At 39.5% G+C, this 121,896-nt stretch overlaps 1 protein-coding gene across 9 annotated transcripts; it reads left to right on the top strand.

Moving 5' to 3' along the window:
- The first annotated feature begins 5,369 nt into the window (after positions 1–5,369).
- qkia (QKI, KH domain containing, RNA binding a) lies at positions 5,370–111,466 on the top strand. Of its 9 annotated transcripts, none has more exons than XM_060847589.1 (9): positions 5,371–5,845; positions 29,979–30,121; positions 58,205–58,321; positions 79,544–79,705; positions 97,432–97,519; positions 100,653–100,931; positions 105,213–105,287; positions 107,029–107,141; positions 107,942–111,466. In XM_060847589.1, exons 1-9 carry the CDS (start codon positions 5,704–5,706, stop codon positions 107,963–107,965), a joined length of 1,143 nt encoding a protein of 380 aa, XP_060703572.1. In that variant the 5' UTR covers positions 5,371–5,703; the 3' UTR covers positions 107,966–111,466. The 9 variants fall into 9 exon arrangements, 8 of the variants coding, with proteins under 8 accessions (XP_060703574.1, XP_060703575.1, XP_060703576.1 ...); XM_060847587.1 differs by having other exon boundaries at positions 100,629–100,931; XM_060847590.1 differs by having other exon boundaries at positions 5,372–5,845; positions 79,562–79,705.
- Positions 111,467–121,896: the final 10,430 nt, after the last annotated feature.

Below are 121,896 nucleotides of genomic sequence, written 5' to 3'. Positions count from 1 at the left end.
TCTTGAGTGATTTTGGAGTTGCTGCAATCCAGACCAATGGGGTATATTCCATCACACCCCTGACTTACGCTTTATAGATGGTGGGCAAACCTTAATGAGTCAAAAAGTGAGTTACTGCAGTATTCCTAGCCTCTGACCTCCTTTTGTGGCCACAGTATTTATACACAGTATTTATATGGCTGGTCCAGTTTAGTTTCAGGTCAATGGTAACCTCCAGGAATTGATGTTTGGGCATATAGTGATGATAACGCCATTGAATGTCAAGAAACGATGGTTAGATTCTCTCGGGTTCGAGATGGTCATTGCCTGGCACTTATATGGTCGAATGTTATTCCATTGTTGTCTCCCTTTTCCAGCTTCCATTTTCAATGGCAGAGAATCACCATCTTGGTCTGACATGTAGGAACACTCTTCCAAAATCCTCTAATCTTAGAATATATTATGTTCAAATGCACTTACATGCCTCCTGATTTTCCTTCCATTAATTTAAGTGGACTGAAAATGAAGATGTGCAGTCCCACAATTTCCTCACTATGGCTTCTTCCAAAGGTCTTCGATAGGTCATGACAGCTTCAATGCTAAAAATGCATTACAGTTTCTGAATTTATTAGAATCCTAAAATGTCTACAGCGCAGAAAGAGGCCTTTTGGTCCATGATTTCATGCTTGTTCTCTGCAAGGACAATTTAGCTAATTGCACTGCCTACAAAACAGAATCAGAAACTAAAGTCATCCCAGGTAGAACTTGAACCATGAAATCTTGTGTTCCTTAACCAGTGCATTATCCAGGAGGTCACTGGCGCTGTATAATGTCATCAACTATACAATCTACAAGCTTTTCAAACTCAGAGGTTGATACTAACTAAACTGTACTTGCTGATTTTCTGTTAGTTTCCAGAGATTGCTGCAGGATAAGATAAGTAACTTGGCAATGCAGTCTGTAAGGTGTGATGGTGAATTTTTACTCAAGAAAGACTGAGGGTATAAATAAGCTGTCCCTTTGAAAGGGTTAATTTGTATCTTTGAAGTTTAAGAATACATGTGGAAACCAGTCTTCTCTTCTGCCTGTAATCTTTAGATTTTAAATCAGAAAATTTGCCCTGGTCTTTACTTTGCAGTTCACCTCTTATGCTTTTCAAGCTTAATGATGTGTTACACCATGACCTTTGACTTTTCACACTGTAGCAAAGCAAAAAGCTTTATTTCCAGGGACAAAAAAAATCTCAGCATCCATCTTTTTGTTTTTGTCAACAAATACTGCTATCAAGCCTTTAACTGAAGGAAATAACTAAGGAACAGATGGTATGGGAGCACTGCATACGGGGCGCAGGAAGGAAAAATCACGTAATGAATCACACGTCCAAAAGATTTCTTCTGTTATACTGGTTTCAGTGAATATCAATGATATGTGAAGGAGAACTTTATTCAAAGAGTGTGCAGTACATTATCTCTGCTGTATAATCTCAATTCCAGTTACCTAAGCTCTTACAGTTGAATGGCACATTCAAATGGTGATTAAATTTGTCATATAAAGAAATTTGAATTTGATGAAACTAGTCTCAGCATCATTTGCATGATCACCATTCAACCAGGCAAATGAGGTTCAAGTGGTCAGTCTACTACTTATGCGCCTGTATCATGTATTAATATTATGACGTTTATGCTCATATCAGCATATTGTACATGATTAACACATGGAATGTTCCAAAATTTGAATACTGAGACTTATGTCACCATTTTACTAAATGTATCATTGTGAGAAAGTGCTAATAGCCTTTTGTCTTAAGATACCTTTATATAAAGCATCAGCTTTCACTACATCCACAGTTCTATGAATTCAGTAAAAATGTATTGAGCTGGCCCATGTCACAAATCTGCCTGTGTTGGCAGAACTGAGGGCAGAATGAGTCAAGTTTTATGACAGAAGACCTTGCTTTCAACAAGCAACTGTCAGATTGAAAAGTTGCCCAGAAAACTTTGCCTTTAGCACATTTAACTGGCAAGAATAAAATCAGGAAATGCAGCAATCTCCTAAGGACTGTGGTTGACCAGGAATTAGGAAGGGATGGTAGTGATCATACAAAAAACTGGATTGATTAATTGCAATCACAATTAAAAGAATGTGGGCGCAATGATACAGAAAGAAGAGTTGAATGTCTGGCTGGTGGCTGTAGGTGACACTTTAAAAGGGGTTAGTCGTACATGGGACTGAAGGCCCACTCAGCCATTCCTGATAAGTTTGAGTGAGTTTGATCTTACTAATTACATAGGCACAGTGCCAAGTTCTATCAGTGGTGCTAAAACCTCATAAAATTGGTCCCTGTTATTTCACACTACACTTTGATTTCCCCTTGCTGCATAGCAGTGGATTTATTTACAAATTGCTGATACCATATCTGCCACTACTCAAAAACTAACCCTTGTTGCTGAATTTAAATGGAAAACATTTTAATGTGAGCAGCAGGGAGTGTATGAATGGTAAATTTTCTTATTGGTTAAAATGGTTTCATAGAAATTTGTCCTGCACTCAGCAGAAAATCATAACTATAGTTACTGAGGAAGTCAACTTTAGCAGAAAAGGCAAAAAGAAAATTCTGGCTCATTATCATCATCATCATCAACTCTTATTTAATGTATGCTGTGATAAAAGCAGGTACTATATGTGAAATTAGGTGACAGATTAGCCATGGTCTCATAGAATGATGAAAAAGGCTCGAGTAGGAATTGCCTCCTCCTGTTTCTACATCAATATATGAGTAGTTGCACCCATTCCCATTGCTTGGTAACAGCTTCCTCCCTACTAGTACAGACGGACAATAAAACCATCAATTATGGTACACTTTGCTACTTGCAGCTGCACTACAAGGTATGCAGACTGTAAAGGCCTCTTAAAGATTTTGTATACAGTAATGCAGGAAAGACCAGACATGAAGGAAGCTGGCTAATGATAATTGAGAAAAATCTCAATATATGGAGTTATGACATTTTGTTTTAAAACAAAACCATTTACAACACATGAATAGAGATAAACGAAGAAAGGATGAACCCCATGGCAGTTACATATTAGAGAAATGAAAAAGGCTTTGAATCTGAGATGGATAAGTCGTCTTGTTTGCTTAATGGTGAGGGAGGAAGAATTGTGGAATATCAGAATGAATTGGTTGTCCATTTGCACAGGGTAAAAACAATGACTGCAGATGCTGGAAACCAGATTCTGGATTAGAGTGGTGCTGGAAAAGCACAGCAGTTCAGGCAGCATCCGAGGAGCAGGAAAATCGACGTTTCGGGCAAAAGCCCTTCATCAGGAATGTCCGTTTGCACACACTTCAACAATAATACACAAGTACAAGAAGTGATCAAAAGATTTAATAAACTCAGGGGTACAGTACCATAATGGTTGTATTACTAGACTTGTAATCTGGAGGCCTGGAAACATGAGTTCAAATCCACAATGGAAGCTTAAGAATTTAAATTCAATTCATAAAGTAGGAGTTAAAAAGCTAATATTAGTGCTATCTGGTTCTCAAACGTTCTTTATAAGGAGATGCTGTCAGCATTACCTGGTGTGAACTTTATTTAAGATCAGTTTCACAATGTTGTTAAGTCTTAAATAGCTTCTGAGGAGTACCAGAAAATCACTTGAGTTGGATTCAAGGAGGCAGCTTACCGGCACCACCTCATCGAGCAAAACTAAGGATGGATAATATAAATGCTGGCCCCACTGGCAATGCCAACTTATCTGACTGAATAAAATGTTGGAGACAAAAAAAAACTTGCTGATGCTGGATTCCAAGGTAGACAGGCAGGAGGCTGGAAGAACACAGCAAACCAGGCCGCATCAGGAGATGCAGAAGTCAACATTTCAGGTGTAATTCTTCTTCAGGACTGGGGGTGGGTGTGAGGGGAACTGCAGATAAAGGGGGCAGGGTGATGAAGTGGGGATAGGTGAAGCCAGGTAGAGGGTACAACCTGGTTGTCATTGGAAAGAATTAGTCTGGTTCGTGGCAAGGAGCAGTGTAAGGAGCTGGGAAGAGAGTCAAGGGACAGGGAGGGAGGTTATTTGAAATTGGAGATCTCGATGTTGAGTCCTCCAGGCTGGAGGGTGCCCAGATGGAAGATTAGGTGTTGTTCCTCCTGTGGTTTGTTTTGGTAATGTTGGCTAATAAAATGTTGGCTTTTGTCGGTCGTGGGGGAATTAAAAACATGAAAAAGTAATATGTTTTTAAACAGAAACATTGTCAAATTCCAACTGGAGTAATACATTCCGTTTTAGATACTGAACCTCAGGAAAAGTACACTGACCTTGAAGCTGATATGATACAGATTCACTTCATGATGTTACAGCTGTAAAAGCAAGTTGCTTTTCTCATTGCATCTCCTGGACTCAGGCGTGCCAGTCACATTGACATTTTGCAATTTCTACATTCAAAGGCTTATCATTTGAATACCTTCGAAATATTGAATGCCCTAAATATAACTTGTTCCAGTGATGAAAGCTACAATTATCAAGTTTCAACTATATGACTGCTACAAAATGAAACAATTCAAAATGAATCAAGTAAATCTAGAACAATAAACAAACACACAATCGGTGACTTAAATTTACTGCAACAGGTCCAGTCTGTATTAAAATAATGTGGTGTGAAACTCTGAATAAAATGCACTTTTGAATTAGATTGAAAAGTAAAAAGGCCACCTCAAGGAAATACCAATGAAAATTAGGCACAGGTTTAGGAGTGTATTATCCAGACAAGCATTTATAATATATGGCATGCACTGAGGGGAAGAAACAAAAATGACCTGTTATGGCATGCACTGCAGAAAGCACCAATCAATTTTGTCAAAAATCCAAGACAGTCACTTAATTTCTGACTGGTTGCAATGATAAATGCTATCGTGCACAACAGCTGTAAACATTTAGGCAAAATTGCACGTCTCTCAAAAACGCTACTGCAGGAGAAAGATAGAAATGTTTGCTAACTATGCACGCATGTGAGCTTCTTCAGATTGTGAAAAACGGGAGAGAGAGGGAAGGAATAAAGAAAAAGAGAGTGAGTGTGTGAGAGAGAGAGCGCAGTGGAATGAAAACAAAACAATCTACAGGCAATAATTTGTCTTCTGTGCTTTTGTCAGGCAGCAGCAGGGCGCATGCGCAGCGTCGGAGAGAGCGTGGGGCAGAGGAAAGGGGGAGGGGGCGTGGCCTCAGCCGCACCACCGCAACCGAACTTGCTGAGAGGTGGCAGGTCCCGCCCCCTCCCCCAGCGGCAGACGGCCTCCGATTGGAGGGGCGGTGGGCTCCGCGGCCGGAGGAGGGAGGGCGCACTGCGGCGGGCGATTGGAGGAAGCGGCCCGTCAATCAGGGGAGACGTCAGGCGGCTCGGCAGCAGGCTCGGTGGATCTGGGTAGTTAAGGGCGGGCTGGCGGCCGAGAGAGTGTCGCCGTCGCGGCTGAGGGGGGAAAAAAAATTAAATAAAATTTTTTATTTTTTAAAAAAAAGACACGGCGGCCGGGAGCTGAAAGTGTGAGGAAGGTCGGCTTCAAAGTAGCGAAGAACAGAAACCAAACCCTCGAAGTGTTTTTGATAGATCTCTACATGTGTATAAGTAGATATTCCGACATCTAAATCTACCGAGTGAAGCACGAGAGAGAGGAGAGGGGGAAAGAGGAGGATAAAACAAAAACAAAAAAAAACCCGATAAGAACTATGGTGGGGGAAATGGAAACGAAGGAGAAGCCGAGACCGACTCCCGATTATTTAATGCAGCTGATGAACGACAAGAAATTAATGTCGAGTCTGCCCAACTTTTGTGGGATATTCACGCATTTGGAGCGGCTGCTGGATGAAGGTAAGAGTATCCCTCAGGAGTCAGTCAGGGGCCCAGCGACTGGACGGACACTGGTTCAAACCACCTCCTCCGTGGAAAATACAATCACCCGCCCCCCCCCCAACCCCCTCAGAGGTGGGGGGGGGGGAGACAAGGAAGGAGGGGGAAAAAGTTTGCTAGGATTTAAAGTTTTAGTTTTAATCTCTCCCCACCCCCTTCCCTTCCCTTCCCTTTTTTTTGAAAACAATTATTGCCCGACCGCTCCTTCCTGGCGCCGCCCGCACTCTCTCTCCCCAGCCCCAAAGCTTGGACCCTCACCCCACCCCAACCCCCACCCACACACCAGGAGGGCAAACTAAAGCCTCCTCCCCTGCCTTTCTCTCCTTTTATTTTCAGGCACACGATCCCACTTTAGACGTTTGTTCAGAAATAATCTTCTGTTTCAATTCTTGTCTGAAGTTTTTACTAATGTTGTAATTATTCTCTCCTTTCCTCATTTTTTAAATATATATTATGGATATACTTTAGAAGATTTTTGAAACTTTGTTTTCTTTCGCCTATTTTTACCCAGTTTAAGGTTCTTGGTCTTTCTCTTTCCTCCCTTTCTCTCCAACTTCTTCCCCCTCCCTCCAACCTCTTCTCCCCCCCCTCCTCCCTCCAACCTCTTCTCCCCCCCCTCCTCCCTCCAACCTCTTCTCCCCCCCCTCCCTCCAACCTCTTCTCCCCCCCTCCTCCCTCCAACCTCTTCTCCCCCCCCTCCTCCCTCCAACCTCTTCTCCCCCCCCTCCTCCCTCCAACCTCTTCTCCCCCCCCTCCTCCCTCCAACCTCTTCTCCCCCCCCTCCTCCCTCCAACCTCTTCTCCCCCCCCTCCTCCCTCCAACCTCTTCTCCTCCCTCCAACCTCTTCTCCTCCCTCCAACCTCTTCTCCTCCCTCCAACCTCTTCTCCCCCCCTCCTCCCTCCAACCTCTTCTCCCCCCCCCCTCCTCCCTCCAACCTCTTCTCCCCCCCTCCCCCCTCCAACCTCTTCTCCCCCCCTCCTCCCTCCAACCTCTTCTCCCCCCCCCCTCCTCCCTCCAACCTCTTCTCCCCCCCCTCCTCCCTCCAACCTCTTCTCCCCCCCCTCCTCCCTCCAACCTCTTCTCCCCCCCCTCCTCCCTCCAACCTCTTCTCCCCCCCCTCCTCCCTCCAACCTCTTCTCCCCCCCCTCCTCCCTCCAACCTCTTCTCCCCCCCCTCCTCCCTCCAACCTCTTCTCCCCCCCCTCCTCCCTCCAACCTCTTCTCCCCCCCCCCTCCTCCCTCCAACCTCTTCTCCCCCCCCCTCCTCCCTCCCTCCAACCTCTTTCTGTCCCCATCTTTTTTCTCTCACTGCCCCCCTCCCATCTTTCCCCCTCCCATCTTTCTCTCCAAGTTATCTTCGAGCCCCCTGTTTGGAAGGGTGGCGGGACAGTTTGTATGAACTGCTCTACAGAGTTTGCTTGGAACTTTGGGGGATTCTTTTTAACATGCGTAGTCGTCTGGAATTCTTCCAGAGCAAGCCGGCTCTATGGTTTTCCTTACTTTGGGGTGAACAAAACTATTTTTTTTGTAGTTGTCGCTAAACGTTTGTGTCCTCTTTCTTTCTTCTCTCAATGTTGGGAAATAGCGAGTTTTGGTTTAACACGCGGCATTATTTCTCGTAAAAGACAAAAGGTCACGCAGTCGTTTGTTCCCATCCCCTAAAGCCCACACGACACATCGGAAAGTGTGATCTCTGGGAATGTAATTTCAGTTCCAACACTAGGCTGCGCCAAACCATGTAAAACAAGTTTGATTCTTTTGATGGATGCACAGAAATCGATGAATGGATTTCCTAAATCACCGTTCTTACATTGTAAATGAATTAAATTTATCAACTAAGGCTGTTTGGTTAAAATACTGTGCCATTCTATCTGCTAACATTCCGGATAGCTTGAGTCAGAGCAGTCTTCCAAAATTGTAATTGCAATTGGGTGTTAAATGGTAATCTATCTCTTGCTATAACTACTGAATTGTTGCTTTTGTATGAATTTAACACGTGCTTTGAATTACTGTTTAGTAATTTGAGAGCATAACAGTAGCCAAATTCCAATCTCTTAATCCAGTAAAACTTCCTGCTGGTCAAGTTTGGTTTTGCTGATCTATGTCGAAGTACTGCGGTTCCTATTTTTCAACAAAAAGAGACACCCCCCCCCCCCCCCCCCCCCCCCCGGTTCCTGATTGCAAATTGGCTACTTGGGATTCACACTCTCATTTCAGTCGTGTGAAGAGGGACACACTTACACTGTTACCATTTTCAAAGGTTTTTTATTTGGTTACTTGTCCATGAGAATTCACTACTTGCAAATGGCATTTTGCCCTCAAACCTTCTGATTTAATCTTTATATCAATTTCTGGTTTGACCCAAATATTTTGGCTCCAAGACCTTTTCTTACAAACGTTACTCCCAAGTTCTTCTGGGATGTAAATGTTGCTATTCTACTGTTTTTAAATGTTCACTGTGCTCCAAATGTAGTTTGGCCAGTTCACTGTAAAACTTTAAATTATGGAGATGGCATATGTTCTAGTTTCACATCCTGATTTTTTTCTTGTCTCCAAGTATAATTTTAGTCTTTAAGTTAATCCAATTAGTCTTTGCAATGCTGTGATTGTGGGGTACAGTTTTAAAAGCCTAGTCACTTATTTCTGCACTCAAATTATGCAATTGCTCTAAAATCTGCATTTTTTTTGTACTCCTTTTGTTTATGTGGATCTGAGACTGTTCTTTGCATGCTAAATGGAAGATGCTTTATTAAGCAGCACCTTCAGTATGTTCCCTAACATTACAGGTTTTGTTTTCAGCTAACCTGGCTCCTATATTCTAGCTCCTATATTCTAACTCCATTTAATTAGTCTTGAGAGGTTTTTGGAACTTAAAACAAATTGTTAACAATGCCAAGGTTTGCTTTGAACTGCTTCAGACAAAGCCATGTCACTGTCATTGTGACTAAAAGTTTATAACTTTCAGCCTAACCCTGAAATTTTGAAGAAATTAATGCCTTTAGAGCCACTAGCACATCTGTGTAGTTACCTGGGTAGAATTTCTTTAAATAAGTGCTGCATAGCAAATGAAAATTTCAGAATGTACACCTCAAACATTTGGATGGCTTTCTGATTCCATTGCAATTTCGCTCTAATTTTCCAAACTTCTAAATTTTACTCTCAAATGTTAATTAATTTTTGGCAAACTTGCTGGTCATCCTGTTTCAACAGAAGGTAGAATTGATTATGCATGGTTCTCCATTTCATGTCCACCCCAGTCATTCTTCTTACAATACCTTATTTGTTTAAATTTTTCATGTTAAATGGGTTTGTTATATATCTTGCCGATTGACTAAGCATTCTTTAAAAAACTGAGCAGCAGTGTGAAAAAACTATTAGGCAGTAAAATACCTTTTAGAGAAAAAAATAATTTAGAAGAACTTTACAAACGAGCCCAAAAATTGTCATGCCAGCAACTGAAAATATTGACAATATGAACCTTTAGCGGAATTGTGAATGCCAAAAAATGTAAGGGATCTACCTTCCTTGCAATGCTCCCAACTTCCTACCATCATAGACAGCAGCTTTGGTACTGTGCAAACTGCATGATCACTGAGCAAATCCACTTTAAGGGTAGAAGTAAAGTGATCCTGATTTATCAAATCATTACTGTGTGCATTTCTAATTACTTATTGTAAATGTGCCTTCACAACCGAGTTGAATTTGACCAAGTTAAATAGTTGTTGTTCAGGAAGATTTTGTGTAACGTAGGGGGTCCAAACAAAAACTTTGCATGCAGAATCTGCAAGGTAGATGCTGCCTTTATTTCTTCCTGCTGTTGAATGCAGATGGACTTGGTGTTTGTGTCAAGCTTCCAGAGCAAATCAGAATGCTAGAAAATGTCAAGCTGAAAGATGGGTTTATTCATGACATATGTACAACTTGAAACACAGTTGTTTTGACTAATGCTTGATCAGCTCTCTGCTTGCTCGCCTTTCTAGTTGTCAGGAGTGAGTTACAGTGACAGTGTTAGTTGCTCTGAAGCTTGTAATCTTTTTGGTTGAAGGACAAGCCCTTGACCTGATGGTTCTTACAGCTGTGCTTTGTTTTAAAAGTTGGATAATGCATCACATGCTTGACATCTTGCTTTACTAAAATGGCAGTATAAATGAACAAGGTCATCTAACCTATTTTAACTTGTCCATCTACATTTGCTTTACTGTCCTCCAAATCTAGTGCACAGCTGTTTTTGAATTCCAGGTTTCTTCTTCAATCTATCTAGAAGTCACTATTATTCTACTGGTAGAATAGGATCAGGTATTTGGACTGTGATCAGCTCACTTCAACTGCAGTTTTCTAGTATTCCTTATCTATACATGTGCTTGACTAGAATTGTGCTGCTATTTGAATTTTCATGGTGTTGGACAACCTACATGGAAGTGCTTTTGAGCTTTGATTAGGTAACTAAGTGTTTCAGCTATTGCACTCTGCAAAACCATTTTGCAAACAACTTTTTGGGAGACTTGTTTTTTGAACAGAAAAGCACCCCTTTTATCCCATAAACATGAATAATAGGTCTAGAATCTGGCTTCTGACACCAAAGTTCACTTCACTTGGTTTTAGAGTTTTTAGGAAGCACATGGTGCTTCCTAAATTAAACTTAAGAATTTTCAATTTTCTTTTTGTCATGGGATGTTAGCATTGCTAGCAAGATCAGCATTTGTTGCCCACAACTAATTGCCCTTGAAATAATGAATGTCAGAATCCTGCATGGGCTGACCAGCTGCCTGTAAATTTTAGCCAATTAGGCTGTTCTTACAAATGACAGTAATAGGGCAAAGATCAGTGAAATAGCCTGGCATTGAACATAAAATAGTAGGAATTGTCCATTACAGTGAAATTTCAGCATACTTTCTAGACGGTCCATTTGTTAATTGTTCATCTGGTTTGATGAACTTGCAAGTATATAATTTTTAAATTTTGTTTTTTGACAATTTATTGTATGTGACCTGTCAGATGTTCATCTGCTAAAGTCTAGATCGCCACTTGCTTAATGAGTTGGTTTCACATTAAGTAGAGTATCAAAGTGTTGTAACTTCAAACTCTAAGCTCTCTTGGATTAGTGTGTTTTGAATGTGGACGAAGTTTAAGTAAAATGCTGCCAGTAGTCAGTCCATTTTAAGTCCGTGTATTTGTTTCTGGAAAAATGTAACATGCTATTACATAGTCTTAATACAAGTAGTGTTCGAGTTTTCACGTGAAATATACAACTTAATTTTTGTAAGTTTCCCTTGTAATAGCTGGTATATACACTTATAGGAGCATTTTACTGCATACTATCAGGAAGTTATTTCATCAACTTCATTCTTGAAGTTAACTCTTAAGTTGCTAGATTTTATTGATTTTTGCAATTTGCCAGTAATGGAGTTGACCTTGGATTGTTAATTAAATTTTATTGCTGCTAGAATGGTATTGTTTTACCCACTGAAATTTGATATGATTAGCCATTGCCAAGAGAAGCTAGAATGTCATGTTGTGGCCCATTTTGTCTGTCTTCTAAACAGGAAGAAAAATTATTATTGATCTTGTAACTTACCAGTCTTATGTTGTTTGGAATTGTTGTTAACAGTATTTAGCTTCTGTTTCCAAAGAAGGTAACTAACGGCAACTTTGGAAGATTGGCTGCAAACTGGACACTGCAAAGTCTGTTGAACCCTGACAGCATTTGATGACAACATTGAATACTTGACTGCCAGAACTAGTTGCACCTTCAAATCAAGATGTTGTAGCTGTACTGAACATTGGCATCTATCCAACAATGTTTAAAATGTCCAGCTATGTTCTGTCTATAAAGATCAGGGAAAGTACAACCTGGCCAACTACCTATTCATCAGTCTAATTCTTAATAAAATGGTGGGAGATATTGCCTATGGTGCTGTTACTTGCACACCAGTAATCTTTGGTTGTTTTGCTTCTGTCAGGACTATTCAGCTCCAATCCCTCATACAGTCTTGGTCCAAACATGGTCAAAACAGCTGAAATTGAGTTGTGTGTGAATGCTGTGAACATCAAGAATCATTTGACAAGTACCCTCAAAGAACTCTGGCAAAATGGGAATCCTGATGAAAACTCCCCATTAGTTATGGTTGGTGGAGACAGCCCCAGACTTTGCCAGAGTTACTAGGACAAATTCAGATCCAAATATCTTAAGATGCTTCAATGGCCATCCTTTCATCAAGCCCAAAAGGGGGATGCATTGAACATCCCAATCTTCACCATATGAGCTCCTTGTTGAAACGATGCCTATCCATATGCAATAAGACCTAGGTAGTCGGGTTTCTACTGATGTACCAAGTAGCATTCGTCTCATATGTTAAGCAACAGACATCTCCAACAAGAAAATTACTTAATGAATCATTGACTCCCCACTATCAATTTTCTGGAAAGTAGTTTAGTGTTGGTCAGAGTATGAACTGGACCAACCATACTATGACTCCCAAGAATACCTGAAGTTGGGAACTCCACAGGGAGTAACTTGCTTACTGAATTCTTTTTCTCAGAACCTGTCCGCCATCTGCAATGCACAGTTCAGGAGTGGGGAAAAATACTCTCCACATCTGTGTAAATCACCAATACTCAATCCTCCATGCCAGCCAGGGCAAAGCAACCTGCTTGATCTCCTCCACTACCTTCAGCAATCACTCCCCTTCATTGACACACAGTGATCATATTACTATCTACAAAGTGAACTTCAGCGCAATTGCCCCATTTTGCAGCATCTTCCAAATGTGAGATTTCTCTCTTCTGGAGTCAAAGGATAGCAGTTGTATGGGTACGCCTTCATCTCCAGTTCCCCTCTAAGCCCCTCACCATCCTGATTATGGCATAGGTGGCAGTTTCTTCAATGTTGCTGGGTCAAAAGCCTGAAACTTTGTTCTGAAGAGCATTGTGGGAGTATCCATATTAGATTAGTACGCAGCAGTACATAAAGGCAACGTGCATCCACCATCTTGAAGGGGGTTAACCATGGGCAATTGTCCCTGGCCTGCCTGATTTCAATGACTCTGTTGAAATATTAATTAAAATAATTCTAGCTCTCGTTATGCTGAATAAATTTAAAATCATGCATTTTCTTCTGATGCTGACGAGCTTTGTTCCAATTTTTATAGGTTCCATCAGTGGATTGTTATTTCTTACCCCACCAACATTTAAAGCAACCTGTACATTTCTGTCCATATCCTGTTTTAAAATTAGCGTGATGCACAATGATAACTTTAAGAACAATATTTGTCACCCTGTATTCAGCAGGAGCAGCTAGGAAATGAAAATAAGTGACTGCACCTTTAAGGCACGGGCGGGAAGAACAAATGACACTAAGTGATTCTGGATTTTATCCTGCTTCGACATTTGAAGCAATCAAATAAAATGGACTATTAGAATTAATGTTGCCGTAAAGGTTGCTTCTTGTATCTCTTACTAACAACTAGTAAATTACATAGCCCAGATGGAAGCTCTGAATATCTGCTGATCTTGACACCATTCTTTTGCAGCTAGAGTTTTGAGTGTGATTCTTTGCAGTAGGTAGATTCTTTATTTCGGTTAAGTTTTCAATATCATTGAATTACACTGATTAATATCAGTTAATCAATAATCTTCATTATTCAACTAGTTTTTGTCCAAACATGTATAAATGTGTTTTCTTGCACTTTAAATAATAGAATTGTTGACCAATTTTGTTGTCCCCTTTTGGTTTGCTGTGGCTCCATTATCTGCAACTTACTTCTGGTGTTGCTGTCTCCATTCCAGTCAATATGCAGGTACTATACTGCACTCTTTGCTCATTCCTGTGCTCCCTTCTCCATTTTCCCTTCTGTTTTGTTATCTGCTGATGACTCCAAAGTGTTCACAAAGGCAGGTTGCTTTGACTGTATTCATTAGAGTTCAGAAGGAGAGGCAAACATATTGAATATTGAAGATTGTTAAGGCCTTGGCAAAATAGATGTGGAGAGGTTGCTTCCCCTTTTGGGAGACTCTAGAACCAAAAAGCATAATCTCAGGAAAAAAAAATTGTCCCCTTAAGACTGAAGTGAGGCATTCTATTATCTTGGAGATAGAATTCCACAGATTCATTATATCACAGAAGATTCTTGGCTGGGTTGTTAATGAGGCTGAAGTTGACAAGCCTAACTTAGTTTATTGCTGAAAATCTTCTTGGCTGTTTGAACCTGAATGGAATTCCTTTCTTATCAGTCGACTGTCTTAAAGTACTGATTAAAAAGTAGGAATTTTATTTACATAGTTTAATTTAACAAGACTAATTATGACCAGATTATCCAACTAATGCAGGATTACATAATATAGACAATTAAATGCAATACACTTTTTTTATATAGATTAACCATGCTGTAAGAGTTTTTAGACCCTCTTGTTCAAATCTCACTAGTGTTTCACCTTCCCTCCTAATATATTTTTAAATGAGTTGCTATATTTACACGGCAATTGTGAAATGTCACATCAAAGAATTGGACTACCAGCTGTGATGCTGTCGTCTGGTATTATGATCTTTTAAAAATGATTGATTGGGGAGCAGAAGCACTAGAGCAATAGGTTTAGCTCCCCCACCCACGCCTTATTGCCCCTCAAAATTGTTTTGTGTTGAGGACAATGCTAGCACAAGTTGTATTATTTTGTAGCTAACAAACCAATCCGATCTCTTATTTAATCAAGACCTATACTCCATTTTCAGGTGAATGGCAAGTAATTGATTTTGAGCATTTGCAACTGCTTTATTTCAAAGTTTGGGAGAAGATTTGTAGCTCGTGTGCTCGTTGTTGTGGTTCTGTTCACCGAGCTGGGAATTTGTGTTGCAGACATTTCATCCCCTGTCTAGGTGGCATCCTCAGTGCTTGGGAGCCTCCTGTGAAGTGCTTCTGTGATCTTTCCTCTGGCATTTGTAGTGGTTTGAATCTGCCGCTTCCAGTTGTCAGTTCCAGCTGTCCGCTGCAGTGGTCAGTATATTGGGTCCAGGTCGATGTGCTTATTGATTGAATTGGTGGATGAGTGCCTTGCCTCTGGGAATTCCCTGGCTGTTCTCTGTTTGGCTTGTTCTATAATAGTAGTGTTGTCCCAGCCCATCAGATCAGGATCCCGTTGTACTCTCGGGTAACACATTTGCTGTTCACTACTCATCCAAAATGCCCACTTCCTAACGACTGAACAAACCAACAGTGGACAATGGGATCATCCTGAATTGTAGATCAGAATTCAGCAGCAATAAATTGTGCATTTATTCATTGAACTTTTGGCCTTTGTTACTGTAGGAGATTGCGATTCAGACTTTGATCAGTATTGAGAGCAATATTGCTACTAGTGGCTTCAATGTAGTTGCTAATTGTAGTACTATCACTGTTTTTGAGCTAGCTATCTTTCCAAAAAATGAGATACAAAGCTACCACATTAATAGTTTTGTGAAATAAGCAATAAATATAGTAAAGCTTAAGCATCTCAGGATGTACTTTGTAATAAATGTTTCCCTGTGCACTAACTGCTTCAGTATTTGTGCAGTTCAGAGGAGCTGGTTAGTGCTTTCTGAATACTTCCTTATTGTATTGCTTAAACATACTGTGAAATTAAACCTGCATATGCAATTTTTTTTGACCCATCAAACAGGAGGACAACTGAGAAAAGTGATTGGGTCTACAGTATAAATCACTCATCACAAGTAATATTTGGAGTGACTTGGGAGAAAAATGAGGTGTGCCACATAGATTTAGTGCAGAGTCATTTTTTAAGTTTGTTTTTCAGAATCAGAAAAACAACTGAAATTTTATCTACGCTCCAATAAGTGTTTATGATACAACCCAAGACTATTTGACTTCCCTGCACTTCTACCTAGATCCTTGGTCATTCTGCCACATGGATGCATTGGTCTTTCTATTTGTTATATCTGTCTAAAATTTTGGCATTTAGGAATTACTGCTGTTGCACCTTCGCTTTCCCAACCCCCCTCAACAGGAGTATGGTGTAGGCAGTATTGCTATACCTCAGAAATTTAAGTGCTTAGCCCAAACTGCCTGTGCCCTGATTGAAAGAAGCTTATTGCATAAGAGAATCAGAATTCTGGTGTCTCAAATTTCATTGTGCAGGATGTTGAATTATTCCTGAAAGCTGCCAGTTGTAATTGAGCCCCATTGATCTTTTAGATTGGGATAGTAGCCTGATCTGAACAAATTTCTCTACTTGATGTTGACTCCAGAATTAAATAAATATCAATTGACTGGTTTACCATCTTGTAAAGCTTTGTAGTTTGGAGAAATAGTCCTCTGTCTCTGCCTCATAAATTGTAAATTGCTTAGATCTGGATATTAATGGTTCAGACCCATTGTACTTTTTATGCCAATAAATCAGATTTTGGAACAAATTATGTTGGCAGAAGAAATTATGACTTGTAGTTGGTGTCATAGGTTCATTCTACCACTGCTAATTAAATTTTAAGTCCTATTTCTAATTTATTTCCATATGAAGGCTTAACTTTGACTAGCAAAATCACTAAATTTTTAGTGTGGCCATCCTTGGTAGAAAAATTGCAAACTTGGAAAGTCTCTGGCTTCAGCATTGTTTGATCCGTCATCATCTGTTGGAGGTGATTTATAAAAGAGGATTTATGGAATTGAATTGTATTATCATTATTGGTTGAAATAGCTCCTGTAAATGAATCTCTTTTTCAGTGAGTAATGTAATTATATAAGCCCAGTTTGTATGTGGAGAAAGAAATGGAGTCTAGAGAATGCAGAGAAATAAACTTTGTTTTTAAAACAGTTCACATTACAGAAGAGGAAGTTTGAGAGGCCTTAGAATATAAAGGTGAATAAATCTCTGGGACCTGATTTGCCAGGGAGAGGCTGAGTAGGCTGGGGCTGTTTTCCCTGAAGCAGTGGAGACTGAGGGCTGACTTTTACACAGGTTTATTAAATCATGAGGGGTATGGATAAGGTTATTAAGGTATTTTCCCTGGGGTGGGGAGCCCAGAATTAAAAGGCATAGATTTAAGAAAGGGACAAAAGTTCCTTTTAAATCTAAGGGGCAACTTATTTACACAGTGCATGTATGGAACGAGCTGTCAGTAGACGTGGTGGAAACTGGTACAATTACAAGTCTTATGAATAGGAATGTTTAGAGTGATATAGGCCAAGTGATGGCAAATGGGACTAGATTCTAGTTGGACTGATGGGTGTGTTTCTGTGCTGTACATCTGTGACTCTAGATAATATATCCCAGAACATTGTGGGAAGTGAGGGAAGAAATTGAGACCTCTTGCAGAAATATTTGCATCAGCTAGAACTACAGGTGAGGTACCAATCATTGGAAGAGGGCTAATGTCTTAATGTTTAAGAAAGGTGGTAAGGAGAGAGCAGGGAACTATAGATCTGAGAGTCTCACTTCAGTAGGTAAATTGTTGGAGGTGATTATAAAAGAGGATTTATGGGCATTTTTAGAGAGGCAAAAATTGATTAGGGGTAGTCAGCATGGTTTTGTACAAGGAAACCTGATTGGGAAAGTTACCAAAAAGGTTACTGATGGCAGGGCAGTGGATGTTTATTTGGATTTTAGTAAACCTTTGACAAGGTTCTGTATGGTACACTAATTAGTAAAGTTAAGTCACATGGGGTTGAGTGAGCTTGCCAATTGGATACATAATTGGCTTAATGGTAGGAGACAGTAGTGGTGGAGGATTGCTTTTTGGACAGTGACCGGTGGTATTCTACAGGGTTCGGTTATAGGTCCTTTATTTTTTGTCATTTATGCAGTGATTTGAATGAGAATATAAAATGCATGGTTAATAAGTTTTCACACTAAAATTGGCATAGGAGGTTTTCTAAGATTACAAAAGTATTTGGATCAAATGGTTCAATGGGCTGAAAAATGGCCGATGCAGTTCAGTCTGGATAAATGCATGGTAGTGTGTTTTTGTGCAAGAAGGGTTGAGCGTATACAGTTAGTGGTAGGGCCTTCAGTTCTAGAACTGAGATCTAGGGGTGCAGATACATATTTTAAAAATTCTCACATGGGCAGGATGGTCAAAAAGGTGTTTGACATATTTGCCTTCATTGCTCATCCTTTTTGAGTATGGGAGTTAGGATGTTATGTAGAGGTCGTACATGATTGTTGATGAGGTCTCTTGTGGGATACGATGTCCAGTTCTGGTCACCCAATTATGGGAAGGATATTACTAAGCTGAGGAGGGTTCAGAAGAGATTTGAGGATATTGCTGGGTATGGAAAGGTTGATCCATAAAGGCTGGATAGGATGGGACTTTGTTCACTAGAATGTAAGAAATTGAGGTGACCTGATGCAGTTCATAAAATAATGAGGTGTAGATAGTTGATGGTAGTGGTCTTTTCCCTAGGATGGGGGCATTTCAAGACTGGAGGGTGTATTTTTAAGGTGAGAGGAAAGAGATTTTAAGGAAGAACCGTTCTCTTCAAAAATGTGCCTTGTGTATGGAATGAACCTCCAAGGCAGTGGTGGATGTGGGTGCAATTACAATCTTGAAGTCATTTGATAGATGAGTAGGAGAGGTTTGGAGGGATATTGGTCAAGCGTGGCACTAGTTTAGTTTGGGATTATGTTCAGCTTGGACTAAATGGCCTGTTTCATGCTGAGTGACTCTGACTATATATAACTTGTCTAATGGAAAGAAATAGTTAATAGATTATAAACAGCCTGGCAGCTTTTTCTTCTTTGCAGTGGCATTGTTACTATCCATGGTCTGATTCTAATTGAGGGTTATCAGTTCAAAATCGCATAAAGCTGCTAACATAATTTTGAAGTTGGTAAATGCTGGAAATACTCTGCAGGTCAGGCAGTGACTAACTGGAGAGAAACTATTAACATGTTGAGTTGATAATGTTTTAATGAGAAGTGCTTCTTGCTCCATTGTCTCTCCTGAATTTGTCATCTTGTTTATTTCAGATTTCCAGCATCTGCTAACATGACTGTCAAACAAAATTTATTATCTTGTTTTGACTGAGTGCACTCATCTTTAAAAGTTCAATGTTTGAAACTAGTTCTTTTAGCCAAAGTATTGTGGGTTCAGTGTTCCATGGTTTTTTTTTTGAAACGTTGCCTACCTGATGTGAGCCTAAGTGAAATCAATTAATATAAATTCAGTGACATTGATACTGATTATGAATGTTATGCTTTTAATTGTACTACTTTTGGATAATTGTAACGGAACTAAATGATTAACATGAAGTCTGAAACTTTGGGCTTTGGTCCCTGAAAGGGTATTTGAAAAGTTACAGGGGCTTAGGCTCAAAACCATGATATCTACTTTTACAGGAGTATGTTGGTTTATGCTGGGCCAGCATTCATTACCTGTCCCTGGTTGCCCTTAATGTGGTGGTGAGCTGCCTTTGAACAACTGTAGTCCATGTGCTCAAGGTAGAACCAGAATGCCATTGGGATGTGTGGATGCTGAGTTTCTCAAGAACTTTCCAATTGATATTTATTGATTGTTGGTATTTATCTTTGCATTGTGCATTCAAGAAATTAGGACTGTTCTTATTGCAACTAAAGTCTTTGTTTAAATAATTGTACAATAGTGCTTCAGGGAGCTTTGTAATAGATTATCGTGGAAGTATTGTCTGCTGTGTTCAAAATTTGTTATGCAGGTGCAGACAAACGTTACACAGATGTGCACATTTCACTTTTAGTAAGAAAGTAAGCCATTTTTCATAAGTGCATGCATCACTTTTTTTATTAAAGTCTACTTATCTGAAAGGTTGTCTTGCAGCATCTGGTGTGGAGTACTGACTCTAAATGCCATTTAGAAATATAAAGGGAAATCATTTTCACCTAACAGATTTTAGAATCTGTTATGTCGATTGGTACAATGGTTTTTGTGCATATACTGTAAAGTGTTTTTTCTTCAATTACTTCCTGGGGAAATGTAGCCTGTGGAAGTAACGAACTGATTTCTTTTCTTGCTACTTTTTTTGCAGTTTTTAGAAGACCAAATATGACTACCCAATTTTACATTGAACTGCTTTATTAAAAAAAAGCTTCCTGTTGCTGGATCGTGGTGTCTGTAACATGGGAGTGAACCATCAAATCTTGGCTGTTATTTTTCTTAAGGTTTTGCTTCATGGAGCCTAACTAGTTTACTCATGAAAATGTCCAAACTCTCCTCATTAACTACCTAACAAGTTCCTGTGGGAGCCCTCTTTGTTCATTGCTAAACTGACTTTTCTCCAACTTGCCGTTACTGGGAGAACTTGTCAGTGCTGGGATTCCTGATGCCAGTTCCATCTTTGATCCCCTGCCATACTGTTTGTCAAGCATTGGTAGCCTGCATTTGCCCTTCACTGTGACCATAATTTGTAGAGCAGCCACATTCTAACAACACTCTTGGCACATACGTGACTGATACAACACCCAATCAGTTTGAGCACCAGGTCACATGTCTGACCTGTACTTGGCTACATCACCTCTTAGACCCTCTAATTTCCTGCTATTTATGTAATGGCCACTGCAGCTCTCCATACTTATTATTAAATGTGGGACTATAACGTACTGGGACGATTTACGAAATAGTTGAAAGCATTTACTTTAAAACATCAAAAATGAAAATTGCTCACAGAAGCTGTATTTGCCCCTTAGAACATAGTCATGTAGCACAGAAAGGAGATCTTTTGGTCCAGCTAGTCAAGCTGAACATAATCCCCAAACTATACTAGTCCCACCTGCCTGCTCCTGGCCCATATCCCTCCAGATCTTTCCTAATTCATGTGTTCCTCCAAATGTTTCTGAAACATTGTATTTGTACCCACATCCTCCCCTTTTTCAGGATGCTCATGCCACACACTAACCAGCCTCTGCAACACAAAAAATTATCTCATCTTTAAAGCTCACTCCTCTCACCTTGAGTGCCTCTGGTCTTGAAATCCACCATCTTGGGGAAAAGTGTGTTAATGGTAGCTATCTATACCTCCTAATTTTATGAACTTCTGTCAGATTGCCTCTCCATCTCCTATGCTCCAGTGCCACAAGTCTTAGCCTGTCCAGCCTCTCCTTATAACTCAAACCTTCCGTAATTGACAATATCCTGGTAAATTTCTTCTGAACCCTCTTCAGCTTGGTGATATCCTTCCTATAATTGGGTGACCAGACTGGACACAGGCCTCCGGATGAGGCCTCACCAATGTCCTGTACAACCTCTAAGACTTCCCAACTTCTCTACTCAAAGGACTGAGCAATGAAGGCAAGCATGCCAAATGCCTTTTTAACTACCCTGTCTATATGTGATGCAAACCTCAAAGAATTCTTTGCCTGCACCCTTGGGTCCCTCTTTTCAACAACATTACCCAAGGTCCTACCCTGTTTGTAATACCAAAATGCAATGCCTCACATTTATCCAGATTGGACTCCATCTGCCATTTTCAAGTCTGACCCATTTGATCAAGATCCTTTTTATAATCTTTGAAAACCTTCAATGTCTACAATGCCATCAAATCTTGTCATCAGCAAAAGTCCTAACCCTGCCTTCGTGTTCTCATTCAAATTATTTACATGTTGAGTAAGTCAGGAGGAATGGGATTCAGGGGAACATAGCTGTCTGGATACAGAATTGGCTGGCCAACAGAAGACAGCGAGTGGTAGTAGAAGGAAAATATTCTGCTTGGAAGTCTGTGGTGAGTGGTGTTCCACAGGGCTCTGTCCTTGGGCCTCTATTGTTTGTAATTTTTATTAACTTGGATGAGGGGATTGAAGGATGGGTCAGCAAGATTGCAGATGACGCAAAGGTTGGAGGTGTCGTTAACAGTATAGATGGCTGTTGTAGGCTGCAGCGGGACATTGACAGGATACAGAGAAGGGCTGAGAGGTGGCAGATGCAGTTAAACCTGGATAAATGTGAGATGATGCATTTTGGAAGATTGAATTTGAAAGCTGAGTACAGGATTAAGGATAGGATTCTTGGCAGTGTGGAGGAACAGAGGGATCTTGGGGTGCAGGTACATAGATCCCTTAAAATGGCCAACCAAGTGGACAGGGTTGTTAAGAAAGCATATGGTGTTTTGGCTTTCATTAACAGGGGGATTGAGTTTGAGTCGTGAGATCTTGTTGCAGCTCTATAAAACTTTGGTTAGACCACATTTGGAATACTGCGTCCAGTTCTGGTTGCCCTATTATAAGAAAGATGTGGATGCTTTGGAGCAGGTTTACCAGGATGCTGCCTGGACTGGAGGGCTTATCTTATGAGGAGAGGTTGACTGAGCCCTGACTTTTTTTTTTCATTGGAGAAGAGGGGACCTAATTGAGGTATACAAGATAATGAGAGGCATAGATAGTGTCGATAGCCAGACACACTTTCACAGGGCAGAAATGACTAACACGAGGGGTCATAGTTTTAAGCTGGTTGGAGGAAAGTATAGAGGGGATGTCAGAGGCGGGTTCTTTACAGAATTGTGAAAGCATGGAATGCGTTGCCAGCAGCAGTTGTGGAGGCAGGGTCATTGGGGACATTTAAGAGACTCCTGGACATGCATATGGTCACAGATATTTGAGGGTGCATACATAAGGATCAGTGGTCGGCACAACATTGTGGGCTGAAGGGCCTATTCTGTGCTGTACTGTTCTATGTTCTAATTTTATGATCAGTGATCACTGTACCAAGGTGTGTGTCATCTTCTAGAAACAGATGTAAGTTAAGTCCTGTTTACGGTAACATGTAATGAAAGCTAGTTTCAATTAATATTAAGTGATTAAGTACAGTGATTGGTCCAAAGATTTAAATATGGTTTCCAATGCAAAAACAGGGTGAGTGTGGACTGTGTACAATGTGTAGTGTTCAATGGAATATAAAAGGTTTTTCTTTGGAAAAAGTCATTAACATGGATGGTTTGTATATTTTCAGAAGACAAAAGTCTTTAAATGAGACAGATTGGGTGTTATGAGCTACTCTTTTGTGAATTGACCATATATTTTGCTTTATCTAATCATTGTTTTGAATGTAATAACTAACGGCTGCGTGAAACTGATGTAGGCTGTTTTCTATTCAAGTGCTCTAATTTCAATTCTAATTTTAAAAATATCAAAATGAATGTACTGCCTGGGCTTTTGACTTTGTCCACTGAATCTCATTTTAAGCATTTTTTTTGTGAAATCTCATTTGGTTATTAAGCCCTCAGACTACTAGGTGCACTACTAGTAACATTGAAAATTTTAACCCTAACTGTATTCAATGTAAGAATAGCAAATAGCTGCTAAATTCTGTTTCTGCATCACTGGAAAGTGAGCATTTTAAGAAATGGGGTTGAAAGTGTGATGTCAAAAATGTTAAGATAATAGAAATATGAAGCTTTAGTAGTAAAGTTAGTGGTTTTTATTCACTTGTGGGACTTGAGCATTGCTGGCTGGTCAGCATTGATAGCTCATCACCATCACCTTTAGGGCAAATAGGGATGAGCTGCCTTCTTGAATTGCCGTAGTCCTCTTGCTGTGGGTTGACCCACAATACCAGCAGGGAGGGAATTCCTTCAGTCATTGAGTCAAAATCCTGGAACAGTGGTATATTTCAAAGTTAGGGTGATGAGTGGCTTGGAGGGGATCTTGGGAACACCACCAGTGCCCTTGTCCTTCTAGATGGAAGTGGTTGTGGGTTTGGAAGGTGCTGCCTAAGGGTCTTTGAATTTCTGCAGTGCATCTAGTAGATGGTGTGCACTGCTACTGTGGCTAGCTGTAATGTTTAACGTGACAAAATTGAAGTTTTAATTGGTTGTACTGGTCTTAAGTTAGAAATATTATTTAATATTTATTACATGCTGCATTAGCTGTATTGTGTGGCTTGCTACCCTAAAATATTAGTTTGGACTAATTTGATAGTCTGCTCACTTACAAGTTTCAGCAAAGCATACATTTTTTTAAAAAAGCAGCGCTTAATAAAATTTTGTAATGGATGCAGCATTATTCATTAACCTCACGAGTGCTCAATTTGCACTTTTTAAAAAGAATATTAACTTGAAATGTAGCAATATTTTTCATTATACTGCAGTAATCAGACCCAGTCTTAGTCATCAGTACTTCATGTACTATTGTGTTGGTACACAAACAGTATATGAGAGAAGAGTTACCATTACTGGAATTAGCAAAAATTAGATGTAATTTGAGCAAGGGAAAGGTGTGAGAAATAAAAAATAAAGACTGGTAGAGAGGTATTGACAGTCTCTTGTTCAAGAATGTTGATGGAGCAGAAAAAGAAACCGATGTGGCTAGAGCAGGTGTGCTCTGAAAACAAAAATTTTAAAACGTGTAAAGAAAGGGAACAATGAAGAGAGGTGGTGCATGCTTTTTATATCTGTTTGTTGCACAGTCTAGAAGGCTATGAAGTGCCACATAAAAAGCTTGACAGTAACTGATCTGTTGAACTTTGGCAGGGTGATCAAGGAAATGTATGGAATTAAAATGGGAGAAATTGAGGACTGGAGATCAGTTGTGTGTGTGGAAAAACACAGCAGGTCAGGCAGCATCCAAGGAGCAGTAGAATTGATGTTTCGGACATGGGAACATTCCTGATGGAAGGCCTGATTTAAAGGGCTTATGCCCTAAACGCTGACTCTCCTTCTTGGATGTTGTCTGACCGACTGTGCTTTTCTAGCACCACAATCTACCGTGGAATTAAAACGACGGTATTTGGGACGATGCTTGCAAGAAGGAAGAAATATTCCTTAAAGCAGTCGTCTAATTTACATTTGGGCTCCCGAGTGCAGAGGATGTCATACTGAGCCATGGGTGCAGTGTACTCAATTAAAAGAAGTGCACGTGACTAGTTGCTTGTGGAAGAAAATTGAGCCAGAGGTGCTGAGGATGTAAAAAAGCAGGTATTCTATTTGCGTAGAAAATTAAGATTTCAGAAGCAAATTTAAAAAGAAAAGGTGTTTCCTGCAGCAGAAGGTAGCGCACCAACTTGGCAATGTAGGATAGGCAACCTTTCCTGTGAGACTTCCATTAGATGAAAATAAAAATGCAATTCTCGTAAGCAAGCCATTTCTAATCTCCAGTTATACATACGATTTACCATAACCTTTTTCAAATTTTGAAGGACAGAAAAGTCTGTCTCCTTTCTCTGTACCTAGCAATTTCTACTCCTTTACAAGCATTGCTATGATTAAGCATCTAATCACTTCTATTGAAGCTGCTTTTACATTGATTTTTATTGGGTACTTGTGTTGGTTCTTGACAATAGCATCCTGAGAGCTGGTATCGGAGTCTGACCAATTTCATGTTAAGATTGTCTCAGTATGTAATCCAAATGTTGGAAATCTGTGACATAAACACTCCTAGACAAGTGCAATGTACGTGGCGACTGGAAAATTTGGTAGGCAGATCTTCAATTTTTTTTTCTCTCTCTCTCCTCTTGTTCACCTACTGTGTTCTGTGCTGGGATCTAATAATGTATTTGCATTAAAGTTGCTTTCAGGACATCACATGGTTCCCATTACATCAAAATTCTCTTTATTCTCCAGGGTAGTTACAGAATAATGTAGCAAAGCCTAGTTGTGCGGTTTTTGGGACAGTGGAGATGTACTTTGCACATGTATATTTGCTTAAGCATTAGTACATCTGGTGTATCCGGTGCTCGCTTTTGCGCTTGATTTTTGTTCAGGTATTTCATTTAATTCTGACTAGTGTGACATTTTTTTTAATGTATTCTCCCTTGATTGTGGTGGTTTGCTGATTGTACCTCTGGACTCCCAGATTAATTTATTTGGTCAGGTTTAGTTTCTATTCTTTGTTAAATGTCCTAGGGGATGCAATCCTTTGATTAAAATAGCTTTATATTTGTGTTTACTTAATGAGATTCTTGTGGCTATTCACTTTCTCATTAAATTATTGCTTGAAGCAGAGAAACCTGAAAAAGGCTGATGAAGAGAGAATGGTTTTACTTTTGTATTGAAATTGACCAATTTTACCCCTGACCTCCTTTCAGTTAGTGGCTTTATGCATGACTTCCATAAGGCTCGCTATATGCATACTTTGGAATGCAATTTATTTAAATGGAAAGGTGGGGAAGATAAATGCAGTCTTGCTCTTTTTCCTGGTCTGAAGAAACAACTAACAGATAAGTTTTATGACCTTGTCGGTCAGTGGTATGCAACATAAATTGTGGAAGTTATAGGTGTACATAAGGTTAAATCTTAACACCCATGTGTAATCCTTGAATTCCAGATCATATTTGATCTGCATATGTCTTGATTTGCTGATGCTCAAATCAGAATACAAGACTTATTGGCTTTAGTTACCACTGAGACTGAAAGGCCTTTTCTATAACCACCTATAGAAACTCAAAAGGCCGGACAGGAAAGTTAGCATCTCCATAGAACAGTACAAGAGGTTTTGCGAGTCTTTTGGATTTCACCATAATTTTACCTATTTTATGGAAATAACTGTCCTAATGGAAGAGTTAGGAGTGTTTAACCACCAACATTTAGTTGCTAAGTATTTTTGGTAGGTCTGGTTGCACAAATAAACCTATTTAGTGATGCTTTTTTAGGGTTATTGTAGTTTTATCTTGGTCCTTTTTTGAGTTCAAATTATGGAGAGGAAAGAAGTTTTTAGAGTCAGCACACTACTGTGCTATAGCTAGCATTCTGCTGCCAATTAATTTCTTTTTGTGTTCTGATTTCCATCTGAAATAGATGTTTTTCTTTGAAAATGGGGGCAAGAGGCTGAAAACCCAGAAAGCCAGTAACTTCAATGTTAAGTCGCAATGGTTTTTGTTTATCTACACTAGGGATCTGGTGTACTACAGCATAACTGAATTTGCTACAATTAAATCCTGCTAGTAGATTACAACTCCTTTTACTCAAAATCTTTTAATTTTCACTTGGGCATGTATTTGTAGATTTGAAGTCTTGATTTTACAGTTGCTTTGATAAATGCAGTCTAGTGCTGCTAGCATTGAATTAAACTTGTATCCTATCGTTCACATTCTTTTAGTGCTATTAGTAAGATAAGCACATGCATTTTTTTTCCCACAGGGAGATTGGGATGTCATGCAGACTAGGTTTCACATTCTGTAGATTAGTTTTATTTTAAATGAATGTTAACTGTTTTGCCTTTTTTGATGAGGCTTGACATTATCTTTCAATGCTGCATGTGCTGGTTTATTTTGGGAATTATTAAATTGAAGTAGGAGATAATCTGGCTGAAATGGATGTGTTGGGAGCTGTTAACTTTAATGTTTAAGGTTGTAGTTGTAGACATTTTGATCAATTGTGTTCTTCCTCAAACGCTGTCGTTATTTTACCTTAACATGTGTTTTGTTTACCGGAAACTTGAGCACATCTCTAATATTGTGGAATAATTCTTTTAAAGTATCAAATATGAAATAATTTAGACCTGAAAGAAATTTTGAAGCCAGGGTTGTGATGGTATAACTGCTAAGCCAAATTTCTTAAAGTCTGCTAGATATGTAAAGCATCCAAAATTCTAGTTCTCGACCAGGTTAGATTGAAATGTATGTTTAGGTGAAGAATCCAAATTTGCATTTTGTCAATCATGACTGGTTTTAAGCAATTTTCGGCAAGGGGGAAATATCCATATTTCTATTTTTGAATGAAGTCTCCAACCCACCTACCCACCAAGAGTTTGCATGTATTATTGGAGTTCGCTGGCTTTCTCTCTCAAGCATATTTTCAAAAAATTATAAATTGTGACAATTCTGATGAAGTACAGTTGTTTTAATATGTTGGATGACAACTCCTGTTTTTAATATTGTTTGCTCCACTTCCAGATCCACTGTTTAGTTATGCAGCTTCCTTTCATTTTTATCTGCTTAAGGTAAAATGCAAATTTGCCTGGTTAGGCATTATCCTCCAAATGAACTTTTCACATTTGAGTGGTTCATGTAATGTAGCAAGTTCAAGTTGCCATTTGTGATCATGGCCATGGTGTTGGGTTAAAGAGCATGGTATTGATGATTCTACTGGTGCTGCTATCATAAACGGTTTCATTTGTGTGTAGCCATAATATGTACCACAGTTACTGTTTTGTGGGCTTGATCCAATCCAAATATTTTTCATAATTCCATCTTAACATTCTGCATAAAATGCTCCTGAGTTAGGTTTCATGCGTAGATGTGACTCTGTCAAGGCTTTTGTAAACTCTTTAATCAATGATTTATAAATGTGGTGATTGGTCAGGTGAGTACTCCATTCTCTTTATGTTCTAAATATGACTTTGAGTAGACTCTTCAGTTATCAAGCTCACCATCTTGAATAAAGAAAACACTGGACAATCATTTTGAGTATTTAGGTTCTTAAACATTTTCTTATCAATGTTTTAAGGCTGATACTATGTATCTGAGGCAACATCCAGTCTTTACAATTGTTTGGTTATCATATGGAATGCGACATTGGCTCCTTCCTATAAAATGGAAAATCTATAAAATGACTAATTAATTGACTGGGATGCTTGATTTTTGTGATTGACTACACTTTTTTTCAAAAGGTACCACTTGAAGTCATATCCAGAATGGCCAGAGATTATGTTGTAGAATATGTTGCTTGACCAGTTAAAGATCTGAAGGGGAATGGATGTGGGAATTACTTTGAATTCCAGTGACTTAGTTCACAGCGATGAATGTCAATCACAGATTAATCTTGGTTATGAACTGGTTTGTTTTCAGAGTGAACAGAAACATCTAGGGGTTCAGATAAATAGTTCTTTGAAAGTTGTCGCAGGTAGACAAGGTAATTAAGATGTTTAATAAACTTGCTTTGATTAGTGAAACAATTGAGTATAGGAGTTGGGAAGTCATTTAAGGTTGTACAGGGTTGGCACAGTGGCTCTTTGGTTAGCACTCCTGTCTTACAGTCCAGGGGTCCAGCATCAATTCCAACCTCTGGTGACTGTGGTTATTGCACGTTTTCCCAGAGTCTACGTGGGCTTCCTCCCACAATCTAAAGATGTGCAAGTTAAATGGTTTGGCCATGTTAATTTGCCCATAGTGTCCAGGCATGTGCATGCTAGCTATATTAATCATGGCGAATATAGGGTTATAGGGATGGGATAGGCCTGAGTGGAATGCTGTTTGGAATATTGTTGTGTACTTGATGGGCTGAATGGCCTGCTTCCAAAATGTAGGGGTGGTATGAAATACAGGATGTTGGTGAGGTCACTTTTGGAGTACAGTGCAGTTCTGGTCGCCCTGATTCAGAAAGATATTACTAAATTAGGGGTGGGGTTCAGAAAAGATTTTACCAGACGTTACTGGGACTGAAGGCCCAGAGTTAAGAATAGGCTGGGACTTTGGAGAATAACTTGAGGGGTTACCTTTTTATGGAGGCTTATAAAATCATGAGGGGCATGGATAAAATGGAGGGAATTCACAACTAGCGGGCATATATTTAAGGTGAGAGGAGAGATTTAAAGGGACCAGAAGGACAATTTTTTTTCAGAGCGCGGTTCATTCATGGAATGAACTGCCAAAGGAAGTGGTAGATATAGGTACAGTTGCAGCATTTAAAGATCCTTGGATAAGGGAATGATTAGGAAGGTTTAGTGATATGGACTAAACTCCGGCAAGTGGGAATGGTTTAGATTGGGAATCTTGGTTGGCAAGGGCAACTTGGATCAAAGGGGTCTGTTTCTGTGTTGTGACTGACTTTGCTAGTAACAGTTTAGTTTGGTTTTATGTCTGATTTACATCAACACTGCATTATCTTCCACTGGGTGTTCTAAATTCAACTAAAAATCTCATTTGATGTGGCAGCACAAATTTTTCGAAGAGGTGTTGTCCTCTCTCTTTATTCAGGTTAGTGTTATTTAAAGTTTTGTCTCCAGTTGTTGAACTGTAAGATTGTGGATGTAGCTGCAGTGAATGCAAACCATTCCCATCCTGTCAGCTGCCTGGAGATAACTTCTGAGAATGTTAATGAGGTTGTTGGGAGCATCAAATGGGACATGATTTCACCATGCAATTTTTTGTGCATAGTCCCTCTTGCAAGCTAAAATTGGCTTTGTGAAGACTTGATTTTATTGTCTTTGATACATCAAATATTGTTTTTGAGCTTTCTTTTTTGAGTAGTTTAAAATTTTGACTTTTCTTTTACAGAAATAAGCAGAGTAAGAAAGGACATGTATACTGACACAATGAATGGCCTTGTGGATAAGCTGCCAATGGACCTACCAGAACCCATAGGACCTATTATGCAGTTACAAGAAAAATTATTTGTGCCTGTGAAAGAGTATCCAGATGTAAGTATTCTCTTTTGGTGTTTGTATGTCAGACACTGTTTTGGAAGAAGCTGTGGAATATTTAACAGGTGTTCAATATACAGAGGAACAGTGGTGGGGGGTGGGGGGTGTGGTGTGCTCACGGGTAGTGTGCTGCTGCCTAGTCTCCTGTATAGGGAGTTGACTTAGCAAGTGCTTGCTGTGTCGATCCCATTGAAATGATGGGTGGGGCTGGGGGGTTTCAGCAATGCTGCAGGTCTTCATACACAAGTGTCTACTCAGAAAGAAGCCCTGAGACAGAGGAAGAAAGGCAGGCAGAGTGAGGAAAAAGGATTGAACCCCAGGGGAGAGGCATTGAATCATTTTAACAATCATTTATCCCGAGTAAATACTGCTTGCCCGTCTTGTTCAGATAATCAAGGTTCCTCTGTACTCATCTGCCTTCATAAATAGGGCATACTCTGAAACAAGCGTTTCTTGAAAACTTTGTATAAAGTCTTATGGAAACAATTTCAAAATTCATGCTGTAAAAATATCTCCATTGATATTTTGATATTTTATGCAGGTATTGACTCAATGCATTGAAATGAAAAGGCAGCTGGCACAAGCTTTTAGATATTTGTAATTAACCTGTTCAGATATGTTATGGCACCTCTTGAGCAAGTGGGCATTGAACCCAGACCACCTGTCTCGGGTAGGAATACTACCCCACTGCACCATAAGAGCCTTTATTTCTGATCAGCTTGTCCAGATGTTTATTACACAACACTGCAGAGAGTGGGACTTGAATCCTGGCTCTCTGTGCTAAGACCCCTTTAGGGCCAGTTTTTACTGTACACTTTTAAAAATTAGATCCATGTATTCCTAATTGCTGTTGGTTTGCCCTTTTCTGGGTCATAATAGGACTAGTAGACTTGTTCTTTGTACCTCTGCTGTGTATATCCCATGTAAAATACTGACTCTTGTCTATCAGTGATTTTGGTTGTAAAACTGCAACCATGTTAGAATGCAAAGAATTGTTGTCTCCATGCAGACTGATATCTACAGGGTGAAGGAAAATATCTTGAGAATCTGGTGATTAAGTAAAGTACAAATGAAAGCAATGAAATGGCTAAAGAAATGATCTTGAATTCAGTACAATATCTGCTGAACTTTCAGTGGCAAAGGAGGAAGGGACTTATGCCATTCACGGATAATTGGGCTCCATAAATCAGACTCCTGCTTTGTTTTTTTTCTTAAATTATGTGAGATGTGTGCCTACTGACTAGGTCAGCGATTGTAAAAAGATGGTGCATTGCTTTGCATCTGAGTGATTTGCAGTATGTTTTCAGGTGGTAGTTAAGGTTAACGCTCATTTTGGTTGCAGTCACGGGTCAGATGAAGTAAATGTAAACAATTATTTTACTGAAGGATAATGGTGAACCTGTTGAGCTTTTACAGCAATCTGATTTTGTCTTTCTATTCCTGAATTGTGTGGTTAATTTGAACATGTTCCTGGATAGTTTGTGCCTCTGGATTGCAGAGAATTTAAATAAACAAAATTTAATTTCACTTCTGAAGGGCATAGTCAATGAAGAGGCCATGATACAGCTAATGATTATACTGGAGAAAGTTTGATGAAATGAGTGTTGATGGTATACTGCTTTTGGGGGTTGAATGGAGGACAAACCCCTGGGATATCCTAAAATCTTGCTTTGTCACTTCACTTGTTGTAAAGGTGCACTAATTTTGAAATGAACTTGTAGATCCATACCTCTTTTGAGATGCCATATGATTGCAATACCTGTGGTAATGTAAAGTCTTCTTTAAAATAGAACTAGTGTCAGCATACAGGCAGTTCTTCTGTAAAATGTGTTTCGTTAATGCAAATTCAATATAACATTAATGAATTGAGGACACTTTCTAAAGCCCAAGCCTTTAAAGCCTGTATTGGTTATAACGCAATTTCTGGCCCCATTAATTTAAATCATGCTGCTATTACATGATTTTCTTAACATGGGATTGCAGGAGAACAGAATTAGTGTTATAGCAGAACTGACTGTAGTTGATAACCTCAGTCATTGTATCTACTTTTTGTTTTCTGTTCCCCTCTCTCGCCTTGTCCCTTTTTTTATTCTTTTTTTCTCTCTTGATGTCATCGCTGGCTAGCCCTGGATTCATTGCCCATCCCAAATTGCCATAGGATGGTTGAGAGTTAACCACATTGCTTTGGGGTCTGGAGTCACAGGCCAGATTGGGTAGGAATAACTAGCTTCTTTCCTTGGGTTTAATGAATCAGATGAATGTTTACAACAGTTGAGTGGTTACATCATAACCATTAGGCCAGCTTTTCAAATCCAGGTTTTTCTTAATTCAAACCTCATCCCCCAAAATGAGATTTGAACCCACATCACCAAATCATTAGCCTGAGTCTTGCGATTACTCGCCCAGTGATAATTCTACTAGGCTACTGCCACACCATGCCTTCTAACAATTTTTTTAATGGTTCTTAGTTTCTCAGCCCTAATTGTCTTCTCTTCATCATGGACATCAATCTTGCTACCTAGTGACTCTAAAGGTATCTCCTCTTAAACGGATCAACTAGTTCCTACCAGTTACTGCTTGGCTGACCTTTGCATTGAACAACTTGTCCTTTAACACTCCTTCCTCCTAAAAGGTGTTTTGGTAACCCATAAGTACTCATGGGGATGAAAATGTGTTGCTGGAAAAGCACAGCAGGTCAGGCAGCGTCCAAGGAGCAGGAGAATCGACATTTCGGGCATGAGCCCTTCAGCTCTGATCTCCAGCATCTGCAATCCTCACTTTCTCCTGGTACTCATGGGGATGTCAACCTCTTTGTAAGATATGAAACTAATTTATTTTTTTTCAGTCCCACTTGGATTTTCAGCCATATGGATTCCAATACATTGGAAAACAGCAGTCACGAGAATAAAACCACTACAGGTTTTGAAGATCTGAAACAAATAGCTGGTGAAACTTAGGTTTGGCAGTATCTGTGAAGGCAAAGTGGAGTTAATGTAGAATCCGGTGACCCTTTAGCTATTCTATTTGTTATTTTTGTTCCTAATGCAGTCAACTCCTCTCTGCTTTGCAACTTGTCTGAACTAAACCTAGTTTGTAGAGATCTGTTATCATATCCATTATAAGTTGACCTTACTTTGGCCTTGTCACCTCCCTGTAAGGACACTGTTCCTTTGAGTTTTCCTGTCCTGCTAATGTCTTTCCTGTTAATGTGTAACCTCCATGGCAAGTGACTTGCTTGCTCTCCCCAGGAGAGACTTGTATTTGCCATGTCTGACAGGATCTTTGATATTTGTTCCAATATAAGTACATCTATCATCCCTTCCTGCTTCCAAATCTGTGATAATGTTAGGTTAGGAAGGGCAGGTTTCCACTTTTTACTTGCCTTGCTCCATCTTCCAAAGCATAATTATCTGCCAGTTGGTATGATACTACAAAATAAGTCTTCCCCAACCCTTTCAGCATTCTTAAAGGATTGTTGTTCAGGGGCACTCTTCCCTCCATCACTGTCATTACTACACATTGAGCCAGGACTGAAAATGTTGTGAATATTCTGGTCATCCAAACGTATGAGTCAGCATTGAAATGTTACTTGGAGTAAAGGATTAACTGATTTTTTTTTATATATATAAAGCTACTAAACACGTGTGCCAGCAGCTATGTCATAAAATGTAGCCACGTGGATCTGAGGTCTATGTCTATGAAGTTCCCAAAGATTTTGTTGGCATTCAGTTGTAAGCTTTTGAATTGCACAGCAAATATTTTACAGATACGGAGATGTTATCTACATACCACAGAAGCTGCAATCATGAATTAACATGATGAACCTTTAAAAGTGTGCCATACTTGAGATCTCAGATAGATATATGGTTAGATTTGCAGAAGCAATTTAGTTATGGACTGATGTACTGAAATATGACATTTGTGTGATGACTGTCAGTTTTTGAAAGGCTTTTTATAAACTGGAAAATGCAGGCAATATTGGTGCTCTTGGATTGGAATATGATATCAAAGACAGCTATTTTTCACAGTTCTTTAACACTCCTGTTCAAGTGGTGCACCAATATGAATTTCCCCCGAGATATAATCACTGTTTTAAAGGCATATACAACAGAACTTGTGACATAATCTCATTTTATTTCTTGAATGAGAACCTGCATTATTTTGCTGTTTAAGGGATTTGACCATAGTACTTGATGAACTACCTATACTTGGGGTTTATTATGTCAAGCTGAGTAGAGACACCCCTGGCAGCTTTGACAAGATTGCATTCTCAGCACTGAAGTGTCTGTTTTATAACTGAGATTCTGCTATGGTGTTTGTCCTCATCTGCCAAATTACAAGACTGAAACAGCTGCCCGAACTAACACCAAGTTCATACTGCTGCAAATTCAAAATATTTGCTGTCTTAAGGATTAGATGTATTTGAGTGGATGGGCATATTTTTAGACATATTTGTGAATGAGTTAATGATTTTGTAAACTGCATAAATAGTCCACTTTGCATTTTTGGTGAAACTATTCCTGAATCAGCAAGACTTGATTTAAACTTATTTTTGAATCAAGCTATTCGGGGATGTTAATACACCTCTCCTGGAGCAGATGGACCTTGAAACTAAGCCTCCCAATCCAGGGGCTTTACCACTGCACTACACGTACCTAGGCTTGATTCTAAATTTATTTTCAAATCAACATGTTCAGAGATGTTAGTGCACATCTGTGGAATAGGTGGAACTTGAACTCAGGTGACCCTGATCCAGGGGCTGGGCAACATTACTGCCAAAAGAGGCCATTAAAACTGGTGTCACCCTATTTCTTCTTCAACCCATTCAGAGATTCTATGCCTCTGGTACCTCTTGAACTTGGACCTCCTGGTCCAGTGCTAGGGACTCTATCACAATGACACGAGGGCTCAGGCTTGACTTTAATTTTTAAACTTTTATTTAACTTTTATGAATATTACACACCTCTGGAGGAGGTGGGTCTTGAGCCCAAGCCTCCAAGTGCAAGGGTTGTACCACTGCATCACAAAGGTTCCACACATGAAATTAACCTATTTTTTCTAATCAACCTGTTCAAAGAATTTGCCCACCTCTGTAGTGGGCCTTGAACCCAGACTTTGCATTCCAGGGTAGGGACACTACCACTACCACAAGCCTTGGCTTGATTTTAAAGTATTGAGTTAACTGTTCTCAGCTGGATTCTGCAAAAGTGTATTTTATAACCCTTAAATCAGATTAATCAACAAGGTAAATGAATTAATGTTTCTGATTGTCCCGATTCCATTCCGAGGATACTGTTTATTTCAGCTGTATTGTCTCAAGTGGGTAAGTAGTTGCTTAAAAGTTGCTGCTGGGCAAGGTGCCAAATGGTTACTTGTGACTTGAGTTTGAGCTCTTCTAGTTTTTGAGGCTGGGGAAAGAAAAAAAAAACACTAAACCCTTAATTTGACTGAAATATTTGAATTTCTGGTGATTGTATTGGACTATGGTAGTACAGATGTTTCCTACTAATCAAACTTGGCTGATGCAGGTTTCTAAAGTAGATTGCATAGTGGGCTGCTAAATAGATTTTAGGTTAGCTTGATTTGCAATTTCGCCTACACAGATAAGCAGACTACTTTGCAAACACATTCTTTGTTGGGCTCCCTTGTGACAGAGTTCCTGCCCCTGTACTGGGAGGCCTGGATCAAAGTTCCACCTGCTCCAGAGAGGGGAAATAGTGCCTTACTAACTTGAGTTTTTTTTGAGGATGTGACAAAAATGGTTGAGGGAAAAGTGATTGTCTCCATGGAGTTCAGTAAAGTCTTTTACAAGGTCCCTCATGGCAGACTGGTACAGAAACTGAAGTCATGTGATATTAGGGGTGAGTCAGCAAGATGGATACAGAACTGGCTTAGTCAGAGAGACAGATGGTAGTGGTGGAAGGATGCTTTTTGGAATGGAGGGTTGTGACTAGTGTTCCACAGGGATCCAAGCTGGGACCTCTTTGTGGACTACATAAATGAATTGGAAGAAAACAGCTGGTGTAATCTTGCAGATGATCCAAAAATTGGAGTTGTGGAGAGTGAGGATTATCATGATACAGGATATAAATCAGTTGGAGGCATGGGCAGAAAAATGGTAGATGAAGTTGAGTCTGGACAAATGAGCTGATGCATTTTGGAAGGTCAAGTACAGATAGAAAGTATGCAGTGAATGGCAGAGCCTTTAAGAGTATTGATATGCTGAGGCATCTGAGTGTGTGGGTCCACATAGCTGAAGGTGGCAGTGCAGGTAGATAAAGTAGTTTTAAAAAATAAAGGCCTGTGGCATGCTTACCTTCCTTGGAAGGGGCGTGGAGTATAAAGACAGACAGGTATGCTGCAGCTTTATAAAACTTGAGTTAGGCCAAACCTGGAATATTGTTTACAGTTCTGGTCGCCATACTGCCAGAAGGATGTGGATGCATAGCAGAAGCTACAGAAAAGGTTTACCAGGACGCGGCTTTGTATGGGGGATTTTAGCTATGAAGAAAAGATAGACTTGGTTTGTTTTCAGTGGAACGCAGGAAGTTGGTGGGTGTCCTGATAGAAGTTTATAAGGTTGTGAATGGCATGGAAAGTAGGAGGCTTTCTTCCCAGGGTGGAGGAATTAATAACTAGGGGACATGGGTTTGAAATGTTGGAGGCTTGGAGGAGAAGCGTGATAGAGTTGGGGTGAAGTTTGAGATGTGCAAGGTAAGATTTTTCACATGAAGGGCAGTGATTGCCTGGAATGTGCTGCCAGAGGCGGTGGAAACCTCTGATGGATAGCAGCATTCAAGAAACACCTGATGAATACATGAATAGGAAGGGAATAGAGAGGTATGGATTCTGCAAGTGAAAAGTAGTGTGAAAGGGCAAAATGTCAGCACAGGCTTTGAGGGCTGAATGGCCTTTTCATGTGCTGTATTGTTCCATGTTCTAAATCTCTGAACATGTTGATTAGAAAGATAGGTTAAATAAAAAAAATTAAGTTGTCTCCCTCACTTTCATTTATTTTAATTGCCAGATCTTGACTTGAATGTTTTTAGCCATGCTTTGCATGATAGTATGAAGGTTACAGCCTTAAGCGCAAAATGTAATCCATTTTCTATATTTTGCTATTCTGCAGCCTCTGGTAAATACCCAGGACTGTTTCGCTATACTTATCCGCCTGAATCATTTTAGTTGATCTATGAAAACGAAGCTATTGCATTCATACTGACCAGTGGGATAAGGGGTGGGGTACCTTCGAAAAGACATGGTAAAACAATAAGCGACCATTTTATTTGTTTTAAATATGTCATCCTGATTACAGACAATGCATTCAGAGGTTAGGAAAAAATATTGTGATTCTTTATAGACTTTGAGGGGTGGACAGAACAATTTTAAGATATAAATCCTTTTTTCTATCTGATTGGAGTGAGGTTTTGGTTTACAAATATGTGGAGAACAGTTAGATTTGCCGAGTTGCATCTCAAATCTAGTTTGGATTTTTATGGAAAAATTTTAATGTGCTCAAGGAAATGGAATGAGGTGACCTTGCTCAAGTCAAAAAATTACATTCAGCTAATGTTGCCATGTTAAATCTTGTTTGTGATTTGTTGATATGTTTTGATATCAATTATCTTCTGACTGTTAAAAGGACAAATCTCAAAAATACAAAATTGTTCAATTTTAAAGCAAAGCTGCAAATGCGACTGGCCCCTTTTCTTAAAATCTAGACGCTACATGAAAATGTCATATTTTTAATGCACTCCCTTAAATCGAATGTTCCCTTTTTTTCATGTTACAATGTGACTCTGGCTAAAGTTTGGTTAATCAAACACAACAAGCCTGCCTGACTAAAGGCCAGTATGGGTATGTGGTTAGTTTTTTTGGAAATGTAAGAAGCATTTTGGGTTTCACTGATTTTTGCTAAAGAGCTTGTACTGAATTCTAATTTTATTTGACATGCTTTAAAATATTAAAATATTCCGCAAGATGTTATTGGGATATTTTTAGTTGGGAGAAAGGAGTAAAGCTGTGGCATGTTGTATACACTGCACACATTTGCCAGATTATTTTGAGCTATGTCGCTAGCAGATTTTTGAAGTCTTTCTCTGGGAATGCATTGGGTTTCCAGATTTGAAGTCTGTGATGATTTTTGTTTTTTGAAAGTTTTTTCTATTACTGACTTGTACTTCTAATCACAGTATGGGTTAACCACTGACTTCCTGCATGAACCATGTAAACTTGATGCACTTGCCTTTAGCCTGGCATTAAATGTTAGAATCATCTAGTACAGAATGAAGTTGGTCAATACCTATGGACTTCAAATTGAAGTTAATCTACCTCCTCTTGGTGGAGGAAGCATTCTGAATAGCATTTGGCTCACTACTGCAATCTATCAAACTGCTTTGAACCATCTGTTTGCACTTTTCATTAGACCTGTAATGGTTCACTTTTTTTCTCACTAAAAGATAAAGTAATGAACAACATTGTGTGATTAGCACTATTCAAATTCTAGCGCTATCTCAGCCTCTGATTTAAGGATGCTTGAGCATTTCTTACTGCTTTGCATCTTTTCCCCTTCCTCATAGAATGATCATTGTCAACAAGAGTAAGAGAAGGTATGTTGGTAAATATATATGTGGGGCTCTGGAGCATAAGTGGAATAAGAAGAATAAAATAAACTTGTATCACAGACTTAAAAATCACAATTAGTTACTTTTGAAAACTCAATGTAGTTGATTTTCTCTAAATAATTTAACATGGCAAATTTCTCATTTTGCTTGACTGTGTCTTATTACTTGGAGCTCCTGATGACCAAGTCAGTTTTGGTTGCATTAATAAATACTAAGGTGTTGCTATACATTCAAGCTGTGAATTGAAATTATTAAAGTTTAGTTTTGTAGTTGATAAATTATTACTGAATCAGTTACTTGAGGCTAAATGTAAGTTATGGGGAAGAGCAGTTGATTGACCCCAGACCAGAAAAGTGTACTGCAGGGAGTTGTATCAGATTTGAGAAATTGTTGGTCAGTTTTTTGTGTAAGACATTGCAGTTTCTCTTGCAGACATTGTCATCTTGTAGCTAATACTAACTAGTTATGAGTTGCAACTTCTCTGAGCAAGCATTCTTGATCTGTCTAACATGACTGAAAATAATGCAGCCTTTATGTCAATGTAGCATACCATGCTAAAACTTTGACTTAGTTTTGTTCTTCCAAAACCAAGGGAGCTTTCTGCAAATAATGGAAATATGAATTCATTTTTCTTCTGTCTGAGCAATGTTCATTTTGAAGATATGCATAATTGGGACATGAGAAAAAAGCTGCAGTGGGGAGACTTGACCAATCTCAAAACACTAGGAGGACATTTGAAATAAGGAGCCTGGACTTTCCTTGCTCAGGTTCTTAAGTCAAACATTTTGTGAAGGCTTATCTGCTTGTTGAAATTTCATTAAAACAAATTTTGAAATTAGTAGTTAGGTATGGTGGGGCTAAAAATGTTGCATGTGTAGTCTTCAATTTTCTTTTTTGCATGTTAATTGTGGTTGTAGGAATCTGCAAGCTACTGAGTTTGTAAAATATCTTTCAAATCCCTATTTAGAAATTCTTTTTCTTTTACAATTGGTAATAAGTAGACTGATTTCACAAACAGAAATGTAACTCCTCGAACATTCCTGTTCCTGCATGAATTTGCAACACTGCAATTTTGATCCCCATGAGCTTTTTCGTATTTATCACCAGTTATTTTGCAGAATTGCTATTTTGGCACTGGTGACCTTGAGTTGAATTTGTATCAAACTTATTTTCGATTTCCAAAGTTGTGAAAAGGTACATGTCCTGGAGGCAGTCACCCTAGATCTACTAACATCGGTTATTATGTGAAGGCACTGTAAAGATATGCAATTCCTTCTAAACATTATTAATGACATTAAGCTTATTTAGCACCTTAAGATTTTGTTGCTGGTGTCTTAGATGATATAGGTAGAAAGTGTATGGGGGAGAAAAGCTGAGTATTCCAAGAGGGGGAAGAATCTAGATTAACAGTTCATCTATATTGTGCTCTAATTTTGCTATGGAATTTCTAGAAGAAATCCTGGAAATAGCAGATCAGGCAGTGTCTGTGTGAGAGCTTTCAATTCATGACTTAAAATTAGAAAAAGTTGGCGGTTACCAGATTATAATGAATGTGACCTGACTCCCACTTGAATTCAAGTTTTTATTCTACATTGCTGTTGTGTTGGATTTTCTTGATGCCTTTAATGTATAGAATTGTAAATGATTCTGCCTACAGGCTTTGTGTTCTGTTAAACATCCACCATTATACAAACTTCTCTTAGCACAGTTTGTTAAAATAGTTGGACATCTTTTGCAAAATCTGTCAAGGAGTTGAACTGCTTTTGAATGGTTGATTGCTGCAAGTCCAATCTGAAACTGCTTTCTACAGAGTTGACATTAGTACTGAAGATAACTTTATTTAAAATCTGATTTCCGTTAATCATTGTTTGCCATAGCTTACAGCCACTAATTTTGCACTTGTTCATAACTTTATAGTGAATAGTTGCATGGAAAGTTTTGCATTTCAGATGTTGCTGCCATTCCACACATTTTAAATGCTAAAGAATTGATTGGTGATCACTCTTTTTTTCATAGAATCCCAAGTGTGGAGAGAACCCCCACCCCCAAAGTCCCTGTAACCCCTTGCATTTGTCATGGCTGATTCACCTAGTCTGCACATCCTGGATACTAGAACTGTACAGGCCCTTTGCCCCTCTGTTGAGCCGGCCTTTTAACCTACTCTAAGATCAGCCTATCCGAGAGTCACTTAATGTATCTGACTCAACTACCATTGCTGGCAGTGCATTCAACACACCCACCCCACACTTTAAAATCCTACCTTTTGACATCTTCCCTAAACCTTCCTCCAATCATTATAAAATTATGCCCCTTTGTGATAGACATTTGCACCATGGGAAAAATGTCTCTAGCTATTCACTCTGTGTGGCTCTCAACATCTTGTACACTTCTATCAAGTCACCTCTCATCTTCCTTTTGCTCCAATGAGAAGCCCTAGCTGCCTCAGTCTTTGTAAGACGTGCCCTCCACTCCAGGCAACATCCTGGTAAATCGTCCTTTGCACAGTCTCTCAAGCTTCCATGTCTTTCCTATAATGAGGTGACCAGAACTCAACTCAGTATTCCTAGTGTGGTCTAACCAGGGCTGTATAGAGCTGCACCATCATCTCACTGCTCTTAACTTTGATTTGCCTGCTTGTGGAAGCCAGCATATTATACACCACCTTAACAGCCCTATCGACTTGGGTGGCCCATTTGAAGGACCTCTGGACATAGACCCCAAGATCCCTCTGTTCCTCCACACTGCCAAGAATCCTGTCTTTAACTCTGCATTCTGCATTCTGCATTCAAATTTGACTTTCCAAAGTGAATGACATCACACTCTTCTTCTCTCTCTCCCCCCCCCCCCCCCCCCCCCCGCCCCCCCCCGCCCAAGGCTGAACTCCAATCTGCCACTTATCCACCCAGCTCTGCTGTCAATGTCCTGTTGCATCCTACACAGTCCTCCACACTACCCACAACTCCTCAAAGGTTTGTGTCATTGGTGAACTTACTAACCTACTCTTCCAAGTGATTTATAAAATTCAAAGTGTAGAGGTGCCAGAACTGATCCCTATGGAACACCACTAGTCACTAGGCTCCAGGCTGAGTACTTCCATCTACCACCACCCTTCTATTGGCCAGCCTATTCTGTATCCAGACAGCCAGATTTCCCTGTATCCCATGCCTCCTTGCTTTCTGAATAAGCCTACCACCTCTTGCTAAAATCCACGTACACCATATCCACTGCTCTGCTTTTGAAGTGTTCAGTTACATCCTCAAAGAATTCAGTAAGGTTTGAGAGGCATGACCTGCCCCTTAAAGCCATGTTGACTATCTCTAATCAAACTGATTTTCAAGTATTCATAAATCAGTCTCGGAATCCTCTCCGATACTCTTCCCACCACTGACCTAAGACTAACTAACTGGTCTATAATTCCCAGGAGTATCCCTATTCCCTTGAACGAGGGAGTAACATTTGCCACCCTCCAATTATCTGGCACTATTTCAATGGACAGTGAGGGCGCAAGGATCATCACAAAAGATGCAGCACTCTCTTCCCTCGCTTCCAGTAGTAATCTAAGGTATATCCCATCTGATCCGGTGACTTATCAATCCTTATGTTTTTCAAAATTTTTAGCACATCCTCCTTCCTAACATCAAACTGTTCTAGCAGAAGTCTGTTTCATGCTGTCCTTGAATGTCAAGGTCCCTCTCAATAGTGAATACTGAAGGAAAGTAGTCATTAAGGACCTCCCCATCTTCCTCTGACTCCAGGCGCAAGTTCCCTCCACTATCCCTGACTGGCCCTACCTTCGTCTGGCCATTCTGTTCCTTATAAGTGTAGAATGCCTTGGGGATTTCCTTAATCCTATCTGCTAAAGCTCTTTCATGACCCCTTCTAGGTCTCCTAAGTCCATTCTTCACTTCCTTCTTGGTGACCTGTAACCCTGTAAAGCTCTGTCTGATCCTTGGCTCCTCAATCTTAAGCTTCCTTCTTTCTCTTGATTAGATGTTCCACATCCTTTGTCACCCTTCCTTGCTTCAGTGCTAGAGCGGTTTGTCCCACTATCAGCAAGTGCTTCCTAAACACCCCTACGTCATGCATTTCCCTGAGAACATCTGTTCCTAATTTAGGTACCTCCGTTCCTGCCTAAGCATTGTAACTATCTTCCCCCAACTAAATGCTTTGTACTGTCTGCTCCTATCCTTCTCCATGAGTATATTTAAGATCAGGGAGTTGTGATCCCTAACACTGAAATGCTCTCCCACCAAGAGCTTTGACATCAGGCATGGTTTGTTGCCAAATAGCAAATCCAGTTTGGCCTCCCCTCTAGTTGGCCTATCTACATATTGTGTCAGGAACCCTCCCTGGCCACACCTGAAAAAAGCTGCTCCATCCAAACTATTTGAATTAAGGTTCTAATCAATGTTGGGGAAGTTAAAGTCACCCATGCCAACAACCCTATTACTTCTACAGCGTTCCAAAATCTATCTCCCAATATCTACTCCTGTGTCTCTGTTGCTGTTCAGGGTCCTGTGGAAAACTCCCAATAAAGTGACTGTTGCTTTGCTGTTTCTGACTTTTTCTCATACTGACTCCTCGACAATCTCCCTTCCTGCAGCTGTGATACTATCTCTGATTAACACTGCCACTTCTCCAGTCCAACCCCCCCCCCCCCCCCCCCCATTCTTTTTGAAGCATCTGAACCTTGGACATCCAACAGCCATTTCTGCCCTTGTGATATCCAAATCTCTAATGGTCGCAACATCGGTTTAAAATACTGATCTATGCTGAGAGTTTGTCACCTTTATTCCTGATATTAGCATGACAATAGCACTTCAAACCATCATACTGACCACCTTTGCCTTATCAAGTGCCTATCCCTCCTCTCAAACTCTGCGCACTTTATCTGACTGTTCACTAGATACATCTGATCTGTAGCTCAGGTTCCCGCCCCCTGCCAATCTAGTTTAAATCCTCTCGCAAACCACCTGCCCAGTATATTGGTGCCGTTCCCAATTGAGGTGCAACCTGTCCTTCCTAAACACTTATCACTCTCCCCAAAGATATTCTAATGATTCACATAGCTAAAGCTTCTCTCCTACACCAGCCCTGCAACCATATGTTCATCTGCACTCACTCTCTGCTCTTAGCCTCACAAGCACGTGCCACCGGTTGCAAACCTGAGAATACACTTCTTCTCGTCCTGCTTGCTAGCTTCCAACCTAACTCCCTGTATTTTCTCTTCACGTCGTCCTCCCTTCCCCTATGTCATCAATACAAATTGTGTACCACAACTTCTGGCTGCTCTCCCTCTTAAGAATCCTGTAGACTCAATCCGAGACATCCCTGACCTTGGCACCCAGGAGGTTAAACATACCATCATGTAGTCTTGCTTGTGATCACAATCTCCTGTCTGGTCCTGTCCCTATTTGAATCTCCTATCACTCTTGCCTCTCCTGTTTTCCCCCTCCCCTTCTGAGCCACAGGGTGCCAGAATTCCCAAAACAGTATACCTATCATTGAAGGGAACAGCCACCGGGGGTCCCTGCATGATCTGCATATTCAGTTTCTCCTGCCCTCTTTCTCTCTCCTGACGGTCACCCAGCTACCTTTGTCCTCTAACTTAGGTGTGATTACCTCTATAACTCCTCTCTTTGGACTCCCGAATGATCTGAAGTTCATCCAGCTCCAGTTCCCTAACATGATCTGTGAGGGTGCACTTCTTGCAGGTCAAGTCAGCAGGAACATCAGTGGTGACCCTTAGCTCCCACGTCCTGTAAACGGAGCATGCAACTGCCCTAGTCTCTTATCCCCCTCTGCTCTAAAGTGCCAAGAGAAATTGGATAAATGGAGAAAAATCCTTACCATGTGTGGAGGGTTGGTAAGGTCTTTTGTTTTGGTTAGAGTAGGACAGCGGGTGGGAGAACTAGTTTACTCACAGCCTGAATATATCAGTTCACGTGCCCAGCAATTCCTGTGCCAGTGTCCACTACAGTTGAGCCTTCACTCCGCCTATTCATGAGAAGCCTTAATTGGCAAATTTGGCTTCCCAATAGCCCCTGCTCCATGCTCACTGCTGCTGCAATGGAGGCCGCTGGCTTGAGAGAAGTAGTTAATCAGACAACTTAGCTTCCTGGGTTGATTTAGCATGGTAAATTCACCTAACCTGCACATCTTTGGGCTGGGGAGGAAATGAGAGCACCCAGAGGAAAGCCCTGCAGACACTGGGTGAAGGTGCAAACTCTATACAGACAATTGCCCAAGGCTAGAACCGACCCCAGGTTCCTGATGTTGAGGCAGCAATGTAATGCCATCATTTAAAAAGAAAAGAGACAAAAAAAACACATGAGCTATAGGGAAAGGCTGAACAGGCTGGGGCTGTTTTCCCTGGAGCATCTGAGGCTGAGGGGTGACTTGTAGAGGTTTACAAAATTGAGGGGCATGGATAGGGTAAATAGGCAAAGTCTTTTCCCTGGGGTCGGGGAGTCCAGAACTAGAGGGCATAGTTTAGGGTGAGAGGGGAAAGATACGAAAGAGACCTATGAGGCAACTTTTTCACAGAGGGTGGTACGTGTATGGAATGAGCTGCCAGAGGAAATGGTGGCGGCTAGTACAATTGCAACATTTAAGAGGCATTTGGATGGGGATATGAATAGGAAGGGTTTGGAGGGATATTGGCTGGGTGCTGGCAAGTGGGCTAGATTGGATTGGGATATCTGGACAGGTTGGACCGAAAGGTCTGTGTACATCTCTCTGACTCTGACTCTATAGGCCAGTTACCTTTAACATCCATTATTTGGAAAGTGTAAAAAGGCTATTGTAAAAAATCTAAGAATATTTAGAATTGAGTTATATGATGAGGCAGAGCCATCGTGGCTTCTTGAAGGTGAAATCATATCTGAGATCAGGATAAAGGTGAAATAGTGGATGCGATGTTTAGTCATAATACAACAGCACAGAAACAGACCCTTTTGTCCATGCTGACCAACTATCCTAAACTAAAATAACTCCAGCAAATCTCCTTCCCATCCCCTGCCCTAAAAGAAATCCCTTTCTAATTTAACAACATCTTCCAATAGTAGGGTGACCAGAGTTGTGTGCAGTATTCTAAAAGGCATTTGATAAGTAGCTTCATTTATGGTACCTTAAGGTATTTGAGGTAACAGGTGGAATATAATGTGGGAAAACATTAGATTATGTACTTTAGTGAGAAGAACTGGACAGCATGGTGACATGGTAATTATCACTTGAGTTACTACCAGGGACCGAAGAGGTTGGTACAAACTGGGCTCTATTTGTCCTGTAGGTATTTTGATTCACAAATCAAAGAATAGAGGAGCTAAATGTGGCTACAGACACAGGGCCTTGGGTGTCGTTTTGCCTGAATCACAAAGCTATTACCCTGATTCAGCAGGTAGTAGAGAAAGCCAATAGGGTGTTGGCTTTATTTCAAAGAGAATACAGTATTTTTTAAAAAATTAGTTAAAATTATACTAGGCACTAATCAGACCACAGTTGGAATACTGTGAACAATTGTTTTGGTGCCCTTTCATCTAAGGAATGATACACTGGCATTGGAAGTACTCCAGAGAATGTTTGAGGCTGATATCAGGTATGGAGAGACTCCTTTACAGATTTGAATTGTTTGGGCCTATACTCAGAACAATGAGAAACAGCTGTATTGAAATACAAGATGTTAAGTGGACCTTGCAGGATAAATGTGGACAAATTGTCTCTCCTTGTGGGAGTGTCTCTGACAAGAGGGCCTAATCGCTAATAGGTTGCATGTTTAAGACTAATGATGAGGAATATCTTTGCAGAGGATATTGAATCTCTGGAATTCTTTACTGTAGAGGGCTTCCCTTTTCCCCACTTAAAAGCATTAATTGCAAACTTAGGTAACAGTCCGATTTACATCTGGCTCAACCATGTCACTAGTCATATGTAATATTTTTGTTTATTACATGTTTGGAGAGCTAAATTGACCCTGTTTGAACCATGTTTGTTTGTTTGTTTGTTTCTTGTTTGTTTATTTGTTTTGTTTGCAAGCTAGTTTTCTGTAGCTTTTTATTCATAGGAGAGTTCAATGACCTCTTTATTGCTCAATGGGGAATATCCCTCAGTATTTCCTATTCAAGTAGCAAAGTGTGGTTAGTGTGTGTATACAGTGGAAATGAGAGCAGTTGGTTAGTCCATGTCTTGCAGGCTGGTTTTCTGGAAAACTGTTTAGTTGGGTGTTCTTTTGTAAATTGGAAGTTGGTTATAACACTTCAGCTATTAAATGTGGAATGTAAACCTGATACTTGGTCAGACTGCAGTATGTAGAAATGTCTGTCACCACCATGCTGTGACATTGCAGAATTCCACTATTGGCATCATCGTCTTCAATAGCTAGGCAGGCAAACTGGAAGATAAGTGTTCTTTGTGCTGGTCTGAAAAATTGTTGCAGCAGGTTGAATTTAATAATCAGTTGACTGAGACTGGCTGAGAATACCAAAAAGAAACAGTCAAATTTAAACATCAGGAAAGGGATATAGCAAAATATGAAAAGTAGCTGTGCTAAATTTAGTAAAGGCCAGCCTAGAATTCTTTGTTAAAATTTGTTTTCACGTGCAATTTAGCTGTTTCACTGAGCATGTTGGCACTGGGCCATTGGTGTTCCCTGTGCACTGGTGAAATTTGAGTTTAGATCTATGTGCTGCTCACAGTTAAAGATTTGATATATTACATAAGTGGATTTCTGGATGGGAGGAAGCTTTCTTGTGCGTAGTGCCTCAGATGGTCTTTGGCCTCCTGATTTTTCATAAAGTTGAAAGTGATTGAACCTAACATGAGGTTCAGTTCCAGATGTTTATGATAATGTCAGTGAGCTAATAGGAAAAAGCCTTTAGTCCAATTACATAGTTGTTGGTCAAAAACAATTACATAATTGTTCTAATCTAGTTCTTCAACATTACCCAAAACTCTCTGCCTTTGCATCATGTTCACTTCTCAATACTTAAATGTCATGTGGGTTTCTGTCTCTAACACACTTGCAGTGCATTCCAGATTCAAAACTTTTTTCCTTCATCTCTTCTAAGCCTTCTGCCCTTACCTTTAAAATCATGTCTCCTAGTAATTGATCCCTCCAAGTGGAAAAGTTTCTTCCTGTCTACCCTCCCTAAGTCTTTCATAATTATATTGATCTCGATCGTGTTCTACCCCTCCCCCATCCCCTCTGATTTTGGGCTGATTCAACATGGTTTTATAAAAGGGAAAAGGCATTTGGCAGATTTTTTTTGAAGATAGATAGATAGAATCAGTGAAGTGGTTCGAATCAGTTGCATCATACCTAAGTTTTTGAAAGGCAGTGCAACAAAGTTTTTAGTGCACAACATAAGTGTCATACTGTTTTCTCCCGCCCCCCCCCCCCCCCCCCCAAACAAAAAGTCTGAGTTAAAAGCTCAGACAGTAGTTTTACCTCCTCCTTCCCTCCGGGCCCTGGAGGGAGAGAGAATGATTTCCAATGTGCACAAAGACATTAGTTCATGGTCTTCTTTGGAAGAGTAGTTTCTAAATGAATTATAGTAATTTTACAGGGAGGAGAGTTCCGATAAGGCAATATACATACTGGGTGACTGTTGCAATCAGTGTCATAGTAAAGATCTGTCATTGCACAATGTATGCTCTTAACCTGAACTGGTTTCACATATGAATATTTTTCATCTTGTTAAAATGACCTTACATACTGAATGCTTCCGATAATGTTGAATGGCTGTACAAAATGAATACTTTTCCACCTTGTTAACCTATTACCCTTGCCTCTAGTACCCCTTTGTTAACTGCAAGTTCTTATCTGATTTGAGACATGATCAGCTGATCCTGCGTTTTATGAAAAACAAGAACTTACTCTTTTCCTTACCTGCTATACCCAATACACATTCTATTAAGGAGTTCATGGGATTGGAGATATTGTGGTAATATTAGGTAATGGGTTAACTGACCAGGTTAGGGATAAATGGGGCATTTTTCCAGCTGGTAGGCTGTAAATGGAGTGCCACAAAGATCATCATGTCTCTTACCGTTTGGATGAAAAAGATCAAGAATAGTACATTGGCTTTGTATCATTAGCAACATATAAATTGAGGGTGGCACAAGCTGCCATGGGGCAGGTTGAGAGAGAAAGCAGTTGTTGGCAAGCTACAGTGTGGGGAAGTAACTTTAGTATGAGAATGAAAAAAATGTTAAAGGTGCAAAACTTCTAAGATGTTGCTGTTTTAAAAGGAAGCTAGGTTTACTGATTCAAGAAGTGCAGCAATTTAGAAGGCAACAGGCATGTTGATCCTAGGAAAATGAAGTATTGAAAGTGCTGCATTGGTGTAGGTGTTTCATGAGATGGTACTTGCAGGTGTGTGCTGTTTTCACTTCCATGCAAGGGTCGATACCAACTTGAAGTCATGCTGTGAAGGTTAGTTTTGTTGCTGGAATGACAGTCATATGATAGACTAATTTTCTGGAGTTTAGTAAAATGAACATTTAGTCTAAAATGAGCATTAATCTAACATTCTGAAGGGCCTTGTCTAACGTGTAGGTTTCCTTGGCTGGTGTGTCTCGAACACAGGCACAGATTTGGAATGCAAAGATTGAATTTGGGTCCGTGATGCAAATGTTCCTTAATGTGAGAATTTTGAATCTTTGAAAATTTCCAGAATACTCAGTGGAAAATTTACAACATAATTTTGGATGTCTTAAGACATGAGGCAGGAAAGTGGAATTTAGACTTAAAATCAGCCATGATTGCTGAAAAGAGGCATGTTGCCAAAGTGTGTTTTTTGCCTTGTGCTCAATTGGTATAAGTGCAAAAATTCTGGTTTCAAACAACTACAGGCAAAAAGGATGCTTGGTTGTTGAGTGAACTATGCCAGAAGCACAGCCATGGAGTGCAGAAAGTCCACATGTATGTACAACGCACCATGAAGCAAATGCCATGTTGGCCTTTATTGGAAAGGGATTGAAGTGGAGAAATTGAGAAACCCTGAATAGGTTTAGGGTGAGAAGAGAAATATTTAAAAGGACTCTAAAGGGCAACGTTTTCACACAGGGTGGTGTGTACATGGAATGAGTTGCCAGAGGAAGTGGTGGAGACAGGTATGATTACAACATTTTAAAAGGCATCTAGATAGTCTATTTCTCTCTCAACCCTTCCTGTTCACACACGTTCTGGCAAATGGGGCTATATTAGTTGAGGGTATCTGGTCAGCATGGACAAGTTGGACCGAAGGGTCTCTTTCCATGTTGTGTATCTGTTTGATTCTATTGCCAACATTTTGAAACCACGCCTGAATTAGTAGATACTGTTTTGGTCTAAATTATTGCCTTCAGGTATGGCATAATGTGATAATGTTAGGCTCTTTTCCGGAGGTTTCACACACTGGATGCAATTCGCATGCACCAACCTCTGCAAACAGTTTATTAAAGCCTGGGTGATCCCCTTGACACACTTCGCAGGTGTGCAAAGTCAAGTCAGAAGCCCTGAACAAAGGAAACACATGTCCTTTATACAGGTCAGTTGGTAATACTCACAGGTATTCTCCTGAAAGCCCCTCCCCAAAAACACATGTTCCCAGGTACAATGAGAGAATCAGGTCATCCTCAGATACTGTAAATGTCCTAATCCTGGGGAATCGTTATGCGTACGATTTCCTGACTCATTGTCTGGGGAAATCAATGTAGGTGTGAAATATTTCAGATTACAGGGATGATTGGGGCATGGCTATGAAAGCATTTCTGAACGGAAGGGGCAGAATGAGCATTTAATTTTGGTAGTAATAGAATAGTAAATGGCTGCCCAAATTAAGGGCGGATTACAATGGATCGTCAGCTAAACCCCTGCATGCTATCTGAGACAGAATGTCTTCCCCCACCCCCCACTCCCATCCAGAATGTTCAGTTTCTTGGCAACAGTATAGTTTAACCCTTTAATATTACAATAGTTTGCAAGATTCATCTCTAGGATGGCGCCTATGGTAGGCTGAGTAAATTGGACTGATTCACTGGATATGAGAATGAAGAGGGATCTTGTTAAGACATGCAGGTTTGTGAAGAGCTGATAAATTGGAGATTTTCTTTGTATTTGCTAATCACTGAAAATAGTCAGCAGTCACATAATGCTGGACTATAACTTGGTGTTATTTGAAATCACAAGTTTTCAGAGCTTTTGGTGCCTTTATCAGGCAAAGTGGAAAGAAGCACACAGGTACAATTTGTAGGCAGAGAGATCATAAGGTAATTCTAGTAACTTAGTGTCAAAAGGTGGTACAAATGGTGAGTGGAATATTGACAGCTGAATAACAAATCTTTGCAGTGATCAAAAGTATCCAACAGTGTAAGTAAGGTGTCAGAAGCTGAATAGTAAGTGAAAGGGTGACCAGCGATAATTACAAGTATAAAATGTTGTTGCAGCCATTTTGTTTCAAGCACTATCCTATTTTAGTTTTGTAATTATCTCTTTGCCTTAGTTAATTGACATGGGGTGGAGCCACCCACACACTCTGGTACGTCGATGATTTAATTGTTGCTTCCCCCTCCCCTGGAATTGGAAAAATTTCAATTTCACTTCCAGTTTCCACCTTGCACTCTCCTTCACCTTATCCATCTGATTCATCCCTCCCTTGACATCTGTTCCTATCTCTGGGCATAGACGGGCTGCCAACATCCATTGAGCCCCACGGTTACTGACTATAAATCCTCCGTCTCTCTTTCAAGACTATTTTGTTCTCCCCATTTCTACATTTCCATTGCATCTGTTCTGATATGCTAACTTTTTCCACGTATGGAGTCAGATATTACAAGGGGGCATAGCTTTAAATTAAGGGGTGGTAGTTATAGGACTGATGTTAGGGGTAGATTCTTTACTCAGCGAGTCGTGAGTTCATGGAATGCCCTGCCAGTAACAGTGGTGGACTCTCCCTCTTTATGGGCACTAAACGGGCATTGGATAGGCATATGGAGGATAGTGGGCTAGTGTAGGTTAGGTGGGCTTGGATTGGCGCAACATCGAGGGCCTGTACTGCTCTGTATTTTTCTATGTTCTACAAGGGGACTTCTGAAAAATCCACTACTATTGTGAATATAAGGTGTACTGTACCTTTTGAGAGCTAGCAAGGACTAAGAGAAGCACACCATGCTAGAGAATTTACAATGTAAGTTTTGCTTCAGAACAGCTAGCACTGGCTGGGTTGCCTGGAGACAAAAACAAATTCAAGTTTGCTAATCAGTTTAAATTATACCCCAAAATACCAACCTCCAGCCAAGTTTGAATTTAGGATATTGGCAATATTAATAAACCAACGAAGCGATCTGATGTTTTGGGGTAGAGGACTGGGGAAAATTGAACAGTTGGAGGGGAGAACTGCCAAGCTACCAGCATGTACAGAATGCCTAAAACACAGCTCTCTTAAAGGTACCTTTTATCTATCAATGACCTGTGAAACAAATCTCTTAAGAAAATCTACACAGGAAGGTACAAAGAGAACGTTTGACAGCTGCCTGGTTTTGAAATTTGAATTTTTGGTAAATCTTATTCAGGTTTTATTGGACTAGTATTATAGAAGGGAAAGTAAAAGATAGGTTAGAGGAAGGAATTGCAAGTAGTTAATTGTTATACTTTTTTGAAATGGTTTATTTTGTACTTTAAATAGTTCTTGGCCTTTCGCATTTTCAGATTACTGCATGGGATAAATCTTGTGTTACTGGTTTAGATTAAGCAAGGGGGTTTTACCTGTGTCGTAACACTACCTTCCTCAATCACCATACCATCCTCTACCCCAAAACATCAGAGCGTTTTGGTTTTTAATATTATCAATATCCCAAATTCAAACTTAACTGGATTTTGGTATTTTGGGGTATAATTTAAACTGAGTGGCGAGGCCCTCAGCTGTGTAAGATCCATCCCCTACCCCCCCCCCCCCCCCCCCCCCCCGACCTCACCTACCATCCCACTAGTATCCACATCCAAAGGATCATTAGCTGCCATTTCCGCTACAACTGATACTACTAGTTCCCTGCCTTACCTGGTCAGTCTTCCACAAGGACTGTTACCTCTGGGACACCTTGGTCCACTCCTCCACTCTCAACGTCTCTCATCCCTCCCCTCCATGGCACCATCCCATGCAGTCACAAGAATTGGCCTGTTTACTACTTCCAGCCTTGCTGTCTAAGTCCCTCAGCTGAAAAAGCAATTAGCCTGCATTTTACTCCATTTAAGCTACTGGATTCACTCTTCACATTATGGCCTCCTCTATGTTGGGGAGATGAAATGCAGACAGGGTGGCAGAGCTCGTACGTTCAGCTCAGTGTTTCTGGTTGCCTACCATTTGAATGGGCAACTGTGTTCCTTGGCAAAATCTGTCTCCGGCTTGCTGCAGTGTTCCAGTGAAGCTTAGTACAAGCTAGAAGAATAACTCGTTTTCTGCTTGAGAATCTGCAACTTTTTAGGACTCTATATAGAGTTCAATAATTTTAGGGCCTTGGGAGAAAGTAGCATGGTTTTACCCCAACCCCCACATACCAGACCTTGTCATCACTTGGGCTGCTACCACTGAGGTGGTTTTCCTGAGATTTCACATACTAGATGCAATTTACACTCACCAACTTCTGCAAACAGTAAACATTTATTAAAGATTGCATGAGCTAGGTGACCCCCTTGACCCCCTCTTGCAGGCATGTCAAGTCAGAGGCTCTGAACAAAAAACACATTCCCTTTTATAGGTTGGTTGGTCATGCTCACATACTCTGGCCACTCCCCCACACTCACGTGGCACTGAAGACAACCCCCCCCCCCCCCCCCCCCCCCCCCCCAAAGCCACTCCCTCAGTGAAATGTTACCCCAGGTACAATGAGATGATCCTCTGAGATAATGCAAACGTAAGTGCCGTAATCCTAGGGAATTGTTATGCGCACAATTTCCCTAGACAACGTAAATGTGATGTGTCCTAGCTTCGGGGTGGCCCTTCAAATGGGTTATGGCTGCGTTGCTTCCTCAAACAATGCAGGTGTGATAAGCTTCAGCTTCAGCATCAGGGATGATCATGCAAGCGAACCTGATTGGCTGAAGGGTGGCTATGGAAGTATTTCTGAATGGAAGAGATTGCATAATAGTTTGTTACTACTTCCCCGTTATTAAATCAAATGACTCCACTAAATGGAGTGGGAGTCATCCGCATTCCTGCATGAATCCCACCCACTTCTAGAATGTTCAGTCAGTGCAGTTTAACCCTTTTAATATTACATTAATGTCCAGAGAGATATTCAAATTTAATCTTTTATTATACCACAAACAACCTATTGTCAGCCGCTAATGGTCCCTGTTAGCTTTTTATACTTGCAGGCTGACATTTCACCCATTCCTTTGTCAGCCCAGCTGTTTCCCTCTATCAGCTCTGTGTCTCCTTATCGCTTCCACCTTCCTCACTCTTCATCTTTACAGGAATATTTTGGCTCTGTACTTTTGCTATTTTTGTCAATGACCATTCCCAGTCCACATTGACCAGATCCTATCTTGACATCGAAACTGGCCTTGCCTGATTTACAGTTTTTTAGTTCCCACTTTTTTTATCCTTTTCCATAATTACCTTTTTAAAATGAGTTATGGTCTCTATCACTGAGATCTTCTCCCCCCCACCCCCCTCCCCCCAACTGACATTTGCAGAAACTTGCCTGGCTCTATTCCCCAAAATATGGTCTAGCACTGCTGTCTTTTAGAACTTAATATGCGCCAGCTTAAACTCTCCTGGAAATGTTTTAAGAATTCTTCCACTCCCCCCACCCCAATTTTTGCCTATCCCAGTAATATTTAAGTTGAAATCCCTATTAATTTTACTCAAAATTCACTTGCATATGTCATTCTGTCCCACCCTTGCTATTTGGGGTTTATTGTGCACTCTGAGCTATACAACTGTTCCCTTCAAGTTCTACTTCGATGTTTCCTCAATTGAGGCCATATAAAATATCATCCCTCCTTTTATTGCAGTAATTGAGTCTTCTCCTTCTGTTTCACCTAGAGGTTGTATGCTCTAGAACATTGACCTATCAGCCCTGCGCCTTCCTCAAACATATATCTGCAGTGACAGTGATATCCCCTAGGTGTTACTCAACATCCTCCACTCATATGTTTTAATCACATGCTTGCTTACAATAAATGCCATCCAACTTTGCCCCATTCTTGTGTCTTAAGTTTTATATATGCTGTATCTTCCAGATTGATTTTGTTTTTTCTGTATTTTGCTGTGCATCACCCCCTATTTTACATCCACTCTCCATCTGAGGCTTTTCATACCTTCTCACAGGTCACCTGTTCCTTTCCTGACCAAGTCTAAAATGTGCTATCCATGTCAATCTGTCTTGCAAATGCATTGCTGTGCCTCCAGCTGATGCTTAGCTCTTAAAACTTAGTGCTTAAGCTGATCAAACCAGTGGCACTGGCAGATGCGATCATCCAGAATTCCATTGATGCCCAGGGGTTGAAGTGTTCAGAGATGGAAGATGAGGCGTTCTTCCCCCAGGCGTCTGGTGGTGAGGGAGCGGCGGTGAAGGAGGCCTAGGACCTCCATGTCCTTGGCAGAGTAGGAGGGGGAGTTTAAATGTTGGGCCACGGGGGTGTGGTTGATGTTCCCTAAAGCGCTCTGCTAGGAGGCGCCCAGTCTCCCCAATGTAGAGGAGACCGCATCGGGAGCAACGGATACAATAAATGATATTAGTGGATGTGCAGGTAAAACTTTGGATGTTGAAGGCTCCTTTAGGGCCTTGGATAGAGGCGAGGGAGGTGGTGTGGGCGCAGGTTTTACAGTTCATGCGGTGACGGGAAAGTGCCAGGATGGGAGGGTGGATCGTAGAGGGACGTGGACCTGACCAGGTAGTCACGGAGGGAACGGTCTTTGCGGAAGGCAGAAAGGGGTGGGGAGGGAAATATATCCCTGGTGGTGGAAATGTCGGCGGATGATTTGGTTTATGCGAAGGTTTGTAGGGTGGAAGGTGAGCACCAGGGGGTTCTGTCCTTGTTGCGGTTGGAGGGGTTGGGTCTGTGGCTGAGATGCGTTGGAGGGCATCTTTAACCACGTGGGAAGGGAAATTGCGGTCTCTACAGAAGGAGGCCATCTGGTGTGTTCTATGGTGGAACTGGTCCTCCTGGGAGCAGATACAGTGGAGGCGGAGGATTTGGGAATAAGGGATGGCAGTTTTGCAAGAGATAGGGTGGGAAGAGGTGTAATCCAGGTAGCTGTGGGAGTCCGTGGGTTTGTAAAAAAAAAAATGTCAGTGTCATGTCAGTCGTCATTAATGGAGATGGAGAGGTCCAGGAAGGAGAGGGAGGTGGCAGAGATGGTCCAGGTAAATTTAAGGTCAGGGTGGAATGTGTTGGTGAAGTTGATGAATTGCTCAACCTCCTTGCGGGAGCATGAGGTGGCGCCAATGCAGTCATCAATGTAGTGGAGGAAGAGGTGGGGAGTGGTGCTGGTGTAACTACGGAAGATAAACTGTTCTACGTAGCCAACAAAGAGACCGGCATAGCTGGGGCCCTTGCGTGTGTCCATGGCTACCCCTTTGGTCTGGAGGAAGTGGGAGGATTCAAAGGAGAAATTAAGGGTGAGGACCAGTTTGGCCACCTAACTCTTATACTCGATGTTCTGACCAACAAAGGAAAGCATACCAGATGCCTTCTGCACTGTGATATCTACCTGTGACTCTACTTTCAAGGAACTATGAACCTATATCCAAGGTCTCTGTTCAGTAACGCTCCCCAGGACCTTACCATTTAAGTGCACACGTCAGTGATAATGTGGAATGATACTGTGGTTGAAACTGTTAAGATCCCAGCTAATGTTAAATACCAGACAAGTCAATCCTAGAAACGAACCTGGTTTGAGCAAAGTAGCCTCTTGTTGATGCATATGTACACAAATGCGGTGGATGTTGCTTACCAACAAAAAATTATTAACTAAAACAGAACACAGGAGAATAAACCAAACCACCAACTTAATCAGATTTTAAGGCAAAAAATGCACCTAAATTGCTAAAGTCAGTCAGCATTTGAAGAGTGCCAAAACGCACCTGGTACAGTATAGTACTCACCCTCATTCCTGTATTAAACATACTCAGTCACTTTTTAATTTTTGGACTGAAACTACGGATAACTCCAGATGGAAGCTATTAGGCTACTACTTAAAGCTTTACGTCTTCAGGATGTTATCCCAATAATTCTGGTCTTGGGCAAACACTGACTTACTATCTATGCTTCCCTATTTGGGAGCACTTCACTATGCAGCTGTCCTATTCCAAGTACTTCACAGGACTGCTCCATTCAAAGTAAAAGCTGAATTTCCAAATTATGTTCTGCATTTTTCTGGTCATTGCAGATAAGTGTTTGCTATAATGAAGAATGAGTACTTTGTTTTCCTGTGCATGTTATCTCAAGCACATATGGAAGCCAAGTTTTTGGTTCATTTATTTGGTCACTTAGTGCAGGTTCCTAAAGAATGAAAGTTAAGAATGGAAAATCCTGCTGCCTTTGTTTTTAGAACTTTCTTTGAATGTCAGTTCGTAGATTTCCTGTCTCACTTTCAGTTCCTAAGCAATCCTGGAACATCTGGTCGTTCTAATGATTTCAGAGTTAATGTACACAACTTGTATAGTGATATTGTTAAATTGGGTCTCTACCTGTTTAGTTTACATATTTCCCTCATTCCTTTTTTTAAAAAAAACTTTCCCTTTCAGGTAAGAGCCAAAATTTGATGATATTTGGTCTGACAGTGAAGAAATTATTTCCTTAGTTGCACAATCTCTCCAATCCCTTTCTTCTCGCTCCTGTTCTACTGGATTTTGTCTTACTCTTGACTGTTGTGTCTTTTCACTGAAGCTTTTCCTATCTTTTTCTAATTCACTTCTTCCTTTCAGGCTTCTTAAACTTCCAAAATTCAACATTTAGTTTTAAAAGAAAAATTACACATTGTGGGGCATGTCTTAACTAATGGGTTACAACGATTCCAACATTTGTTTTAAAGCAGTTCAAATAGTAGCTATAATAACTGGTTAATTTTCAAAATTCAAATATTTTTAAAATCGAGTGTTCATGTGAGACCGTTAACTCGTTTTCTCCTACAAGTATTTCCAACTTCTCGCCTGCTGTCAACCTGGAAGTTGCAACTTCTAGAAGTTGATTTATTTGAGATTTGTTCTGGATAATTTTCGGAGCCGTGAATCAAATTTATGAAAGCATAGTTAATTATGGTAATCTAATCTGGCATTTTGAGTATAACTTGTTTTAATATTGTAACGTAAACGCTGAAAACTTGGAAAAATTTTGTGCAAATTTGTTTCCATCAAGATGTCAGCAATCTAAATTGAAAGCTACTTTATATTTAAGTATTTAGAAAGTCCAATCTTCGCAGTATCACTCGTGCGTCATGTGTTCTGACATTCTTATTTTTATTCCCTTCAGTTTAACTTCGTTGGTAGAATCCTTGGCCCAAGAGGACTCACAGCAAAACAACTGGAAGCAGAGACTGGTTGCAAGATCATGGTTAGAGGGAAAAGTTCAATGCGGGACAAAAAGAAGGTAAGGCCAAGATAAAATTAGTGCAACCCAGCCTGCAGATCCCTCCAGAGTTTCCATAAAAACATTGAGTGGATACAGCAGTAGCCCTTTCAGTCTTTTGAGCCCTTGATGTGTTTTCATATGTAGAGATCTATTAACTCTGGCTTGAAAAAACTTGATGACTGAGCCCTTGCAACCCTGTGAAGATTCCAAAATAAGAATTCTAAAGAATCATTATTCTCTTAGTACAGAAATTGCTCATTGTCTGTGCTAAATGGGCTACCCCTTATTCTAAAACTCTTCCCATCTCTCAGTTCTGGACATCACCAGCCAAAGGGAATAACCCTCCTATATTCATCCTGTAGGTTCTTTTAATTTTGTATGTTTGAATGGGGATTATCCTTCTAACCTCCAACCCATTCTTTATAATTCCTGATGGGGCAGTCCGTCCGTCTCAGGAATTAAATTGGTAAACCCTTTTTTTATTTTCCTCCATCTGGAGAGTATACCTTTCCTTTAACAAGGAGACCAAACAACACACACTAATTCTAAAGACTGCAGTGAGACTTTACAGGAGGCTTTGATTATAGAAGTAATAAGGTTGACATAATGTGCTGCTTTGTTAGTTGGTATACCTGCATTTTAACTGATATATGTGAGCAGGATATCAAAGACTTTTCAAATTCAACACTTCATGCAACAGTCTTATGTTGTCCTTTAACTTTTCAAAAATGCTAATGCAAATATTGTATTTGACTGTATTTATTGTATGGCATCTTGTTACAAAATAGTGGAACTGTTGTAGTATGCCTCTGCATCTTAAAAACAAAAATAAACCAAAACACAATATAAAGGCAGAAAAATGAAATAGAAAATCTAACTGTACAGTCCTCACATGCTCTGTCTTGAGCATGGTAGCCAGGCATGAATCCTCTGTGTTGTCGCTGGAACAAAACATTCTTTGCCATTTACCCTCCACTGATGCCATCACCAGTGAGTCCTCAATGTCTAGCTGATGCAGCTGCTAACACTGCTGGGTCTCTTAGTGGACCCAAAAGTGCTGCTATTGCCTCTCCTCCGAATGGTCTGGCCCTAATTTTAATCTGTCCCCTTGTTCTAGACCACCCTCTCCTCTCTTTTCCCTCCTCCCTGGTGCCCCCCCCCCCCCCCACCCCCAAAACAAAAACCAGTGGGAAAAACTTAATATCTTGAAGACTTCAAAGTCAAAGAAAAGACACCATCTCTTAAATTCTAGGTGGAACAGTCCTAATTTGTATAATCTCAATTTAACTTCTGAAGTCTGCATATCATTCTTAAAAACCTTCACTCTGTCCCTCCAAGGCTAATATATGCTCTTTGAGGTTTTGTGCCCAGATCTGCACTCTGTACTTGATTTGGGGTCTAACCTGGGTTCTGTATAAATGCAGCATAACTTCTGTTCCTTGTCCTCCAGTTATAAAGGTCAGCATTCCATTAGCTTTTTTTGATTGCTTTCTGCACCTGTTTGTGACATTTCAACTATCTATGCAACTGAGCTCAAAGTCTCTCTAGGCATCTACTGTATTAAACTTAATACCATCTAGAAAATACCCTGATCTATCCTTTTTGGTCCAAAATGGATAACCCCTCACCTGTCACAGTTTTGCCATTCACCTAGTCTATTGTATCCTTTTGAAATTTTGTTATCTAACACTGCCTAACTTTGTCATAAGAGACATTAGATGGCACTTGGGAATTGCACTGAATGGTTACTAACTGCCATATGAAATTAAAACCTTTTTAATACCCGTGTTGTATGGCTGAGCTATTGAGAGATATTCCAAATATATTTTTAACTTGTTTATGACCTTTTTTCGAGAATCTTGTTCTAAAGCACTTTACATTTTGGTTGTAGTCAATTTGTATTAGTTCTGTTTCTCTCTACGTTATAAGAGGGTGTTCTCTGGACTATGCTGACAACGTGCTAAGGGCTGTCTATCTTTAAATACTTCACAGCAATCCAAACAGCAGCATTTGGAAAAAGTTGCTTTCAAAAAAAAAATTCTAGTCTTATGTAAGAGACTGGCTGGCTGGTCAGCACCAGTCCACTATTTGAGCCTGAAGTTGAGAAGAATGAATGAAACTTCAAATTGGAGCATATAAAACTGAGCATTGGATCAGCCTGTCTGATTTTTTGGACAAGCCGTATAATGGATGTCCTGATCATCGTCTTGCTTTATGTTCCCACAAATGTTAAGTTTTACGCAGAAACTAAATGTGGCTCCATTGTTGTTTGGCTTCAAAGCATATTTTACTCCTTGCCAAAAATTCTGCTATATCTGATTTGTTCCATGTCCCAAATTGCATTAACACAATGTGTAACATCTAATGTAGTTTTTGAGGTGCTTTCCCTTTTGTGCAATAACTGCTATATGCTGGACACCAGTTAAACACAGATCAGTGGCCAGCCCTGTGATTTGTATTATTCAAAAACATTTACAGCTCAAATTCTGTCAGATATACATTCTTTGTTTTGGTTGGATTGTCCACTGTTGATATGTTCAAGCTGGTGTTTCGCCTCAGAGATTGACATGGAGAGGACTAGTTTAGCATGATATGCAGCGGGGGGCAACTTTTTAAAGCAAAACTGAAAATATTGATCAAAGGTACTTGATATTGCCACATACCAAGCTGTTTCCATTTGCTTTAAAGGATTAATTCGCAGTTACCTTAAACTTTAACTGGAGTTACCACCAGTCTTGAGAGGCCAGGCATTCCTTTCAAAGTATTGCTATGAAGATTCCAGAATATATTTGAATTTTGGCAATGAAATAATGCACAAGTTATCTTGTGAATCTGAAGTTGACTGATCTACATGAAATTTCTTATCCAAAGTTATCTATTTTGGAAAGGAATGGAAATGTTTCTTATTTACATCTAATTATATGTTTGTTAACTATTGTAAAACGTATATTAGTTGCTCTGTCAAGTATGGCTCCACCATACTTTTATAACCTGATTAAATTTCCTACATAAGTGGCTGCACTTTCAAAGTACTGTTGACTGGCTATAAATTGCTTTGAAGGATTGGGTGGTTGTGAAAGGCCCAATAAAAGCAAATCATGTTTAAAATTGGGATCTTCCGTTATTGTAAGCACCTAGGGTGTGGAAATAATTGTAGTTGATGGCACAGTCACCACCAGATTTTGTAATGAACTGCTTGTTAATAAAAACTACTGAATGCTCTTCATGTGGCTACATGGATGCAATGTATAACGCCATGAAATAGATATCAGTGTATCAAAACCCAGCATGTGCTTGTTTTGACTGATCATGGAAAAGGTGGTATATTGTTTGACCCTTCAGCTGAGTACCCTGAGCAATGACTTGTGTCCATCAGAGCCATTGCAATTAGTGTTACTGAGCAGAACTTCCATTAAGTTGAATCTGTAGAGATTACAGCAAGATCCATTGGACCTAGATTTGCCTGCATTTAAGTAGTAAGAATAAAGCAGGAATAGTGGTTATAATTTTTGCACAACTACTGTGCTGCCATGTAGTGGCTTCACGTCTCACCCAGAGTCCGGTTATATTGTTAGCTTGTTTTTCCGAGGTTTCACACATGAGGTACAATTCGCACACACCAACGTCTGTAAACAGTTAAAGGTTATTAAAGCCTGTACAAGCTAGGCGACCCCCTTTGACCCTGTTTGCAGGCGTGTAGAGTCGGAGGCGCCAAACAAAGAGAAAACATCCCCTTTGTCCACGTCAGTTGGTAATGCTCACAGATACTCTGGCCACTGCACCTCTTTTCTCCCCCCCCCCCCTCCACCCCCCCAAAACCAATAACCATGTGTTCCCCTGGTACAATAGTAGGATGAGGTCTTCCTTTTAGATAATGTAACGAAATGTCATAATCCTGGGGAATCGTGATGCAAACAATTTCCCGGCTCACTGATTCCCCAAGGCAGTGTCGGTGTGATATGCCCTAGATTTGGGGGATGGCTATGAAAGCATTTCTGAATGGAAGGGACTGAATGAGAGTTTAATTTGATAATAGTAGGAGACTAGTAGTAAATGTCTAAATGAAGTGGAAGTCATCCACATTCCTGCATGAATGTTGTCCCCACCCGCTTCCAGAATGTGCAATTTAAACCTTTTAATGTCCAGGGAGATAGTCCAATTTAATCTTTTAACATTGCAATATGTTTGATCAAGCATTTGAAGAAAGCAAGTAGAATATGTACTCTTCAGATATGTCTGAATCTTGTACTGCAGCTTTCATTTGTTTTTCTTTCTGACTAAAGACCTATTTTAGCAACATTTGTTATTAAATGACAAATTGTCATTTTTCATCTTGCATCAATACATCACTTGCAACCACTGGAAGCAGTGATAAGAGATCCCAGTTTCTGAGCAACTTGAATGTTGCTAGATTGATCTGATAGAAGTTACATTATTTTTGTAGAAGTTAATTACATGTGCCAGAAAATAGAACTTTTTACCCAGACATTTGCACTTCAATTTTGCTGAGTTTGTGCTTTTTGCTGTAGTCGGAGAAATATGCTCCGCAAATCAAATCTTCCTCCTATTAATTAGTTTTGAAGGTGACAAATGAAGTGTAAAATTTCAATGCTTAGTCATTTTAACCTGCAGGCTCATTAAACCTGGGTGAGTGCATAGAATGTATACACTTTATCAATGCAGTTTGTTTCCCTCCCAAGGCTCTCATTTTGTAATGCTTGAGCTTTCTTTACAATCAACATTGCATTCAGACTTTCCAGCTCATGTATATATTGCATAAGATGCACATTTTGCCATCCATTAATGCTTATAATTTCAACTTCCAATTTGAGATAATTGGATAATGAGTTTATGGCTCATGTGAAATATACTCAACTGTTCAAGAGTCTGAAGAAAATTAAAAGCAAAGATCAAAAATCAGTTCAGCCCACGACTAAACAGTTGGATGAGTGACTGCATGGGTTTACTTGCCTGAAATCTGTTAAAAACTTAGATAACCTTTTTGAAGTGGTGTACTTTGAATACTCGTTTTAAACAAACAGCATTCTAATCGTGCTGTTGCAGTGGCTTCTTAATATCTTGTTCGCCCACAAATGGGCAGTGACATCTGATGTAGTATGGGATTCTGTCTTTTGGCTGCTCTCTTTTGATTTACATGTATCTATTTAACATTTATCCTACTAACTTTATTGCTTTTTCCAGTGAGCCAATTGTTGCTATATTCACCTACCAGCGTAGAACTTGGAGGTGTCAAAGCTTCAAATTTCATTTTAGTAACAGCCAAAACTTTCTTCCCTTGTGTAGCAGTTTCAAGGCACTGCCCAGTTTTGAAAGGAAAGACTGAAAGTAAATGGCCTTTTGTGAAAAATTGGTCAACCTGGTATCTGTGCAGGCAGGATTTCTCAGCAGGCCTGCCAGAATTGAGGGACCCTACCTGGGGACAGATCCTCAGAGGTATGAGACAACTCTACCAACAAAAGAGCACCCGCCAAACATTGTATCAAGGGATAGACAGAGAAATGGTAATGAACCCTGAAACTGTGTACAGTGGAGCCTGTCTATTTGATGGGATAGCCATTTACTCTAATCTGAAAACAGTTTGGGAGGCTCTGAAGTCATCAAAATTTCTGTTAAGTAAATTTGGGATGGTATCAACCCCTTTGTTTCCATGAATGATGAGATTAAACCGACTCCAGCAATTACCGGAGATACTCTGTGAAATGGAATTACTTGAGGGACAAGGCCGGCTGACCCTTCAGAATCGCAAGGGTAAAAGGAACAGCGGGATCAGCTATCGGGGCTCTTTGCCTTTTCACTCTCCTCACTCTGAACTCGCTGGGACTGAAGGCATTGATGTTGTGTGTGACCTCAGACTTCGTAAGTCCGCAACAACACCAGAGGCAGAAAAGGAGCTCCACTGGACAGGCAAGTCCCTCTGAGACTGGAAAAACCATTTTCAGGCCTGGGACATTTGAACTCTGAAGAAGTTGGTTAGGCATGGGGGAGGGTGGTTCTATAATTCTTAAAGTATAAGTACCCTGTAAATTGTGCAAGATTAAAGATTTTGTTGTATTTGCTCCAGTTTTCTCATTTGATATCAGGATGTACGTTTCATCGAAGTATGGATTGGGCAAGTTGAATTTTTTGTTTCTGTAATAAAGTTCACTGGTAATTGTGAAATCCTATTTGACTCGGTCTGTGCTCCTTCTGGGTGTACACGTTCTGGCTGAGTTCACAGCAGATCTTAAGCTGTAATTCCAGTGTCAAGGACTGAAGGGTGATCAGGGCAGTTTGAACCGCCCACTCTAGGGGGATTGTTGGCCAAGATAAGCAGTTTGATCCGGGGTACTGCCTGAGAGGGTAGGTGCCAGGTGGCTATTGCCCCACCAACCAGAAGAAATCATCCACACATTGGTGGTAGTCACGATTACTGTGTGGAGATAAGTTCTGACTCGCTGGTCAGGCTCGAAACAGTGAGTTTGGTTCAGTGAGCTCTCTCCAGAGGAGTTGACCTAATGTGGCATTCCGGGTCTTTGAAGTTTGTCTCTGCTGGAGAGAGACCACCACAGTAATCGGCGAACCCCAGACACCCTCCTGAGTGCGGAGTATAGGAAAGAGGCCTTTCCACACCGCCGAAATGTTGAGCTTCCTGCCTGTAACATTAAGCGGAGTTGTGAAAAATTATGCACTTGGACCAAAGTTCCATTCTTTTTATTACTGCATCTATCAAGTCCAGTATGTCAGACCACTGAATCAGTTGCATCTACTGTCAGACTGTTATCTTTTAATCAGTAAAATAGAAATTATTTTAAGGGGCTGTGGTTCCAAGGAGTTATGGATTTTCTACATGTTTTGAAATCAACTAATTTTATGGCCATGTACCATTTAAAAAGTTTAATATAGCTCTGTATTAATGACTTGAGGATCAAAATAGTTTTCACACTAGATAATTTGAACATAGGATCATATGGGTACAATCCAAGCATCTCAAGCTACATTGGTTGGTGATATGTCCCTGTCCCTCCGAGTGAATTGACAACACAAGCCTTCAAGAAAAGCTGTCCAAATGTGAATGTCAGCATAAGTATGCAGGAGTGTAACGATGCAATTTCTTAATTTGGGGCAAGGCTTTGAAACCTGGTCTCTTTTCAGAGATCTGTGGAGTGCCACATACGGAATATTCATAATCTGTTAATCATGCTAAATGGTTGTGATTAATAGAACATAGAAAAATACAGCGCAGTACAGGCACTTCGGCCCTCGATGTTGCGCCGACCAAAGTCTACCTAACCTACACTAGCCCAATAACCTCCATATGCTTATCCAATGACCGCTTAAATGACCATAAAGAGGGAGAGTTCACCACTGTTACTGGCAGGGCATTCCATGAACACTCAACCCGCTGAGTAAAGAATCTATCCCTAACATCTGTCCTATACCTACCACCCCTTAATTTAAAGCTGTGTCCCCTAGTAACAGCTGACTCCATTAACAGAAAAAGGTTCTCAGTGTCTACCCTATCTAAACCCCTAATCATCTTGTACACCTCTATCAAATCTCCCCTAAACCTTCTTTTCTCCAATGAGAACAGCCCCAAGTGCCTCAGCCTTTCCTCATACGATCTTCCTACCATGCCAGGCAACATCCTGGTAAACCTCCTCTGCACTCGTTCCAATGCCTCCACATCCTTCCTATAGTATGGCGACCAAAACTGCGCACAGTTAAGATTAAGTGCTGCATTGAATCCAGATTGTTGAACCTAACATTTAAGAGATAGTGAGGAGCACTCTCTGATACCTACAGAGTTTTCTTTGTAATTTACAGTATACTGTAATTTATTGAGTAAATTCAGCTGTGGGGATTTGAGCTGAGTGATGCAGGGCTTTCCCTGTTCCATCAACTTCATATGGTGCCACATTCACTGAAGTTAAAAGTACGTAGATCTTTGTTTCAACATACTACTCTCATGATTCCATTTACTGAGCAGTGCAGAAATTGCAGATGCAAGGTGACATATGTGCTACAAGGATGAGAAGGCAAAGCAGTAAAGGAGACAGTGGTAATGTGAATGGACTAACCATTTAGTTCTAGGCTAATTGTCTAGGGACAGGCCCAAATCCCGTCTTTGAACTCCATAGATGACTCTGGAGCTGAGAGTTGGTTTTGGTAGTGGTGACCACAAAACCATTGGCAATTATTACTAAATTTGCACTCTTTTCTTGATCTGACCTCTGCAGATCCACAACAAAATGGAGCTGTATTTTCTAGTACTTTGCCTGTACATTTACAACAGTTAGGAACATCTGTCCCTGTACAACAATGTGCTTTAAATGCTTCTCTGCAAGCAAAAAGCTAACTTTCCTAACTGAAGTTTTAGATTAGATTACTTAGTGTGGAAACAGGCCCTTCGGCCCAATAAGTCCACACCGACCCGCCGAAGCGCAACCCACCCATACCCCTACATTTACCCCTTACCTAACACTAGGGGCAATTTAGCATGGCCAATTCACCTGACCCGCACATCTTTGGACTGAGAGGAAACCGGAGCACCCGGAGGAAACCCACGCAGACACGGGAAGAACGTGCAAACTCCACACAGTCAGTCGCCTGAGTTGGGAATTGAATCCGGGTCTCAGGCGCTGTGAGGCAGCAGTGCTAACAACTGTGCCACCGTGCCACCCACAATTTTCCTTGTTTTGCAAATTATATCAGGAAGACCTTGGAGTGCAAGTCCATAGCTCCTTGAAAGTGGATTGCAGGTAAATGGGATAGTGAAGAAGACGTTTGGTACGCTTTCCTTTATTGGTCAGCGTATTGAGTACAGGAGTTGGGAGGTCCTGTTGTGGCTGTACAGGACATTTGTTAGGCCACATTTGGAATATTGCATGCAATTTTGGTCTCCTTCCTATCGGAAAGATGTTGTGAAACTTGAAAGGGTTCAGAAAAGATTTACAAGGATGTTGCCAGGGTTGGAGGATTTGAGCTACAGGGACAGGCTGAACAGGCTGGGGCTGTTATCCCTGGAGCGTTGGAGGTTGGCGGGTGACCTTAATGGTTTATAAAACCATGAGGGGCATGGATAGGTTAAATAGAGACACAATTTTTTCCTTGGGGTGGGGGAAATCCCAGAACTCGAGGGCATAGGTTTATGGTGAGGGGGGGAAAAGATATAAAAGTGACCTACGGGGCAACTTTTTCAGAGGGTGGTCAGTGTATGGAATGAGCTGCCAGAGGAAGTAGTGGAGGCTGGTACAATTGCAACATCGAAAAGGCATTTGGATGGGTATATGAATAGGAAGGGTTTGGAGGGATATGGGGCAAGTGCTGGCAGGTAGGACTAGATTGGGTTGGGAAATCTGGTCGTCATGGACAGGTTGGACAAAAGGGTCTGTTTCTATTCTGTACATCTGACTCTATGAAGTGTTGCAGATGCATATCACAGTATATCAGCTTTTTTTGCTGGTGAAATATTAGATTAGATTACTTAGTGTGGAAACAGGCCCTTCGGCCCAACAAGTCCACACCGACCTGCCGAAGCGAAACCCACCCATAACCCTACATTTACCCCTTACCTAACACTACGGGCAATTTAGCATAGCCAATTCACCTGACCCACACGTCTTTGGACTGTGGGAGGAAACCGGAGCACCCGGAGGAAACCCACGCAGACACGGGGAGAACGTGCAAACTCCACACAGTCAGTCGCCTGAGTCGGGAATTGAACCCGGGTCTCAGGCGCTGTGAGGCAGCAGTGCTAACCACTGTGCCACCGTGCCGCCCACAATATTGTCGTCATGAAACTAATCCTGACTTTAACATTGATTATTAACTCTGGCAGATCTTGTTTTACTTCATGTTTCTTCACTTTTAAGTGAGGAGACCCTGTATTGGAAGGGAATTTAAGCTTGACGCAATCACTTCGTTTGCTAAATGCTTGATAATGCTTGAATCGTGTTGACTTCATAATTTTAGAAACATTTCTAATATAGTTAAAAATCTAGTTTTGTTTATAGTGAGAAATCTTCACATTTCTATCTGATTAGTCAAGTTTTATGTAGAGAAGTCGTATGGTTCACTCTCAGGCCTTCACAGTTCATTTGGTGGGTCAAATTTCAATGTTAAAAGTAAGGAATCAAAATTCACACTGGGCGTTAATATGAAACATGACTTTCTTCAATTAACTGGAAAAAATTGTATAGATGGTTGTCTGTGTTTTCGTTAATTTAGTCACTTACCCTTTTAATAGTTAAGATTTTTGTGCAAGAGTTTTGAAATTTTAAGACCAGGGCTGCAATGTTTTGGTGCTGAAGGTCAGAAATGTTAACTTTCAACCATGGTTTCACAGCTCTCGTGTGTTTTTTCACAAAGACTATTTCCTGTTCTCTTGACTAGTAAGTGATTTCTTCACTCAGTTCTTGTGCTTCTGCAGCACCAAAGGTAAAATATTCAACTCGACACCCAAAAATAGATCCATTCCTTCAAAATGTATATAAATACTTCTATTCTGAATGTGACAGACTTTTCTTGAGTCTTTCAGTTTCTTGAAAGGTCACTCAACCTTGGCTAAGCATCTGCAAATTACCTTTTATTGACAAGTTAAAATTGTATCCAAGTGAAATTTCGAATGTTTTAGTGAAAACCAGTTTGACTAATTTGTAGGCCAAAAATTCTATATTTTAGAAATTGACTATGATTTATAAAAAGTTTAACTTTAGACTGACCATTGTTCATGACTGTTTTAGTTTTTCTTAAATGGAGCAATCTTTTCAATTAACAAACTTAAGGTAGCTAAATGTTGTGGGTGGTTAATGTTTCAGCTCAACCATTACATCCACCTACATGCTTTAGTCTAAGTGCATTCATGCTGAATATATCTGTGAAATTATTTTTCTATTCAAGGTAATATTGTACATGTCAAATCTTCTTCCAAATTGAAGCCCTACCTAACAACACTAAACAAAAAGCAGAGACTTTCTTTCCTTGGCTTAATCTGTTCAGTCTTCACAGTAAAATTTGCACTGTGAATTTTAGTTTAAAAATATACCTTTGCCTCACTTTACTGCTTTTTCTTTTTTCCTTCTATAGATGTTAGTGTTCTACATTACATCTGTAATAGCTGAGAATTTCTGGCCATCTCTTGTTGAATCATGATCTGTTTTGTCTCCCTTTATGATTTTGAGCACCTTTTCTAAATTTCCTCCTCTACCTCCTTTTAAAGAGAGCAGTCTCAATGTCTCAACTTAAAACATGTATTTGATCCATGAAAACGTTCTCAAATCTTTTCTGCATTGTGTAATGCCTTCATCCTGAAGTGTGATGACCAACCCTACTACAATTGAGACCAAGCAATCATTGCATGATGTTAACTGTAAGTGGGTGGCACAGTGGTTAGCACTGCTGTCTCACAGCGCCTGAGACCCGGGTTCAATTCCCGACTCAGGCAACTGACTGTGCAAACTCCACACATTCTCCCCGTGTCTGCGTGGGTTTCCTCTGGGTGCTCTGGTTTCCTCCCACAATCCAGGTGAATTTGCCATGCTAAGTTGCCCGTAGTGTTAGGTAAGGGGTAAATGTAGGGGTATGGGTGGGTTGCGCTTCGGCGGGTCGGTGTGGACTTGTTGGGCCGAAGGGCCTGTTTCCACACTAAGTAATCTAAAATCTAAAAATTCATTTGGTGCTCATTTGCTTCCATTTGAAGTCAATTGACAGTGGTAATGGCCTAGTTGTATTATCACTTGACTAGTCATCCAGAGACCTAGATAATATTCTGGGGACCCAGGTTTAAATCCTGCTGTGGCAGATGGTGGAATTTGAATTCAATAAAAATCTGGAAATAAGAGTTTAATGATCGTGAAATCGTTGCCAATTGTTGGAAAAATCCAACTAGAACATTTCGGGAATGAAACGTTTGGTCTCACCTGGTCTGCCTAGGTGTGTCCCGACCCGTGGAAATGTGGTTGACCCTTAACTACTCTTTAGGTGTGGTTGAGAGTGGGTGATGTTGGCCTAGTCAGCAATGCCCACATCCAGTGAATGAATTAAAAAGTACAGGATCCTGAATGCTTTCTCAACTTACACCCCTTATAACAATACCTAATTTATATCGCCTCACCTGGTTTTTCATAAAATATTTTACTTAACACTACTAATTTCATCTGCCAAGTATTTGTCCATTTCTCCAATCTGCCCTATCATTTAACACTGTGTTCTGACAGTTCACGATACTTCCAGGTTTTGCCATTACAAATGTTGAAATTTTGCATGGTTCATAACTGAACCTAGGTAGGTCCTCAATGTTGAATGTGATGCAATCCTCTTTGTCATCGCAGTGTACAGTGTTAGCCAACAATCTGAATGTTCTAACATTTTGGAGAACACCGTTCCAACGGTTTGCATTTGACTCTTCAAAATATTTGTCTTTAGTATTCCCTAAGGAGCAAGACTGGGGCTTGTAGAGTTTTTTTTGGCAGGTCAATCAGTTCAAGAATTATTGAACAATCCATTTTGGGCAGGAGGGCAGAGTTAGAGCAGAACACTGCTTCAAGCTGTTAGTCAGCAACATACTCCCAAAGGTGAAGAGTTTGACCCAAAAAGATGCCGCTGTAGCAAGCTCTGAGCAGATGTTTGGGGAGCCAGGAGGTGCAGCTAAATGTTGGAATTAGAGTTCAGGAAGCAAGTAAGAGCTGTAAGTTTTTGGAGAAAGTAATCCACAATTAATAGTGCCTCTGAGCACAGGGGTGAAGAAAGTCTGCTAGTGTTATTTGTTTTGTACAGCAGGCAAAGTTAGAGCTCAAAGAAATTCAAGGTAGTACTAACTTGGCGAATCTAGCTGTTGGCATCGAACTGAAGCCATCGTAGATGCTCTTAATATGGTTTCAAGAACCTAGTGGTCTGTAAACTCAGGAATGGAGGGTAATGTACCCGAGTATGAGTAGTTGAGGCCTTTGATAATGTAGTGGCTGTTAAGAGTTCTGAAGCTAAGTCTTTATAAAAGTGAAGAAATTGAATCCCTTGTGAAGGTATTTTTCATGAGATTTGATTACCCAATCTGCCCTCCTATCTGAGGGATTGCTGAAAAACCTCTGGGATCTATCTTTACTACATTTGGCTCTTTCTGGGGTGTTTAACAACAGTTAGTTACCCATATTTATGTCCTGTTCATTCTGGATTTTAGAGTAACATGTATGATTGTAGAACTGTCACAACTTTGCATCATTAACGTTTGTAGATTTCTTCAAAACAAAGGACTCTTGTGGTTTTTATTCTCTTTTAGTACTTGCATTTTAAACGTTTTTTAGTTACTGACACTTTTTGCCAAGTTCACATTTCACTCTGGCTGTCTGGTCCAGGATGGTAGGGTCAAGAAAAAGTGATCATAATACCAGCTTGTGTGCTACTTCATCGTGTAACTTCCTCTAGACAGAAAAAAACTTCACTATTACTACGATCATTGTTCATTTTTCCCTCATGAGATTTAGCTTTGCAGCTGCATTACTCTTGTCAATCTTATCTAAAAGTTGAATTTTTTGTTAAACCCAATTTAATTTTACCTCTGTGCTGGACTATCTTAATGTTGTTCATCTGGTTAATTTTATTAACCAGAGTTTAGTTTGAAAACTCTTCCATTACATGTTAAACAGTAGTAGTGGGTGTTAGCCTTGGACTTTGAACAGCTATGTAATATTTATGCTATATCGTTGGCCCTTTATCACCATCCTGTATCTAAGGAGTATTGTACAATTATGATCAGTAGTTCAACATATTCCACCCTTATTTCCCTCTGCACACTTATGTATTAGAGGTGATTTTGGAGTCCATTGTGAAGGATGAGATTTCTGAATACTTGGGGAAGAATAGAAGCAATAGACTATTTTGCTAAATGGGGAGACAATTCAGAAGTCTGAATTGCAAAGAGACTTGGGAGTTCTAGACACTCTAGAGAGGGTGTTCTCGAGGTAAACTTGCAGGATTTGAGTCAGCGTTTAGGCAAATGCACTGTTGGTATTTATTTTGAGAGAACTTGAATATAAAAGCAGGGATGTACTTAGGCTCTGGTCAGACCATATTTGGAGTATTGTGCTCAGTTTTGAGCCCCATACCTCAAGAAGGATATACTGGCCCTGGACACTGATCTGAGGGTTATGTAAATAGTGCCAGGAATGAAACGTTTAACATGAGAACTCCGGGGACTATACTCTGGAGTTTAAAACGATAAGAGGGGGATCTAATTGAAACTTACACTCTGTCCAGGCCATTCAGTATTCTGAATGTTAGGAAGATGTCTCCATTGGTAGGAGAGAGTAGAACCTGAGGACGCAGCCTTTGAATAAAGGAGAAACTTCAGTCAGAGTGTGGTAAAATTATGGAATTTGCTGTCACAGAAGGCTGTGGAGGCCAGGTTATTGAGAATATTTAAGACAGAGGTTCTTTATTGTTCAGGGAATCGAGGATTACTGGGAGAATGGGTTATGAAACTTATCAGAGCTAAAAAATGTGTTGCTGGAAAAGCGCAGCAGGTCAGGCAACATCAGAGGAGCAGGAGAATCGATGTTTCGGGCATAAGCCCTTCTTCAGGAATGAGGACAGTGTGCCAAGCAGGCTAAGATAAAAGATAGGGAGAAGGGACTTGGGGAAGGGGTGTTGGGAATGCGATAGGTGGAAGGAGGTTAAGGTGAGGGTGATAGGCCAGAGAGGGGGTGGGGGCCGGGGAGGTTGGGAAGAAGATTGCAGGTCAAGAAGGCGGTGCGGAGTCCGAGGGTTGGGACCGAGATAAAAAGGTGGGGAGAGGGGAAATGTGGAAGCTGGAGAAATCTGCATTCATCCCTTGTGATTGGAGGGTTCCTAGGCGGAAGACGAGGCGCTCTTCCTCCAGGCGTCGTTTTGCCATGGTCTGGCGACAGAGGAGGCCAAGGACCTGCATGTCTTTGGAGGAGTGGGAGGGGGAGTGAAAGTGTTTAGCTACAGGGCAGTTGGGTTGGTTGTATGCAACCCAACCGCCCTGTAGCTAAACACTTTCACTCCCCCTCCCACTCCTCCAAGGACATGCAGGTCCTTGGCCTCCTCTATCGCCAGACCATGGCAATATGACGCCTGGAGGAAGAGCGCCTCGTCTTCCGCCCAGGAACCCTCCAGCCACAAGGGATGAATGCAAATTTCTCCAGCTTCCACATTTCCCCCCTCCCCACCTTTTTATCTCAGTCCCAACCTTTGAACTCTGCACCGCCGCCTTGACCTGCAATCATCATCCCGACCTCTCCGGCCCCTCACGCTCACCTTAACCTTCTTCCACCTATCGCATTCCCACCGTCATTCCTCTCTACATTTTATCTTAGCCTGCTTGGCACACCCTCCTTATTCCTGATGATGAGCTTTTGCCTGAAATGTCGATTCTCCTGCTCCTTGGATGCTGCCTGACCTGCTGCGCTTTTCCAGCAGCACATTTTTCAGCTGTGATCTCCAGGATCTGCAGTCCTCACTTTCTCCTGAGAAACTTATCAGCCATGACTGAATGGCGGAGCAGGCTCGATGGGCTGAATGGTTTCATTTCTGTTATGTCTTATGATCTGATTTTATACTGGTTACTTATCCCTTTCAACAATACCCAGCTTTCCTCATGGTGGCACGATGGCTTAGTGATTAGCACTGCTGCATCACAGTGACAAGGACCTGGGTTTGATTCCCCCATGGGAGAATATGCAAACTCCACATAGACATTCTCCCCATGTTTGCATGGGTTTCCTCTGGGTGCTCTGGTTTCCTCTCATAATACAAAAGATGTGCAAGTCAGATGAATTGGCCATGCTAAATTGCCCATAGTGTGAGGTGCATTAGTTAGGGGAATGAGTTTGGGTGGGTTAGTCTTCAGAGGGTCAGTGTGGACTTGTTGGGCTGAAGGGCCTGTTTCCATACTGTAGGTAATCTAATCTAATACATTTGCTATCCATTTTTAGCCAGTTAAGTATCTGGCTATTCCTATTTCGTTTCGGTTTCTTCCTTGGTAAAAACACGTAGTGTACTCATCTAGTAACTTCTGTCTTGCCACTACCACCTCACAGAAATATCTTCGATCCTAAATTGGCTCAAATGGTGCCAAAAGGGCAAGTGTTTTGCTAATAGACTGTTTCGATCCCTTTGTTAGTTTGCCAGTCTTTGTTCTACTCTCCTTACTTTTATTTCATTTTTCATTTGCTGTCTGATTCTCAGTTATCCATCCTGACATTTGCCATTGTGACCTTTTTAGTTGCTCAGAACTGAGTTACTTGTTTCCACCCAGTTCAGTGAATTCTGAAGGGACACAAATCCAGTGTATGATTTGTATAGTCTGCTAGAAATTGACTAGGTGATGTTTGAACAGTTTGATGGTTTGCTTGGACATTTGTATGCTCCTGCCAATGCCTCATTTGCCCCTCTGCTCCTGATGAAGTCTGTCTTGTGATTCGCCTATGGCTGTGCGCACGTGGCATTCTTGAATCAGTGACTATGTTTTCAGGAGTGTTTTGAGGATATCCACCATCTTCAACTATTTCATCACCATATAAGGTCAGAAATGGGGATGTTTGATTGTGCAATGTTGAGCAGCCTAGTGAAGCAGTCCATGTTGAAATGCAGCACGATGTGCGCAATATCCAGGTTTAAACTTACAAATAGCTAGTGATATTTGTGCCGTAAGTGCCAGGAAATAACCATTTTGAAAGAATTGAATCCATGACATTTAATGGCATTACCATTGCTGAATCTCCTCTTCCCCCTCTCAAATCAACATCCTGGTGTTACCATTGGTCAGAAACTGAACTAGACTAGCCCTTATAATAACTGGCTACAAGAGTGGGTCAGGGTTGGGAAACCAGTACAAGAAATTTGCCTCCTGATTCACCAAAGCCTGTCTGCCATCTAATGAGGCACAAGTCAGGAGACTGCGATACTCTGCACTTGCCAGGATGAATGCCGTTCCTACGCACTCAGCACCAGGGACCTGGGTTCAATTTCAGCCTCTGGTGACTGTGGAGTTTGCACATTCTCCCTGTATTTGTGTGGGTTTCCTCCAGGTGCTCCGGTTTCTTCCCACAATCCAAAAATGTGCAGGTTAGGTGAATTGGCCATGCTTAATTGCCCATAGTGTTCAGGGATGTGTAGGTTAGGTGTATTAGTCAGGCATAGGGGAATGAGTCTGGGTGGGTTACTCTTCGGAGGGTCATAGTCATAGAGATATACAGCATGAAAGCAGACCCTTTTTGGTCCAACCCGTCCATGTCAACCAATTATCCCAACCTAATCTAGTCCCACCTGCCAGCACCCAGCCCACATCCCTCCAAACCCATCCCAGTCATGCCCATCTAGGTGCCTTTTAAATGTTGCAATTATACTAGCCTCCACCACTTCCTGTGGCAGTTCATTCCATACATGTACCACTCTGTGTGAAAACGTCACCCCTTAGGTCTCTCTTATATCTTCCCCTCTCACCATAAACTTATGCCCTCTAGATCCGGACTCCCCCTACCGTGCACAGCGCCCCCTCTCTTCCTCCTTTCCCCCCCCCATGCCAGTGGAAAGACTTGGTCTACTCATGCCCCTCATGATTTTATGAACCTCTCTAAGATCACCTGTCAGCCTCCGGCGCTCCAGGGAAAACAGCTCCAGCCTATTCAACCCCTCCCTATAGCTCAAATCTTCCAACCCTGGTAACGTCCTTGCAAATCTTTTCTGAACCCTTTCAAGTTTCACAACATCCTTCTGATAGGAAAAAGACCAGAATTACACATACTATTCCAACAGTGGCCTAACCAATGTCCTGTACAGCATTAGCATGCCTTCCCAACTCCTGTACTCAATACTCTGACCAATAAAGGAAAGCATACCAAATGCTGCCTTCACTCTATGAACCTGCACTCCTAGGTCTCTGTGTTCAGCAATGCTCCCTTGGACCTTACCATTAAGTGTATAAGTCCTGCTAAGCTTTGATTTCCTAAAATACAGCACCTCACGTTTACCTGAATTAAACTCCATCTACCACTTCTCACCCCGTTGGCCCATCTGATCAAAATCCCTTTGTAATCTGAGATAACCTTCTTCGCTGCCTACTACACCTTCAATTTTGGTGTCATCAGCAAACTTACTAATTATACCTCTTATGTTTGCATCCAAATCGTTTATATAAATGATGAAAAGTAGTGGACCCAGCACCGATCCTTGTGGCACTCCACTGGTCACAGGCCTCCAGTCTGAAAAACAACCCTCCACCACCACTCTCTGTCTTCTACCTTTGAGCCAATTCTGTATCCAAATGGTTAGTTTCCCCCTGTATTCCATGAGTTCCAAACTTACTAACCAGTTTCCCATGGGGAAACATGTCGAATGCCTTACTGAAGTCCATATCGATCACATCTACCGCTCTGCCCTCATCAGTTACTTCTTTGTTACTTCTTCCAAAAACTCAATCAAGTTTAAGAGTCATGATTTCACATGCACAAACCCATGCTGCCTATCCCTAATCAGTCTTTGTATTTCCAAATACATGTACATTCTGTCCCTCAGGATTCCCTCCACCAAGGTCAGGCTCACTGGTCTGTAGTTCCCTGGCTTGTCCTTACTACCTTTCTTAAACAGTGGCACCACATTAGCCAACCTCCAGTCTTCCAGCACCTTAGCTGTGACTATTGATACAAATACCTCTTTAAGAGGCCCAGCAATCACTTCTCTAGCTTCCCACAGAGTTCTAGGGTACACCTGATCAGGTATTAGGGATTTATCAACTATTCTGTGCATTTCAGGATATCCAGCATTGCCACCTAGGTATTATGGACATTTTTCAAGATGTTACCATCCATTTCCCTACATTCTATATCTTTCATGTCCTTTTCCACAGCAAATACTGATGCAAAATACTCATTTAGTGTCTCCCCCGTTTTCTGCGGCTCCACACAAAGGCTGATCTTTGTGGGGCCCTATTCTCTCCGCAATTATCCTTTTTGTCCTTAATGTACTTGTAAAAACCCTTTTGGATTCTCCTTAATTCTATTTGCCAAGGCTTTCTCATTTCCCTTTTTTTGCCCTCCTGATTTCTCTCAAGTATACTCCTACTGCCTTTATACTCTTCTTAGGATTCACTCAATTTATCCTGTCTATACCTGACATATGTTTCCTTCTTTTTCTTAACCAAATCCTCAATTTCTTTAGTCATCCAGCATTCCCTATACCTACCAGCCTTCCCTTTTCATCCTGACAGGAATATACTTTCTCTGGATTCTTGTTATCTCATTTCCGAAGCTTCCCATTTTCTAGCCATCCTGTCACCTGCGAACATTTGCCCCCCAATCAGCCTTTGAAAGTTCTTGCCTAATACAGTCAAAATTGGCCTTTCTCCAGCTTGAACTTCAACTTTTAGATTTGGTCTATCCTTTTCCATCGCTATTTGAAAACCAAGAATTATGGTCACTGGGTCAATATGGATTTTTTGGGCTGACAGGCCTGTTCCCACACTGTGTAGGAATTCTATGATTCTAACACCTGTGGGTCAGCACTACGCAGGGTAAGCATCATAAAGTATTTTTTTTAAAAAAGTGCTGTCCTTCTCTGACTCTTAATTGCTGTCTTGGCAGTTAGGGATGGGCAATAAATTACACCCTACCCTCACAATTTAAAAACCTTTTGTGAAGAATTCCAGAATAAAGAATTGCTTAGGAGTCTAGTGCTAGATATTTGAATGATATCCTACCCAGGAGAGCTTGTTAGTACCTTTGGGCATCTTAGTTTGGGAGAGAAAATCACCACTGGATCACCTTCTGACTGATTTTTGAAGGATTGTGCAAAGACTTTGGAGAAGTAGCACCAACTCGAGTTTTCTTTCCTACTTTGCGTTTTTGCTATGCTTTAATATACCTAATTTAGGAAGTTGGTGTAGTTTGTTACTGAAAACTCTGCACTTGCAGGTTGTTTGCATAAAGGAATCTTTTAGGAATGGAGAAAGGGGAGTAACTAGAGAACACTGCACCCTTAAATTAACACCGTTGTCCCATTTTTACTTGGGATTATAGCCGTTTGTAATGGAAAGAAGATCATTCAGCCCACTGTCTGTGCTAGCTGGCAAGTTGTCATCCATCCTTATCCCAGCTTTCAGTTGTAGGTTGTATGTCACTTCACATGCACATCAAGTGAACTATTTACAGCAAGCATGTAACACCTTGGAACAAACAAGCATTGTCAGATGCAAGGCCTTCCAAGTTCAAGTATTGGGTTGCAACATATTCCTCAGCTAAACAAGAATATTTCTTTGCCATGGAAGATAGCCTTTTGAAGCTGGTTTGTTTTTAAATTTCTCTATTTTAGAGAAGTTTGGAGCAAAAAAGTAATATGCTTTGTCAATGTACCAACGTGAATGTCTGCCCATTTCCTGTAAAATGCCACCCAGTTTGTGTTACTTCAAACTGTTATTTCACAACATTAATCCATGAGCTGGTTACAAAGTGATTTGTGTACATGCTAACAATATAAAGTTGTTGCAAGATTTCAGTCATTTGCCTTATTGATCAAACCCAGGAGTTCCCAAGTACCTGGTTACTGTCTAAATTTCCAGGTGTTCTTCAGTTCGTTGACGTTGAGGTTTATGTTCCGGATAGTCGAGTAGGAATCATTTACTTCATTAACACTTCAATGTTTTAATTTTTAAAAAAATCACAGCACCAGCTTATAGTCCAACAGGTTTGTTTGGAAGTACAAGCTTTTGGAGTGCTGCACCTTTATCAGGTAGCTAGTGGAATAGGATCATAGGAATTTTTTTCCCTTACTACTGTGAAAGGTGATGGTTGAATGTTCTCATCCCATCCGTTTTTGCTTCAGCTGTCTTTTTGCTTTTGTTGTTTATTCAGCTATTGGTTCCAGAGCAATATATCCTAATGAAGTGGGTAAACACCTTCTAAGCGAGTGAGCATTACTTTTGACTTGATTTTAGCACTGTAAGATTTTGCTTTTTTAATGAAAAGAACTACTCTAGTTATTGCCATCGATGCATTTCCACTGTGGCTTTACATTTTAACTTTGCCTGTATATGCATGTGTGTAAGTAAGAACCATATCAGCTTCCCTTGTCATAATTGCTTTTATCTTGAAGTATATGCAAGGTAGAAGAGATATGGGCAGGTGTGAAAGGTCATTGAGAGCAAGAATCTGTGCAGAGCATGAACACTATCATAGGCCAACTGGGCCAAATGGCATTCCCCTGGTGTTGATTCTATATAATTCTATGTAGGCTTTCCTGTCTTCACAGGAAGAACAGAACCGAGGCAAACCAAACTGGGAACATCTCAATGAAGAGCTCCATGTGTTAATAACAGTTGAAGACACACAAGACCGAGCAGAATTGAAGTTAAGAAGAGCTGTTGAAGAGGTTAAGAAGCTACTGGTTCCTGCTGTAAGTTACTATAGGAGTTTTTAAGCTAATGATTAGCATCCTGTTTAATGCTGCTTCCAATGTTAGGAATTAAATATGTTTCCCTTTAAAGGTACAATCTTTTACAGATGTTTTAAATGAAATGGTAGAAGGTGTCTTCAGTGTTTGAGAGAACTCAAACTACTACAATATAATTGCTAAACAAGTGTTAAAAGTTGAATGATCATGCAAGCAGCCTGTAAAAATACCTCCACTGTTGCTAGTTCTCCCTTCCAGGATCGCAGCAGTTCAAGACAGTGGCTCACCACCTTCATGGCATTTATAGTGTTTGTTGCCCAAATCTTAGTGCCTGATCTGGTCTGGTATTCACTTACCTAACTACCCGTTAGCCACAGTGACTTTAGGCAACCTTTTGCCTAATGTGTTTTTTCTCCTCCAACAACACTCTACTGTTGTCATGCCATTGAATGCCAAGGGGAAGCAGTTATGGTCTCACTTGATGGAGATTACTTGCAAGCAACATTCATTGTTGTCAGCTGAAGTCTGGTTGTTGTCTCGATTTGCTGCATTTGGACACGGACCTCTTTAGTACCTGTGTCACACACGGTACTGAACATGGTGGAATCACCAGTAAATATCTTCACTTCTCATCTAGTGGATGAAAGGTCATCGAATAGCTGAAGATGGGTTGGGTCTATGGCCCTACCCTGGAAAAACTCATGTTTGTGGCTGGGGATTGAAATAATTGACTTCCAACCACCACAGCCATTTTCATTTTGTGCTAGGTATGATTGCAACTAGTGAAGAGGTTTTAAACCCATTCCAGGCATTTGTGGGCTTTTGCTACATACAACTATAGAACTTGTGCACAGATTGCATGCTTTCTATTCCATACCCCTCTGCTCAGTTAATCCAAAACACTGACCAAACAGAATCTAGAGTAGTGAAGTATTATGGAAATTGTCAATTATTTCTAAATACTTGGTCTGTTCTCATGTACAAGCTCATTATTTAAAGGGCAAATAGTTAATTCTTCAATGTCTATTCTAGCTTTGAGGTAGGACTTTGGTCATTAGTATTGCAATAAGATGCAAAATACTTTTACCAGATTTCTGGATCCAAATAACCATATTTAAATGCATGCACTCTGTTTATCAGTGCAAGTAGAGCTTAAAGAAAAAGAAACCTTCAATATTTACAGAAATGAAGGTAACCCTTGTGTGAAAATTGGCCAGTAGAAGGTCCCTGAATTTTGATCCTGCAAGTGTTGCATGGTTGCACCAAATGTATGATGCAAGAATAATGCAAGCTTCACACTAAAAGTTGAAAGTGTTTTCTGTAAATCTCGTTTAAAACTGTTAAGTGCTTATTAGTTTCTGAAATGTTATTTTGTGAAGTAATTGGCCTTTTGCTCAGCTTGAAATGTAAATTTGGTTTTCCCTTACTCTTTTGGAAAGTAACATCATGGGAGAAGTGAATATTTATGCCATTAGGAAGGACTGTAGCAGCTTAATCTGGTAAGTCTTGGAGGTGGAGTCTGAAGAGACTGCAAGCATGACTGCATTTATCTTATGCTCAGCAAATCATTAAAGGTTTGAAAAATAAAACTTAAGTGATCTCTTTATAGCATTAACTATTTTCTCTTCAACTCTCTTGAATACTCAACTTGAATTATAAGTGGCAGATAGGTTTGGTTTAAATCCTAACCATCTCTCAATACATTCAGCTAGGAAAACTGTTGCTGCAGATTCCTGGTTTATCCATTGACTTTTCATATCAAATTGTCATAACTTAATTTAATTTGCCCCTGGTTACAACAACAGACATTCAACTGTGCCTTTTTGAAATCCATATGATTAGTGAAAGTTTGGATTAATGTTTGCAAATTATTGATACTGGTTAATTGAAAAGCTCCTTTATGGATGCACTGATTTGGGAAATCGAGATTTGCTAATGGGAGTTAATCAATCAAAAGAAATTTAAGCTAATCTACCTTGCATTTTTCCCTCAAGATAGGTAGGTTTGTATTAACATTGAGTTTTGAGAAGATTTAAAGCTCCAGGTTAAGGTTCAGGATGTAGGTTTGCTCACTGAGCTGGAAGGTTGTTTCAGATGTTTCGTCACCATACTAGGTAATGTCATTGAGCCTCCGGATGAATGAAGCTATCTGTATACACCAGTATGAAATAGTCTGTTGAAGTTTTCACTTGTTATTTCTGAGCTAAACATTAGAAAATCGTCCTGACTTTTGATCAAGATTTCTTTTGGCATCTGATTATTTACAATTTAAGTGACTTTCTGTAGATTCTGTAGATTACTTAGTGTGGAAACAGGCCCTTCAGCCCAACAAGTCCACACTGACCCGCCGAAGCGCAACCCACCCATACCCCTACATTTACCCCTTACCTAACACTATGGACTTGTATGTAGTTGCTTTAGGTTAACTTTGTGAAAAGGATACTCCAGGTTGCAGACTGAAGAATGGACTGTAATGGCAGTTGAAATCAATATTAAATGGAGTCCTCATGTCCTGTAAATAGCACAGCATATTTGTGGTTAATGCAAATAGTGACTAGCATGTATTGAAATTTTACTTTCTGGATTGTACATTCAACAGCATATATGGCCAGTATGCTGTACACTTGGATTGAAACAATGGTGACTAGTGATGATTCATTCAACTTTCATTTACAAGGAGAGAATTATCCCATGAGGTCAAACATTTAAGTGAGGACAATTCCTTTAATACATAATTTGAAATATAACAAATACTAAATTAGTGGAAACTGCTGATGGACAAAGCACTAAGTTCCGAAACTCATTTCTATGAGCTTTAGTTCATTCAATTGAATGCAAACATAAAACAAAATAGAATCTTGAAATTTCTGAAGTACATTGAACTTTTTGTAGTTCGGATTTCATTTTGTGCTCCGACAGCAGTTCTATAAATACTTGATTGCCATAAAAACCAATCTCCACTGTTGTTGAGCGAAGTATAAAATTGTTTTGCTTGAATTTGAATTCTGAACAGTCTGCAGGAGAAAATGACCATCTTCATCAATAAGTTTTAATCTGTCCATGACAACTATAGAGCATACTTGGACCCAGACCTTTGGCCCAGAGGCAGGACATTACTGCTGTGCCTCAAGAATTCCAAGAAATTTGATTAAGACTTTTCTTTATGGCTGACATGCTCCTATCTCACTATCTGTGCTCACTTGTAAATGAGCTAGAGATCAGAAATGCCTACAAAAATTTGATACGATCAATGCCCCAAACATCTTTGTGACTGAATGTTTTAGTGGATTAATTCAAGAGAAGTATAACTTCGTGATATTGCCCTAATCTTTTGGAGCCATCTTTAAATCCCACTTTGGCAGGTGGTGAAATTTACATTCCACTTTAATAAAGAAACCTGATGGGGACTATGCAGCCAGTATTGATTGTTGTAAAAAGCGATCTGATTCCCTAATTTCCTTTTTGGGAAGGAAATCTGCCATCTTTACTTTGTATGGTCTACATGTGACCCCAGATTCTTAGCAAAATCATTGACTGTACTCTAATTGGGGATGGGCAGTAAATACTAGCATACCTGAGCATTGCTTACATTCCATGAACATATAAAGAACTGTATATTTGAACAACTGGAGTTTGAGAAATGAATAAAAAGACTTAAAGGTTTTGGCTGGTAATTAGATTTTCAATTTGTAGTAAAGCTGATGTCAATTTGATACATTTTGTGTTCTCTCTCCATTGAGTAATGCACCAGCTATGGTTGATACCAATAGTGAACCAATTTGAAAGGCAAAATATCAAGCGATGCATCTGGTGACTCAGTCTTGTTTATCAGAATTTGTATGCAATAAAGTGAGATTAGAGACAATGCCTATCATAGACTCTACATAAATGCTAATGGAAGAAACAAGAAATTTTTGGTTTATGCAATGTTTGATGTACTGATGTCTTTAGGCTCCTTTGCACCATATCACAATGGCATGTAGCCAACTGATGTAATGAATTTATATGGGGTGTTTAGTTTAAGCTGACTTTATGAAGTGAATGCTAAAATGTAGCTGCAGGTGTGATGAATGAGCATTTTTGAAATCATTGTTTCCCATGCCAAAGGAACAAAGAAGCATTGATATTGGACATGATTTTTTTTTAAAAGTCCCAGGCTGGTACTGATTGTCCAAAGTTATTCATGTGCATCCCTGTCTTAAAAGGGCTATTTTGTTAAAATTCTGTTCCTTAGCTGCAAGTAACTAAATTTGAGTCTTTCCAAACCAACCTCTCAACTGAAGCCAGTTGGAGCTAGAATGCCAATGCCATGAGGCTGCTGGTGGAGGGAGTAGTTGACACTATTTTACATTTTTTTTAAAAAAAGTATACTTGCATGAGAAGAACTCGAACTGGTGGATGCTGTAAGAATTTGACCATTGCCTTGAGTAGGTTGGTGTGTTTAATGCTAATGAGTAGTTAGTGCTGAATAATTTGGGGGACATTTTGAAGCAGCACACCAAAAGGATGATCATTAAGCAGTGACTGTTTTCTGATTGGCTGCTACAATCATGCTGCATGTAATTAGCTTTTGTTGTGATTTTTAAAAAAAGCTAGATCTAAATGAAATGCAGAATGCAAGTTAAGACTCAATTTAAAACTAGAGAATTGCACAAACATTGTTGGATCTATTATAAATAAATCATCCTGTGTAATAGGAGTTGAGACTCTATGATCTGATATTAAGGGACAATATTTCACGTTTCATCACATGAATAAGGAGGACTAGTAGCACAACTTATAAATTCTGAAAGGCCACTTTTCTAAAAGCATTTAAAGCAGACTTTTTTTTTATTTTAGCTTCATTTACTAAAGTCCTTCTGTACTTCACGTTTGTCTTCCCCGAGCCTACTCATTGCAATGTTTGAGATCGAGAAGTTGAGTTTGGAGTTTAATACTGTTGGTCCCATTTTTTTCAGATCGTGTCATTATTTTGCTGATCCTATTTACATCCTCTTAACGTTTTATTAATCACCTTGCCTTTTTATACCTTTTTTGCTCCTGCCTTCCATTCTTTAACATTTCCTCTCTCCTTTCCCTTCATGTACTGACTTAAAAGTATTGCATCTCGACTGTTTCTAGTTGAATAATTGTTAAACATGTTCTCTTGATGCCAGGTATTTCCAACATTTTCTAATATCTAAAATTTCCAGTATATGCAGCACTACTTGTAATAATGCGCCTTTTTACTTAGGAAAAGGTCATTTTTCTCAGTTACTTTATACCCTTTCTAAGATGCAGATCTGAGTTGAATTTTGAAAGCTAAAGCTTTAATTTTGTTCCGATGAAAATTATACCCAAAACATGAATATCTTTCAACTTTATACACACTTGGAGTTTTTACCCTTGTCTGTTCTGTTACCCCTTTCAGTATTACCTTGACCATTTCATCGCACTTCTGTTAGAAATAAACTTTAGCCTTCATTTTGTCTTTCCAGCTTTTGAACATGGGAGAACTATAAAATATTTTTTAAAAATGCATTTGAAATGTGTTGAATGATTTTGCATGTTTAACTTGCTAATTCTGACCTGATACTCTAGTTGCCTGGAGTGACTCTTAATGTTGTGCTGCAGGCATTCTTTTTTTCATACTTTGAATTTTACTTCTTCACAATTTATAAGATGGGAACAGATTTGCTTCATCAGATTTTTAGTCAGTTAAATAATATCAGATTTGATTCGTGTATTTCCAGCTATTTGTATTGGCCTCTCCCTGCATTTTACCCAGCTGCCACGGCATTATAGTAGACCAGCTCCATTAGCTAGTAGCCATCCCTTCAGTTAATAAAGATTATTTTCTGTTTCAGTGCTTTTATCTCCAGTTAAGTCGTGCTATTTATGGTGGGTTGCTGTATTTCATTCTAACAAATTTGTTGTAAAAGACCACTGTTATGCTTTATCAATATGGAAAGTAGTGTCAAACCAGCTTCATGTTTGGCATGTAGGTTGTTCACGAAGTTGTGATGTAACATGATGATGTGTAAATTTTACCTACTCAAGTATTTTCATTTACGAACCATTTTGGCTGAATTGTATATTAAATTATAATTGGGTTTTGGATGAGTGAGTGGCAAATTCTACTGGGGCAAAATTTGATACAATAGATCAAAATAGGGCAGTCTTTAGCAAAGAGTGATAAATGAGTGAAAGCTGTGATGGTGATCTTATTTATGAGCATGGATCATTTAAAAACATATGAAAAATACTTGCTTCTAAAAATTGTTTTAATAATATTCAGTGTTTGCTTGTTAATCCAGTGATATTTATTTGAAATGCAACTGAACTCTCATTAAATGTAACACAAGTTGGAAACCAAAGGGGCAATTCTCTTAAAGAATTCTTTTGACTTCTGATTATTCTTAACCTGTGCATCACAATATTGCATAATGTTTTGCACATCTGCAGGACTTCAGTCATTAAAGATGACATTTAGCCAGTCAAAGCTCAAGCATTGTGGATGTGCAAAGCTTTTCCCGTTCCTTTTATTTTCTGGATGTTAAAACTTGTATTTCTGTAGGGCTGTTCACCTCCATGCATGTTACAACCAATGAAATAATTGTAAAATGTAGGAAACAGCAGCTGATTAATGTCTAAATGCTGTCTAGCTGGTTTTCCACTTGGCCTGTTGACATTTTGAACTTGTGGTTTTAGTCCATTATGTTGACGACAAATTGTTTTTAAAATAAGTGAGAGATTGACACTTGCAGCCTTGTGTGGTGATTGGAGTTATGCCATTATATTTGTTGACTTAATACAGACAAAATGGCTATAGAATTTCAAACTCCTACCCCATAATTACTAGTCCCTGACTGTATTAGTTTAAAAATATACACCTTGTTCAATTTAACTTGACATAATAAGTCTTGAAAATTGTTCTGAGAAATAAAAATAACAGGCTACAAACTATAGAGGCTGAACAAAATATTTTCAGAATTTTAGGGTTGCTTTGGATGCAGTGATGTTGGTGATGAGAACTTCCATGTTCTGCAGTGTACTGTGCATCTAAAAATTTGAGCAGGTGGCTATTAGATGACATCCTTCTGTTTTAACTTGCATTCCAATTTACTATCCGTTACAATATAGTTTTGTCAATGATTTTTTTTGGAATTATTTGATATATTGACTACAAAATTTGCTTTCCTTGTCATTTGTTACATTACCACACCTAGGCATTCAAGACATTTCTAAACCTTGGGAAAGACTAACTTCACACTCAGTACACTGTCCTGAAAAATCTGCAAATAACTTTTTTTTGGACAGTTGTTAGCTGTCCTTGATAGGCACTTGACATGCTGAGTGTTCATTGCTGGGGCTTTCATTGTGTGCAAATAATTGCAATCATTTAAAATTGCTGAAACTGCAAGTACAAGGAGTCTGTATAAGTTCCACATGTTACTCATTTCTCTCTCCTAATTTGAAAAATAAACCAAATGAATTCTAGTCCAATTCCACTATTGGATTTAAACCTACACCTTAAAATTACCCATCATTTGTAAATCAATTTGTATCATGGTAATACTGAGTTTATCAAGATGATTGTGGAATGGAAAATGTCTTGCTACACAATTGCAGTTGGAGTTCTTTTGAGATACTTTCTCATTGAAGTAGCCAGGAAAAAGTGTTCAACTGCAACAACAACTGGACAATATTCAGTTTTGGGCTGAAAAGTGGCAAGTAACATTTGTGCCACACAAAGCAGGCAATGGCTATCGCCAATAAGAGGCAAATAAATATTGCCCTTCTCATACACAATGGCCTTAACATCACTTGAATCCACCACTATCAACATCCTGTGGGTTACCATTGACCAGAAACTGAAATGGTCTCACCGTATAAAGATAACGGCTGCAAGATCAGGTCAGAGGCGAGGAATCCTGAATTGTGTAATCCACCACCTAATTCCCTAAAGCCTGTCTATGGTCAGCAAACCACAAGTCAGGAATGAGATGGAATGTTCTCCACTTGCCTGGCTCTGTATTAACTATTGCTGGATAATCTTGGAACTACCCTGTCAACAGTAATGTTTAAGAAGGTGGCGTGCCATGTTATCCATAACCATTGGGATGGTCAATAAATGCAGACCTTGGCAGTATAGTTCATCTGGCAACATCTTTTCAAACATCTAAATTTTGACGTCCTGTCTGGGTCCTTGTAATTCTTCTCTTGCTTCTTCCTCTCTTCCTGTAAATTTTGAAGATTATTTTTAACTGTTCCTCATGCTATTCTGCCCTCTCAAGTGTACCCCATCTTTTTGCAGTTTGTTATTTGAATGGAGTTAATGACCATTCATGTACGCGATGGCAATCATTGAGATGTCAGAACTGAGCTTGATTTGATGCTCTGCTCACAATCACAATCAAGCATGAAAACACGACTGGTTGGTTATTCTTCATGCCTCAAGCTGTAAAGCAGTGATTCCCATACATTTTTCTCCTATTAAACTCTTTCAAGACTCGAAAATTATCGTGACCTGTTACTCAGGAGAACTGTTGTTACTTTCAGATAGCCACGTGGCGTTACTGCTTTAAAGCTTGTGACCTTGGCTTGCAATCCATTGGGGTCCTGACCTCTACTTTGGAAAACACTGATCTAAAACAACAAACCAGTTGTGCCCCAGCTGTTGTACTGGCTGGGATAGCTAAAGGTATATACCAAGAATTAAACTTGCAGCTTTTACGAATTAATCATTTTTGTTTAGGGAATCTGTAATTGACCATTTTTTTACCCTTGTAGATAAAGGTGAGCTACAACCTTGAATTGCTGCTGCCTGTGTGGTGATGCTGAATGCCGTTTGATGCGGAGTTCTGAGAATGTGATCCTGACATCGATTAAACTTTTTGAAGACGCCCAATATTTATAATTTAATTTCTAACTTTATAGAAAACCTGGCTTGAATTTCAACCAAGAATTAGATATGGGTTAATGTCAATATTTTTCGTTGGACAATAATTTGGATTCTTAAAAACCTAAATTCTAAAGATTCACGTTGGACATGTCTTTACTTCTGGTTGCAATGTTAAGTTCCATAATTAACTATCACTGGGGACCTTTTCTCAAAAGTTAATTAGCTGTATCTAAGGTTTCCTTCAAGCCAGCTTTTAAACGATTACAAAAACACTAAGCGATGCACACACCCATGAAGAAAGTAGGGCAAGTATTATTCTGTACACTTTTTAAGCCATAAAAATTGATCCTTTCCTGTTAACTGAGACTAGTTGAGTTTTTGTGTTCTTGTACAATGAGTAATCTTCTCAATCTTGTAAAGGGAGGGGAAATGTTAGTTAATCTGCTGATCAGTGTAGAGTCAGAGGTACAGCATGGAAACAGACCCTGCAGACCAACTCATCCATGCCGACCATGTATCCTAACCTAATCTAGTCCCATTTGCCAGCACTTAGCCCATATCCCTTAAACCCTTCCTATTCATGTACCTATCCAGATGCCTTTTAAATGCTGCAATTGTACCAACCTCCTCCACTGCCGGGAGCGCATTCCATACGTGTATCTCCCTCTGCATGAAGAATTTTCCCCTTAGGTTGTCCCATATCTTTTTTTTTTCCCCCCCCGTCACCCTAAACCTATGCCCTCTAGTTCTGGACTCCCCAACCCAGGGAAAAGACTTTGTCTATTTATCCTATCCGTGCTGCTCATGATTTTGTAAACCTCGAAGGTCAGCCCTCAACCTCCGCTCCAGGGAAAACAGCCCCAGCCTGTTCACCCTCTCCCTATAGCTCAAATCCTCCAATCCTGGCAACATCCTTGTAAATCTTCTCTGAACCCTTTCAAGTTTCACAACATCCTTCCGATAGGAAGGAGACCAGAATTGCATGCAATATTCCAAAATTGGCCTAACCAACGCTCCGTACTCCTGTAACATGACCTCCCAACCCTCTACTCAATGCTCTGACCAATAAACGAAAGCATACCAACGCCTTCACTAGCCTATCTACCTGTGACTCTACTTTCAAGGAACTAGCAAGTTTTTAAGAAGATTTGTGGCTAAGGTTGAAGTTCTGGATGTAGGCTTGCTTGCTCGCTCACCTGGAAGGTTATATGTTTGTGTTTCCTTGGGGTAGTGATGCCATTTCCTATGGAGATACCATTTTCTGTTCTTAAGGGGTGGTAAATGGGATCCAAGTCTGTCTGTTGATAAAGTTTCGGTTGCAATGCCATGCTTCTAAGAATTCTCGTGTGTTTTTGTTTGGCTTGACCTCTGATGGATTTGTTGTCCCAGTCGAAGTGGTGAACTTTATCTGTATGTGAGAGTACTAGTGAGAGTGAAAAGTGAGGTCTGCAGATGCTGGAGATCAGAGCTGAAAATGTGTTACTGGTTAAAGCACAGCAGGTTAGGCAGCATCCAAGGAATAGGAAATTCGACGTTTCAGGCCAGAGCCCTTCATCAGGAATCTAGTGAGAGTGGGTCATTTTTTTTTGTGGCTAGTTAATGTTCATGTATCCTGGTGGCTAGTTTTCTGCTTGATTTTCCAATGTAGTGTTTGTTACAGTTCGTGCACAGTATTTTGTAAATGGCATTAGTTTTACTTGTCTGTATCTGGTCTTACAAGTCCATTAGCTGCTCTTTTACTGTGTTGGTGGGTTTGTGGGCTATCATGATGCCAAGGGGTCTGAGTAGTCTGGCAGTCATTTGAGATGCCTCTGATGTAGAGGATAGTGGCTAGGGTTTCTGAACTTGTTTTGTATACTTGTTTTAGGTTTGTTCCTGAGAAATTGGTGGACTGTTCATTTGGGTACCCATTCTTTTTTAATGTACTGTATAGCTGATTTTCCTCTGCTATTCGTAATTCCTCTGCAGTGTGTGGTGGCTCGTTGAAATAATGTTCTAATGCAGCTTCGTTTGTGGATGTTAGGATGATTGCTTCTGTAGTTCAATATTTGATCTGTATGTGTTTCCTGCAGACACTGGTTCGAAGTTCCTCATTGGCTGTTTGCTTTAACTGCAACATCTAGGAATGGCAGTTTGTTGTTTTCCTCCTTTTTTTAGTGAATTTTATGCTAGCAAGGGTATTATTGATGGTCTTGAATGTTTCCTCTAATTTGTTTTGTTTAGTGATGCCAAAGGTGTCATCCACATAGTGGACCCAAAGTTTGGTTGGATGGTTGGCAGAGCTGTTTGTTTGTCTTTGAATTACTGCCTGTACTAAGAACCCTGATATCTGAGATCCCATGGGTGAACTGTTGGTTTGTTTGTAGGTTTTGTTGAAGGTGAAGATTTTCAAGGCGACATTCAAGGAGCTGTGAACCTGTCCTCCAAAGTCTTTGTTCAGCAACACTCCCCAGGGCTTTACCAATAAATGTATAAGCCCTACTCTGATTTGCTTTTCCAATATGCAGCACCTCGTGTTTATCTAAATTAAACTCCACCTACTGTTACTTGGCCCATTGGCCCATCCAATCAAGGTCCTGTTGTAATCTGAGGTAGCCACCTTTTGCTGTCCACTATATCTCAAATTTTGCTGTCATCTGCAAACTTAAGAGTTATACTAAGTTCACATCCAAATCATTTATATGAAATGATGAAAAGCAGCAGAGCCAGCACTGATCATTGTGGCACTCCACTGGTCACAAGCCTCCAGTCTGAAAAGCAACCCTCCACCACCACCACCCTGTTTTCTACATTCGTGCTAGTTCTCCCTGTATTCCATGAGATCTAACCTTATTAACCAGTCTCCCATGGAGATCCTTGACCAACGCCTTACTGAAGTCCATCTGCCATCATCAATCCTCTTTGTTACTTCAAAAAACTCAATCAAGTTTGTGAGACATGAGTTCTCATGCACAGAGCCATGCTGACTGTCCCTAATCATCCTTGCCTTTCCAAATATATGAAAATCCTGTCATCTAATATCTAATTAGAGATGCTCCCAATAATATTTTTGTGCCCTTAGCATTACAATGATTTGGGTGTTAATATTTTTAAGACTCATTTGAAGTGTGTCCAAGATAATAGATTTCAACTAGATGTCCTTTTTTAAAAATTTCATTGCAAACTAGTGTTTTCTTCAGACTTGATGACAAATTTTGTCAGCCTGCTTCTCTAGAATCATACTTTTTGGATAAAAATATGCAGCAATATTAGAAAAAGGCAGGAGATTGGCAGTAGGTAATAAAACCAGTGCAGGCACAATGGAACTGTCAGAACAATAGAGTTTGGGAATTTTTTGGTATGTTAAATTGTATAAATGAAAGTTGTTTGAATCTGTAGTAAACATGTAACCCCTTGATGCTTCAGTGAGCACACATTGCACCACAAAGGTTGCAGCCTGGTCACAGGTTTTTGCATTTAGTCAAAATTAAACAGGCAGCAGTAATTGCTTATACCTCGGTCTCCCAAGGTGAAAGGGAACTTGAAAAAGGAAAATGAAGTATTCAGTATTATAACTGTATGTGTGAGGTGAGAATTTAATGAGGCTGCTTTCCCCGCTCTTTCCTATCTCCTCTCTCATCCTATTTCCTGACCCTCTAACTTTTTCAATATCATCAATGTGCTTTATCTCTCTCATAGCTAAAAATGTAAAAAAGGGAATTTGTGCTGTGGGTGTGCACTGAGTGGTTTCTGTGTAAGAGATCAAAGTTCATTTTGGGCATTGAAGATTTTTAAAAGCAATGCATTGACCCAAGTATTTCCTTATTTAGAGAACCAATTTTTGCAAGAAATCTTCTGGTTTTGTCCTGAACAGTGTTTGCATATGTTTTTTGGATATTTAGGAATATGCATCTGTCTCAATATTTTCTTATTATATGCCCAGCCTCCTGATCTAGAGATAGGGGTATTACTGCACCACAAAGGACTGGATATATCTATGCCACCTACTGATAACTAATTGTATCGTTATTCAATAGTTATTTTTGGTAAATCCATCTTTAAAACCTGCTATAGGTATCTGGTAACTGGAAAATGTTTGTGTTCTTGATGTGAATCGCATTGACTGGAAACCTATATGGCAGAGACCTAATATGATTGGAATAGTCTCCTCCTGTGCTATGTTGTTTCTATAATTTTATGAATTGCACATCTCTATTGTCACCTTCCCTGACACCAGTGAACAGACATGGAGCTTTCTAACCTATCTAGCCTTGTGTAACTTAACAACTGGTCCATTCAGAAACCTTTACATTGCTAATGCTGTGTCTAATCTTGTGTTATAATTGTGGGGTCAACTTGATTTAGTGTCCTGGGTAACTCAATGATCACATTACTTTTCCCACAAGCTCTGAACTTAATTTTGCCCTCCTTGGTTGAACCAGCAAATAAAGCTGTTCTATATTATTTGGATGATATAGCTGGCATCATTACCACATTTGAGTGTGTTCAACAAGGAGGCAGGCTTGGTGTTGTTTTTACAGAAGCATGTACCAGATGTTTTTGGTTGGAACAGCTGCTATATTTTACCCATCTGTTGTCTTAATCTACATCGTATTGGAGGAATGGATAGTGTTAACTGTTGCATATGCATGACAAAATGCACATGGCACATGTTGGTTGCAGTATGTAAAATATTATAAAGCTAGGATCTTTTATATGCAGGTGAATGTACAGTCCTTTTGGAGTCCAGGATGCATTTTGCAGGTTATGGATTACATAATGTAGAACAAATTGGAAAAATAAGGCTGAACATGAAACAAAAGGGGGGAGGGAAGACACCACGAGGGTTCGCTGGCTTTGTGTACGAATTGTGAAATTGGTTGCGTCTAAGTATTAGTACATACAGGATCCTGGGCTTTAAAAATAGTGGCATAGTGTCAAAAGGTGAAGAAATTATGGTAAACTTGTTGCTTCTACCTCTGGGCACTGCACTTAAGAAGAATAAGGGCATCAGAGAGAATGCAAAAAAAATCAGGAGTATGATTTCAAGTTTGCACGCCATCAGTTATGTGGATAGATTAGAGGAGCTGGGATTGTTCTTGTTTGGGAAGAGACATGAGATTTTGTAGTGGGTGTTCAAAATCATTTAAGGATCTGGACAGAGGAGATGGGAGAAATTGTTTTTAGTGGCTTTGGCTGACAAGTGGCAAGTAACATTTGTTTAGAATACCAGGCTATAACCATCAATAAGAGGCAATCTAACCACCACACCTTCACATACAGTGGGTGTAGTCATCACTAAATCCCCACTGTCAACATCCTGGTGACTATGATTGAACTGAAACTCAACTGGACTTGGCGCACAAACACCAGCTGCTGTAGCAGGTCAGAGATTAGGTTTACTGCAGTGAATAAATCACGACCGGACTTCCCAAAGCCTGTCCACCATCTACAAGCCAGCCATCAGGAGTGTGATGGTAGTGTCAACATTCCAGGACAAAGCAGTCCACTTCATTGGCACCATATCCACAAACATCCACTCCCCCCTCCACTGACACTCAGCAGTATGTACAATCTACAAGATGCAGTGCAGAAATTCACTTAAGATCCTCAGCACCTTTCGAACCCATGACCACCAGCAGCTTGCCACCACCACCTCAAGGACAACTAGGCACAAGCAATAAATGCTGACCAGTCAGCGACACCCACCTCCCACAAATGAATGAATAAAGAATTGAGTTGGAAGACATTTTTTTAAATTCCAAATAGGAAATTTTTAAGTGATTGGGATCTGGAATACACACTGTAATGGAGACAAATTCACTTGTAAGGAAATTGCATTATTATAGGAAACCAAGGTTCCAGAGCAGATTAATGTGGGACAAGATGAGTTATTCTTGCAGAACACAATGGACTTGTATAAGCATTTATAATTCCACTAGATTCCTGAGGAAACCAAGTCCAAGCACCACCTTCCAAAATATGATTGTGACATGAACTGGCAATTAGGTTAGTTCAATTGTTTGCTAATTGCTTTTTCTTTTGTTTTGGAGGTTAGAAGGATTGATACAAAGAAGTACTCACTGTAGAAGGTCTATTACTTCCGTTTTACAGACCTGCTATCCCCAGTTTGCAAAATGTATATTGGCATCTATTTTCTTGGTGTTTATTTAACTTTATAACCTCAACTTATTAAGCAGTGTAGGCTGTGCCACTTGCCTGTGAACAGCATCTGAACCAGAGGCTTTCTTTTGAAGATTAGCTAGCCATGTCTCCAGGCAGAATCAGCACTAATTCATCTCTGAATGCTACCACATGCTGGATCAGAACATCCAGCATAAGATTGTCTATCTGGAGTGTATGGGTAAATCTAGTTTTCACATTCTCAAGCTAATGGAATTCTGAAAGCATCAGAATGGAGAGGAATATTTGCTACAAGTTGCATTTACATGTTATAGTTCAATCAGCATTTATGAACTGTGACATTCCTGGTGTGGCTTAAAATCTACAAATGTAACTGCTAATAAACTGCATTTGCAGCACTGTTAATTCCCCAACCCTGCCTACACCCCCATCAAAAACTATCCACTTCCTCTTTTTTGCAGCTGTCATCAGGAAATAAGGTAAGTCTTAACTATACTTAGGCATTTTGCTTTCTTTTTGGGAGCATGCTATACAGGAAAAAGTTTAGGAAAGCACTGAAGTATAGTCCTTTACATTTCTTTGCAGCCATTGCTAGGTAAATCTTTTTCTTTAAGTTAAAGCAGCAGGAATGTGAATAACTTCATGTTTTTAAGTCCAGAGCTTGTATTTCTTCAAATTTCACCTATTTAGGCTCAGTTCCTTGAAAACATAACTGCTACTGTGCTCCACCAATTTTGATAAACTGGCATTTCCTTCCTTCTCCAGTGGAATGTGATTTTAGTTTTGTGTGTGTTGCTGGAAAGGCATAGCAGGTCAGGCAGCATTAGAGGAGCAGGAGAAGGGTTTTTGCCTGAAACAACAGTTCTCCTCAGATGCTGCCTGACCTATGCTTTTCCAGCATCCCACACTCAACTCTAACCTCCAGCATCTGCAGTCCTCACTTCCGCCTAGGTGATTTTAGATTTGTTTGATTACTCTGATTTATAGAAGTTTGAGGATCTTATTAAATATATGGCATTGCTCTAAAAAAACTTTGCTTTCCTCAGGCAAAGTACTGAGTACTCTTAGCATTTCATTCTTGCTGCCTCTGAAAAAGGTGAAGTGGTGGGTACAGTGGGCAAAGAAAAAAAATCCAGGAACCAGAAGTTTGTGAAAATTTTGTAAATTATTACAAAGAGACTTTTTCCATTTTTAAATTCTTAGTATCCTGCACATGATGGACAAGCTCATGTAAAAACATTAATATATTTATGATTTGCTTTCCTGGATTTTGCCCATGTAAATCCTGTCCCTATTACACCCAGAATATGGTCAAGGGTTTCAATTTATGGTTCCGGATAACTCATTCATTAAGCTAGCAGATGAGCAGAGGATGAACCACTTGCATCCTTTACTCACCTTGGTTGCATCAAAGTTCAGTTTAAAAATTCAACCCTTCCATTATGGTTACCTTTTCTCCCTGACCCAAATGAACTTGTGTTTTTAACAGGAACCAATTTAACCAGGCTTTCTTAAGTTAGCAATGAATTTATTGATTACTAAACACTATTTAGTAACACAATATAGAGATTAGCAATGAGCAGAGTCCAAAAATGTTTGTCTCCTGAATTGTTCATAAAGAACAGACGGTTGAGATTGACCTCCACTGCAGCAGTGTCATTGATAGTCGAACAGGCAGTTTCGTTGTTCTTAGTTTTGCAGGTTTGTTGAAATTCTATTGGTTTAATTCTTTTTGACTATGGCTGAATTCCACTATTCATGGTGAGCAAGAGTCCTTTGTCCTGTTTCCATTTATCTGGCTTGCAGTGCTAGAAGTGAGCTAGCTACTTTGAGTCCTTTTTACATACAATACAGTTGACGTCAGGATAGCTCTTAGATTTGTGATCTTTGCAGCATGCTAACCCTTGTGCTGGCTGACAGGCATATTCAGTCCCACTAACACTCCAATAAAGTTGAAAATAGCTTTTTAACTCTGTTATTGCATATTTTTAAGGGGAAAATCACGTGCTGCAGTTTAGGACATAATCAGAAGGTGGTTTGCCATTATCTCTGGTCATGAAATAACAGTCCTATCTGTTTTGACTTGCTGCCTCCTGTCCCCAAAAGGAGGGTGGTTTGAAGTTCCCTTGCTGTTTTTAGCTACAATATTCTGTGGGGGGGGCTGTTCTTTTTCAGGCAGCTACTTAATATACATTTTTAAAAATGTATATTTCAAATTACAGCTAGAGTCTCAAGTACTTCAGGGTCTGACCTGTGATCATGATACATGGCCTACTTAGTTTCCCATATCATTCACACAGTGAATGAATGATTGAGTGTTTAGTGTGTTTCTTCAAAAATAGCATCCTAGGTCTGCATTGCTTTACATTTGTAGTTGATTCATTTTTTTTCTTTAAATTCTTAATATCAAGAAGGAATATGCTGTTTTCCACTGTTTGCATAAGGCTTTCCCTTTCCTTCCTCTTAACCCATCTGGATTTTTCTAACCTCTTTGTTTAAAAAAAATTGTCTCTGTGAATTCTCTTTGGAATCAATTCTGTTCACTAACTTTTTTTCTATATGCGACCAACTTGAATGCAATTTAAGGTTTGTGTTCTTAATATTGAGCAAAGTTTCTAATAGTGTGGTTCTCAATTCACGAACACGGCAATCCATATATGATGCTCAATTTGAAATCTCACTGGTTCCTTTCTGTTATAATTAATAGTTGTCCTTATTACAGGCAGAGGGAGAAGACAATTTGAAGAAGATGCAACTGATGGAGCTAGCTATTCTTAATGGAACATACAGAGATGCCAATATCAAAGCACGTAAGGGACTTGCATTTTAGTTTGCAAATTATTTTCATTTATTTCATGGCATTATACTAAGTTTAGGATAAGGCGGAAGTGCCGGTGTTGGACTGGGGCGGACAAAATAGGAAGCCACATGGCACAAGGTTTGTAGTCCAACAGGTTTATTTGAAGTCACAAGCTTGTGATTTCAAATAAACCTGTTGGACTTTAAGCTGATGTTGTGTAACTTCTGACTTAAATTTGTAACCCTCTGCATCACTTTGGACACTATGATTTCATCTGTCAGTGTGAAAATTTTGCATTTATGTAGCATCGTTAATAATGTCATTTCATGAACAGGAAGGCTGAAACATTTAAGGAAAATTTGAAGCAAAAGTTTTCTGATGTGTCTAAAAAGAGAAAAATAAAGAAGTGTGACAGCTTAGGTACGGAAATCCAAGGTTTGGGGCCTGCACCTCTGAAAACCTGCCAATGGATAATTTAAATGAAAAGTTCCAGGGACCAGAATTGGAACACAGCAGGAATTGAGGACTAAAGCTGAAAGAGGTTACAAAGATTTGCAGGAATAAGACCAGGGAGGGATTTGAAAGCCAGAGCGAAATGTTTACAATTGGCTTCTGTTTAAGAAACATCTCAATGTAGGCCAGTTAACAGAAAAGGTTGAGTGGAACACTTTGTTAGCGCATGAGCAGCAAAGTTTTGTTTTAATTTCTGAATGACAAAACTGGGTGTGCCAAGGAACAGTCAAGTCTAGAGAGCAGGTGAATGAATGAGATTTCCTGGAGCTGAGGGAAGGATAAAGTAGAACGTATTTGAACATAGCAAGATACTAGGGTTATTATCTTCTCTACGCGCACTGAAGTAGCTAGTGATAGTGGTTGACTCTTCTATGTAAGAACAGGTGTAGGCCATTCAGCCCCTCAAGCCTGTTCTACCAATCAATGAGGTTATGGCTGATCTGTGGCCTAACTCAGTGTACCTGCCTTTGGCCCATATTCTTTAATGCCTTAGTTTAACAAACATTTATCTGTCAGATTTAAATTAACAACTGATTCACCATCCACAGCCATTGTGGAAGAGAACGCCAAACATTTTACCACTGTTGAAGTGCTTCCTAACATCTTTCCTGAACAGTCTGGCCCTAAATGTCAGACTATGCCCCCTAGTTCCAAATCCTTTAAATAATTTGTGACACAATCTCCTGAATTGTAATCTTCAATATTCTTCATATTTTGTCATAAACGACGCGTTTGGGAGAAGTAAAGAAAGGGTGATGGTGGGGATAGAGTTGGTGGCCGACTGAGAAATTTAAATGGTTCATCTATTTTTAAAAATTGGGTACCTTTAAAGCTGCTGACAGTTTTCTAATGAAATGGAATAAAGCTTATTTAATGCCTTTTGGAAGTTTGCAGTTTAGGGTTGCTGGTATGTGAGAGTGACTTTTAAGTATGTAATATTTGATTTGTGGGGTGGCAAGAAACCTCGCTTAAAATTATCCAATTGTCCAAGTTAAGAGCCAGAAGAAATGGAAAGTAAATGATTCGTTCTATTGACAAGTTCTGAATTTGAATGGTCAGTTTATCTATTAAATGTTCATTAAACTTAATTGTAACTATTTTTGTCAGCATGCTAAATACTTATTTTGTGATCAGTTTTGTTTTCAGTTTAATCTTTTGAACTGTGAAGGGATAGATTAAAATTTTCTTTTGTGAGTGGAGTATTGTCTCAATTCTTTTTTTTAATCCACTTCTAAAACATTACCTTGCATTAAATCAGTCTTCTGATCTGCAATTTCATGGGTTTTCTTTCAAAATATTCACTTGCATGATTGTGCAAAAGTATGTGGCTTTGCATACTGAATACATGAATGAGATGATGCCAGTTTTATGGGACCAAACAAGCATTTAGATTCTAGAAGAGTCTGCTATATTATGATTGCTTTTTTTTGAGGGATGGTTGCAGTTGATTTTTAGCTTGCAATTTAGGTGGTGGGAATTGGTCAACAGTCATTTCTTTCTAACTGCCTCTGGCCTATTTTGGTGATATATGGCATCAGTGTTTATCATGCAAACTCACTGATTTACAAGACTGGAGCTAAATACTGCGTGTGCTCGAAATCTGATTTTTAAAATGTGTAGAAAATGTTGGAATTACTTATCGGATCAGGCAGCGTTTGTGTAGTGAAAAGCTATCATCGTTTCAGGTTACCAACCTTGTCAACTGGTTCTGATGAAAGGTCTTTGACCTAAAACATAACTTGTATTTCTCTACACAGTTGCTGCCTTACCTGCTGAGAATTTTCAGCATTTCTTGATTTTTTTATTTCCAAGTTGGTTTCATGATAGATATTTCTCAAAATAAATTCAATAGACAACTGGCATCACCTTGCATGTACATAAAAGTAACTGCGTTTGGTAAACTTTTGTATAAATTGTGCCCCTGCTCACTTGAATGCAGCTGAAAAAGTAAAAGTTCTATACTATAGAATGTAAAAATTCTAGTGCCACTGTACATGAGAATAATTGGGGCATGCATCTGTTTATTCACTAACAGCTCATCTGAGATCTGTGGGTAATATAACATTTGAAGCTCAACGGATTGATTCAGCAAAAGATATCCACTTTAGGAATTAGAATTTGATTTGTTGAATAATGATACACGTGCTTTTGATTGAAAAATCTGAAAATGTACACATTGCTTTCATCATACCTATATCATTCTGAAATGGAAGTGTTTAAAAAGAGATTTTATAAAATGAACTTAAAGACCAGAGGATTAGGTTCACAATATGACACTCCATTCCCTGATCTCAAATGACTGGTGTTAATGGTGCTTATCATATGGCTTATTTAAACCACAGATTTATGTCTATTTGTGTGGTGAAATTTGCTGTCTGTATCACTGTTTAGTTTGTGCTGTCTGTTTCTTTAAAAATTTGCCTGGTGAATAATGGTAATGGAGAAATCAGCTTGCAATAGGGCTGCTTGTGGTGGGACATGATCATTGCATGGACTAATTTCCTGTTTTCCTTCCCTATCATACTTTTTTCTTAAATTCTTTCCCTCCTGTTTCCTGTTTACCATCCTTTTTTCCCCATCCTCTCAATCCCTGTTGCTTACTGCAGCTACCCTTGCCTTTTCTCTTGCAGCAACGTCACAGGGTCCACGGCTGATAACTGGACCGGCTGCACCCATGCTTCCACCAGCTGCCTTGCGTGCCTCTACGCCAGCTGGTCCTGCCATAATGAATATAATTAGGCCAATTCAGACAACTGCAGTTATGCCTAATGGAACCCCTCATCCAACTGCCTTAGTGCCATCTTCTCCAGAAGCTGGTATAATCTATACAACACCTTATGAATACCCATATGCTCTGGCACCAGCTGCATCTCTACTGGAATATCCAATGGAGCCAAGTGGGGTTCTAGGTAAGCAAAGTCAAAAAGTAAGACTAGTCAGTGTTGACATGTAAATTTAATGTTTTTCAGAAATAATTTACTAATCTTGAGCTTAAAGTTATGGCTGTTTCCTTTTAAAGGAGGACTGAGAATTGTCCTTTTATACTGTGTTGAACAAATATATTCATGTAGCCAAATGAAAGTGAGTTATTTGCATTGAATCAAAGCAAACTGATTTTATCCATTTTTATTTAAAGCGCTTAGATTCAAAGTATTAAGCAGAGTTTGCCACCGCATGATTAAATTCTCTCAACTGTACTGCTTTTAATTCTGTTAAAATTGAATTTTTAATCTTTTTTTACTTATCACTGACTACTAGATGCATCCAATGCTGAGTGGAGTAAATATGAATTTCTATTCGTAATATGATTTATACATTTGAAACCAATTTATGTAAGGAAGAACTTTCTGTTGACTGCAAGCATGCTGTAGAAGCTGGGAGTTATTCATAGTCTAGGGTGTGGTAGTGGAAGAGGAAGCCAAAAATAGTGATATGCTTCATTGAATAATGTTTTTTTCCTTTTTTGATAGCACTTTTCTTTCAAAAAAAACACTTGACATGTACAATATAAACTGTAAAATCTGTTATTTTGCTGTGCTTAACAACTTGCCCTATAGAAACTAGTTTATAATAACTGGAAATTATAATAAAATTGAGATGCTTGCAATGGTTTAGTACAGCACGCAAGTACAAAAATACCCATTTTGGCTATGTAGTTGGGGAAATGGCTGCATGTTCCAGCCCTTTGAGAAAAGCTAATGGAACAGAAAGTGAAAATTTGCAAATTGTGAATAATCATTTCACTTGAAATGGGTGCTGTATGCAAGGCCAACTTTTATTGCCAATTTTTATACAACTGAGGTGCTTTCTAGACTATTGAGGGCAGCCAAATGTCAGCCTGATTGCTGTGCTAAGTCCAGTATATTCCTTTCCTTTAAAGGATCTTGTATACTAGATGGATGTTTAAGGCAATCCTGTTGTTTCATGGGGGTATCATTCCCAGTTTTAAGTTTTATTCAACTAAAATGCAGATAAATTCTCCGACTGCATGTGGTGAGATTTAAATTCTTATCTTTAGCTCATTAGGCATCAGGACAGCTAGTCTAGTAACATAGCCACTATGCTTTCATACCCATAATGCCAGCTTGTACTATGAAAACGTTTCATTTACTCCCAATGGGCTACAGTAAACTTGTGTATTTGGGGTGAGAAATTAGATGTTTGTTATTACAGCCAAACAAGCACACTGAATTTTTGTTCTGTTTATGTGAAAAGGGAACACAAAATCTAGCCTACCTTTACTTTTCACAAAAACAACTTAAATAAGATTGACAATGTTATTTGCCCCTCACTCTAGAGTCTTTCCTGCCATTCAATTCAATCAGATTCCAGGTTACCCAGTCTTTAGTTAAAAACAACATTAATCATACAGCAGGAATGTGTGCACGTAAGACATGGGGTTTTCAAGCTGGTAAAAAGCTTAATCATTGCAAGTTCATAAAGTTTGTTATGCAGTTCTTAAGACTGAAAGCAATGGGTATGTAGTACAATATCAATGGATTCTTTCAAATGAAGATGTCTAATTGTCTTACCTTGCTAATTGTTTGTTCTTAGGTATGGCTTTTCCAACAAAAGGCTAAGAATGCATGGGACATGTGTCTGAATCCTCAGGAAAAATAACTTCAGAAGAAGTGAAGAGTCTGACCAAGCACATTGAAACACAAGCAGTATAGCGATGCTTATTTTGGGTACAGGGTGTTCAGTATTTGGCAGGCTTTACCATATCATACAATATACCTTAAGACTTAAGGACACGGTCAGTGGTTTAAACAACCTAAAGCACTTTTTTGAGACAAATGTTCACTTGTAGCGATTGTTGAAAAATGGATACACTGAAGACCTGATTTGGAAGAATGTGATATCACATATATCCTATCAAACTACTTGGACAAGCAAGGAGCTCATATGTACGGTGATAATCAAAAAGTACCAGAATTAAAGGGGTTTCTTTCAGCTTTTCCACAAACTGTTAGATTTCAAAAGTGAAAAATAATTTAAAGTTTTTTTAATTGTAGGTGCCTGCACCACTTTAAGAATTAGATATGAACCAGTAAATTTACTGAAAACTGCTCTAAATCAGCATTTTGTTTATCCTTTGAGCCTGTTAAAATTCAACATCAGAATGGAAAATTGCAAGAAAAGTGTCAGGCACTGGGTGATATAGTGGATTAGAACAATGTTTGTTCCTGTTTATTGTCTGGGTTTAAATCCAGTGCAAATTACATAACACTGTCATTGTTCTTTTAATCCTCAATGTCTGTGCACATTTCTGTCCAGTTTTCCAGGAGTTATAGGTCCATCATTTTTAAGTGCTGATAATTCAAGAATAAATGGACACAATGTTCATGATTTACCATAAATTAGTTGAGGAAATTCTGAAATCTGTGGTGTTCTTTGACCCATATGAATATGGCATTAATGTTCGGAAAGACTTGACCTTGGTGATTGAAGGCCAGATGATGATGATTACTGGAATCATAGCTGGTCCCAAGCTTTCTTCATCTACCAAACATTGCTTCTTTTTCTGTAATGGTGGGTTAGTGCTTTGGTCTCAGTGAAAATATTAATCTGTAAGCATTGGTAAATTAACCCATAACCTGCTAACTGAAGAGAAATTATAATTTGCAAATAAATGCTGTAGCTAAGGCTTTATGGGTTTATCATTACGTTGTGGAACTTCTTGATGCCTGTGAATTGGATCCAGATTTGGTGAAGCTTTAAAGAATGCTTTAATTAATGTCTCAAAGGAAATTCTGCTGTAAAACCTGGAAATGCTGATCCTGACCTCCTTTCCTGTTGGTACTGTAAACATGTTCTGAATTAGACAAGTACATTTCTTTTTTTAATCTGTGATAGAGCAAGAGGTATTGGAATCTGATCTTCTAGCACACATGCACACTAACCACTGATCAACCTTTGTAACACACTGACACTTGCCAAACTGGCATTCGTGATCCAAATCTGCAGTGTTTCAATCTCTGCTTGGTGCAAGGCTCATTTATTTTTGTACTTTTTTAAATTTTTTTTTTTTACTAACTGCTTATCAATGGATGCTGATGGGTTTTACTGTGGTTCCAGATCTCTCTTCTGCACTAAGTTCCATTTGTAAACTGATGCCCACAATTTTTCTTGAATATTTACTGGTGCTAACTTACTTAACCATATAGCACAACAGTATAATTAAGTAGATAACTTGTGTGCTGCTGTTTACCTAACAACACAAAACTTGTTACAAGGTCCACAGAAATCTTAAGGGTTTGAAAAGAGACACAGCTCATTCTATGTTGTTGAAATTGGGAATGGATCCATGTTTAAAAGGGTTATGGTGAAACCTGCCTTCTTAATGCTAGTTATATGTATATGTAACATGTAGATCAGTCCTAGCACAGAAAGACATGACTGAGTTTGTATTTAACAATGCAGTCATAAAGCAATGCAGTCATAAAGCAAAGCAGTTTTCTGGGCAAAAAAAAAATGCCCTTCAGGATTTGAAAGAACTTTTCCTGATGCTATTGAGAAAAATCCTGTAATTACTACTTTTGACTACAGGGTTCATTTTAATCAGTTTACAGTAATCCTATCGATTTACGTCCAGTTTTAGGATTTTGAATTTCAAGAAAAATTGGATTGAAGGAAAGAAGAAGCTTAGAGCTTAAGTGCCAATTGTTAGGAAATTATTGATTCTAGAAATGAGGTATTATCACACTCTTAATAAATTGCAATTAAAAGTGAATGCAATCTTGTAGGTTTTTGTCAGTTTTTACACTCTGGGATAATCCAAACAGCTAACATTGACCATGAGGCTACATTTGAATATTTAGATGAAAAATTGATGCAATTGATACTTGGGCCGCCTTTTAGGTTGTCTGTATGCCGATAGCAAGCAATTTCCATCCCTAAATGTTCAGATATACTACTTTTGGCCAAGTTGTTCTCATTGAGTGTAAATGCTCACCTGACCTTTAGCTCTTAACTGCAGTATCTGAAAGAGTCTCTTTAACAGCCCCAGTGCACAATACTAAGAGATAAGCAGTTAGTAAAGCAATAATATCTGGCAAGACTACCTAAATTTACTTTTGCATAATTTTTCAAGTCATTGTATGTTGTTGAATTGTGTACTACACCAATTTTGAGTTTTATTCTAGAAAAAATATTCTAACTCTCTTTTGGACTTGTTACAATTTAACTAGGTGCGATGGCAACTAAAGTTCGGAGGCATGATTCGCGTGTCCATCCTTACCAAAGGGTTGTGACCGCAGACAGAGGTTAGTTTAGACTTGTTGCCAAAATGGCATTTACTTTGATCAATATTAAAGCTGTAACTTTGAGTACAGGAAGTACTTGGGTTAGTGGATTGAGGAGCATGAAATGACCAACTGATTTTATTCCAGTCATTAATAAAGGACACTACAAATCAAAGAACAAATTCTTTACATTCCTGAATGATACACGCAGTAATTGAGAAGTCAGGAAAATGAAAACTGGTTTTACTTGCACTGAATCTAGCCATTCTTGGTTGTTGCAAATTCACTCTCCATCCATGACTTTGCAAAATAAATTAATCATATAGAATAAAAGTACACTGTATGCATTTTTATAAGACAGGACTAGTTGCTGAAGTTTTGGAGTTTTTAAATCGGAAGCTCAAAGTTATGAAGCTACTAAAATGTCCTCACACTCTCAATCTTTTATCTAATAAGTGCTTCGAGCATCCTAGATCAATTCTTACCTTTTTAATGTTTGCAAAGCAATATAGATCTGATAAATCAGGAGTATTATAATGGCTGGTTCCAAATTGGTTAGTTGCATTTAAGTCTAGGACGGTAGTGTGGGCTTGTACAATAATTTAAAAAGCATTAAATTTGAAATATTTCAAAAACTTTTTCACTAGCTAGAAAGCCTTTTGTCTAGTTACTACATCATTAGTTTAAGGTTAGAATAGTAGCTCTTGCAGCTGGAATCATTCTTTATAAGTAAAGCCTGAACAGATGATATTCAACCCTCTGTTACATAAATTCGAAATGTTTACAGTTAACCTTGGTACCTGAGGATTTGTGATAGGTCTGCAAATATTCGAGGGTTATGCCTACTCTGATAAGACTGTTCAATTTTGCACTGAGCTTGTATTTCTATTTTTTGTTCTCTGCAAATGTTTTGCTCCTGATTTAGTCTTAATAAAACATTAGTGTTCTAGCTTTCCTGTGTTGGAATTTTTGCCCTGGTAACTGCTGTTGTTTGAATTTTTTTGTTCTACGATTTTACTTTCTTGTGGCATTTCATTATATTTAAAATAGTGCTTTTAATGTTCCATTTGAAATTGAAGGTTAACCTGCTCCAGGTAGCACTAGCTAGAATGCTTCCAAAGTTTGTGCTTGTGGGCAGAAGAGGTGTTGAAATTATTTGAATGTACATTTTTGGTTCCACCTTTCCCACAATCCAAAGTATTATGTATATATTGTACAATATGTACCTGCTGTAGCCTCTCCTCTTCCTCCCCACTGGTTCCAAAATGTGGTTTGTTTATAGAATAACTTCATTAAATATGTGCAATGTTATAAATTTTGATTTAATTGTACTCTGAGCTTTAAGGTGAATGATGTTGATTTGTCTGAACTTTTTATTTGCAATATGAATTGAAACTGCAAGCAGTTATTTGAAGCACATGTCCCAGTTTTGTTTTTTTCTCCCAAGTATTCCATTTCAGATGCCCATTTATATTTGGCTCCTAAACGATCTGTGAAGTAGTCGGTTAACAGATTTTTACATGTTCATTCAATGTGGCGCAATGCTTTTTAATGTTGTGTAATTTGAAATAAATCTTTGGAAGCAAAATAGTTTCCTTGAGCTTTAAATGTAAACTTGGACCTATGGCAAAAGTACCTTTTTTAGCCTTGCTTTTTTTTGCTGTTGTTAAATACTAATGTTTAATAGCAGTCAACGCAACCATCTTTGGACAAACGTTTTGAATTCTTTTGCTGTCTCTTTCCCACAATTTTTTTTTTATAGACCTTCAGGGCTGGATGAATCCAATGGTCCTGGGTCCTGGACCCTACAAAAATCTGGCAGGACCACAATTCAAATTGTACGAGACCAAAGGATCACCATCTCAACAGTACCCAGTATGTAAAGTTACAGGCTTCTAGTTTTTAACCAAAAACAAAACACGTGAATTTGTTATGGTTTTGGTCTGAAATACTGTGTTCCACCATATGAAAGCTGTCACATGCTTGTGAGCAAGACTGAAATTTAACAGGATTCTGTTATCTGTGGAATGAGCACAAAAGCTAAAGCACAGTTGTTGGATATTTTGATCCTTCAACTTGTGGTGCCTCAAAAAAAGAGGCAGTGGTTTTTGAGCCTCCTGTTATTCCACTTGGAGCCTTCCCAGTTATTTTGAAACTGGGACAGAACTACTTGGTGTCCTGGGCAAGGATGTGGCAGCAGTACATTGTGGTGGCAGAAGAAAGAACCTTCGTGCAAGGTCCGAAATAAAAGGGCATGATCTGTCTAAAAACAAAAGAGGGCCCAATTTGTTGTGTATTCTGTCAGTTTAAAACTTATTCATGTACTTTAATTATTTGCTCTTTCTTGAGAACTAGGACTGTAGTTAATGGACCACTGCTCTAAATTTGTTTGACTTTGGGTAGATGTTCTTTATGCAAAAATTCTTCCAGCCTTGAACTTTATATTATGACTGCTACTAACCATTAATTAGTCTTAAATGTATTTCTATTACTTAGAAGTTTGTTTTCATGTTCAAATCATGATACTTTTACTCATGATTGACTACATTTCAGATCTTTGCCAATAAAAAATAGTTTTATTAGTTATATGGTTAGTTTTCATGTCATCAGTCTTCACTAGCTGACACTAATATCTTTTTCTATCTTTTTGTTTTCTTATGTTCCTAACTACCCAGCTGCCACAGGCAACTAACCCATGACCTTTGACCTCTGAACTCTTCACCCAATGATGACCTGACCATGCCTGCCTGCTGATCAGTTAACTGGTTATCGCCTATGCTTGCCTGTCTTCAATGCAGCGAGCTGAGGCACTGTCTGTTCGTCTCGTTACCTAACTGCGTTTATATATTTAAAAAAAAATTAAAGCTCCAGCCACAGCTTTTCTGGTTGGGTGAATGTGTGGTACCAGAACCTGCACTGAATAATACTAAAGCAATAAGTCCAGTTCATCCCTCACCACTGTTTCTCAGTGATCATCTCTTAAAGATTCTCCCTAAAGAATGGTAAGAAAGGTCTCTTAACAGCACTGGCAGGGGATTGAGCGCTGTACAGGCAGTTGCCACGGACAAATGTGATGGACATTTGATGTAATTTGTTGTAGTTACAAAGTCTTTGAACGCATTTGTGATTCATTATGGATGGACCTTGAGTCAGGTATATTGGGAGAGAGTTCGATACTGACAGTACAAAATATTGACCTCTACAATTAAGGACAAAGATTTAAAATATCTCATGTACAGAACCTTTGTTTTTTGCCAAACACTTTTCTAAGGCCACTTCTGACAATTTTTTGAATCTCACCAGAATTAAGATGCTGTTTAGTCTTGTAAACAGCTAAACAAAGTTTCTAGGTTATTGATGCTGTTGAGAAAAGCATAATGAATAAGATTATCAATGAATTCAACTCCTTGGATCAATCAATATTTTTTTAAAGGGATAGTTTCTCCTGTTCAGATTTGTTTTACTTCGTAGCCTTACAACCTCTGTCTTTTGCCCAATTGGTAATATAATCTGGTGTGAAGTACTCCACTATGATGTTCTGCTTGATCAGTAAAGTTTCTGTTAAACCGTACCCTGTTTTCCCCCAAGAGCATTCGTGTTCAAAATTGTTCTACATTTAAATTTGACTGTCTAAACCCAGACGTCTACTGCCAGTGCCACCAGCCCACAGGGACAATCCACAGTGTCAAAAATTTCAAAAATAGCAGCTGGGGTCTGAGTACTTCTTTCATTGTTCAAGCGCCTAACATCTGCAATTACTATTGTGCATGTTAGATGAAAGCTGCCTGACAAAGTTTTCCCCAACTTATTTTCTGTCCTTGTTTAGTTTGAGCTTCCTACGTTTATCCAATGTATTAGTCTTGTATTTTGAGCTCAGCTTGATTTTCAGTGCAGCCAATAACATTTTTAATGTTCACATATACCTTGACACTGAGGTGCATTCATAATGTGTCATGTTTCTGGATGCAAAAAAACTGTTTCTAATTCTCTCCATAAATAGACACTTCTTTAAGAAGGATGTGAAAGCCATGCTTGCCTATTCTATTTGCTATATACATGTTATTAAAGTGTAGATAAGTACAGTGCATTTAAACCACAGAGGAAAACTAGATACTTTTACAGGGTGCTGGTGAAGAAATATATATTTTTGACAATTTAGCTTTTTATACTTACTTGCAGTAACAAAATACAAAAAAATTTTTAAAAAAGTAATGGAAGTGATACTGGATGGTTGTAAACAAAACTGAAGACCAAAACAGTGTATCTAGTGTTTTGCAGGGTTGTGGATGAGAAGAGAGGAGCATAAAGAAAGCAAAATAGTGCCTTATATCTGCCTGGTCAATTTGTAAGTGTCTAACATTGTTTGACCTAAGTATGATGCATGCCAGTCCATCATTGGAGAGGAGGGAAGCAGTCTTTATTGGCAAAAAAAATCAAAACCTGATAGAACAGTATGAGGACAGTTGTGTGAAGCTACTCAAGTTTAGGCCTGTCTGAAGAATTTAGTTCATTGATTCTATGCAACAAGTGTGAAATAGTTTCTCAACTAGTTTGTAATTTGTGCCATTTGTCTTCCTAAGTTTATACCTTCAATTTTTCTCTGTGCCATTTTTTTCATAGTCGTAGCCTTTTTTTGAGTAAACATTTAAACAAATGTTTTCTATTAGCCACTTACAAAATGAAGGCCACCTTGGCTTAGTTTTGCCTAATTAATTAAAAAGCCAACAAACCAGCTATTATCATTAAACTAAAATGCTGCAGTGTTTGACTTCAGAACAAAACGCATAAGAACAAATTTGCAACCATCTCCAATGTGTTTGTTACTTGCTGCCCTTCAATGTTTTAATTTTTGTCAGCTTTCATTGAGTTTATATAACAAATGTAAACTCTGTTTAGTCAGTGTTATTTTTTTGTAACCAAAACATTGAAAGTTTTCTTAACAGTATTATGTATTCCCTCAGTTACATTATGGAGTATAGTTCAAAGACACTGCTGTTACGTGATGGTTGGTTGAATGCAAAGCAATTACATATGCTGTGTACAATATTCAACATATTGCCTACACACATGTATAGTATTGTAATTACCACCATTGTTACAAGTTTATAATGTATTTTTCTATCTTCATTTTGTATGTATATTATATACCATATACAATTTTTTGTTCCCAATTTGAGGCCCCTGTGGTTTTGATAGCCAGAAACTATTGCAGATTCATTGTAATCATCTATCATTGGGAGTGTTGCCTTTTCTGACTTGTTAACTCATTATCCAATTAATAAGTTTCTTGTTACAAATGTTTTTACATGCTTGCATTTTATTTCATGGTGTTTGCTGTTTCTATTAACCCTGGCATTTATTTTAATAAACGTTACAGTACAAATCTACTAACTGCTGAATAGTTTGTTTTTAACACTTGATAAACAGTCTGGTTCACTGGACTAACCTTTTTATTGAAGAGTATACATTGCTCTTGAGTACACACACGCACAAAAAATAACACTCGCTGAAAGTTGCTCCAAGTTATGTGCTACGTCGTCTTGTGACTTACTTGCACTGCACAATAAAGTAAGCAGCGGCATTCAGAATTGAGTGGAGCCTGGAGGGTGATGTGTACATTGTCCCTTCAAGGTCGGGAACAAAGTAACATTTCTTTTGAGATATCTGTCCAGTCTTGTCTATTGCCTACCAGCTAAGCACCTTCTGTGTGTACTAATGTTGGACCTGGCCTCTCTACTTTCTTCCTTCTTTCAACTAATGCAGGAGGTATTTGTTCATAGAGGCACACAAGCAATGATTGGGGGTAAATAAATCAAAGTTGTCTTTTGGTGGGTGGGAGTGGAAGGGTATAAAGTAGGAGTTTGAGGTAGTCACGTAGTAAACTAGTCCTTTGACTACTGAGTCTGATATGTAATATGCTGTAAAATGGCCTGCTTTCCAGTGTTTTTATATTATGTAAATTGAGAGGGAAAGAATAAGCACTGAAGATCTAATGCAGTACATTAACATTTGGGGAATCTCAATGCAGTCAGCCTATGCCTGCAAATTCACTTTAAGATAAGAATATGCATAAAAAATATTGTTTGAAAACTGTATATATAAGTAGTATTTATAGTCCAAGTTGAAATTCACTTGTATGTAACTTCTACCAAAAGGAGCTCTCTTGTACGCGTGCAATAAAATGACTGTTAAAACTGGAATGTCTGCCTATATCAGTATCTAGCTTGATGTATTCAAATGCAAATGAATTTCTTAATTGTCTGCACTGCAATTACATTCAGTCAAATTGATGACTTGCTAGTCCTGCATTTCTCGACAAGGTGTTGATGTCCAAAACTCCAGCACTATTCAAGTTCTGAAACACGTTAATATTAGAAAACCAGTTTTTAGCATAAAATCTTTCCCAGAAAGGATTTAATGAATACTTAGAATCCCTATAGTGTGTAAACAGGCCATTTGGCCCACCAAGTCCACACTGACCCTTTGAAGAGTTAACCCACCCAGACCCATCCCCCTGCCCTTTTATTCTACACATCTCTGATTATACACCCAACCTACATATCCCTGAACACTCTGGCAATTTAGCATAGCCAGTTCACCTAACCTGCATATCTTTGGATTTTCTGTAATCCAATTGGATTGTGAGGAAGTGCATAACGTTGTGAGAGAACTTTCCATTCACTCACTTGGTGCTGTTCTGAGAATTGGAATGCAAAACCCTTTTACCCCCACCCATCTATTTCAAAGTTCATTTCTATTTATTGCTGTGGTTTGTTAACTCTGCACACTTCAGAATCCTAGGGTGGGAATATTGTTATTGTCAGTGTAGCAGTTTTAAATTGGGCATGTTCCAGATGAAAGGTTCTGATGGAAGCTGTGCAATTTGAAACTTAATATTTAGTGACTTTCTTAGCCTTGGATTGATGACGAAATCCAGAATGCATAACATAGGTGCGATGTGAACCAAAAATAGATCAAACAAATATTCAAGAGTGGAAGTGGCAAATAGAGGAAAAAAGTGCTTCCACTTGCTGCTGAATAATTTTGTACAGTCAGATAGCGGAATCATGACATTCATCTGTATATTTTGGAAATTTGATCATCTTACATTGCAATGCAAGTTGCACTGTTCCACGGGGACTTTATTTCCAAAGTAGTAACCTGTCATGAGCAAGTGCACTTGCTAGCATCTTGAATGAGCCACAAGAGCAAAGTAAGCTTGAATGAAGACCCCTGAAATCTGAAGATCTCCAAGCAACTGTGATACCAAACGTACAACAGATATGTGGACACGCTGCTTTTAATATTTAATTTTTCAATATAGCGATACAACATTGTTGTACAGAGAATTAAAAGGCTGTAAGAATTATAAGAGCTGTGTTTTCATTACCTTTTATGTTTGGACATGGGATGAATGTTTCTACTCTTTTGCATAGCTATTTGCTTATGAGTGAGCTCCACAATAACAAGTTTTTTTTATACAAACAATGTTTTCAAAAAAATTGTGCATGAAGCCCAAGAATTTAGTTTTGGTCCAAGTATCTCAGCAGTGTTACAAGCTCCTGAGCAGAGGAGAATTAGAACCTGCATCTGTCTCTTCACCAGCGTACTGACGGTTTAACATGCTCAAACTTAGTCATACAGCACAAAAACAAAGTGTTGGGTTCAACAAGTCCAAGCCGAATAAAATCCAAACTAAACCAAGAATTATACTTCCAAGATTATCCTGAAAGAATTCTTTGAAATCTCCCTCAATGGGAAACACATCTTGGTTGCTAATTATACAGTCAACCAGTATATTGGCTGCCAAATGAAACCAAGAATTGCATGTTGGAAACATGAAACAAGAACATTGCTTTCTGTCCACAGATGCTGCCAGACCTGCTAAGTTTCTCCAGAGTTACCATTTCTATTCCAGTGACTGAAGGAGGGTCACTTGACCCAAACACAACCCAGCAACTGATTGAGAAGTATTTCTCAAAAGCTTTTGAATATGGATGTTCTGAGACTGCAAGAACTCCACGTATAATTCATTGAGAACATGGCTCCCACGTTTAGATTAGATTACTTACAGTGTGGAAACAGGCTCTTCGGCCGAACAAGTCCGCATCGACCCGCCAAAGTGGAACCCACCCGCTCCCCTACATTTACCCCTTTTACCTAACATTACGGGCAATTTAGCATGACCAATTCACTTGGACTGTGGGAGGAAACTGGAGCACCCGGAGGAAACCCACGCAGACACGGGGAGAATGGGCAAACTCCACACAGTCGCCTAAGTCGGGAATTGAACCCAGGTCTCTGACGCTGTGAGGCAGCAGTGCTAACCACTGTGCCACCGTGCTGCCCACAACCTTCTAGTTCTGTTCATCATTGGACAGTAACTGAATCTGGGCACAAAAATTCTCAATGAAAGCTTGTGCACCTTTGCTCTGTAATTCTGTATACTTTGGCACAATATTCAGGTTAGATTAATTTTCTATAATCTGCTATTGTAAATCTGAATAGTTTAGTGTATGATGGCGACCATGCTAATCCAGATTTATTTAAGCAAAAAGTTGTATTGAAATGAGAAATGTACTGAGAAAACTTTTCATCTTCCATTCATCAGGATAAATGCAAGGATGCTAAACTTAATGCTATTATAGTAGTTTATACTGTTAGGAGACTAGGGTGCTGATTGTTTGGGAACTTGGTTCTGGCCATGAAAGAAGTAGCCAAGAACTTTAGCTCCCAGGTAATTAAAGGAGAAGTGGTGCAAAGCTTGAACATGCTCGAAGTGCCATGATTTTATATGTGGGGCCACTTTTCTGCAACAGAAGAAATACGTTCAAGCTTTGCACCTTTCGTTACTGGGTGACATGAGGTAACCTGTAGTTCCTGTTGCTTTACACCAAGGTATTGCCATGGGGAACTCAAGATAGTTGGCACTCTTTTCTCTTGGAGTTATAAATGTAATTGTTTGAAATTTGACATTCTTACATTTGAGTATAAAATGAAAAACCTTGGCAACATCTCTTCAATGTTTTTTGTTTTCTTCTACCAGTTGGTGGATGGTTAGCTGGGTTAGCTCACTTAACTGGATGCTCGTTGGAATATAAACTGCACCAGCTTGTTTCCTGCACTAGCTGAGGTTATCACGAAGGCCCTGCCTTCTCAACCTTGTCCTTGTTTGAGGTGTGGTGACCTTCAGGTTAAACCACTCTCAAGTCATCTCTTTAATGAGAGCAGCCTGGTGGTTCTCTGGAATTGTGGCAACTTTACTGACTTTCTGAAATAGGATCAGCCATTTATGCCAAAGAGAGAGTTAATTGGCCCATCAACTTTATGCGAGCTCTCTGGAGCAATCCAGTTAGTAGTATTCTCCATCCCCGCTCCTCTCCACTTAATCACTTTTTGTGGCCTGTAAATTCCTGGTTACAGGCAGGCCATGGGTTGCACAGGGGTTTGTTCTGGAGTTTGTTTGGAAGTTGATCTTTTATGCAAGTTGGAGCTCAACGTGGGGTTATGGAAAGCAGTAATTTGTACATACAGGAAATATTTATGTTGGGTCTTTTAAAAATTAAAACCATGTGAGGGATCGTATTTGGAATGAGTATTCATAAGTCAGATATTCATAAATCTGGGTCCCCTATATTGTTTGCTCCATTAGAGTTTTCTCTCTCACTCAGTGCTTACCTCTTGCCCAAAACATTAAAAGTGTGCCTTCTCTGTTCCCCTGCTCTCAAAAGCACTAATGTCATCAATATTAATGGGCAAAGAAATACATTTTTATATCCAAACCTGACAAGATTGTATACCTTCATTTCCTTGGCTCCGAGATGACCACCTTCCAGTCTAATCTTGTAGCTCAAGTCCTTAATTGTTGGGGATATTACGGTCAATCAGCTCTGCACTCTATCAAGTATGCTTATCACCTTTCCAAAGTGTGGTGTCCAAATCTCAATGCAATATTCTGGAATAACTAGTGCTTTAAAAATGTATACCATGACTTCCCTGGTTTTGTATTCTATTTGTCTGGCTATGAAACCTAAGATCCCATATGCTTTGCTGACCATTCTGTCAAAATATCTTGTTGCCTCAAAGATCTGTGCACTTACAATGTCAGGTTCCTCTTTAGACATGCTCCATTCAGTCTAATTTGTCTTTCCATATCCTTCCTACCAAAATTGGGCACTTTGTCATATTAAATTCTATTTTCAGTCTGCCCATTATGTCGATGAATTTGTTTCACCCTTGTTTTTCACTCAAGGTTAGTATTCATGGTAAATTTTGTGCTATTCTAATGTCCGAATCATTTTTATATAGTTTGCCAGTACCCCTTCAAATGATCCTTGGACCTCTAGGAAAGAAACCATTTACCAACACGTGTTTCCTTTCTTTCTCTTCCCTACTCCTTGTCCTATTTTATACATCACAAGACCTTGCCTGCTGTTAATGTTACAAAACCTGGTCTATAAGTGGCAAGGAAGGATGTATCACACCCAATCCTAGATGTCATGAATTTTCAGAACTTTTTAATTAAATGTAAATTGAATGTGAATTTTATTTTCAGCCTTCCCAAGTTACCAAAAAATATTTTGAATGAAAAATGAGGACTGTTTGTAGTCCAGATCGACTTTGTTACCTTCAAATTTCTTTAATCCATACCATCTTTGTAGGTTAAACACACTGCCCACTAACAGAGGCTATGAACACCTCTCAAAAATAGCAATTGTGATGAGTCCCCAAAGCCTGTCCAGCATCTTCAATGCACAGTTCAGGAGCATGATAGAATACTGTGTAAAGTGTCACCTCAACAATGCTCAAGCTGGAGATCATTCAAAATTGAGTTGCCCACTTCAAACAGTTGTTTTTATCCTCCACTGATGCACAGTGACAGCGATGGGTGCCATACATAAAATGTAGTTCCACAACTTGCCTACATTGCTCAGACCTTTGAGTATAGAAGTTAGGATGTCATGTTGAGGTTGTACTGGACATTGAGGCCGTTTCTGGAGTACTGTGTGCAGTTCTGGACACTGTTACAGGAAAGATTTACCAGTATGTTGCCAGAAAAGAGGGTTTGGAGGAGGCTGGGACTTTCTTTCACTGGAGCATGGGAGGTTGAGGGCTGACTTTATCGAAGTTTATAAAATCCTGAGAGGTATGGAGAATGCGAATGGCAGATGTCTTTTCCCTAGGTGAGGGATTTCAAGGCAACGGGGTGTATTCTCAAGGTGGGAGAAGAAAGATTTACGAAAATATGAGTGGCGACATTTTTACGCAGTTCAAGTGTGGAATGAACCTCCAGAGGAAGTGGTGGATACAGGTACAGTTACAATATTTAAAAGAAATATGGTAAGTTCATGAATAAGAATTGTTTGGAATGATATGAGCTAAGGGCAGGCCAGTGGGATGAATCTTGTATGGGATTGTGGTCAACATAGATTGGTTGGACTGAAGGTCTGTTTCCATGCTGTATGGTTCTATAACTTACCAAGCATCAGCTAGAAAGATAATGGTACCTGACATATGTGAATACTGCTCCCTCCAAGGTTGCACACTATCTTGACTTGGAATTATATTGGCATTTGTTCATTATCCCAGGGTCAGAAAACTGTGGTGTTCCCTTTCTGACAGCTGTGCAGTTGCGCCTACAACAGATGTTACAGTGGCCAAGGGCCACTTTCTCAAAGCTAATTAGAAATGGGCAGCAACTGTTAGTCTACATACTCATCCCAAGAGAGAATTTCTATTTAAAAAAAAGCCAAAGCTTCCCCAAAACAGACACTGCTCCTTTCCAGGGATTTTACTTAAATGACTCCTACATTGCTATCAACAACTTGGAATACTTCTACAACCCACTTAAAAACCCACCTGGCCAGTGGTAGTTTTCTGACAAACCTAATTCTTGGTCTTTCATACTTTTTAATTCATGTGGCTATTTAGTGACACGTGTCCTGTAGGATATTGCACATTTTTTATTCAATAAGTGTTTGGATGCATTTGTTCTGTTTTTGCCTGTAAATGTTCTTAGCAAACTGTGCTATCTTATCCCAAGCCACCCACTTTCTGTAAACAGCACAAAGATGACAGATAACATTTACTGAGAATTCTATTTAGATTGATTTATAGAGTCATAGAAATGTACTGCACAAAAATAGACCCTTTAGTCCAACTCGTCCATGCCAACCAGATATCCCAACCTAATCTGGTCCCACCTGGCAGCATCTCGTCCATATCCCTTGTGCAATCTGCCCTTGTACAGATCATTTCTACCCCAAAACAGCTACCAATGATCCAAAACTGTGAATCCTTCTCCCGTACACCAGCTCCTCAGCCATGCATTCATCTGCTCTATCCTCCTATTCCTGCCCTCCCTCGATTGAAACACCGGGAGTAATCCAAATATTACTACTCAAGGACCTCCTTTTAAATTCCTGCCTAATTCACTGTAATCTCCCTTCAGCATCTCAACCTTTTTCCTTCCAATGTCGTTAGTTCCAATGTGTTTAATGACCTCCTGCTGGCCCTTCTCCCCCCTGAGAAAATTCTGCACCCTCTCTGAGACATCCTTGATCCTGGCACCAGGGAAGTAACACACCATTCTTATTTTTCACTGCTGGCCACAGAAATATTTGTTTGTACCTCAGACTAGAGAGTCACCTAACACAATAAATCGCTTGGAATCCCACCTACCTCTCATTACATTTAAGACAGTCTCAATACCAGAAACTTGGCTGTTCATGCTACATTTACCTGAGAATCCATCACGCCCTATGTTTCCAAAATTGCATACTTGTTTGCAACAGGGATAGCCACAGAAGACTCCTGCACTATCTGCCTACCTCTCTTACCTTTCCTGAGTTAATCCATCTATGTGACTGTATCTGAGACTTTTCCTCTTCCCTATAGGTGCCATCCATCACATTCCCTTGCTCTTGTAAATTCCTCATTGTCTCTAATTGCCTTTCCAACTGATCCATTTGATCTGATAGGATTTGCAACCAACAGCATTTATTGCAAATATAATCCTCAGTGACCTGTAAACTCTCCCCAAACTCCCTCATTCAACAAGAAGAGCACATAATTCTACTAAAAGCCATTTTGCTTCTTTCAATCTACAGACCCAGAAATTAGTACTGTCTTATTCCTCTGCAAAACACTGTTCCAGGTTAAATTAATACTTATGGCTTATATTTTAAGTTTAATCAAGAGACTTAGCTCAATAAAACATATAATCAAGAAAGAACCCACTCTACTGCAGCCTTATTTTAAGGCCATGCTTAAAATCCACATATCTGTTTCTGTGCTATAACCTCGCCCAGACAAGTTCTTCCAAGTTCAGTTATGAACGGTGTGCAGAGATGGTATGAGAAAGGAGATGACTAATAAATCAAACCATGTTTAAGAAATTTAGTGAATCAGTTTGGACAATAAAAATGTAGTTTAAAATACATTTTGTAAAGGTTTTATTGTACAGAATAGCATATGATACTTACCATGCAGTGATTCAGAGCCAGAATAGGTGGGAAGGGGAAACCAAAATGGAGCTGTCTGCCTGGGTTCTTTCTCAGGTCTGTTTGCTGCTATGTCTCCCCATGTTTGCCTACAATAGGTTACTATTCTTTAAGCAGTAATATTAAAGTAATATAAGGTGAAAGACAAGTTCAATTCTTTTAAATATTGCCTGTTTTTTGATATAGAATTTTCCTGTGTACCTGTCACTTCAATATAAATGACCCAGTAGTGTAACCTATGCTCAACAGGAAGAAACACCACCTCTAGTGGGAACACATACCTCATTGTAATCACTGAAGTGAAAAATAAGCAAGGGGTGGCATAGTGGCTCAGTGGTTAGCACTGCTGCTTCACAGCACCAGGGTCCTGGGTTCAATTCCCACCTGTCTGTGTGGAGTTTGCACATTCTACCTGTATCTGTGTGGTTTTGCTCCGGTTTCCTCCCACAATCCAAAGATGTGCGGGTCAGGTGAATTGGCCATGCTAAATTGCCCACAGTGCTAGGTGCATTAGTCGGGGGTAAATATAGGGTAGGGTTTTTCTTCGGAGGGGCGGTGTGGGCTTGTTGGGCCGAAGGTCCTGTTTCCACACAGTAGAAAATCTAATCATTTAATCTAATCTAATCATATGCCATTCGGGGTGCACTTAGGTTGGCACATTATAGACAGATTCATGCAACATCTTAAACTAGAAACTCTGAGCAATAATTTCCCAACGTGTTTTGAACACCCTATTTAAAACATGCTTTTTTTAATGGATATTTTGGAAAGTTTTGAATTACAGTTCTTAAGTTACTAGTTGAGTCTGAAATGGTTATTCCTGTCTAAGGTACTGTTCCTCATTAAAAATAACTAGTCTAGAGGGACTGATTATTAGGCATCTCACCCCCACGTCACAGTAGATCTGAAACCATTCCCAGAACTCAACATTGGTTAGCTTTGAGGTTGGATGGGAGCTTGAATCATTTGAGTAATGTGTTCTTTTTCGCTTTTGGACTACAGTGCTCACAAACTTGCCACATGTGTGATACCTACACGTGTGATATGGTCAGCTTCACATGCCAATGTTGATGAGTTATGGATAGATTATACTGAATTTAACATTAATCCATAAAAACAGGATTCATTTTCTAGCAGTGTCTTATAACTTTGTATGGTCATTTGGAATGGAAGTTGTAAATGTTTAAAATCAGCCCATTTCAGGCATTTTCTAACATGTCCTGGATAGATGGGACTTGAACCTGAGCTCTTCACGTACAGAGATAGGGACACTACCAACTATGCACGTGATCCTTTGGAAATTGTCTGCAACCTTCTGGAGATGCTGATAAACTTAAGACATTCAAACAACATTAAATCGCACTGTTGCTGTAATCCTTGCATTTTTCAGCTTTTTAATGCCAAAGCCATGGGGGGAGGGGGGGGAGGGTTGGTGCTTTTTTAAAAAAAAACAGCTTATTACAGAAACAAAGACAATGATTTTTAAATACTACTGACATTTTGCAGAACCTTCCCCAATTATCCATAGCCTTCAATTCTGTTTCATCTTGGACCTCAGAAAGTTTGAAGTCCTATGCTGGTGCAGGTAATATATTGTAAATCCAAGTACTTCAAGCTTTTAATAAGTCATCACTTTCCTAACTCACGTGTTTATGAGAAAGTTACAATTTTCTCCAAGAGTTTAAAAGAAACCTGAATTGCCTTTGCTTTTATTGTCCCATGCAATCAATGGTTACCCATTACTTTACACCAATGGAATCAGTATACAATACCGAAGTATAATGAACTCTTAAGTCAGAGTTGCATTGATAAACCTTATGACATCCATGATAACTGACATCAGAAGCTTAGTACTGAAATTTATAGTGGTTATATCAGGTTCCACTCATTGACTGATGTGACAGGCTAACAGTAACTTGTTACAGTATTTAACATTAATCCGTAATTCACTGGGTCTCACCTTGCGCAACATTGAATCTTCAATCCTTCAAGATCGCAGTGCTGCCCCAGTGAAGTTTGCATTCAGTTTTTAACAAATTCCTGGTAAGTTTCCAGTATTACAGCTTGTGTGCCTGACATCAGGTGAAAATATGCAGCCATGTCCTTGACTATGCTGTCGGTTAGCCTCTCACTGGGATTGCCTGCAGCAAGTCATTGAGATGTTCTTGAACTGGCCTCACTAACCTAGCGTGTATGTGTGTTTCAAAGGTTACTGGATCCAGCAGAAACTTGAGTTATATGTCTGTTGTAATTCTTTTTGTCTTTTAAACGCTCTTCAATTATTTTATTCTCAACTTCTGACCCACACATGCTGGGCAAAATATGGCCTTTACGATTTGGTGGCTCCGATAATCACATATCCTTATTCCCCAATGCTTTTCTGTTGGAGAAGCATATGCCAAAACCTAATTATTTTTAATAGGTTCTAATTAGGTCTGGCAGTTATGTTTTTCTCTTCTTAAATCACAACATTCTTCAGGAATGCTCTTATCTATACAAAAATCATGACACAATAATCCGTTTAATGTTGTGCAATTTATCTCCAGTCTGTGTTGAAATTTTTGTGCAAGGTTTCATTAGAAACATTGATAATTCCAGGATATTTAGAATGAGGGTTGATTGGTCATTTGCTAACACTGAGGTGGGGTACTGTAAGGACAGGCACTGAATGATGCTCCTAGGCTCTCTGGATCAGTTGCTTCCACAACACTTTGAACATATGTCACACAAAGTGAATGCATTAATTGGAATTTTTTTTCCATCTAGCACAAATGAAGGTTGAAATAGATTGAATGCATGTAACTTCTAATCAAGAGAAATTTGAGAACTGGCTAATTGTGTGAAATATTAATAAGTATGTTTTTTGTTATGGTTTTTATGCCTTTCTGTCTCTTCATATATATATAATGTTTATTTTCTTAACTTATTTCTAACTTCAACTTCCCACTTAGATACTTTCTTTCCTTGCATTTCTTTTGCACAATGTCTTGATCAAATTCTCCTGTGTGCCTATTTTGAGTCTATTTAACTTTTTCAGGGCCTTGTATAAATGCGTTTGCAAGTTTTATTTCAATGGTAACATGATATGTCTTTGAGGAATATTTGGAGGTGCTAAACGTTTCATCCTT

This window comes from Hemiscyllium ocellatum, chromosome 30 (assembly GCF_020745735.1).
Source record: "Hemiscyllium ocellatum isolate sHemOce1 chromosome 30, sHemOce1.pat.X.cur, whole genome shotgun sequence".
NCBI lineage: Eukaryota > Metazoa > Chordata > Chondrichthyes > Orectolobiformes > Hemiscylliidae > Hemiscyllium > Hemiscyllium ocellatum.
The sequence above is the reverse complement of the archived record's forward strand: the minus strand, read 5'-3'. Positions and strand labels throughout refer to the sequence as shown.

Excerpts from the sequence above, each read along its gene's own strand:
- qkia (XM_060847587.1), top strand. The coding sequence starts at position 5,704 with ATGGTGGGGGAAATGGAAACGAAGGAGAAGCCGAGACCGACTCCCGAT. Across the intron at positions 30,122-58,204 it reads CTGTGAAAGAGTATCCAGAT|TTTAACTTCGTTGGTAGAAT; the intron begins GTAAGTATTCTC and ends TATTCCCTTCAG. Across the intron at positions 100,932-105,212 it reads GGAGCCAAGTGGGGTTCTAG|GTGCGATGGCAACTAAAGTT; the intron begins GTAAGCAAAGTC and ends CAATTTAACTAG.